The sequence below is a fragment of the Thalassophryne amazonica genome, chromosome 3 (genome assembly GCF_902500255.1).
Source record: "Thalassophryne amazonica chromosome 3, fThaAma1.1, whole genome shotgun sequence".
Classification (NCBI taxonomy): domain Eukaryota; kingdom Metazoa; phylum Chordata; class Actinopteri; order Batrachoidiformes; family Batrachoididae; genus Thalassophryne; species Thalassophryne amazonica.
In genome coordinates this window covers 61,794,775-61,938,953 of record NC_047105.1, presented here as the reverse complement: position 1 = coordinate 61,938,953, position 144,179 = coordinate 61,794,775, and the positions used below count along the sequence as shown (strand labels likewise).

General features: G+C 41.9%; 1 protein-coding gene across 7 annotated transcripts; it reads right to left on the bottom strand.

Moving 5' to 3' along the window:
• Positions 1 to 32,628: 32,628 nt before the first annotated feature.
• Positions 32,629 to 109,747, bottom strand: erc2 (ELKS/RAB6-interacting/CAST family member 2). 7 transcript variants are annotated; one of them, XM_034166480.1, is made up of 19 exons: positions 108,943 to 109,747; positions 100,337 to 100,360; positions 81,861 to 82,295; positions 78,208 to 78,282; positions 74,982 to 75,137; positions 72,691 to 72,858; positions 69,599 to 69,766; positions 68,526 to 68,663; positions 67,863 to 68,003; positions 67,314 to 67,454; positions 59,348 to 59,383; positions 58,063 to 58,265; positions 51,895 to 51,906; positions 51,486 to 51,609; positions 49,324 to 49,484; positions 48,871 to 49,018; positions 36,151 to 36,711; positions 32,857 to 32,924; positions 32,629 to 32,765 (listed from the first exon to the last, which is right to left on the bottom strand). In XM_034166480.1, the coding sequence occupies exons 1-18, from the start codon at positions 109,612 to 109,614 to the stop codon at positions 32,898 to 32,900; spliced, it is 3,390 nt and encodes a 1,129-aa protein (XP_034022371.1). In that variant the 5' UTR covers positions 109,615 to 109,747; the 3' UTR covers positions 32,629 to 32,765; positions 32,857 to 32,897. The 7 variants fall into 7 exon arrangements, 6 of the variants coding, with proteins under 6 accessions (XP_034022371.1, XP_034022372.1, XP_034022376.1 ...); XR_004559562.1 differs by having other exon boundaries at positions 32,704 to 32,765; positions 36,135 to 36,711; XM_034166481.1 differs by lacking the exon at positions 51,895 to 51,906.
• Positions 109,748 to 144,179: the final 34,432 nt, after the last annotated feature.

Sequence of the window (144,179 nt, the reverse complement as noted above, 5' to 3'; positions counted from 1 at the left end):
TGACGTCATAGAGGGGGCGGGGCTTAGTGACGTGGTCAATTTTGATTGGTAGCTGTCACTTTTTTGACGAAAGGTGGGTCAGTTTTCTCTCTGATCTAAACCACTTAAGTGCAGTACCATGAATGCCAATAAAATGTTCCAACCGGGAAACAAGTACTGTGTGATCCACAGTATCAAAGGCTGCTGTGAGGTCCAACAGAACCAGCACAGCAGGATTCCCTGCATCCACCGACAAAGTGATATCATTATGAACTTTTAAAAGTGCTGACTCAGTGCTGTGTCGCGATCTAAACCCAGATTGGAATTTTTCAAGGATGAGATTGTCTTCTAAAAATGATTGTAACTGTAAAAAGACAACCTTTTCTAAAACCTTCGATAGAAATGGCAGATGAGACACAGGTCTAAAATTGGATAAAACTGATGAGTCCAGGTGAGGTTTTTTTAAGAAGAGGTCGAACCACAGCATGTTTAAAAGCAGCTGGAACAGACCCTGATCTAAGACAAGCACTGATAAAAGTTAGGAGACCCGCCCCAACAGTATTAAAAACCTCCTTCAGCACCTTAGCTGGAACAACATCTGAAGGACAACTTGTAGATTTTATGTTTTACAGTATCAGCAAGAGATGCAAAAGAAATGGGCTGAAACTGTTCGAGCACAGCAGAATGTGCACGAGGCGCAGACAACTCAACATTACAGCTCTGATCAGAGTTCTGTCTGACTGATTAAACCTTATCAATAAAAAACTGAAGAAACTCCTCACAGGTTGTGGTTGTTGCGTCCATCAAAACAGAGGTGTGTGGATTTACAACTGAGTTTATAGTCTGAAATAACACACTGGGATGATGACAACTGCTAGAAAGTGCTTTTGCCTCCTTCACAGCCTTCTGACAGTCAGTCAGACTGTCCCTCAGAAAACCCAGAGATACCTGTAGTTTGTCCTTTTTCCATTTTCTCTCCGCCCGTCTGCAGCGTTGCCTGAGGGCACGGGTCGTGGCATTTAACCAGGGGTCGGATTTTGATTTCCTGGATTTGCAGCGCATCGGTGCAACAGAGTCCAAAATTACTGTGCATGTAGAGTGGAAAGAAGAGAGGATGTTATCTGGGAATAATGGAGAAACCAGTCCATTCATGGCATAAAACTGAGAGTCCATGAAGGCAGCAGCAAAGTCCCCCACTGTCGAGGAGGTGACCAAACGGCAGCGAGAGACAGGAACAAGTGGCTTACTAGCAGATGGAGGAGCAATAAATTCAAAAATAACAGGAAAGTGATCTGAAATAGCAATGTCTGATATGTCCTTAAGTGAAACTGAGAGCCCATAAGAAATAACCGGGTCCAAGGTGTGTCCAAGATTATGTGTTGGTCCATCCACAACTTGTGTTAGACCAAAAGAGTTCAGGAGGCTTTTAAAATCATCAGCCAGCTGATTAGAAGGACAACAGATATGAATATTAAAATCACCACAGACCAAAAATTTATCATATTTTGGGATAAAATCTGCCAGAAACTCAGAAAACTCCTGAATAAAATCCTTATTAAATTTTGGTGGACGATAAACAACAGCACAGAAGAGAGAAAACTGACCCACCTTTCGTCAAAAAAGTGACAGCTGCCAATCAAAATCGACTACGTCACTAAGCCCCGCCCCCTCTATGACGTCATAGCCAATCAGAATCGATGACGTCACTATGTCCCGCCCCTAAGCCCCTCCCCCAGTCCCGCCTTCAAGCCCCGCCCCCTATGACATCACAGCCAATCATAATCGATGACGTCACTATGCCCCGCCCCTGATCCCGCCTCCGAGCCCCCGCCCCTTATGACGTCACATCCAATCAGAGTCGATGACGTCAGTATGTCCCGCCCCGCCCCCGGCTCCTCCCCTAGTTCCGCCCCTGGCTCCTCCCCTAGCCCTACCCCCAAGCTCCTCCCCTAACCCCGGCCAAGCACCGCCTCCAAGCCATACCTCCCCTCCCACCCAGGGTCTAATATTTTAATGTCATTTTATTTCATGAATTAAAGAATGATTAAAAATACCTAGATCTTTTTAATGTATTAAAGAATTAACTAATTCTGAAATAATTAAACATAAATCAGTGTCTATTATTTAATGCCCCTTTAATATTTTTAATTCTTAAATTATTACGTTTCCTTTTCTGTTTTTTAATTCGTAAATTAAAGAAGGGGTACAAATAGCCGTCTCTCGGCTGTAAGTCTTTGCAGCAAGACGGTCAAATACCCACGCATAGAGCCGCTCGCGGAAACATGACCCCACGGCTGTAAAACCTGTTGCAGACGCTGTGTCTGTGTGTGTGTGTGTGTGTGTGTGTGTGTGTGTGTGTGTGTGTGTGTGTGTGTGTGTGTGTGTGTGTGTGTGTGCGTGTGTGTGCGTGTGTGTGCGTGTGTGTGTGTGTGTGTGTGTGTGGCGGGACACCCGCTGAGCGGAGATGCTGCCCCGAGGTGATGAACCCGAAGAACAATAAACAATGCTCCTTATCACTCACGCCAAAGGATGTTTCAATCAACAAAGCTCCTTATCACTCACGCCAAATGGTGTTTCTTTTAAGATATTACCGATCATCATGGTGCGCGGGACACCCGCTGATCGGAGATTCCGCCCAGAGGTGATGAAGGCGGAAAAAAACAAAGTTTCTTCTCCGTCACTCCCGGCAGGGTGGCTGGGTGTCAGGCCAGATGGTATTTTTAGAGCAAAAGGTACCAGTAAGTGTTTTTCACAAAAAACCTCGTTTGAAAAACAATTTACCCTTTTCAACAATATTATAGGAAAGAACACAGGCTGTATAAGGTTTAGAATATGTGCTTTATTACATTCATTAAAGTCACACACAGAGAGAAAAAAGCAATTGTTCATGTTTATTAAACACAGCATACGTGATGGAAAACATTAAGAAAAAAGTATTTGGTCCACTTACATGAAGAAAAAAAGTATACGTTCATGTTTATTAAACACAACATACGTGAAGGAAAACATTAAGAAAAAAGTACTTGTTCCAGTTACCTGAAGAAAAAAGCATATTTTCATGGTTATTAAACACAAATTTGGTCCACTTACATGAAGAAAAAAGCATACGTCCATGTTTATTAAAGGGTAACCATCAGGCTGTCGCTGTAAATTAGCTGATAGATGATTATTGTGTCTCCAGCTGCGTATAATAAACTCAAGTCTGCTCAAAGCCACTTTTTTAAGGCAACAAGTTCGCATATTTTTTTTTGTAAAGTCAACTTATTATATTTTACACATTTTGGGATTCAAACATCAAATCCTTATCTCAACACTTCACGGTAACGTTCACATGCCAGCAGCTTGGATGTTAAGTCCTAAATCTAAACATTTTCTTTGCTCACTTGTATCGCTGCAAGTTCCTGCTTTACCACCTCATTCTGACCAAGAAACATCTGAAGTGGGTCAAAAAAATAACTGAAACTGTTCTTGAAAGCAGCTTTCTCCTGGTTAGTTTTTAATACACCCTGAAGACATCAAGATTCTCTGATCAGATTTCTTGGGAGACTTTCCAAAAGGGAGACATGTATTGTTTTAATATGAAAATCAGCCGTCAGCATTTTATGTCAAGTGTTCCCTGAAAATCACAGATAACTGAATGACGGAGAACTGAAGCAACAACTTTGAAGTTTCAAATCAAACAGGGTTCATCAGCATTTTTTGGTTTATCAGAATCTGAATCAGAACAGCTTTTAATGGCCAAGTATCCACAGAATACATGGAATTTGACTTTGGTTTGAGCCGCACTCTCTCTGTACACTGTAAATGTATGCTAACATACAAACGAATTAAGTTAACCAGACTCAGTTTTCAAGCTGTAGCTTCAAGAAAATTAAGTTGACCTGAATATGATGAATGAACAAAACTATTTTGAGAATTAAGCCGTCACTTGCTGGATGCTCACAGTAAATACATTACTGTAATTTATTTTTTTCAGTACAGCAAAATAAACAAGTTACTGTAATCTAGATTTTAAGTGTATTTGAGTACTGCACACTCGCAATAATTAAGGTAATCAAATCTGCTTCAAGACAACATAAATTACTTTGTAAGGCAGCAAGTTTGCATTTTTTGATTATTTTCATTTTTAGTAAAGTCAACTTATTATTTTTTACAGTGTATGGCATGTAGAAATACCCTAAACAGCGAATAATCCGCAGTAAAAATTGTACAACGTGTTTTTAAAAACCGCTTGTAATTATGAACAAACTAGTTTAGCTAACAACTGCTACAGAAAGGTGAACATTTATTAAAATGAATCTGAAATACACAAGTTGACCAACATCAGGAGGGTAAGAGTTCTAATGTTAAAACTCGCTGTTGTTACTCCGCTGTTTTATGATTTGTAAAAAGCTGCACCAGGCACTTGAAAGTTGCACATTTCCGACCAATTCTGTCAAAAACATTAACAGCCTGTGAGCCGACACACTGCTGTCAGTGTGACAAGAGGAAAGTGTGTCATGTAGAATCTGTGCATTTGTTCAGAGCGTATAATTATAAATCTCAAGTCGTTTTAACGTGGATAAAGATTTAAATGCGGTTGTTTTGCAGAAGTTCCACTGAAAACACACAGAAGCTGTAATTTTTACAATTCACACGCCGTATCTTTGATAGAAACAGTCGGTGGTCATTTATTGAGAAATCTAACTGGCGGAGGGTTTTACGCTTTAAACGCTTATTTGGTTGTGAAAAGCTCCACAAAAACTTCTACTTTTCGAGCTGATGCTGACTGTTTGCATAAATTTTTGGCTGAGTGGGGAAACGTCTGACATTATATAGCCAATATGTTTTTTTTCTTACTTTATGGCCCTTTAAAAACTTTAGTCATATTACTAAATCATTGTTTTTCTTTTTTTCTTACCTCATGAAGGCGACTCTCTCTCTCTCCGGCTCCCCGTGTCGTCTAATAACCCTCTGGGCTTAATTTGTCTTCTTCTTCTCGTTAAACCAGAATAAACTTTTTATGCATCGCAATTATTCTCTGTCAAAAACATTCATTAATACCAGTCCAAAATATCCTCGAACCTCCGGGCATCTTGCAGGAGCGACGGTCACGTCTCGCCACAAACTGAAAGAAAAGATGCGACTTATTAAATATTTAGCCTACACTTTAAAAAAAAACGTCATGATGTGATTTTTTTCTTCTTACCGTGTAACACGAGTCCGTCCCCGCGGCGCCCTGTTGACGGTTCGACAGACCCCCGTCGGTTAGAACACACCAGCTCCGCGTTATTAACCTGTATTTTTAATATAAATGAGATTTCAGAGGGTTTACTATCTCTGCTGCTGTGTCTGGGGGAAAAAACTTGATTAAACAGCGTTAAATAAACTCCTAACAGAATATCCACAAACTGTAACACAGACCATACTTATTAATGAAATATTTACACTTTAAAAAGTTTTGAGCTGATTTTCTTACGTCATAAAGGAGAGTCTGTCCCTGGCCTGTCGTGTCGTCTAAATGATCCTCGGGGGTTAATTTGTCAGGCCGAATTCTTCTGCTCCATCAGAATAAACTTTTCTCACCGTGGGGCTCTATATCTAACAAAAAAACATCATTTAAAAATGTTTTTACCGCCGAGGATCTTTTTAAAAAAAAAAAAAAACAGAAGCATTTCTATCAAAAGATTACTTAATTCACTTGCCGTGAAACACTTTCGCACTCTGAAGAAAAAGAAAACTTCATTCCGAGAGAATGAACGTCTGCTCCAGTCAGCGGCTGGAATGAAGGAAAAACACTGCAGCAGGAGGCGGGACAGAAAACTGGACCAGCCTCCAAAACAAGCTCATTACCCACAGGTATCAGGTTTTATGGTGGACCCAAAAAACACACGTAATCATCGATCAGGGGATTTAGCCTGACACCTCGGACCGAGGGACACAGCAGGACCTCATAAAAATATTGCTTCAAACGGGATCTGTGACGCTGGTCCGGTTTGTCAAAAGAGGTGCGACCTTTTGCGCTAAACACCCCAAATACACACACACAGGCACACACTTTTAAGAGCAAATATCCCCAGCCCCGCGCGTGTAGTGGTCCCATACTATGAACAAAAGTGGATGGATAGCAAAGTCATGACGGATAATACAGAAATAGTGAACCTTTTAATAGTTGCACTAAAAGAATAAAACGCTACTCACAGGAGAATTAGTTTTCCCAGCTTCAGCCTGTCTTATTCCAGACATGTCAGAAACCACATGAACAAAACATCTACATATCTTTAACACCAAAGAGATTTAAATATATCCGTACATACATATGTACATACTCATATTTTTTCCCATTTCTATTCCCATGTTTCCTTTTTGTGAATATTTACAAATAAAATAAAGGTCACTGCGTGTATTAAATATATATCAGCGCCACCGGGGCGTCGTACCAAGATGTGCTGTCTTTATACACCGAAAATACTATCGCAAACCATGATCTGGTTTCTGATTTTGTGAAAAGATATCGTAATTGCCTTAAGAAAAGGGGTACAAGGACCTTCGCACACTTTTAAATGCTGTGACAGCTTGTGTTAACCTTTGATCCTAATTTTTTTTAATGTTTTTTCACGTGAAAATGTAACCCCTGTCTTGGGACAACCTCCCGATCATACCTTTTAAAGTTTTATCGCGTTTGCACGCTTTAAAACATTGTTATTAAGTACAGAAAGAAGTGTTAATCTTTGATCCTAAATTTTTTAAATGTTTTTTTTCACCTGAAAATGGGTTGGATGTGTGAGAGCGGCCTTCCGATCATACCTTTAAAGTTTTACCGCGTTTGGATAATTTAAAACGTCGTTATTAAGCGCAGAAAGAAGCGTTGACCTTTGACCTTGAATTTTTTATGCGCGTTTTTTTGTGAAAAAATGCTTCTGGTGTGTTGAGAACGCTCTCCCGATCATACCTTTAAAGTTTTACCGCGTTTGGACGTGTTTAAAAATTGTCACGGCTCGTGTTAATCTTTGATCCTAAAATTTTTTAATGTTTTTTTTGCCTGAAAACGGACCGGATGTGTTGAGAGCGGCCTCCCGATCATACCTTTAAAGTTTTATCGCGTATGCACGCGTTTAAATATTGTCCCTCACATAAAACATGTTCAAGCTAAAATATCTAAAAATATTTCTAGTATCCTCAACAAAGCAAAAATATTTATTGAATTACAAAGCTCTACATATTTTATATCATTCACTTGTTTCGCCATATCTGAATTACTGCGTGGACGTTTGAGGCAACATTTACAAATCCTCACTTCGACCATTACCTTTATGATACCTTGTCAGTATTCATGACAGCCAATTAAGCAGTGTCTTTACTATAACCTTGATTAGCAATTTTAATGCGTATTCTTTATTCTATACAACATATAGCCTATTGAAATGATGTAAACTAAGGTGCAGCAATACAAATTCTATGGAAAAGAAGAGACTTACATGATTAATTATAACATTTATTAAAATAAGGGCTTACTTTCATCAATCAGCAACTCCGTCACTACATAAACGGAAAGTTCACCCCTTAAAAGTCAAAATTTAAACACTGCTGACAAGATGAGCGGGAGTAGAGCGTTCTTAGTCACCTATATGAAATTCCACTCAAGATCCATCAGGTTCTTGAGCAGTGTGGCTACCTGGGGATTCACCGTGGTCGACTTTTTTTGAACAAGTCTACCCGTCCTTTTGGAAGTGGTCATGCCGCGGCAGGTCTTTGTCACCCTTTCAGGATTGATCCCAATGTATCACCTGAAAAAACGGTAGTCTGAGATCGGAGGTTGGACATAAATAAAATCTCCAATATAGAGCACGGCTGGGTAATAAAATCAGAACTATGTTTAACCAGATACATTGATGAGATGGCTATTGGCGCATTCCAAACATATGGACATACAGGATTGTTGATAAACAATCACTAGTAATTTGGACAGGATCTTCAGCATCTTCTTTGTCTTTTAGCCGTTCCCGTTAGGGGTTGCCACAGCAGATCAATCGTTTCCTTCTCACCCTGTCCTCTGTCACACCAACCACCCGCATGTCCTCCCTCAGCACATCCATGAACCTCCTCTCTGCCCTCCCTCGTTTCCTCCTGCCTGGTGGCTCCATCCTCAGCATCCTTCTCCCTATGGGTCCCTCCTCTGCACGTCCAAACCATCACAATCTCGCCTCTCTGACTCTGTCTCCAAACCGTCCCACCTGAGCCGTCCCTCTGATATGTTCATTCCTAATCTTGTCACTCCAAAAGAGGGTTGTTGTTTATAGAAGAAGTGAACCTTCTATCGTTAATTTCATTTCAATTTATGTCATTACAGCACCACGAGAGAGTTGACCATACAATTTAATGTCAAAATGACTGCTGTGAATAGGTCAATTGGAGAAGAAGAGGCTTACTTTTGAAGGAATTCAAGTGTGCTGGCAGCCTCCTCTTGGTACTGTAGTACACTGAAATTACAGCGTCACAGTTACACGCTCTGTCCCATCTGAAATATGAAATTGGAGTTATTTCAGAAAGCATCTTGAAAATATCTCTAATCGGGTTAACATTCATGCTTTGCTGGGATGACTATAACTTCGGCTCATCTGATGCGAATGCGCGAATTCACCAAATACCAAGCAGTGTTATTAGATCATGGGCAGGGTGAGGGTCTTCTCGATGTCAGCCTATGGAAGATGACTATAGGGTACAGAAAATATATACATGTTGTGAGAATATTATTCAATGCAATAAAAATTTAAGAAAGAAGAGGAACAAACTTACGTCTGCAAGAAGGACAAGTCCATCCGTGGGCTCTCTGAAATAGACCATCAGCAGCCGGACCACATGGAGTGTCACCTTAGCATCCTGCAAGAACCATCTGAACATCTTTGTCAGCAGTTTTGCTCGAAAGTATTCCACAATAGCTCTTCATATTCTTCCACGGTGAGTTCCAGGAGACGCAGCACATGAAGGTTTGTGAGAAGCTCAAAACGAGAATAGGTGCCCCTCTTTTGGCTGAATTTTGACTTTTAAGGGGTGAACTTTCCGTTTATGTAGTGACGGAGTTGCTGATTGATGAAAGTAAGCCCTTATTTTAATAAATGTTATAATTAATCATGTAAGTCTCTTCTTTTCCATAGAATTTGTATTGCTGCACCTTAGTTTACATCATTTCAATAGGCTATATGTTGTATAGAATAAAGAATACGCATTAAAATTGCTAATCAAGGTTATAGTAAAGACACTGCTTAATTGGCTGTCATGAATACTGACAAGGTATCATAAAGGTAATGGTCGAAGTGAGGATTTGTAAATGTTGCCTCAAACGTCCACGCAGTAATTCAGATATGGCGAAACAAGTGAATGATATAAAATATGTAGAGCTTTGTAATTCAATAAATATTTTTGCTTTGTTGAGGATACTAGAAATATTTTTAGATATTTTAGCTTGAACATGTTTTATGTGAGGGACAATATTTAAACGCGTGCATACGCGATAAAACTTTAAAGGTATGATCGGGAGGCCGCTCTCAACACATCCGGTCCGTTTTCAGGCAAAAAAAACATTAAAAATTTTAGGATCAAAGATTAACACGAGCCGTGACAATTTTTAAACACGTCCAAACGCGGTAAAACTTTAAAGGTATGATCGGGAGAGCGTTCTCAACACACCAGAAGCATTTTTTCACAAAAAAACGCGCATAAAAATTCAAGGTCAAAGGTCAACGCTTCTTTCTGCGCTTAATAACGACGTTTTAAATTATCCAAACGCGGTAAAACTTTAAAGGTATGATCGGAAGGCCGCTCTCACACATCCAACCCATTTTCAGGTGAAAAAAAACATTTAAAAAATTTAGGATCAAAGATTAACACTTCTTTCTGTACTTAATAACAATGTTTTAAAGCGTGCAAACGCGATAAAACTTTAAAAGGTATGATCGGGAGGTTGTCCCAAGACAGGGGTTACATTTTCACGTGAAAAAACATTAAAAAAATTAGGATCAAAGGTTAACACAAGCTGTCACAGCATTTAAAAGTGTGCGAAGGTCCTTGTACCCCTTTTCTTAAGGCAATTACGATATCTTTTCACAAAATCAGAAACCAGATCATGGTTTGCGATAGTATTTTCGGTGTATAAAGACAGCACATCTTGGTACGACGCCCCGGTGGCGCTGATATATATTTAATACACGCAGTGACCTTTATTTTATTTGTAAATATTCACAAAAAGGAAACATGGGAATAGAAATGGGAAAAAATATGAGTATGTACATATGTATGTACGGATATATTTAAATCTCTTTGGTGTTAAAGATATGTAGATGTTTTGTTCATGTGGTTTCTGACATGTCTGGAATAAGACAGGCTGAAGCTGGGAAAACTAATTCTCCTGTGAGTAGCGTTTTATTCTTTTAGTGCAACTATTAAAAGGTCCACTATTTCTGTATTATCCGTCATGACTTTGCTATCCATCCACTTTTGTTCATAGTATGGGACCACTACACGCGCGGGGCTGGGGATATTTGCTCTTAAAAGTGTGTGCCTGTGTGTGTGTATTTGGGGTGTTTAGCGCAAAAGGTCGCACCTCTTTTGACAAACCGGACCAGCGTCACAGATCCCGTTTGAAGCAATATTTTTATGAGGTCCTGCTGTGTCCCTCGGTCCGAGGTGTCAGGCTAAATCCCCTGATCGATGATTACGTGTGTTTTTTGGGTCCACCATAAAACCTGATACCTGTGGGTAATGAGCTTGTTTTGGAGGCTGGTCCAGTTTTCTGTCCCGCCTCCTGCTGCAGTGTTTTTCCTTCATTCCAGCCGCTGACCGGAGCAGACGTTCATTCTCTCGGAATGAAGTTTTCTTTTTCTTCAGAGTGCGAAAGTGTTTCACGGCAAGTGAATTAAGTAATCTTTTGATAGAAATGCTTCTGTTTTTTTTTTTTTTAAAAGATCCTCGGCGGTAAAAACATTTTTAAATGATGTTTTTTTGTTAGATATAGAGCCCCACGGTGAGAAAAGTTTATTCTGATGGAGCAGAAGAATTCGGCCTGACAAATTAACCCCGAGGATCATTTAGACGACACGACAGGCCAGGGACAGACTCTCCTTTATGACGTAAGAAAATCAGCTCAAAACTTTTTAAAGTGTAAATATTTCATTAATAAGTATGGTCTGTGTTACAGTTTGTGGATATTCTGTTAGGAGTTTATTTAACGCTGTTTAATCAAGTTTTTTCCCCCAGACACAGCAGCAGAGATAGTAAACCCTCTGAAATCTCATTTATATTAAAAATACAGGTTAATAACGCGGAGCTGGTGTGTTCTAACCGACGGAGGTCTGTCGAACCGTCAACAGGGCGCCGCGGGGACGGACTCGTGTTACACGGTAAGAAGAAAAAAATCACATCATGACGTTTTTTTTTTAAAGTGTAGGCTAAATATTTAATAAGTCGCATCTTTTCTTTCAGTTTGTGGCGAGACGTGACCGTCGCTCCTGCAAGATGCCCGGAGGTTCGAGGATATTTTGGACTGATATTAATGAATGTTTTTGACAGAGAATAATTGCGATGCATAAAAAGTTTATTCTGGTTTAACGAGAAGAAGAAGACAAATGAAGCCCAGAGGGTTATTAGACGACACGGGGAGCCGGAGAGAGAGAGTCGCCTTCATGAGGTAAGAAAAAAAGAAAAACAATGATTTAGTAATATGACTAAAGTTTTTAAAGGGCCATAAAGTAAGAAAAAAAACATATTGGCTATATAATGTCAGACGTTTCCCCACTCAGCCAAAAATTTATGCAAACAGTCAGCATCAGCTCGAAAAGTAGAAGTTTTTGTGGAGCTTTTCACAACCAAATAAGCGTTTAAAGCGTAAAACCCTCCGCCAGTTAGATTTCTCAATAAATGACCACCGACTGTTTCTATCAAAGATACGGCGTGTGAATTGTAAAAATTACAGCTTCTGTGTGTTTTCAGTGGAACTTCTGCAAAACAACCGCATTTAAATCTTTATCCACGTTAAAACGACTTGAGATTTATAATTATACGCTCTGAACAAATGCACAGATTCTACATGACACACTTTCCTCTTGTCACACTGACAGCAGTGTGTCGGCTCACAGGCTGTTAATGTTTTTGACAGAATTGGTCGGAAATGTGCAACTTTCAAGTGCCTGGTGCAGCTTTTTACAAATCATAAAACAGCGGAGTAACAACAGCGAGTTTTAACATTAGAACTCTTACCCTCCTGATGTTGGTCAACTTGTGTATTTCAGATTCATTTTAATAAATGTTCACCTTTCTGTAGCAGTTGTTAGCTAAACTAGTTTGTTCATAATTACAAGCGGTTTTTAAAAACACGTTGTACAATTTTTACTGCGGATTATTCGCTGTTTAGGGTATTTCTACATGCCATACACTGTAAAAAATAATAAGTTGACTTTACTAAAAATGAAAATAATCAAAAAATGCAAACTTGCTGCCTTACAAAGTAATTTATGTTGTCTTGAAGCAGATTTGATTACCTTAATTATTGCGAGTGTGCAGTACTCAAATACACTTAAAATCTAGATTACAGTAACTTGTTTATTTTGCTGTACTGAAAAAAATAAATTACAGTAATGTATTTACTGTGAGCATCCAGCAAGTGACGGCTTAATTCTCAAAATAGTTTTGTTCATTCATCATATTCAGGTCAACTTAATTTTCTTGAAGCTACAGCTTGAAAACTGAGTCTGGTTAACTTAATTCGTTTGTATGTTAGCATACATTTACAGTGTACAGAGAGAGTGCGGCTCAAACCAAAGTCAAATTCCATGTATTCTGTGGATACTTGGCCATTAAAAGCTGTTCTGATTCAGATTCTGATAAACCAAAAAATGCTGATGAACCCTGTTTGATTTGAAACTTCAAAGTTGTTGCTTCAGTTCTCCGTCATTCAGTTATCTGTGATTTTCAGGGAACACTTGACATAAAATGCTGACGGCTGATTTTCATATTAAAACAATACATGTCTCCCTTTTGGAAAGTCTCCCAAGAAATCTGATCAGAGAATCTTGATGTCTTCAGGGTGTATTAAAAACTAACCAGGAGAAAGCTGCTTTCAAGAACAGTTTCAGTTATTTTTTTGACCCACTTCAGATGTTTCTTGGTCAGAATGAGGTGGTAAAGCAGGAACTTGCAGCGATACAAGTGAGCAAAGAAAATGTTTAGATTTAGGACTTAACATCCAAGCTGCTGGCATGTGAACGTTACCGTGAAGTGTTGAGATAAGGATTTGATGTTTGAATCCCAAAATGTGTAAAATATAATAAGTTGACTTTACAAAAAAAAATATGCGAACTTGTTGCCTTAAAAAAGTGGCTTTGAGCAGACTTGAGTTTATTATACGCAGCTGGAGACACAATAATCATCTATCAGCTAATTTACAGCGACAGCCTGATGGTTACCCTTTAATAAACATGGACGTATGCTTTTTTCTTCATGTAAGTGGACCAAATTTGTGTTTAATAACCATGAAAATATGCTTTTTTCTTCAGGTAACTGGAACAAGTACTTTTTTCTTAATGTTTTCCTTCACGTATGTTGTGTTTAATAAACATGAACGTATACTTTTTTTCTTCATGTAAGTGGACCAAATACTTTTTTCTTAATGTTTTCCTTCACGTATGCTGTGTTTAATAAACATGAACAATTGCTTTTTTCTCTCTGTGTGTGACTTTAATGAATGTAATAAAGCACATATTCTAAACCTTATACAGCCTGTGTTCTTTCCTATAATATTGTTGAAAAGGGTAAATTGTTTTTCAAACGAGGTTTTTTGTGAAAAACACTTACTGGTACCTTTTGCTCTAAAAATACCATCTGGCCTGACACCCAGCCACCCTGCCGGGAGTGACGGAGAAGAAACTTTGTTTTTTTCCGCCTTCATCACCTCTGGGCGGAATCTCCGATCAGCGGGTGTCCCGCGCACCATGATGATCGGTAATATCTTAAAAGAAACACCATTTGGCGTGAGTGATAAGGAGCTTTGTTGATTGAAACATCCTTTGGCGTGAGTGATAAGGAGCATTGTTTATTGTTCTTCGGGTTCATCACCTCGGGGCAGCATCTCCGCTCAGCGGGTGTCCCGCCACACACACACACACACACACACACACGCACACACACACACGCACACACACGCACACACACACACACACACACACACACACACAGACACAGCGTCTGCAACAGGTTTTACAGCCGTGGGGTCATGTTTCCGCGAGCGGCTCTATGCGTGGGTATTTGACCGTCTTGCTGCAAAGACTTACAGCCGAGAGACGGCTATTTGTTCCCCTTCTTTAATTTACGAATTAAAAAACAGAAAAGGAAACGTAATAATTTAAGAATTAAAAATATTAAAGGGGCATTAAATAATAGACACTGATTTATGTTTAATTATTTCAGAATTAGTTAATTCTTTAATACATTAAAAAGATCTAGGTATTTTTAATCATTCTTTAATTCATGAAATAAAATGACATTAAAATATTAGACCCTGGGTGGGAGGGGAGGTATGGCTTGGAGGCGGTGCTTGGCCGGGGTTAGGGGAGGAGCTTGGGGGTGGGGCTAGGGGAGGAGCCAGGGGCGGAACTAGGGGAGGAGCCGGGGGCGGGGCGGGACATACTGACGTCATCGACTCTGATTGGATGTGACGTCATAAGGGGCGGGGGCTCGGAGGCGGGATCAGGGGCGGGGCATAGTGACGTCATCGATTATGATTGGCTGTGATGTCATAAGGGGCGGGGCTTGGAGGCGGGACTGGGGGAGGGGCTTAGGGGCGGGACATAGTGACGTCATCGATTCTGATTGGCTATGACGTCATAGAGGGGGCGGGGCTTAGTGACGTAGTCGATTTTGATTGGCAGCTGTCACTTTTTTGACGAAAGGTGGGTCAGTTTTCTCTCTCACAGAGCACAGGACAGTCGAACTCCATCACAAACAACTGAAATTCAAAAGTGGAGTAGACATTAGAAGACAAAAATCGGCATTTAAAGCTGTCTTTAAAAACCGTGGCCACACCACCGCCTCGACCTGATGCTCGCGGGGAGCTGAAAAACGAGCAGCCGGGGGGGAGGAGCTCAGAAAAGGCGCTATTTTCACCTGGTTTCAACCAGGTTTCCGTTAATAGGAGAAAGTCCAGATCACGACTGGAGAAAAAGTCATTCAAAATGAAAGTCTTACTTGTGAGTGACCTTGTGTTGACGAGCGCCACACGGACTGAGCGCACGTCAGTCTGCTGGGGAGACACGACCGAGCGGGCGCAGGTTCTCCTGCACGCAGCCACGACTGCAGCTCCTCACAGGACGGCGACGCGGAAGTGGAGACCCGGCACCCCGGACAACCGGCCGGAGCCACCGACAACTAAAAGTCAGGGAACGCCGCACGTCGTAGCCGTCATATGGTGTGAAGAATCCGGCTATGAATTGTCGGCACACTCTGAGCCGAACACGGACTCCTCCTCTATTCCCGCGTCCTCTGCGGCGCAGACGCCGAGGCAACACGCCAAGCGGCCGGCGTAGAAAGTCTGGTACGGACGCTAAGACAGGCGGCGGGGGCAGCCGCGTCCCTGGCCGTCCGCCCGAGCCAGGAACAGCGAAATTCTCCAGCGAAGCCCGAACGCTGATAAGAGTCTGGCGATCATACACCAGGAGCGGTGACACATTCCATGCAACAAAGTGCAAAAACAATAAAAACGACACTAAAAGAAGCGAGTGCCGACGGAAGGCCACATACAACTGCGCCATCTTGACAAAACATTTGAATCTCAGAAAAGTGCTTCTTATCCCCAAAATCCCAGAAAAGTACTTCCTATCCCCATCATCTCAGAAAAGTACTTCTTATCCCCATCATCCCAGAAAAGTACTCCCATCGTGCAGAAAAGTGCTTCTTATCCCCATCGTGCAGAAAAGTACTTCTTATCGCCATCATCCCAGAAAAGTACTTCTTATCGCCATCATCCCAGAAAAGTACTTCCTATCCCCATCATCTCAGAAAAGTACTTCTTATCCCCATCATCCCAGAAAAGTACTTCTTATCCCCAAAATCCCAGAAAAGTACTTCCTATCCCCATCATCTCAGAAAAGTACTTCTTATCCCCATCATCCCAGAAAAGTACTCCCATCGTGCAGAAAAGTGCTTCTTATCCCCATCGTGCAGAAAAGTACTTCTTATCCCCATCATCCCAGAAAAGTACTCCCATCGTGCAGAAAAGTGCTTCTTATCCCCATCGTGCAGAAAAGTACTTCTTATCCCCATCATCCCAGAAAAGTACTCCCATCGTGCAGAAAAGTGCTTCTTATCCCCATCGTGCAGAAAAGTACTTCTTAGCCCCATCATCCCAGAAAAGTACTCCCATCATGCAGAAAAGTACTTCTTATCCCCATTGTGCAGAAAAGCGCTTCTTAAACCCCATCATGCGGAAAAGTACTCATCACCATTGTGCAGAAAAGTACTCCCTACCCCCAAGTTTCTCCTTGAGTATCGTGACTGACTTACATGCCAAGTCCTGACATCAGTGTGTAAATGGGGAAATGTGAGGCAACACTGTAAAGCACTTTGACCATGAAAGCTCTTAAATGCAGTCCATTGAACCTCTTGTCTCCCTGCGTCATGGCTATCATCGCAACTGCTGATTGAACTCTGTGGTCCCACATGTGGCATAAGCTAAAGTATACTGTAGTGTTTAATTGTCTGAATTATATGTCTGCAGATGAATGCAATATATTATTAGCTAGTTTCTAACTTTTGCCTTTAGTTACAGTTGAACTCAGTAGTGCTAGCATAACATAAAGCTAACATTTGCCAAGCTGACAAATGTCTGTATAAGTAACGTGTGTGTGTGTGTGTGTGTGTGTGTGTGTGTGTGTGTAAGAGAGAGACAGAGAGAGAAAACGGGTGAATGTGAGGCATCATTGTAAAGCACTTTCAAACTTTCTGTTGAGTATGAAGACATGAAAGTCAGCAACTAGTTTTTGTTTATACTGTATCAATCAATATGTATTTAATAATTTACTACAACTGTTATTCATATTGGGCAACACGGTGGCTTAGTGGTTAGCATTGTTGCCTCATAGCGAGAAGGTCATGGGTTCAATTCCCGCCTGTGGCCTTTCTGTATGGAGTTTGCATGTTCTCCCTGTGTTTGCGTGGGTTTCCTCCGGGTGCTCCAGTTTCCTCCCACATCCAAAGACATGCAGGTTAGGTGGAGTGGAAACTTTAAATTGTCCATAGGTGTGTGAGTGGGTGTGAATGCGGTTGTTTGTCTATATGTGGCCCTGTGACAGACTGGCGTCCTGTCCTGGTTGTACCCCGCCTCGCGCTCTATGGCTGCTGCGATAGGCTCCAGCCCCCTGCGACCCTTAATTGGACTAAGCGGCTGAAGATGAGTGTGCGTGTTATTCATATTTAATTGTATATTTGTAACAACAAATAAATTACCACATAAAAATGCATCTGTCAAATGTGTGAATGTCGATATTGTAAGATTTTGAATTATATGAGCAAAGCGGCGTGAAGCTCGCTCATGGTACACTGAGTCCCAAAGAGGAAGTGTCCAATTTTGAGTCCACAGTGAAGCAGGAAATGTCAAATGTTGAACACTTCCTGGATCGACAGTGGATGAGATCTTGTGGAATCTTGTGGGAATTCAGTGGCAAGTACACGCTGAAACAGGAAGTGCCAAATTTTGAGCCCACAGTGAAACAGGAAATGTAAAATTTTGAACACTTCCTGGATTGACAGTATGGGAATTCAGTGGCAAGTTGAGACTGAAACAGGAAGTGCCAAATTTTGAATCCACGGTGAAACAGGAAATGTCATATGTGTTTAACTTTGGAAAGCATTTTTTATAATTCCCCCTAGTTTTGATTTTTTTTTTTTTTTTAATTAACCTGTTCTTTGGTATGTTGTTTTTCCTATTGTATTAATTCCTCTGTAAGGTTTCTGTGTAACTTTTTGTCTCATTTTTTTTTTATCAATTGTTGAACACTTACTGATTTGACAATAAACGAGATCTCGTGGGATCTCATGGGAATTCAGTGGCAAGTTGAGACTGAAATAGGAAGCGCCAAATTTTGAATCCATAGTGAAACAGGAAATGTTGAACACTTCCTGGCATGGGTGTAGCTGGGTTGCACCGGACTCACCTGAAATCTGATTGGACACTCCAGGGCACCTGGTTGAAAAGAGCCATTTTGAAATCGGTGTCACATATTGACTGCTGGGTCCCTCCTATACAGTAGTTGGCGCTGTGTTCCACAAAAAGTTCTAATCCACCTTAGTAGAAGAAGAATGATGTTTGAGCCAGATTTGAATTTGAACACATCGTCTGAACCACGGACTCCTAGTTATATTGGTGAGTAAACTGTTTTCTAATTTCTAAAATTGTCTTCCTTAAACGCAAACTGATAGCAAATCTCTACAACTTGGTATAAATTTAATGAAAAATAGAAAATACAGCTTCCTGATGGAGTGGTGTACAGGATTTCCTTAAAAAGAAGACCTGAAAATTCAGCTAATTTGGCCATATTGTGCGGCCCTACTGCAAAGTAGCTGAAAAGTTTGAATATGAATTTACATCTACATTAAAAAAAAATGCTTAAAGTGGCAGGGAAGTTTGCCCACCCCAGAAGCTGAAGTTTTTATCCATGCATATGCGCCCCAGAAGCATTTACTGAAAAAGAGTTTGAAGGACCTAAATGACATGGTGAGATGCTGAAGAGCTTCGCTCATTATGTTGGTGACATATACATGTTAGTACAAAATTGCAAAAAGAGACAGAAAGAAAATCACTTTTATTTAATGTATAAACAAGCTGGCCAACACTCAATAGTAATATTCTGATACAGCACATACAACAGTAAACTGGAGCACTGAGGACAGTTTCCTAGAATAACAAAAAATAAAATCCATGCCTCATTCAAAACTTTAACTTAGCTTCACTTTATTCTTTAGGAAGGGTCTCCATTAAAATTTTTTAAATAGATTTTTCTCTTATGCATTCACGTCCCTCTCTCTCTCTCTCTCTCTCTCTCACACACACACACACACGGGCGCGTGCACACGTGTCTTTCTGAGTACATTTACACCCCGTCAAAACATGCTGTAATCTCACAAAACTGAACAGGCTATTTAAGAGGACACAGTTAGTGAGACACACATCACTCTCAAACACATCACGCTGCCACGATGCAGATGCAGTTAATGCATGAGAAGTGATGCCTCATGGGAAATTAGCTCATGTTCACACAGGTAATCATTCAGCATGCTGAGCACTCACATTTAGCTTGTTCCTAGATCTTTACTGTACAGCTCAAAACATTTACTTATACAAATAGTACAGTGTCAAACTGGCATATTACATTCGATAAAATAAAAATAAATAAATAAATATAAAATAATTTTTTAAAAAGTAAACATAATATTTGTTCTGTCAAAGAAAAACTTTCTGGCATTGGTCACAGTGATTTGTTTAATGTAAAGGTTACGTTTTTAGCAACATAAAAACAAAAATAAAGAAAAAACAGATGTGAGGCTTGTGTCACAGTTTTTTAAAGGCCTTTGATAATGATTGATGACTCTCGAGGCCTTTCACATCAAGTCCTTCTACACAGCGTCTTTGAAACCAGTGGTTCCCATACATTTTTGGCAGAGCCCCCGGTAAATCTACAATTAGTTAATGGCATTGACAGGAGTCAGAGGAAAAAAAATTTAATTTTATCAACGAAACATCAAAAAACATAGGCTGCCACCTTTATATGTTACTGTTGTGTGTGCAAGTCACACAATTTTCACAACATTGAGCTGCTGCTCGAACAGCATCACACTTTCCGTTTCCCATCTTTTGGCCTATCACACTGCAACCCCCCCCCCCAGGAGTTGGTTCATCTCAAACACTTAGAAAGCCGACTGCCTCACACTAGTCAAATGAAATTGACAATTTTCATTAAGTAAAACGACCTTGATTGATTTGTGTTAATTTATAAAATTCTATTCATTGTGTCAAACTTAACAGATCAAAAAATATTTTCACCCATACATAACAAAATTAAATTTGAAATATGCAATACCTTCAAAAAAAATTTACAAGCTGTTGTCTTCACACTTTTTGTCCTAGTCTTTACCGGGTTTTGTGGTCATTACAGCAATAATCTTTATGCCACACTGTCTCAAATGTTTGTGGTTGAGAGCAATTTTGAGTTTAGTTTCTTGCTCAAGGACACTGTGATATAAAGCAGTAGTTGGGAATTACTCTGACCATTTTTTACATCCTGCTATAATCCCTTTATTAGTTTGTGAATCCACAACCAATCTTGACTCAATCAGTATCACCTAAGTTGGCAAAACAATACTTACAATCCAGTTTCATCACACCATGGCCTCGAGAAAAGTGTCTGCTGCTCGAATCATGTTGAAAAGTATACCTCGTTATTTGTCTGATCATAAGGATTACAAAAAGATATAGTTTGTACAATCTATAATTGATGACAAAAGCGGATCTGGGGTCAGAGGTCAAAATTAAAGTGGTTCCAATTTTGATAAAGTGATTATAATTATTGGTTGAGCTAGTCAGAGATCTTAAAAAAGATTCATTTGCACTGTTATCTGTTATACTCAGCTATCATGTTTTGTAACATGGACACTCACCTTGTTTGCTCATTAATTTGCAGACCAAAGATTTAAAACAGTCACAATTATTTTTTTTTATCCCAATAAAGAGTTTAGCCCAGTCCCAATTCTGCATGTGGAGGTGAGCTCAACTAGCTCCAGTTGGTATCGCTCTGCCTCCTACACCAGCTCAGGCTTCTTCACCACCAGAGAGGTGACATTCCACATTTCAACAGTCATATACAGGGTGTCCCACAAAAAGTGCCACAAAATCATTTTTTCTCTCTGTTTGAGGTGCGGCTCCATCCAGAAGTGGGAGGGGGCATCTTCTTCTGCAAGCCTCCCATCCTGGACACCAGCATAGACTCCCAAAAATTCCTGTATATTTGTATTGTCAAGTGTGTCGTAGCATGGTCCAAACAGAGGGTCACCCCTTTGAGTCTGATCTGCTTGAGGTTTCTTCCTCAAATCAGCTGACAAGAGTTTTTCCTTACCACTGTCGCCTGTGTGCTTGCTCTTGGGGTTGGTAAGGTTAGACCTTACTTGTGTGAAGCGCCTTAAGGCAACTTTGTTGTGATTTGGTGCTATATAAATGAAAATAATTTAAGTACAGTGAGGATTTTGCAAGTTCTTCCACTTAGAAATCATGGAGAAATTTTCATCTTAGGTGCATGTCCACTGTGAGAGACATAATCTAAAAAAAAAAAAAAAAAATCTGGAAATCAGTATTTGAACACCTACCAACCAGCAAGAATTCTGGCTCACACAGACCTGTTAATTTTTCTTTAAGAAGCCCTCTTATTCTGCACTCTTTACCTGTATTAATTGCACCTGTTTGAACTTGTTACCTGTATAAAAGACACCTGTTCACACACTCAATCAATCACACCCCAACCTGTCCACCATAGCCAAGACCAAAGAGCTGTCTAAGGACACTAGGGACAAAACTGTAGACCTGCACAAGGCTGGGATGGACTACAGGACAACAGGCAAGCAGCTTGGTAGAAGACAACAACTGTTATGATTATTTATTAGAAAGTGGAAGAAACACAACATGACTGTCAATCTCTCTCTGTCTGGGATTCCATGCAAGATCTCACTTTGTGGGGTAAGGATGATTCTGAGAAAGCTCAGAACTACATAGGAGGACCTGGTCAATGACCTGAAGAGAGCTGGGACCACAGTCACAAAGATTACATTAGTAACACGTGATGCTGTCATGGTTTAAAATCCTGCAGGGCAGCAAGGTCCCCCTGCTCAAGCCAGCACATGTCCAGGCCTGTTTGAAGTTCACCAGTGACCATCTGGATGATCCAGAGGAGGCATGGGAGAACGTCATGTGGTCAGATGAGACCAGAATACAGCTTTTTGGAATCAACTCCACTTATCATGTTTAGAGGATGAGAACAACCCCAAGAAAACCATCCCAACCGTGAAACATGGGGGTGGAAACATCATATTCTGAGGGTGCTCTTCTGCAAAGGGGACAGGACGACTGCACCGTAATTAAGGGCAGATGGATGGGGTCATGTATTGCGAGATTTTGGCAAACAACCTCCTTCCCTCAGTAAGAGCATTGAAGATGGGTCATGGCTGGGTCTTCCAGCATGACAATGACCCCAAACACACAGCCAGGGCAACTAAGGAGGGGCTCCATAAGAAGCATTTCAAGGTCCTGGAGTGGCCTGGCCAGTCTCCAGACCTGAACTCAATAGAAAATCTTTGGAGGGAGCTGAAACTCCAAACCTGAAAGATCTAGAGAATATCTGTATGGAGGAGTGGACCAAAATCCCTGCTGCAGTGTGTGCAAACCTGGTGAAAAACTACAGGAAACGTTTGACCTCTGTAACTGCAAACAAAGGCTACTGTACCAAATATTAACATTGATTTTCACAGGTGTTGAAATACTTATTTGCAGCAGTAACATACAAATAAATTATTAAAAAAATCATTCATTGTAATTTCCGGATTTTTTATTTATTTATTTATTTATTTTTTAGATTATGTCTCTCACAGTGGACATGCACCTAAGATGAAAATTCCAGATCCCTCCATGATTTCTAAGTGGGAGAACTTGCAAAGTCGCAGGGTGTTCAAATACTTATTTTCCTCATAGTAGTTTGAGACTCATCCAATGAGAATGCTGCTTACAATCGAGCAAAAAGGGAAACTGGTGGAATTCTACTCTACTTTGAGACCAAGCCAATCGTGTAAACCAAACGAAAATATCAATGTCATTTTGCAGTTAGAAAAGCATCAGACAGACAATAAGGGGGATTTTTCAGAATTTTCATACTGTTATTGTAAACTTTGCAGTAAGGTTGAATGAATGAACTGCCGCGGTGCACATATTGGGCCTCATGTATCAATGTTGCGCACTTGTGGCGTAAATTTACGGCGTAAACTTGAAATACACCAAAGTTGCCGTGACATGTATCAAGCAGTGCGCACCTGCCCATTTCTGGCGTACGCCTGACGTGATCTTGATAAATGCGGCGGGTGGAAACTATCGTAATTATAATAAACACGCCCATAAATATTCAGACTCCGCTTCAGACACACCCTCATTTTACGACATGGAAGCCGGGAGACGGCAAAGAAAAAGAACTCCACCAATCACGACGCGTGCCAATAGAGCGTCAATAGCGGCCGTCGTATCAATTGTTTTGTAGTATATAATCAAAAAAGTGTTACAGTGGTCCCTCATTAATCGCTGGAGTTACGTTCTAAAAAATAGCCCGTAATACGCGAAACCGCGACGTAGTCAGCGTTATTTTTTTACAATTATTATAGACGTTTCAAAGCTGTAAAACCTCTCACTACACAGTTTATACACTTTCTCAATCAGGCATGAACATTTTCTCACTTTTCTCTCGTGTGTAAACACTCTCAAAGTTCAAACCTTAGTAGGAAAATAATACCAAACTGTTTTCAGGCCCAAACATTTGTTTGAGAAATAAAAATAGAACGTTTTCCTATAAATAATTATGATGGCATTTAGAACTAACAAATTAATTTTAATGATCAACGAACGAGGTCGGACACATAAGAAATTATTAATAGTGACTGACCAGCATTTCACAGATCGGGTCTCTGCGTCCTGACAAACACAGTTATGAGTAGTTGTTGCCACTCTTTTCTCTTCTGGGCAACAAGATTCTTATAAACAGATACGCAGAACACAGAACACTGGAAAAAAAAAAAGGCATGCAAAATTGGACTAAATACTCCGCGAGACTCCGAGGCCACGACAGGTGAACGGTGTTATAGCGAGGGACCACTGTATTCTCTTTTCACATGTCAATAATTCTTGACATGTGGATATTTGCTCGCTCAATTAATAAGACACGCCTGGAGAAATGGCGGATATGATGTACTATCAGAGGATTTACGCTACAGAAGTGTCGGTACCACAAATAGAGATATGTAGTTTCTTAGACCAATTGGATTTGCCGTCTCTGTCAAAGGAGGACCAGGCGGTTTTGGGCAGACCAATAACAAAAGAAGAAGTAATAGCTGCAATAGAATCCCTTCAGAGCGGGAAGATGAGCGGCCCAGATGGATACGGACCGGAGTTTTACAAAATTTTTCGGGAACAATTGGTTGGACCGCTACTAAATATGTACCATTACTCAATAGGAAAGGGCACTCTCCCGACAACATTATATTCGGCAAATATATCCTTGATACTAAAGAGTGGAAAACCGGCAGATCAGTGTGGTTCTTATCGCCCAATCAGCTTGTTGAATGTGGATAGCAAGATTTTCTCAAAAATTTTAGCTAAAAGGTTAGAAGACTATTTGCCGATCCTAATCCGACCAGATCAAACGGGTTTTAATAAAAATAGACACTCCTTTAGTAATATGCGAAAGTTGTTGAATGTTATTGAACATGCTAATGCTACTAAGTCAAAGGGCCTGGTTATATCGTTGGATGCGGAGAAAGCATTTGATCGTGTGGAGTGGAATTATTTGTTTACGGTTATGGAGAAATTTGGTCTTGGCAAAATTTCATTGACATGGTCAAATTACTGTATGTTGCCCCCAAAGCAAAAATCATAGTAAATGGTATGCAAACGAAGGAATCTGAACTTGAAAGATCGACGCGCCAAGGTGATCCAATTTCTCCTCAAATTTTTGCTTTGGCAATTGAGCCACTGGCAGCGGCCATTAGAAGTCACAGTAGTATATCTGGATACAAATTGGGAGGACTGGAACATAGAATTTCTCTATATGCGGACGATGTCTTGTTGTTCATATCTAAACCTGAGATTTCAGTTCCGGCCCTCCTTTCTGTCATACAAATATTTGGCTCTCTGTCAGGGTATAAGGTAAACTTAGGGAAAACAATTGCTATGCCTTTGGGGAGTAGCAGTAAAATTGATGACTTTCCATTCACCTGGTCAGATTCCGGTTTTATGTATTTAGGTATTGAGATTATACCTAACGTCAGGGAAATTTTGAGGAAGAACATTGAATCGGTCAGTAAAAAAATCCAAGGGGACCTTGTACGATGGATGGACCTGCCTGTGTCCTGGATAGGTAGGGTGAATTTAATTAAAATGAATGTGCTACCACGTATTCTTTACCCTTTACAGATGCTCCCAGTGTGTCTAACTAAGAAGGCGATCAGGGACACTGAAAGAGATTTGGCAAAGTTTATTTGGAAAAGAAAGAAACCTAAGTTGAGTCTCAAAACTATGCAATTACCTAAGGATAAGGGAGGGGTAGCTCTCCCAAATATTATGTTTTATAATTGGGCATGCCATATCAGATGCATATACGATTGGATACAGACATATTTGAGAGGAGATGATGGCACTCTCGAATCCTGGGGATGTGCGCCCTTCTCCCTGATGAGCCAACTTATGGGGGAAAAAAACAAAAAAAAAAAACTGTATACACCAATCTGTTGATTAGTAATACTGCAAAAGTGTGGCGAGATATGTGTAAACACACCTCTGGGAGCATGGAATTACTTTCTTTGACACCTTTGTTGAATAATCCAGATTTTTCCCCAGGATTGGAGAGTGTAGTATTCCAGAGATGGTATAATATAGGAATAAGGGTGGCTGGTGATTTATTTGAGGGTGAAACTCTCAGATCTTTTGCACGAATTCAGAGCAAATACGGAGTTCCGCAGAAGGACTTCTTTGTGTACCTTCAGGCACGGCACTTTATTCAGACAGACTTTAAGACTCCCCAAGGGGCACTCTCACTGGGACCTATGGAGAAACTGCTTCGGGAGATCAAAGTTGAGAAACCCATGATTAAACAGGCCTATGGATTTCTGCAAGAACATAACCACCACAATATCCAGAAGACTGTGGGACGTTGGGAGGAAGATCTACAGCTTCAATACAAGGAAGAGGAGTGGATGGACTGTATTAGAGCTACTCATGCATTATTTGTCAGTAATAAATATAAAGAAACTCAGTACAAGATTTTACACAGACAACATAGGACACCTGTATTTCTGAATAAGATAGATCCTCATAGATCTCCTCTATGTTCCAAATGTAAAGTGGCCAATGGTACATACTTACATGCTCTCTGGAACTGCCCTAAAATAATCAAATACTGGTCTTGTGTAACTAAAGAAATTAGAGGAATGTTGAAGATGAGAATTTGTATGGATCCGGGTCAGTTTTTATTAGGTTTGCCATCTCTTAATAGGGTGAAAGATCACAATAAATCCAATCTTCTTAAAAAACTCCTATTTCTAGCACGAAAATGTATTTTATTCAATTGGGTTAAGGAGAAACCACCTACAGTAACCCAATGGTATAGGGAAATTTTCAGAATATTACCATTAGAGTGATTGAGCGCTAAATTAAGAGGCAATGAAGATAAGTATTTAAATGAATGGCAATACCTGATGGAATACTTACCCAATGATTTTAGAGATATCTTGCGGAGAGGCTCAGGCATATTTGAATGGAGAATCGTGACCCCCTCGAATGGAAGGGATCGCTGAAGATACGCTTGACTAATAATTTGTATTTAAAAGGGAAAAAATTTTTCCTTTTTTTTTCTCTCTCTCTGTATGATGTGTGTGATTGTGTTCTCAATATGTTGAAAATTCAATAAAACGTATCTTAAAAAAAAAAAAAAGACACGCCTAATCTGTCAGATTTCTTTATTTTTTAAATGTATTTCTGTATTTATTTTATTGTGACAACCGAATGGAGATGACAAAACCTGGTTGCAGCACGGGCGAATTAAGGGAATGACGAAACTACAGTTGTTATCAATTTCATTGTCTAAAACGATCACACCACATGAAGTTAAGCTCAGCGCTGCTCTGGCTCCAGGCTCGAAGTCTGGAGAAAAAGGCGAGCAGCGCTGTCTTTGCAGTCAGCGCTGTGACCACGGATCGTACTCCATAACAATCCCGCAAAGGCTGGATTTGTATTGATTATTATGTAGTATAATCAGGAAAGTGTTATTTATGTAACATTTGTATTGATTTGTATAATGGCACTGTTTATCATGTTGATCATCTTCATTTTTATGTGGATTCCAGCGCTGGTTCATTTTGGTGTATAATTTACGCCACCTCTCGACCTGGTGTATATTTTCAGCGCAGCGTACGCCAACGACCACATTGATAAATGCCAAGTAGCACAGCCGTTTTGGCGTACACCCCATATACGCTCAAATATCGCCATACGCAACGTTGATACATGAGGCCCATTGAGCACATCTTGTGAATGCCAAAACTCTTACAAGCTGAGGTGAAATTAGAAATGAACTCCAGAGATAAAATTCCCTGCGATATGCTTCAAGATGTCATGTGACAGATATCAGTGTCCAAAAGTGTATAGATTTTTTACAGCTTTATTTTTGTGGCACTTTTTTGGGGACACCCTGTACTATAACCAAGTGTCAGTTCGTGTGGGCTTATGCGCCCATCCAACCGCCAGTAAAACAGCGCACCAGACACTTTATTCTCTCCTTGTGGGTGTTGAGCTCACATGGTGACATCATGTTGTTTTTACAGGCTGAGCCAGGCCAAGACCCACAGCGGTAGACTGGGCACCAGGTACTCCTAAGGTCTGGTTCCAAGAGGGCCCAATTTCCCTAATCCAAACAAGGTGATGCTACCCATTTTTATTTCATTCATGAAGGGTCTTTTGACTAATTTAAGTAAATGAAATTTAGTATTACAAATTTCTGAATCTGTAAGAAATATTGTGAATGAATGCAAACTAGTTGGAATTATTACATTGTTAGCTTACATAGGATACAATTCATTTTACAATTCATACAGTTCATTTCACTTGATAAAAATAGTTTTTAATCATGAAAATTTTGTTTCATTTTTTAATGCTTAAATTATTTAACTCAAGTGGTTTAAAACAGTTGGTTTCCTGAAACCATTTGAGTGCATCTGAGTGGTCCAGTTTATTGTTCCTACACAAATCAGATTATTTCCCACAGTGCTGCCAGCAGTTTGCATGGTGCAGGGGGCATCTGCCATCCAATTTGGGAACCGTTTCATGGAACACCACACACTGAATGGAATGTCCATCACTCTCAGCCAGGATAACTTTCAGACTAAGGCAAGGAAAATAACCCCAGCCAATCAGTCTCTGGGTTGCCTAAACCAATTGACACAACACTTTAGAAATCGCTCTGCATAGACAACAGAATCCTTAAATCACCACTTGTAGTTGGCACATTAAGTAAAAATCTACATGCATGGCCACAACTGAAATATTCCATATTTTCTACCATGTAAATCATATATTCTATTTCATGGTAGGAGAACTCCCTACTTCAAGTATTCAGTAGTTAAGGACCTGAAAATGGGGATTTGTACTCTGTTCCCCTTGATGGTGAAGTGAGAGGATTTTGCTCCTCTGTCTGTTTGCATTGTCTTCCATTACTTTTCCCTAAAGCAGGACCTTTCTATTAACATCTGTAAACACAAACACCAAATCTTTACACAATACAGCGATTCTTGTTCAGTGCTCGGAGCTATGACGTTCATGTGCAGCGGGGGAAGAAGACACAACAAAGATGATTGCTTGGATCGCCTTGGTTTGGATGGTGTGGAAGATGTAACGGACATTTTTATCTACAACAGTTCAACATTTGGCCATATAAAGGAGACACACAAGCACCAAGAGGGGGAGGGAGAGAAAGGAGGATAGTTAACAGTCTAATTATCCACTATACTCTAACAATGTGTGTCTGTTTTCTACTGAATCAGCTGTCACGGTCACATACGTCACCACTTTGGATTACAAGACGACGACAACGACAAACATGTGAAAGAAATGCATCCTGACAGAGTCACTCAAGCCTCCACTTGGATGTTTGATAGTCCTCACACATAAGTGCACGTTTCTGATCACTGCGTTCAGCAGACATAACCTCATTGCTACTTATGTGAACTGCAAAATTGTAAGGTTTTCTTCTAAAATTGTCGCCACAGGTCACGTGTTAACTGAATCTTAACACGTTTTCATGTTAAGAAAGGAATGTAGTAACGTCAGCTTGTTCCCGCTTTCCAGATTAACTGGGACACATGTCTGGCTCCTATTGCTCTAAAGTTTTTTTTTTTTTCCTTTAAGCTGTCCAGTATTTTTCAGACAGGGAATGTTACTTGTTGTTGAAGGGGTTTTTCACAATGTACAAATTAGAGTAAAGTTAACACTCAGCACTCCAAATAAGACATGTCTCTGACCTCTAGCCAGGTACAAAAATAAGAACAAAGGGGTAAATTAAATCACTTCATCTTGTCAGTTTGAAACATTTTTCTCACCACGTATAGACACAATCGATAGATTTCTTTCCAGATTTATAATATATGCATATCTATATCATATATGTGTAGTTTTAATGAGGTACAGGCCACCTTGTTGAGAGAAAAACAAGCCAGTATGTTTAGGGGACACATTGGAGAAAAAAAAAAATCAAGCTTTTCAAGGGAGATAACCTCAAGGGAGACGGAGCATTATGTCTGTCAGACACTCCGGTGTCATTGGTATACCTGCAGGGGAAACATCTACTGTATTGTTCCGAACATAAGGCGATTAGTTCTCTTGGAAATACATTTTATTCAGGGTCTAGACCAAGGGTGGGCAGTACTGTGACATGAAGGGCCAAATCAGTGCATTTTGTTTTTTTTTGTTTTTTTTTTGTTTTTTTTGCTACTGATCATCTCAGCAGGTAATTTCACAAATAATCAGGACTTTTAATTTGAGAAGAAGAGCTCATCAGTAAAACCACCTGCTGAGGTGATCGGTTGCAAGGAAAATCTGCACTCTCTCAGCCCTTGCTGCTAACCCCTGCTCTATACTTTTACAAGTCATAAATATCTGCAACAGCAGGTGGCACCAAATACCCGTAAAACGAGTGTTCCCCAAAACTGAAGAGGCTCAGCCCATTAACTAGCTTACAGTGCTACATGACATAGAGACACAGTGATCCTCCTGAAAAGAACATGTCTCAAAAGTTGGGTAAGTCAATCAGCAACTGAGATGTTGTGATGCAGATTTTAAGCTTTTGGTGATATATACAGTAGAGTCATCAAATAATTCTCAAGCAGCCAAGAAATATAATGTGAGTGAGTAATATTAGAAGATGGTGAGCCCAAAAAAACATCTCAAACATGTGAACAGTCTGAATAATTTACTGTGGTCATAAAAGCAGCAGTGTGTCAGTACATATTTGGAAAACGATAAGAGGAGTTGCCATAACATACTTTAATTAGCATTATTTTAAAATGAAAGTATTGTCATGATTTAAAAAAAAATTGGTCTTCAAAAGTCTTTTCTGCAAAATTATGTCTTGGAAAAGGGGGGGGGCGGTTGCTTTTTAATCAAGGATGACTTATATTCGGAACAATATGGCATTATACATCTGCCACATCATACTCTATAACGGTATTTATAGTAGGAGTATCTGCAGAGGAAAATCACTTCGTGTGTGTCTTGAAGTGATCCTGACTCACAAAACCCCTTGACCAAAATGTATGTACAAAGCAGCCTTTTTTTAAGTTTATGAAACCCATTGTTGTTCAAGTCCCTCTACTGGAAAATGATTAAAAAAACACTCTTGACCAGGTCTTCTGGCACCATTTTGTTTGAGCACCAGCAGAAGCACCAGTAGAAAAATTCCTGCAACACAGAGGAGGTGCATAGGTGCATAGTCCCAGAAATTCGGAGTAATCTGACTGTTGAATGTATTCTGACCGCCCTGTGGGTGTTCTAATTGGATGGCAAATTACATTTCAAAAATTTTGAAAAAAAAGGATGCAAAAATGCATTCACTCTAATTTGACATCTGCATAGATTTTTTTTTTGACTACTTCTGATTAAAAGGAGGTAACATGGAGAGAAACAGCGATGGCAGCCGTGGCCTCACAGCCAAAACAAGCCAGAGCAGTGGAGAGTCCTGTTCACGTAGTCAAGAAAGACCTTGCTGCTGAAGACGAGCACGCTCTGAGCGTTTCCTTTCACCGACAAGAAATGATGGCACATAAAATCACTCCTATCATGTGTTTGTGGAACATGCTACACACGGATGAAAAAAAGCATCTGTTGTGTGTTGGGGGGGTTTGGCTGGATGTTTTTGTGTTGTTTTCTTTTCTTTGCTCTCCAGGTGGTATGCAAACTGGTTTTTGTCTGTGGAGAAGGTGCTGGCAGAAGAGTCCTTCACCCTCATCAGTATGATTTGCAGCACCTGTGGATGATGCTCACGTGCAAACTTAAAGACTTTCAGCTGAAGCAGATAATGAGATGGCGTTCTGCATTTAAGCCATGAGTGATTCAAGCAGAATTGCCGGGAACTCGACCTTGTGACGTTCGTTTGTGAGACGCTGAGGACCATGCCAGGGTTTGACACATCGTGCCTGTGAAGGAGGACGGGTGAGGGACACATGCTGGCAGCACACATCAGAGGTGATTGATTGTCTGAATAAGTGTAAATAGTAATTTGGTATTTTGTTACGCAGTATATTTGAACATTGATGAGAATTGTGCAGCTCGCTTCTCACGGCCGTGGCGTGCGGACTGATGATCCTCCACCTGTTGTGAGAAGCTGCTCATTTACATAAAGCTTAAATTCAGACCTGAATGTGTTGCTGATAGTGTGTGCCTTTGAAGGATATTAGTTGTAGCTGCTGACTTACCTCACCTTTTCTATCCTTCACAGAGTCGGTTTGTCGTGTCCACCTGGGGGGTGTTTGGCGGTGAACGTGAGTCCAGAAGCGCCGGGCTTCGATCCCTTTGGGCGCTGGAGAGCGCGCCGTCCTTCACTCCGCCACACAAATGCGCTTTTATGTTTGTACACTGAGTATTGCACAAAAGGGGGAAAATAAACTTGTTTTGTTTTTTGGAACCGCTTTCTGGTTATTCAGAGCTGGGTTCAGTCAGACGCAGGTCCGCTCCTCAACCCGCGTCGGCACATAACAGCATCGCTTTAAAAATGTCAAATGGGAGCTTTGAGAGGGGATGGGTCCAATGGTTAAAAAAAGTCATCACAAAGGGTAAAACTGACCAACCAAGATGGGTAATTAAATAGGAAGCACACAAATGGTTATAGGATGTGGCAGCCAGGCAGAGGGGTCAAAAGTAGCCAGGTGGGTCAACAGGGCAGTGAGGATCAAGAAACCGCGACAGGCAGGAAAGCTGACCAGCACGAGAGGAGTCAGCCAGGCAGGAGAAACAGGCAGCAAGGTAGTCATGATATGGTAGAATGACAAATACTGCGCTGATGAGGAGGAGATCTGTGCTGGTAGGGTTACAAGGGCCTGAAGAGGTGGAGACAGGAGCGTGACAGACGGGCGACGTGACCTCCAGGAGACCTCTGCGGCATAGCGTGGCAGGGACCTCACCGAGTCAATCTGGCGCGTTCACCCAAAGAAGAGGCCCCAGGTCAACTGAGGAAAAGATGAAAATATATTTTTAATAACTGGCCTCTGTTGTTATATGAAAAGTGCTTCATTAGCGTACCTGCTCATCTGCCCGTTTTCCTGCTTGACCTGCACACCCGATCACCCCTTCTCTTACCCAGTGAAGGAAAAACAAACAACAAAGGTTCCATGGCTGAGTGTTGACTGAGTGGAGGAAACAAATGATTGTGTAGTCGTAGTGACGTCATGGTATGGCTGCGCTCCTCCAGTAGCGACTGAATCATCTGTGTCAAAGATAAACACAGATGTAACGCGGCTGGTGAATTTGTTTGACAAAATGAGAACACAAAGTGAGAATTCCTCAATATATCTCACCCCTCAAAACAACATTACAGCTTTGGTTGTCACAGCGAGGATCACGCCCAGATTCCCTCTTCATCATCCTGTTTTTCGCAGTGTTGCATGGCAACAGCAGCAGGGATGAGCATGCAGGGAGAATGTAGATCACTATCAGAGAGGATGATTATCATAGCTCAAATACATCAGTGACACATAAATGTTTGACAGATTGATAAGTATGCACGTCTGAGAAAGTTTAAAAACAGCACGCATTAGAGTGCATCCCTCTACCTCAATTCAAATTTCACAAATCCATTCATATAGTTCATTAAAGTTCCTGATTCCACCCCTTTTCCCAGGTTGACAGCAAAATGTTCCACACCAGAATCAATGTGAAAAAATACATAAAGTCGCACACCTCATTTCACAGCTGGTAAATAGGGCTGGGTATCGATTCAAATTTAAAAATCGATTCAATTCCGATTCTTAACCCTCTGGAGTCTCGGTTATAATTGTGCGTTTTTGACTACTTTTGGTTTTACCTTCATAATTTACCTTAAAAAACTGTTTACCTGACCTTGTTTGGTGTAATTTTTTCCAGCACAACCCCACCTGTGTGACTTTACAGTTTTTCTTTCATTATGACATACTACATTAAAACAGTGACGCAATATTCACCCCAAAACCTAAAATTCGAATCAGAAAAAAGTTAGGGTTTTTTTTACTGTAAAAACCAGATATATGTTTAACAAACCATTTTTAGAACTTAGAATGCAAATATAAATTGTAAATCTCAAAAACATGTAAAAATGTAGCATAAACAAAGTTATATATGACAATTCACATTAAAATGCAGGAAATGCTTCAGGGTTTTTTTGTGGCTATTTACATGCATTAAGATGCCACACAAATTATATATGTGCCACTCATAAAAACAATTCCTGTAGTCCATCAGTAGCCCCCAAAAATTGTACAGATACTCCACCTCAATATCCATGTGAATTTTTCCCGAATTCCTTGTTTTTATAGCATTTTTATTGGTGTTGGTACAGACTGTTCTGATTGTGTTAGTGGCAAAAAAAAAACAATAGAAAAAGGGGTTTTGGACTGGTGGGGGGGGGGGGGGGGATCTCTACCTGGACTCCTGTGTTCTCTGTGCCTGGAGCCTGCTTGCCAGTGTGTGTCCCTGCTCTGTGCTCCAGGACTCAGCGCTGAGGCAGAGATCTGCAGCGCTTGCCAGTGGAGTCCTGGAAAAGCTGGAAAGAAAAGCGCGCGAGCCAATCCACTGTGCAGATCTGTGCACACATCGGTGGATCACCTGCACTCGTGTTCATCCAGACCAGAACAATAATGTCCACTTCAGCATCAGACTGATCACACTCTGGTTCAAACTATGATGATGCGCTCTGTGCTTTGATTGTCTTCATGCAGTTCAAAAAAAAAAAAAAAAAAGAAAAACTTGACATGTTGGTCCAAGACACGTCATTATTTTGACAAACAAAATAAATAAATTAACTACACCACAAACTAACCACACACGCAAAAGAACTCCACCACACACACTAAAAACGCACTCCAAGCACGGCAAATATCAAACAACTTTCAAAACTGACTGCTGTCTGCTTTTTGCTCCGCACGAAACCACAATTTTCTTCGCTCAGCAACCAAATTACATGGATTGGGGATCATTGTTTATTAAGTAATATATTTTACACCAGTTGTAAAGAAAAAATTGTGCTTTTTTTTTTTACTTGTTTGCTGTTGCAGACAGAGAAAGTGGAAGAAAAGTCCTGTTCGCAAATCGTGCGCACGCACACACACACACACACACATACCACACACAAGCACAGCCACGTGGGGTCTGTGGGTTGTCATCAACCCCACGTGGAGTAGGTGATTTTGTTTGGTTAGCTCCTGAGTTTTCCACCAATGGTAAACACCCCTTTCTCCTACTGAAGATGAGGGAGTGGTATTTCTTTCCAGCCCTCTCTCTCCTGCAGTAGAATGAGGAAATGAGTCATTCTTGCTGTGGGTATATGCTAAATGCACAGCAAATATGAGCATATTATCCATGAAAAAACTCATGTAAATTATTTGTCATAATTCAAGTTATGCTTAGCCTATTAGCAAAATTTAAAAAGTGGTGTACAGGCTGAGACTGAGTGGAGCGGATTGTATGCTACGTCCGCTTAATTAGGTCATGTAACTTTTTATGCAGCGGCGTGTCAGTCGACTCCAGAGAGTTAAGATTCAGAATCGATTATTTTGATTCGATTCAATATCGAGTTGGGTTAGTGTTACTAAAACCGGTTTTTGAGCTGTTACCTGATTGTCTACTTATGCAACATATTAATTCTACTTCACAAAATTTGGCCCTCAAAATGCAGGCAATAGTGTTTCAGAGAGTTATAAATTTTAAAATTTTCCAGGGGACAGCGGCCCCAGTCTCCCCTACAAAACTCACACCAGCAGCATGCCACGCAGCCAGTGCTGACGGTGCGAGGTGGAGAGGTAGTAGGAGACCGCAGCAATGAGAAAAGTTCTTCTGCAGCGGGGTGGGGTGGGGGGAGTTCTCCTAAGTTCTTCTGCAGCAGGAGAATGCTGCTATGGCAAGAGTTCTCACCACAGTCCACAACAGAGAATCTTCGTGCGCTGTCCCACAGAAATGGAATGTTATGAGGAACGAAAAAAAAAAAACTACTGTTTGAATTATAAACAGTGGATGATCCTCTTTTCTTGCCCACAACAACAGTCCCAGTAGTCATGACTGACATCTTTAAATGGCTTTGACAGAGGTTGATGAATAAATTGCTCTGCTTCGAAATCAGAACCAGTGCATCCACAATCCATGTAGAGAAATGAGCATTTAATTTTTCCTGTTACACACGGCCAACTACAGCATAATTTTTTGAGGCACGATGTTATAATACTGGCGAGAAGTGCATATATATATATATATATATATATATATATATATATATATATATATATAATCGATCTTTGGATTTATGAATCGATCTATGGGAATTAAAATGAGAATCGATTTAAAATGAGTGAATCGAGCTTTTCAATCCAGCACTACTGGAAAAAACAAATTTACAATACACTGACTCCTATGTTTCTCTGAGAAGAACTCTGAGAGTTACTGCTACTCACTACTAGTAACAGTGACCTTCATGGTAACTAGGACCTTGCGATTAGCAACAAGCCTTCACAAGCAATTTGACAGGCCTGTTTGTCTTTATTTAACATTGTGCTCATTGCGCATGTGAAACATTGCCCAACTTTCTGTGCAGCAAAGCTGTCATTTCTACCTTTCTATAAGCTGACCTGGTCTGGGGAAGGACGGTGTCCAGCATGGGGGGGTCCTCGGACTGGTCCTCCACGATGGTGAGGTGATGGATGACGTGGATGCTGGGCGTGGTGTGGGTGCTGAGGATGCTGGGGATGTGAATGCTGTGGGTGGGGACCTTGTTGCGGCGGCCCGTGTGGGTGCTGAGGGTGAGGGTGCTGCATCTGTGGATGCCCGTGCGAGTGCTGCTGGGGATGCTGAGGGTGTGGTTGGTGCGGGTGCTGTGGCTGTGGGGTGCGTGGGTGCTGTTGGTGTTGGGGAGGTGGTTGGGGGTGCTGAGGGTGCTGCTGATGAGGAGGGTGGGAGTACTGCGGCTGTGCCAGCTGTGGGTGAGGGTGCTGAGGAAGAGGCTGTGGGTGCTGCGGATGTGGAGCGTGTTGATAAGGAGATTGCTGGCCGTGGGGTGGATGGGGGTACTGGGTCTGGGGCTGAGGTTGAGGTTGAGGGTGCGGGGTTTGAGGCTGGGGATGGTGAGGACCATGTGAGTGATATTGCTCATCTTCATAATTGTCAGCTATTAGCTTCATTCTGCTTTGTGTCTGTGGAGAAAGAAAAGTGGTCAGCGCAACTCTGATGACTGGAAAACCCCACACAGCACAGAGGAGGTTTTCTGCAGAAACACATCATAGTATATTTTATTAATTAATTAATTAATTAATTTATTTATTTATTTTCCTTTTAAAGGTTGGCACGCCAAAAAAAAAAAAAAAAAAAAAAAACTGTTGGCAGGACAATGAACATTGGCCTTCTTCATTTTTGAATATTCTTGGCTCTATCTTACACCCATCGCAAAGCAGCACACTGTCAAAAGCAAGTGCTACTGCTCGTTTCCAACTAATGAAATTGTCATTTTGAGGAACGGCACCCATGTTATTTAAATAGTGAACACACCTGCACCTATAATGGGAATTGGACATGTCATTCTCGCTGGACTCCACACTTTTATCGAGCGATTTATTGAGCCAATTTGAGCAAGGAATGTATGTACGGCTTACAATCTGACAGTCCTGAGACAGCACGAATTGTCATGTGTTCTGTCTTATCATGGCAGATGTGATGTTTGAAGCCACTGACAAATATAATCCTGTAATTGGTTGCATTTCATACCTCCAGGAGTGGAAAGCAAAGCAACCTTTCCATTTTTTTCTCTGCAGGTGAGCTTGCTCCTGTGGTGGCAGTAGTCACGTGTGGTGCTGCTGCATTTCAGCTGTATATGTTTTATTTCACATTCTCATCTTCTGTGACCATTTTTTAAAGATGTTAGTTTTTGACAATGCACATTTAATATGGGCTTTTTATTTGTGTGTGTGTGTGTGTGTGTGTGTGCGTGTCTGTGGGCATATGGAATGCACTGCATGCATTTTATCTATTATGATTACTATTATTAGTAGTGCTATTATTAATTAATTTATTTATTTATATGAAAATGGACTTGTTCACTGCACCCTCCCAGGAGATCTTAGAGAATCTCCCAGGAGATTTTAGAATATACAAATTTAAGAATATCTGTTGTGAAAGTGTAGGAACACGGACCCACAACAGGGGGCGCAAATGAACGGACAATGGAGAAGGTGACTAACAAGGTTTTACTGTTGTGAAACGTGCACAACTAATACAACAATTGACAATGTGGAGGTAAGCCGAATTCCACTGGTGTCGTGTGGGCAGGCTCGAAGGTAGGAGACGTCCGTCCAAGTCGAACCGGAACCACCCGGGTTTCCTCTGCCACCGAACCCTGGAAGTACTGGAACCGCCAAGTCCCGAATTCCCAGGTGGCCACTGCCTCCGCTCGTCGGATCCGGTACTGCTGGCAAGAAAACAGTAGACACACAGGTGTGGGTGCGGCTGCACCCAGTAACACAGAGGAGGGGAGAAGTCGCCTCCACCTCACGTCACAATGCTGCAGGAAGGTGAGTACTTATCTGAAGCTACGGCTTCTTGTAAACAGCTGTCCTGCAATGCTCAACAAGAAAGACAATATAATAATGTACGAAGTACAGCAGAGAACGTTACCTTTATCTTAAGGCGATATCTCGGCACTGAGGTGGAGACGCCGTCCTACTGATATACCTCCGTGCTGAGTGGAACAGCTGTGTCCAGTGATGGGTGACAGCTGTCACCCAGGCTGCTCCCATAAGGTGGCAGCGCCCTCTGGTGCCTGGAGCCCGCACTCCAGGCAGGGCGCCCTCTGGTGGTGGTGGGCCAGCAGTACCTCCTCTTCAGCGGCCCACACAACAGGACCCCCCCCTCAACGGGCGCCTCCTGGCGCACGACCGGGCTTGTCCGGATGGCGACGATAGAAGTCGGCCAGGAGGGCCGGGTCCAGGATGAAGCCCTTCTTCACCCAGGAGCGCTCCTCGGGACCGTACCCCTCCCAGTCCACCAGGTACTGAAAACCCGGCCCATCCGACGGACGTCGAGGAGCTGGCGCACAGTCCAAGCCGGTTCCCCGTCGATGATCCGGGCAGGAGGTGGTGCCGGACCCGGGGTGCAGAGGGGTGAGGTGTGATGGGGTTTTATCCGGGAAACATGAAATACTGGATGGATCCGCAGTGAGGCCGGAAGCTGGAGCCTCACTGCGGCGGGGTTGATGACTTTGAGGATCTTGAAAGGTCCGATGTATCGTTCCTGGAGTTTTGGGGAGTCCACCTGCAGAGGAATGTCCTTGGTGGACAACCATACCTCCTGCCCAGGACGATACTTGGGGGCCGGGGCCCGCTGCCGGTCTGCATGTTTCTTCGCCCTCGTCCGGGCCTTCAATAAAGCAGAGCGGGCGGCACGCCACACCCGACGGCACTTCCGCAGGTGGGCCTGGACCGAGGGCACACCGACCTCTCCCTCAACCACCGGAAACAGGGGGGGCTGATACCCCAAGCACACCTCAAAAGGGGAGAGGCCGGTGGCTGACGACACTTGACTGTTGTGGGCGTACTCGATCCAGGCCAGGTGGGTACTCCAGGCCGTCGGGTGCGCGGCTGTCACACAGCGTAGTGTCTGCTCCAGTTCCTGATTGGCCCGCTCTGCCTGCCCGTTGGTCTGGGGGTGGTACCCGGACGAGAGGCTGACCGTGGCCCCCAGTTCCCGGCAGAAGCTCCTCCAGACGTGCGAGGTGAACTGGGGACCGCGATCGGAGACGATGTCTGATGGTATCCCATGCAGACGGACGACGTGGTGGACCAAGAGGTCCGCGGTCTCCTGGGCCGTTGGTAGCTTCGGGAGGGCCACGAAGTGGGCCGCCTTGGAGAAACGGTCCACTACCGTGAAGACGACGGTGTTTCCCTGGGACGGCGGGAGGCCCGTGACAAAGTCCAGGCCGATGTGGGACCAGGGGCGATGTGGGACGGGCAGCGGCTGTAGCAACCTGAGGTCTTTTGGTGGTTGGCCTTGCCCCTGGCGCAGGTGGTACAGGCCTGGACGTAGTCCCGGACGTCGGCCTCCAAGGACGCCCACCAGAAGCGCTGCCGGACGACTGCCACGGTCCTTTGCACCCCAGGGTGACAGGAGAGCTTAGAACCGTGACAGAAGTCCAGTACTGCAGCTCTGGCTTCCGGTGGGACGTAGAGTCTGTTCTTTGGTCCGGTTCCGGGGTCCGGGTCACGGGTCAGGGCCTCCCGGACGGTCTTCTCCACGTCCCAGGTGAGGGCGGCCACGATAGCGGACTCCGGGATGATGGGATCCGGGGGATCCGACGGTTCCGTTTTGACTTCGTCTTCGTGTACCCGGGACAATGCATCCGATCTTTGATTCTTGGTCCCGGGACGGTAGGTAATCCGGAAGTCAAAACGGCCAAAGAACAGTGACCAGCGGGCTTGCCTGGGGTTCAGCCGCTTGGCGGTCCTGATGTACTCCAGGTTCCGATGGTCAGTGAAAACCGTGAATGGCACGGCTGTTCCCTCCAACAGATGTCTCCACTCTTCGAGGGCCTCTTTCACAGCAAGGAGTTCCCGATTGCCGACGTCATAGTTCCGTTCAGCGGGGGTCAACCTGCGGGAAAAATAGGCACACGGGTGAAGGACCTTATCGGTCTTCCCGCTCTGGGAGAGCACCGCTCCTATCCCTGAGTCCGAGGCATCCACTTCAACCACTAACTGGCGGCTAGGATCGGGCTGCACCAGAACTGGTGCAGACGAAAAGCGCCGTTTCAATCAATCAATCAATCAACTTTTTTCTTATATAGCGCCAAATCACAACAAACAGTTGCCCCAAGGCGCTCCACATTGCAAGGCAAGGCCATACAATAATTATGAAAAACCCCAACGGTCAAAACGACCCCCTATGAGCAAGCACTTGGCCACAGTGGGAAGGAAAAACTCCCTTTTAACAGGAAGAAACCTGGCAGGAATGGGGTCTAATAAGCATGTTGATGGTTTGGATGAAGTAACTAATGAAAATAACTCAGACAGAACAATCGGAGAGAAAGAGTCTAACCAAATACCGGCATCACTGAAAGCAGCCAAAGATAACGATACATCTTTGGGATGGTTATGAGTAATTTTTTCTCTAATAGTCAAAATTTTGTTAGCAAAGAAAGTCATGAAGTCATTACTAGTTAAAGTTAATGGAATACTCAGCTCAATAGAGCTCTGACTCTTTGTCAGCCTGGCTACAGTGCTGAAAAGAAACCTGGGGTTGTTCTTATTTTCTTCAATTAGTGATGAGTAGAAAGATGTCCTAGCTTCACGAAGGGCTTTCTTATAGAGCAACAAACTCTTTTTCCAGGCTAAGTGAAGATCTTCTAAATTAGTGAGACGCCATTTCCTCTCCAACTTACGGGTTATCTGCTTTAAGCTACAAGTTTGTGAGTTATACCACGGAGTCAGACACTTCTGATTTAAAGCTCTCTTTTTCAGAGGAGCTACAGCATCCAAAGTTGTCTTCAATGAGGATGTAAAACTATTGACAAGATACTCTAACTCCCTTACAGAGTTTAGGTAGCTACTCTGCTCTGTGTTGGTATATGACATTAGAGAACATAAAGAAGGAATCATATCCTTAAACCTAGTTACAGCGCTTTCTGAAAGACTTCTAGTGTAATGAAACTTATTCCCCACTGCAGGGTAGTCCATCAGGGTAAATGTAAATGTTATTAAAAAATGATCAGACAAAAGGGAGTTTTCAGGGAATACTGTTAAGTCTTCTATTTCCATACCATAAGTCAGAACAAGATCTAAAATATGATTAAAGTGGTGGGTGGACTCATTTACTTTTTGAGCAAAGCCGATAGAGTCTAATAATAGATTAAATGCAGTGTTGAGGCTGTCATTCTCAGCATCTGTGTGGATGTTAAAATCGCCCACTATAATTATCTTATCTGAGCTAAGCACTAAGTCAGACAAAAGGTCTGAAAATTCACAGAGAAACTCACAGTAACGACCAGGTGGACGATAGATAATAACAAATAAAACTGGTTTTTGGGACTTCCAATTTGGATGGACAAGACTAAGAGACAAGCTTTCAAATGAATTAAAGCTCTGTCTAGGTTTTTGATTAATTAATAAGCTGGAATGGAAGATTGCTGCTAATCCTCCGCCCCGGCCCGTGCTACGAGCATTCTGACAGTTAGTGTGACTCGGGGGTGTTGACTCATTTAAACTAACATATTCATCCTGCTGTAACCAAGTTTCTGTTAGGCAGAATAAATCAATACGTTGATCAATTATTATATCATTTACCAAGAGGGACTTAGAAGAAAGAGACCTAATGTTTAATAGACCACATTTAACTGTTTTAGTCTGTGGTGCAATTGAAGGTGCTATATTATTTTTTCTTTTTGAATTTTTATGCTTAAATAGATTTTTGCTAGTTATTGGTGGTCTGGGAGCAGGCACCGTCTCTACGGGGATGGGGTAATAAGGGGATGGCAGGGGGAGAGAAGCTGCAGAGAGGTGTATAAGACCACAGCTCTGCCTCCTGGTCCCAACGCTAGACAGTCACAGTTTGGAGGATCCCAAAAAATTGGCCAGATTTCTAGAAATGAGAGCTGCTCCCTCTAAAGTGGGATGGATGCCGTCTCTCCTAACAAGACCAGGTTTTCCCCAGAAGCTTTGCCAATTATCAATGAAGCCCACCTCATTTTTTGGACACCACTCAGACAGCCAGCAATTCAAGGAGAACATGCGGCTAAACATGTCACTCCCGGTCTGATTGGGGAGGGGCCCAGAGAAAACAACAGAGTCCGACATTGTTTTTGCAAAGTTACACACCGATTCAATGTTAATTTTAGTGACCTCCGATTGGCGTAACCGAGTGTCATTACTGCCGACGTGAATTACAATCTTACCAAATTTACGCTTAGCCTTAGCCAGCAATTTCAAATGTCCTTCGATGTCGCCTGCTCTGGCCCCCGGAAGACAATTGACAATGGTTGCTGGTGTCGCTAACTTCACATTTCTCAAAACAGAGTCGCCAATAACCAGAGTTTGATCCTCGGCGAGTGTATCGTCGAGTGGGGAAAAACGGTTAGAGATGTGAACGGGTTGACGGTGTACACGGGGCTTCTGTTTAGGGCTACGCTTCCTCCTCACAGTCACCCAGTCAGCCTGCCTTCCCGACTGCACGGGGTCTGCCAGGGGGGAACTAACGGCGGCTAAGCTACCTTGGTCCGCACCGACTACAGGGGCCTGGCTAGCTGTAGAATTTTCCACGGTGCGGAGCCGAGCCTCCAATTCGCCCAGCCTGGCCTCCAAAGCTACGAATAAGCTGCACTTATTACAAGTACCGTTACTGCTAAAAGAGGCCGAGGAATAACTAAACATTTCACACCCAGAGCAGAAAAGTACGGGAGAGACAGGAGAAGCCGCCATGCTAAAACGGCTAAGAGCTAGTAGCTACGCTAAGCTAGCGGATTCCCAAACAGGGAATCCGACACTAGACAGGCTGTGGAGCAGCACAGGTAACGCACGACAACAGTGCTAAAATAAAATAAAAATCCACTAGACAGGCTGTGGAGCAGCACAAGTAACGCACAACAACAGTGCTAAAAAATAAAATAAAAATAAAAATCCACTGGACAGGCTGTGGAGCAGCACAGGCAACGCACGACAACAGTGCTAAATAAAAATCCACTGGACAGGCTGTGGAGCAGCACAGGTAACGCACGACAACAGTGCTAAAAAAAAATAAAATCAAAATCAAAATCCACTGGACAGGCTGTGGAGCAGCACAGGTAACGCACGACAACGGTGCCAAAACAAAACAAAAAGCCACTAGACAGGCTGTGGAGCAGCACAGGTAACGCACGACAACAGTGGTAAAAAATAAAATAAAAATCCACTGGACAGGCTGTGGAGCAGCACAGGTAACGCACGACAACAGTGCTAAAAAAAATAAAATAAAAATCCACTGGACAGGCTGTGGAGCAGCACAGGTAACACACGACAACAGTGGTAAAAAATAAAATAGAAATCCACTGGACAGGCTGTGGAGCAGCACAGATAACACACAACAACAGTGCTAAAAAATAAAATAAAAATCCACTGGACAGGCTGTGGAGCAGCACAGGTAACACACGACAACAGTGGTAAAAAATAAAATAAAAATCCACTGGACAGGCTGTGGAACAGCACAGGTAACACACGACAACAGTGGTAAAAAAAATAAAATAAAAATCAAAATCCACTGGACAGGCTGTGGAGCAGCACAGGTAAAAATCCACTGAACAGGCTGTGGAGCAGCACAGGTAACACACGACAACAGTGCTAAAAAATAAAATAAAAATCCACTGGACAGGCTGTGGAGCAGCACAGGTAAAGCACGACAACAGTGCCAAAAAACAAAACAAAAATCCACTGAACAGGCTGTGGAGCAGCACAGGTAACGCACGACAACAGTGCTAAAAAATAAAATAAAAATCCACTGAACAGGCTGTGGAGCAGCACAGGTAACACACGACAACAGTGCTAAAAAATAAAATAAAAATCCACTGAACAGGCTGTGGAGCAGCACAGGTAACGCACGACAACAGTGCTAAAAAATAAAATAAAAATCCACTAGGCAGGCTGTGGAGCAGCACGACAACAGTGCTAAAAAATAAAATAAAAATAAAAACGAAAGCGTTAGCAAGCTAGTTAGCTTGCCAATGCTGATGAAGGTTAGCTGATAAAAGTGCTCCGTCGCGATGCTTCGACCGTTAGAGGTCTTCTTTAAGCGTTGGAGCACGGTGAAAAAGTAAAAAAAAAAAAGTAAAAAAGTCTTGAAAAAGACTGTTAATTCAAAGAACTCAAACAGCTCAGTTCAAACAGCTAACAGATACAGCAGAACACCGCTGTGCTCCGGAACAGGAAGATAATCGGTGCAGAACGCGGCTTCGCACCGATCCGACCAGGTGAAGGGGATTTTTGGTGAGGTCAGGGCTGTCAGGGGGCTAACTACCTGACTGTAGCCCTTAATGAACCTCCTGTAGAAATTAGCAAAGCCGAGGAACTGTTGCAGCTTCCTACGGCTTGTGGGTTGGGGCCAATCTCTCACCGCCGCAACCTTGGCCGGATCAGGGGCGACGGAGTTAGAGGAGATGATAAACCCCAAGAAGGACAAAGAAGTGCGGTGGAACTCACACTTCTCGCCCTTCACAAACAGGCGGTTCTCCAACAACCGCTGTAGGACCTGACGGACATGCCGGACATGAGTCTCAGGATCCGGGGAAAAGATGAGTATATCGTCCAGATACACGAAGACGAACCGGTGCAGGAAGTCCCGCAAGACATCGTTTACCAATGCTTGGAAAGTCGCGGGAGCATTAGTGAGACCGAACGGCATGACCAGGTACTCGAAATGACCTAACGGGGTGTTAAATGCCGTCTTCCATTCGTCTCCCTTCCGGATCCGAACCAAATGATACGCATTCCTAAGATCAAGCTTGGTGAAGACTTTGGCTCCATGCAAGGGGGTGAACACTGAATCCAACAAGGGCAACGGGTATCGGTTGCGAACCGTGATTTCGTTCAACCCCCTGTAATCAATGCATGGACGAAGCCCGCCATCTTTTTTACCCACAAAAAAGAAACCAGCACCCATCGGGGAGGTGGAATTCCGGATCAACCCGGCAGCTAATGAGTCCCGGATGTAGGTCTCCATTGATTCGCGTTCCGGCCGTGAGAGGTTGTACAGCCTACTGGACGGGAACTCACTGCCTGGAACCAAATCAATGGCACAATCATACGGGCGGTGGGGAGGAAGCGTGAGAGCCAGATCCTTGCTGAACACGTCAGCGAGGTCATGGTACTCCGCCGGCACCGCCTTCAGATTGAGCGGGACTCGGACCTCCTCCTTAGCGTGGGAGCCGGGAGGAACCGAGGAACCTAGACACTTCCGATGGCAGGTCTCGCTCCACTGTACCACTACCCCGGACGGCCAATCGATCCGGGGATTGTGCTTTAGCATCCAGGGAAAACCCAGAACCACACGGGAGGTGGCCTGAGTCACAAAGAACTCGATCACCTCCCGGTGGTTACCTGACACCACCAGAGTTACTGGAGGTGTCTTATGTGTGATCGGTGGGAGTAGGGAGCCATCTAGTGCCCGAACCTGTACAGGCGAGGTAAGAGCCACCAGAGGGAGCCCTATCTCCCTGGCCCATCTGCTGTCTAGCAGATTCCCTTCAGAGCCCGTGTCCACCAGTGCTGGGGCCTTCAGGGTTGAATCCTCATACAGGATTGTGACTGGGAGTCGTGTGGCAATGTGGGTGTGTCCCACGTGAATGTTTTGGCCCACCCCTGGCCCAGTCTCTAGGGGCGGGCGTTGGTGTTTTAACCGCTCGGGGCAGTCGTTTGCAAGATGCTCACTCGAGCCACAAACAAAACAAGCTCCATAGGCCCGCCTCCTTTGTGCTCCAGGTGCCCTAAATGTTGCCCTGCTCGTGTCCATAGCTTCGTCAGCAGGGGGAGCCGTAGGCGCACGGAGCGCAGGAACAGAGGAGCGTGGGGAGGGCGGAGCTTGGTCGGAACCGGAAGGGAGAGGGACGACGCGTGCCTGGCCACGCCCTTCGCCTCGTTCCCGACGGCGTTCTTCTAACCGGTTGTCGAGTCGTATGACCAGATCGATGAGCCCATCTAAGTCCCGCGGTTCGTCCTTCGCCACCAGATGCTCTTTTAGGACCAGTGACAGTCCGTTTACAAAGGCGGCGCGGAGGGCAGTGCTATTCCAGCCGGATCTCGCCGCCGCGATGCGGAAGGCGACTGCATAGGCAGCTGCGCTCCGACGCCCCTGTCTCATTGACAGTAACCTCTATTGGGGTGGTCGAACACTGTTCTGAGCTCCCGCACAAACCCATCGTATGTATGAAGGAGCCGTGAGTTCTGCTCCCAGAGCGCTGTAGCCCAAGCGCGTGCCTCCCCGCGAAGCAGGTTTATTACATAAGCTACTTTGCTAGCGTCAGTCGCGTACATCACGGGACGCTGTGCGAAGACGAGCGAACACTGCATCAGAAAATCCGCGCACGTCTCCACACAGCCTCCGTACGGTTCTGGAGGGCTTATGTAAGCTTCTGGGGACGGAGGAAGGGACCGTTGAACGACCAGTGGAACGTCACTATCACGCGCAGGGTCCTCGGGAGGGAGAGCCGCAGCGGCGCCCGGAGGGCGCGCTTCCACTTGTGCGGCGAGAGCCTCCACCCTGCGGTTTAGGAGAACGTGCTGCTCGGTCATTAAATCGATCCGAGTGGTGAAAGCGGTGAGGATCCGCTGCAACTCACCGATTACCCCTCCCGAAGACGCCGACGCGCCCTGTTCTTCCATTGGCCGTTCAACAGCCGGTTGACGCCCCTCGGGATCCATGACGCTGGCCGAGATATCCTGTTGTGAAAGTGTAGGAACACGGACCCACAACAGGGGGCGCAAATGAACGGACAATGGAGAAGGTGACTAACAAGGTTTTACTGTTGTGAAACGTGCACAACTAATACAACAATTGACAATGTGGAGGTAAGCCGAATTCCACTGGTGTCGTGTGGGCAGGCTCGAAGGTAGGAGACGTCCGTCCAAGTCGAACCGGAACCACCCGGGTTTCCTCTGCCACCGAACCCTGGAAGTACTGGAACCGCCAAGTCCCGAATTCCCAGGTGGCCACTGCCTCCGCTCGTCGGATCCGGTACTGCTGGCAAGAAAACAGTAGACACACAGGTGTGGGTGCGGCTGCACCCAGTAACACAGAGGAGGGGAGAAGTCGCCTCCACCTCACGTCACAATGCTGCAGGAAGGTGAGTACTTATCTGAAGCTATGGCTTCTTGTAAACAGCTGTCCTGCAATGCTCAAAAAGAAAGACAATATAATAATGTACGAAGTACAGCAGAGAACGTTACCTTTATCTTAAGGCGATATCTCGGCACTGAGGTGGAGACGCCGTCCTACTGATATACCTCCGTGCTGAGTGGAACAGCTGTGTCCAGTGATGGGTGACAGCTGTCACCCAGGCTGCTCCCATAAGGTGGCAGCGCCCTCTGGTGCCTGGAGCCCGCACTCCAGGCAGGGCGCCCTCTGGTGGTGGTGGGCCAGCAGTACCTCCTCTTCAGCGGCCCACACAACAATATCACCATCATCTTTTCCTTTGTTATAATCCAGATTTATGTCACAGGCCTCCATGAGTGCTTGACCCCCCCCGGCATAAAATCTAAATTGCTGAATTTTTTTTTTTAATGGTTTTATATTTTCCATGCCTAATGCATATGACTTATTTGCCCAGTCATTGAAAGTCCAGTAAAAGCTGTAAATTATTTAATGTTGTAGGTATGATATGAATTTGACTCCATGTCTGCAGATCATTTCTCTTTTTGCCTGCATGCTGCGCACAGCACGTCAGTGACTCAGAACCACACCCATATTTGGCTGTTCAGATATTTCGATGGAGCTACAATTTCAGCTAAAAGTAAAATACTGCTCCTCCACATCGAAAGGAGCCAGTTGAGGTGGCTCGGGCATCTTTTCCGGATGCCCCCTGGACGCCTCGCTGGAGAGGTGTTCCAGGCACGTCCCATCGGGAGGAGGCCCCGGGGAAGACCCAGGACACGCTGGAGGGACTACGTCTCTCGGCTGGCTTGGGAACGCCTTGGGGTTCCCCCGGAGGAGCTGGAGGAGGTGTGTATGGATCGGGAGATCTGGGCGGCTTTGCTTGAGCTGCTGCTCCCGCGACCCGACTCCAGATAAAGCGGAAGAAAATGGATGGATGGATGGACAATACAGATTGTTTAAATGTAGTTTTGCACAATACATTTTCTTAAATTCTTAAATTTCTGAAATTCCTTAATAGTTAATAATACAGCTTCAATGCAATGCATTTACTATGGGAGTTTATTACCCATTCAGAAACTGTTACATCGCAATTTGCATATTGAATTATATATTGCAATATATACAGTTACCATTTATGCTTCAAATTACCCCCAGCAATACCTACACCCATCTGTGTACCCAACAGCATGTTGGTCCTAAAATAAGTGTGGCAATCACGAGGCAGCAGAAAGTGTTTAGGCCACAGACTACCAAAACACTGCTCTAAAGCTGAGTGCTGAGCTTTTTCTGCCACTTATACAGTGCAATATTCAGACACATCTTACACAGTCGGATTCACAACACACATATAATTTACTTCTATATACAACAAAAGTGAATTAAATCAACAATTAAACTAAACCAAAGTCTTGTGCAGTGATAGTTTCGAGTTAGGTGAGGTAGTAAAGTTATATGTGACATCAAGTCTGAGTACTTACGTGCTGTTTAAGTTGGTGCATCAGTTTGTCTCGCTCCCTTTTGAGGGCCAGAACCTCCTCTTGGGTTTTCTTTTTATTGGAGGCAGACAATTCCAGCAATGCAATGTTCGCATCTTTCTCACTGATGGCTGCCAGAAGAGCTTGTTGTCTGAAAATGAAAAACATTATGGCATCAGCAGGCTTTAAAATGAAATTAAATTTAAATAAGAAAGGGTAGAAAAACATGCAATAACACTTTTGAAAACAAAAGATGAGGTCTACAGCATGTCCTGTGTGGTGTGTGTGTGTGTGGGGGGGGGTGTAACCATCGTTTTGCCCTACTTCTTATCTCAGATTTGTGTCCAACCTTACTGCAGTTAAGATTTAAGATTTTCGGTAAATCAGACAGTTCTTTCAGGCTGCACATGAGAGGGGTTGGTTGTGTTTGTGCGGCTCACGTCAGATGGCACTCACTTCATCTCCAGGATCTCCTCCAGCTGTTTCCTGCGCTCTTGTCTCATATTGGTGAGGTGGGTGTCTCGTTCCTGCAGAGACTGCTGTGTGGAGGACAGACGCTGCTTGGTGGCGTCCAGCTCCTGCCTCGTCCTCTCCAGGGTGCCCATCAGCTCCTCCAACTATAATCCACAGCAAGACCAATCAAATCCATTCACTCCCACTGAGCACATCACACCGCCTCAGTTAGAATGAAAACATAAGTTTCTGTCCAACATTGCAGGTATAGTATCATATTTGAAAAAAAAAAAAATATTTAAAAATAAAATTTATTATTTCTGACAACCGTTTTTGTTTTCATTTTTGAAAGAATGGTAAAAAGTAAGCCCTATTGCTTTCTCCCTTTTTCACATGGGGTCACCACAGCAGAGCCAGTATGGATCTGCATATGGACTTGTCACAAATTTTATGCTGGATGCCCTTCTGGATGCAACTCCATATAGAGTGGGCAGAAGTGGAACCTTCTGCTCTGGAAACAAGCATGTTAAGTAGTTGAACACCATGCTGCTATTAAAATTTCTGCATTTGATTCTAATTCCAAAAAAAGAATAATTCCAACAAAGAATAATTTTGACCCTTTATCTGCTATCAGACTCTGTCATGAGTCATTCTGTTTTACTGTTCGAGCTGAGTATTGTGCTTTTATCTCTCAGTTATCTTATAATTTTCCCTCCATGTCACTTAGTATTTTCCTCCCGTGGTGTTCATTACTTGTGCTCTTACTACACTGTGACATTTTCTCTGAGTTTGCTTTGTCATGCTTTATAAGCACGAACAATCTGTAATTCACGTGGAGAGCTCGCTAGTAACATACCGGATGAATCAGAAAACAATCATCAAATAATTAGTTGCTGACTGGCCAGCAGCAGTCTACTAGAGGAGTGAGTTTGGCTCCACTGATGTTGGTAGCATCCACGGCCCAGGAAGCAGCAGTTTCCTTTCATCACGATGATTGAGCATGACATGGAGACCTTGAGACCCACCAGTCCTTTCTCTCACTCTGCCAGATGACGTTCAGTCTACAACCCATCTCCTATCTAACTGAAGTTACAAGAGTGGCCTTCACATGTGGCCTGCACATGTGAAGGGCTGCGTCAGAAAGTGGGCTGTAATAGAGTGGAGCCATTGATCCAAAATCTGCTGCTTGGGAGACTCCTTTTCTAAGACTAAGAAGAGGGTTTTTGGATGTGGAGAACCAAGTTGAGAAGCAGTCCATGGCCTACTGTCGCTGCGGCAATATTCCTGGCTCATTCTGTAATATGCCATAAGGTTACCGACTTCAGCTGGGGATAGCAGATGGCACACCTCAGCCCTCTGTGACACATTCCTCAAAGGCCTTAAAGAGCAGCTAAATGAGCTTCTAGTCTCCTTCTTCCATCTGACCTTGACGCCCTGGTGGAGCTAGCCACAACGGCCAATCACCGACACAAGATAGATTGTCTACGCTCCAGTCCTGAATGATAGCCGTGCACCCAAGCTCCAGCATCCATGTTTGTGGCGAAAAGTTGCCTCAGACGTCTACCCAGCCAACCTGCCCACTCCAACATCATTTAGAGCATATTCAGTTTCATGTCATTTGTACACCACTGACTGTGTTAATTCTAAGCTTTTCCTGGTTACACATCCATGGTCATCAGGTACAAATGTCAAATGGTGTACCAGATGTTGTGCTTTTTGTAACACTTCCATTTTGCACTTCTGGACAAATATTATGCTTTTCCTCTGAGTTATCTCGGAATTTTCCATCTGTGTCATTTTCTATTTTCCTCTCATGCTGTTCATTACTTGTGCTCTTATCATGATGTTTTCCTCTGTGTTTGTTTCGGTTAGTTTAACTTCTGGGTTTTGAATTCCAAATTTGTGAGTCCCTGCACTACCAGATTAACTGTTTAGCAACCTTTATAACCACTTTATAACCACAGTTGCAGCGTTAGAGCTAATACACTGGAATGTGTGAGCTTCGACCTTGTTCGTCACTGTGTTTTTGCTGTCATTATGGATTCCCGTTTTTCACCTGTTATCTTGGACCGTAGTTTTGTTATTCAGCACACTGCTGAGCTGCAGGATCAGTGGTAACATCAATACCAACCACTGGTGTGTATTTGTGATTAGCAAATCCACACCTTCACATGGTGGCTGCTGTCCATGGTGCCGTCCCTACGCGGGTCCTGTCCTAAGCCTTTCTTGTCCCCTTGAGTTCCCAATTTGATGCTTGGACCCTTCTTAGTCTGGTCTTTGCCTCCTTGTCTGTAAAAGTACATCTATTTTAAAAACATTAATCATTTTAAACTTATGAAGCTGCCACACCATCTTATACCCATCTGGCTGAAGAAAAACCAGAAATGAACAATCACGTTAGGAGAATTCAGAAAGAGTTTGATTTTAAAATGATGAGCTTATAGGACAGGAAGACAACACAGAGGTGATCTAAGTTAAGTCAGAGTGAGGGTGCACCCGTCAAATGGGAGGTACTGAAGTGGAGTTAATGGGTAAGTGGGGGGGGGGGTTCACACTAATAGCGGTGTTACTTACCTGGGAGCAAGACTGCAGACGGAGAGGAAAAGGAAGAACACAACATGATGATAGGACAAGAGGAAAACAGTGGCAGCAAAAAGACAAGAACAGAAAAGGAAAAGTAAAAATATTAGATCAAAACATAAAACAATCACTATAAACAGACAGGACTCAATGGAGATTGCAGTGGAATCTCTGTCAGACAACATGGGAGATTCCAAAGGCACCTGTGACAGCAGCTGCTCTGCAGGATGCACCATCTCAAACATCTGCTGCCAAGTCTGTGAGCTGCAGACATGCATCCAGACAGGCAAACATTAGCAAAAGACAGGGTTCAAGGGCTAAGCAACGGTGCTTTGGACACCAAGGCTGAACAGGTGAGCAAGTGAGGGAGTCAGTAAAGGATGCAGAGAAGATCACACAAATGTCTCAACTTCAGGACAGAGGTTTCATACCCGACCTATAACAGTACTCATTCACTCAGTGTGTGTAGGCCCGGAGCAGCTCTCATCATGCAGAGCACTCTGTTAACTCCACAAAACTCAGTGGGTAAGGGCACGGCTGCTGAGGACTCTAGGAGGGTCCATTCAAGAGGAAAGGAACATTAAGAGGGATGTACTGTTTAAAACCATTGTGGCAAGAGGAGTGAGAGGTACAGAGGGTGAGGAGGACAGAGGGGTGGATGGAGTGAGAGGGGAAATACACAAGGAAAACTCAGCTACAGCACACAGCAAAAACACGCAAACAAACAAAAAAAAACAGGTATATATAGGTTTATGTAGGTATTTATCACCCAGACCAAAAAAGAAAAGAAAAAAAAGACTTAAGTATATTCTACTGATAGACAAAGATATAAGAACAGTTGGTATAATCACACCAAGTTTAACACATTCATACACAAGTCATTATATTGCTTCATAATGTAGAGTGGTGAAAATAAAATGGTCAAAATATTTCAGCTTTATTTGCATAACTGGTGGAATTGGAAGCTAAAACATTGGTGTGATTGAGTATGCAATTAAAACAAAACAAAAAAACAAAGGCCATAGGAACTTCAAACTGAAGGAACACAATGGAATAGCAAACAAATCTGAGATTATATGATGATTGACCCGTATAGTGTGTTGGATTTAGAGGGTGTTTACTAGCAGAAATGGAATCCATGTGTATCGTGAAAAAAAGAAAGAATGTTTTGAAAAGTTCAATGTTTTGTATTTTTTGTCAATTATTTAAGAAAGTGAAAAATTAATATTCTACACTCATTACATATAAACTAACATGTTCCAAGCATGTTTTATTCTAATCTTAATAATTACAGCCTATAGCTTCAAAAAATAGAAAATCATATCACAAAACATTAGAATATTCCATTTCAAGTTTGAGTAACTTACAATGTTTTATACAACCCCAATTCCAATGAAGTTGGGACATTGTATAAAATGTAAATAAAAACAGAATACAATGATTTGCAAATCCTCTTCAACTTATATTCAATTGAATACACCACAAAGACAAGATATTTAATGTTCAAACTGATAAACTTTATTGTTTTTGTGCAAATATTTGCTCATTTTGAAATGGATGCCTGCAACTCATTTCAAAAAAGCTGGGACAGTAGTATGTTTACCACTGTGTTCCATCACCTTTCCTTCTAACAACACCCAATAAGCGTTTGGGAACTGAGGACATTAATTGTTGAAGCTTTGTAGGTGGAATTCTTTCACATTCTTGCTTGACGTACGACTTCAGTTGTTCAACAGTCCGGGGTCTCTGTTGTCGTATTTTGTGCTTCATAATGCACCACACATTTTCAATGGGTGACAGGTCTGGACTGCAGGCAGGCCAGTCTAGTACCTGCACTCTTTTACTATGAAGCCACACTGTTGTAACACGTGCACAAAGTGGCTTTGCATTGTCTTGCTGAAATAAGCAGGGACGTCCCTGAAAAAGACGTTGCTTGGATGGCAGCATGTGTTGCTCCAAAACCTGGATGTACCTTTCAGCATTGATAGTGCCATCACAGATGTGTAAGTTGCCCATGCCATGGGCACTAACACACCCCCATACCATCACAGATGCTGGCTTTTAAACTTTGCACTGGTAACAATCTGGATGGTCTTTTTCCTCTTTTGCCCAGAGGACACGATGTCCATGATTTCCAAAAACTATGAAATGTGGACTCATCAGACCACAGCACACTTTTCCACTTTGCGTCTGTCCATTTCAAATGAGCTCGGGCCCAGAGAAGGCAGTGGCATTTCTGGATGTTGTTGATGTATGGCTTTCACTTTGCATGGTGGAGTTTTAACTTGCACTTGTAGATGTAGCCACAAACTGTGTTAACTGACAACGGTTCTATGAAGTGCTCCTGAGCCCACGCGGTAAGATCCTTTACACAATGATGTAATTTTTTAATGCAGTGCCGCCTGAGAGATTGAAGGTCACGGGCATCCAATGTTGGTTTTCGGCCTTGCCGCTTACGTGTAGAAAGTTCTGCAGATTCCCTGAATCTTCTGATTATATTATGGACTGTAGATGATGGAAAGGCTGAGCTTTTTGGGGATGCTCCTTTTATACCCAATCATGACAATCACCTGTTTCCAATTAACCTGTTCACCTGCGGAATGTTCCAAACAGGTGTTCTTTGAGCATTTATCAACTTTCCCAGTCTTTTGTTGCCCCTGTCTCAGCATTTTTGAAACGTGTTGCAGGCATCCATTTCAAAATGAGCAAATATTTGCACAAAAACAATAAGTCTATCAGTTTGAACATTAAATATCTTGTCTTTGTGGTGTATTCAATTGAATATAGGTTGAAGAGGATTTGCAAATTGTATTCTGTTTTTATTTACATTTTACACAATGTCCCAACGTCATTGGAATTGGGGTTGTAGCATAAATAGCATGAATCTCTCAGTGTGGTTCAGTACACACAATTACAGTGATGGGAAAGACTGCTGACCTGACTGTGCAGCCAATCAAGTACTAACAGGCACCTCAATGAACTTATGAACTTGTAGTAGAGCAGGAAGAGATGGAAATCTATAGGTTAGTGACACTTGAGGACCAGGTTTGAGATTGCTATAGAGAATATATGGTTATTAAGAGTAGGACTGCTGAAATCTGTTAAATGGTAAATGGACTGCATTTACATATCACTTTTCCATCTGAATCAGAAGCTCAAAGCACTTTACAACGATGCCTCGCATTCACCCATTCACACAGACATATTCCAACCTGGTCTCACGGCAAGTCGTGATTCAGCAGCATGAAATATACTTTAATCTATTGGTTCGTGATATTGTGATGAAAAGCGCCTCATTTTCGTCACAGCTGCACAAATTCATTCTAATTCATTCCATGATGGCTGCATGAAATTAAAAGTGAAGCAGAGAAGTCGGGGTGGTTATGGTTAGGGTGGGGGAAAGAGTAAGATTAGGTTATGGTTAAGGTTAGGGTCGGGGGTAGGAGTAGGGTTCGGAATAGTGAGTTTAAAAAAAAACCCAGTCATGAAAATTTGACTCATTTTGCCACGGGAGCACAAAAAAAAAAAAACGTGAGACTAGGCTGCCATTCATACGCCGATGTTCCTGAAGGGCACTTGCTCTGCATGTGTTCACCTGCTCGACTCACTACTGATTATTAAATTCTGGTGTTTCCCAGCTCCTCATTGGCTGAGCACACCTGTCGGAGTTAATCAGCTGTGGGTGGATCAGGGAGAGCGACAAAACATGTAGGGCAGGTGTCCCCCAGGAGCATATATGGGCAGCCCTGCTCCAGAGGAAGATGAGAGACACCAGACCCAACAACACAGATGAGCTGAAGGTTGCTATCAAGGAAACCTGGGCTTCCATAACACCTCAGCAGTGTCATGCAGCATGGATACAGAAATGTGTTCAAACGGAGCCCCAACCTTGTATTGAGTCCATAAATTAACATATTTTCAGATGTTTGACATTACTGTATTATAAATTCTTCTTTTAAATTGATTTTATCAAATATTCTAATATTTTAAGTTAAGATTTTTTTCTAGATTTTGCAGCTGTAAGCCATAATTGTCAAACTTCAAATAAAAAAAATGCTTGAAACATTATATGTAATGAGTCTCTAGATTATATAAAATCACATTATTCCCTTTCAATGCTGAGATAAAACTGTTTACCACATGCAGTTAGAAAAAAAGGGGGCATGCAGTTACCACTGACACACACAGATGGACCAAAAAGCATCCAAGGCACCAGCACACACAGCTGCTGTATATGAATGAATCCAAGCAGATATTTACACAGAGGTGGTATGAATCCAGGGATCATTGTATCATGTGCATGGATACAGTAATGACTACAAACAGAGCCGGTCGCTCTGATACAAAGATCTGTGAATCCTTCAGGCAGCAGGAAACGCAGGCACACGGGTGAAACTAGATGCAGTTGCAGTCGCATTCGAAGACTTTAACCACGAAGCCGAGCTGAAGTGCCAGGGGGCAGAGCACTCACTTTCCCAGGAAATCCCACACCATGCCCCCTATCTGCTGAGGAGCAGCAGACACAGAAGGGAGCGGGTCTGGGGGGGCTCTGCCACCGGGACGAGGGGTGGGGCGAGGGGCATGGGGAGGGGGGCTAGTATTGGGGTGGGGAGGGGGGGTTACAACACAGAAAGAGTTACAAGGAAGAAATGTGACAAAGAAGAAGAGGTCCAAGACCGAATTTGGAAGTGAACAATAGCAGAGGGTAGAGAAAGAGCGCAGAAAGGGGAACAGGATGGAAAAAAGTGGGTAAAGATGGTAAGAAAGGACAAAAACACTCAATTAATCAAACAGGTCAAACAAAGTAGAGTGACACAGAAATGAAATGGCACCTATTACTGTCTGAGAAGGGGCACTATCAAATAGTTTTAAAGCTGTAATGAGGAGATTGCAGTGAGGGGCAGACTGTGTTCAAGTGTAATCCCACCGATCTGTCTCTTCTCCAGCAAGACATAAACAAAATGGCAACAGAGAGCTTGGATCACACACAGTACTGTGAAGTGTGCTTGAGGTGTTCAGACCACCAGCTTTAACACAGCATGAAAACACCCAGGAAGGGTGTGATGACTGGCTTTAGTGAAGTACATGTGCTGTCAGGCCTTTGTGACATCATAGTCCCACACAACAAGAGTTTCATGAATTGCACAAAGGCACATACGTGTAGAGGTTCATTACACTATCCACACATAACATTTTCAAGTTCATAGCACGTCTGGAGTCCATCAAGTGCAGTCTGACTTTTGGCTGTTAAAACTGAAAAAATAAATATATATTGCACACATACTCACACAAAGAAAACTGAGCTTGAAATGAATAAGGACAGTGGAAATTTGATTAACTATTTTTCTGGAAATAATGTATGTTAAAGCTAAGCACAGGAACAGGTTGTTTATACTATCTCATGTGGAAGTACTTTTTTCGGTCATGTATGTCCGCAAATGTGTACGTGAGTCCATGCATGCGCGCATATGTGTGTACGTGTGTGTATGTGTGTGAACAATATAACTCAAAAAGTCTGATTTATGAAATGTTTGTGTGTGTACAAACGTGCAAACACTGTCACAACAATGCCAGTGCGTAAACATGTTCAGTTATGTGGTAGAGTTCATGTGTAACCAAACGCACAGCACATACCTGGAAGTGGCTCATTTAATTGCAGCCATGAATATGCGCAAAATCCTCATTTACATACTGCTGTCTATCATGTTACCACCCACTATCAATTGCGTGATTAGTCTTCACAAATCAACAGCTAAACTGTCTGTACCCAAATGCACAAAAGTTTGGATTGTGTACCCAATTTAGCACTCATTATCTGGCATCTTAGTAAATCAGGCCCAAAGAGTTTTGATCCAATTTGGACCAAATGCGGTGGAGTTGTTGAGGGCCAGCCATTGGCAATGTGACTTGGTTTTCGGGGGGAAATGGTTGAGACAAGGTCAAAATCGTGTCCCAATGCAAACTCGAGTGTACACTGAATAGAAACAGATCATTTGACTGACATAGACTTTTGACCTTTTCCTCTCCATTGGAAAAAGAAGCATTTTCTTTTCAATTCTGGTTTCTCATGGGGGCATTTGAGTTCAACTGTGGTTGAGAATAAACAGTAAAAGAACAAAGAGTCTCAACGTAAGATTCATGATGATATTCATTGTTATTTACCTTTCCAGCTCAGCAATCTTCTTGTCCTTATCATTCTTTTCAGTCTCCACCTCTCGTAAGATGTCCAAAAGTCTCTCCACCTCTGTCTGAGCTTTACTGGCCTCATCCTTGCAGTAGCTCACTTCCTTTTCCAGCAGCTTCACCCGGTCTACATATTCTGGATTCCCTCTGGATCCCGACTGCTGCTCCACCTCATGGGCTTTCTGCAGCCACACACATGCACGTGAGCGCACACTCTGTTAAAACAATAATGTCGGCACACAGGTGCAGTCTAGCAGGTTTTTTTTGATTGCTCACAATGGAGAGATACAGTACATGGAGCTCATTACGGTCTGTCAGCGTCTTATTTTAGCTCATTCTCTCTCTGAATGAGTTGTGGACGAGGGCGTCATTACTGGTGCTGGCTCATTAGCTTTAGCAGAGCTATTATTTAGCTCCATTTAACAGCGCTGTGAGACTTCCAGTCAGTGTGCACACTTTGTGCATATGCGGAATACACTACTGTATGCGTGCTCTTGTTATTGTGTGTCTTGCATTTTCACAACACTTTAATAAATAAGATCAGTGATAGTAAAGATGCAAGATAATGGCTCTGTCTCATGTTATCTGTCACCACTGCTTGGGTAATATGGACTAATCTGACCGCTACTGCAAAATTACACCTCAGCCATCAAATGGAAAGCAGCCACCCGTGTCAACACAGGTTGCAGAAGTGCAAGAAGTAAAACACAGCAGAGGAGGAGCATCCACCAAATTACTACAGTGATCTGCTGCCATGACGGTTACCTCACCGACTCACACCACACTGAGACACAAGAGAAGCGTGGCAACACGGGCGGTGACGCATGCAACAAGGTCGACCACTTCATGCAAGCTCAACAAAACTGCAAAGTCTGTCCTACTGTGGGCGAAAACCTACTAATAGCTGTCATATTTTAAAGAATGAGGAGCAATATTAGAATCCACAGTTTAATTTTTGATATACTAATTAATGCAAAATATTGTGCAAATAAGACTAGACTTTAAATACTCTATATGCAGTAATAGCTTCACCACACTTCTCACAAACACAAATAGCTGCATGAGTAAGTTGCACAGAAGTCAAAGTGCAGCATAAAAGTCAGGAAGTATTGGTACAGAGGAGCGATCGTCATGCATCAGGGTGAGCTCTGACAGCCGGACCTGTGCTGCAGCCGGCACCATCACCATCTAGCATATTTCAAAGAGTCACGAGTGCCCTCATGCTTTTAGTATGTGCCTCACAGAGCTCAAGAGAAGGACTTACAGGATTGTTCATCTGACTGAATAGTTGCTCAGCTTGCTACATCGCAAATGGAGGGATGAGGAGGGGAGCGGGGGAGATCCGGAGAGTAGTGTTAGGATTTAGTTAGAGCCAAAAGAAAGAACAATATCAAGCATTATAGATGACAAACATACAGTACAGTACACAGAATGTTATTAGAAATGCAAACACATGTTATGGAATAGCTTGACGACCAGCAGTGGCTCCCAGCGGCCACTGTTGCTTGTGGTGGCTCCTGAGATAATAGCTCCGAGACCTTACAACACCAAGGTTTGACAAGCAACTTATAGGCCTGTCTGTCTTTTGTTTATTTTGCATGATAAAAGAAGTCAAATGGACCAAAATAGGAGCATCACTGCTCTTCATCTGTATTTATCCATCCATCCATTTTGTATACCCGCTTACTCCAATGGACATGGACAATGGACACGGAGGACTGGAGTCCATCTGTGCAGACACAGAGTGAGACGCGGGGTACACCCTGGACAGGACGCCAGTCTATATGTGTGTCTATCATATCCCTAAATCTTAGAACTGATAATGGTATCGTTTTTGTGGAGTTACTTAAGAATATTTTGTGGACCCACTGGCTGACTGATTCCATTAATCCTTGTTGCACAGCAGAAAGCCTGATGCCATTGTCCTAATTACTGCATTTTATATGAGGCAGGTTTATGTTTCTGGTTCAGTTAGGTAATAGTGCTTCAGTTTTCCCCCTTTATCTTCTTTTTTTATGTTGCCCTATGACATCACAAAGATCTATCCAGGCAAAGAAAAGTGGCTTGGGAGATGTAATAGTAGTCTGGCAGAGGTCTGTGCTCAAATAATTGTTGAAGACACAACTTATTTGCCTCTAATTCCTGGTATATACATGTAGATATGTTAAAAATATATAGGCTGTAACACCTTTTGTATCAGACCACCAGATTTTGGGGCAAACAAAGATGCCATATTCATGCGTCTGAGGGCCCAGAGCCGAGTATCTGCCCACCTCTTTTTTTGAAGAAAGTTGATTAAAGGCCAGCCCAAAAAAAAAAAAAAAAAAAATGTAATTAAAGTTTATTAAACGGCCACCTAAAATAAATTAATTCCTTGACCCCCAGCATATTGTAAAATAAATAAATAAATAATAAAAAATAATGAGTTTTCACAATGATTTTCTTCACATCATATGTCTGTCCTGTGCTCTTATTGTGAAAGACTCTTGTACAAGAAACAGGAAGTGTTCTGTGATAATACAGCTAGTTGAGTAGGAGCCCAAGGGGCTACTATCAGTTTGTGTTAGTTTTTGTCCAACAAAAGTCTTTTTTTTTTCCATCCAGCAAAATGGGTTTCTTGTCAGCTTATCAGAAAGCTTTGTGTGTGTTTTGAGGGTTCAGACGGAGCTATTTAATTTTGAGTGTGAGAGTGGGACACAGAGAGCAACAAAGCACAGCATTTCTGTAAGTATTTTATTACTTCCTGTTTTTGCCCATGTTCGTTTATTTGTCTGTCTGTTTGTAAACAGCCTAGAGCCCAAAATATTTTTTTTATATCTTTATGAAAGTGTTACTGGTTACTGAAGATTCATATCCTGATACAGAGCTGCCAACCATCCCGCATCAGGCGGTATTTACCCCCGTGTCTCGCATGAGTGTGTGTGGGACGCCCATTAGTCCCGCAGGTGTATGGGTCCGGGCAGGCCCCTGGACCCCCTAGCTATATTTTGCTTGCGGGCACGTAGGTGTGTCCTGCATTGGTACATTCAAATGTTGCCAGGTATGCCTGATAGGTACGAAGGGTCAAAGGGCAAAGTCAGGAAAAATCTTGGAAAATTGGAAAAATCTCTATTTTTAACATTAACAAATTTTCAAAAATTCATAATTGTCAAAAAAAAGGCCAAATCTCTTTCATATTTGAGAGTGGATCTGATCCAGATGATAGATTTTCTGGCCATTTAAATTTAACATTGAAAACCCCATTTAATGTATATTTTACATTATATCTTAATCAAACATGCCCCAATCACTCTCATATTTGAAACTAAAGCTCAGACTGGCATTCAGTATTGCCTGACAAAGTTTGATCTGCATCGGATCTGGATTGTGGATTTTGTGGACATTTAAATGTAATATTGAATATTGCTCATTTGGTGTACATTTTGCATTATATCTCAATCGAAAGTGCCTCAATCACTCTCATTTGTGACAATGAGGTGCAAACTGCACTCTCAATGAAGAGACTAAGTTTCAGCTGCATCTGATCCAAATTGCAGATTTAGTGGATATTTTTTTAACACTGAAAAACCCTTTTGATCTGTATTTTATATTATATTTTATCTTGTGATAAGCCACTTCTAACACGACTTTGGCGGAGGCTTGCGCTCTACGAGTGCGGTGCTCTAGGTTTTTTTTGTTGTTGTTGTTGCTGTCCCAGACATCAGCTGCAAGGAACACATTTAATAAATGACAAAAGGGGAAAAACAGACACCGATAGGTGATTTATTCTTTATCTGTGAGGAAATCAGACATTTCATTGAAAAGGGTGGTCCGACAAACATAATATTTGAATGAGTTTGTGCAAACGCCCACCCCCACTTCAAACTGAATTTTTCACGGAACGCCCAGGGCATTCAGACACCTGAATACGGTTTTAAGATGGACAAGTTTCTTCTGATGCAGCTTTGTCCTGTCAGAGTGATTGTTTAAAAATTAAATAGCATTTGGTTTTAGCCTTGGGAACACTGCAGAGGTTATTAAAAAGGACAAGGCCACATGAAGACCAGAAGCATTCCACAATTACCAGGCACAGCCAATACAACTATTTGTTATGTCTTGCAAAAGCAATAAAACACTGGTGTACACAGCAACAGTCCTTGATTTGGTAAACCAAGAAGAACAACAGCTGATAACAGAAACAATGTGAGAGCTGTCAATAAAAACCACTAATAACAGTCAGTGACATCACCGATGCCCTCAGGAGAGGAGTGAAGGTATCACAATGCACCACTGGAATAAAAGAGAGTAGAACTACAGAACCCATACCACATTATACAAATCATTCACAAGCAGTAAGAATCAAAAAGCCAGATTGGAATCTTGGGGAAAAAAAACAGCCCAACAGTGAGCTCCAGTGGTTCTAAAACAAGGACTTCTATACTAATGGGCCTAAAATTTACCAAAGTGATGGAAAGTTCAAAGTGTGGAGGAAGAACAGATCTGCTCAGGATCCAAAACATACAAACTCCTCTGTGAAACATGCTTAAGGTAGTAGTATCATGGCCTGGGCTTGTATTTGTGGAACACGCTCAACAAATTTTTATTGATGACAGAACTCATGATGGTAGCAGCAGAATTAATCCATAAGTCTGCAGAAATATTTTGTCTGCTCATTTACAGACAAATGCATCCAAACTGTGCTAGGTTCAGAACACACCATCCATTCAACAGAGGACTTCATCAGAGAAACGCTAGAAGGTTTTATATAACGTCTGAGTGAATCCTTGTCATTTGATTGGTGCTTTGTATGTCATGTGACATGGATTATTCGCCCCATTTTTGTTGCGTTGCATTTAGCGTGCAAATGGGTTCCATATACTGTGCAAATTTGGTTCCATACATTTTGTACAATTGCATGCTGCAACCACCGCCTACTAGTAGGCTGACGGACAACAATTTGAAGGAACTGACTGCTATTGCTAATTCTTCTAACACAAAAAAAACGTACCATTCAACGTACCATTCACCTTGTTGAATGGTACGTTCCATCTTTCACCTCATGAAATAGTAGTACCACTGAACTCATAAACATTCATTATTTGTATACTAGAATGGCCATGTCAACCACCAAACCTCAACCCAACTGACTCTGTATTTACCCTCCTGATAAAGGAGACTGAAGGAAGAAAACCCAAAAACAAACAAGTGAAAGAGGTGACTGTAATTTCAATTTCAATTTATTTTCATTTATATAGTGCCAAATCACAACAGAGTTGCTTCAAAGTGCTTCACACAGGCAAGGTCCAACCTTACCAACCCCCAGAGCAACAGTGGTAAGGAAAAACTCCCTCTGAGGAAGAAACCTCAAGCAGACCAGACTCAAAGGGGTAACCCTCTGCTTGGGCCATGCTACAAACATAAATTACAGAACAATTCACGGACGAATATACAACCCCTGGCAAAAATTATGGAATCACCGGCCTCGGAGGATGTTCATTCAGTTGTTTAATTTTGTAGAAAAAAAGCAGATCACAGACATGACACAAAACTAAAGTCATTTCAAATGGCGAAAAAATTGTGGCAGTCAGTAACGGTTACTTTTTTAGACCAAGGAGAGGGGAAAAAATATGGACTCACTCAATTCTGAGGAATAAATTATGGAATCACCCTGTAAATTTTCATCCCCAAAACTAACACCTGCATCAAATAAGATCTGCTTGTTAGTCTGCATCTAAAAAGGAGTGATCACACCTTGGAGAGCTGTTGCACCAAGTGGACTGACATGAATCATGGCTCCAACACGAGAGTTGTCAATTGAAACAAAGGAGAGGATTATCAAACTCTTAAAAGAGGGTAAATCATCACACAATGTTGCAAAAGATGTTGGTTGTTCACAGTCAGCTGTGTCTAAACTCTGGACCAAATACAAACAACATGGGAAGGTTGTTAAAGGCAAACATACTGGTAGACCAAGGAAGACATCAAAGCGTCAAGACAAAAAAACTTAAAGCAATATGTCTCAAAAATCGAAAATGCACAACAAAACAAATGAGGAACGAATGGGAGGAAACTGGAGTCAACGTCTGTAACCGAACTGTAAGAAACCGCCTAAAGGAAATGGGATTTACATACAGAAAAGCTAAACGAAAGCCATCATTTAACACCTAAACAGAAAAGAACAAGGTTACAATGGGCTAAGGGAAAGCAATCGTGGACTGTGGATGACTGGATGAAAGTCATATTCAGTGATGAATCTCGAATCTGCATTGGGCAAGGTGATGATGCTGGAACTTTTGTTTGGTGCCGTTCCAATGAGATTTATAAAGATGACTGCGTGAAGAGAACATGTAAATTTCCACAGTCATTGATGATATGGGGCTGCATGTCAGGTAAAGGAACTGGGGAGATGGCTGTCATTACATCATCAATAAATGCACAAGTTTACATTGATATTTTGAACACTTTTCTTATCCCATCAATTGAAAGGATGTTTGGGGATGATATCATTTTTCAAGATGATAATGCATCTTGCCATAGAGCAAAAACTGTGAAAACATTCCTTGCAAAAAGACACATAGGGTCAATGTCATGGCCTGCAAACAGTCCGGATCTTAATCCAATTGAAAATCTTTGGTGGAAGTTGAAGAAAATGGTCCATGACAAGGCTCCAACCTGCAAAGCTGATCTGGCAATAGCAATCAGAGAAATTTGGAGCCAGATTGATGAAGAGTACTGTTTGTCACTCATTAAGTACATGCCTCAGAGACTGCAAGCTGTTATAAAAGCCAGAGGTGGTGCAACAAAATACTAGTGATGTGTTGGAGCGTTCTTTTGTTTTTCATGATTCCATAATTTTTTCCTCAGAATTGAGTGATTCCATATTTTTTTTCCCTCTGCTTGGTCTAAAAAGTAACCATTACTGACTGCCACAATTTTTTTTCCTGATTTGTTATAGTGTTTCTTAAAGCCAGAAAGTTGCCATTTGAAATGACTTTAGTTTTGTGTCATGTCTGTGATCTGCTTTTTTTTCTACAAAATTAAACAACTGAATGAACATCCTCCGAGGCGATTCCATAATTTTTGCCAGGGGTTGTACAAGAAATGCTATTGGCGCACAGGACAGGAGGATCACCAACACGAACACAACTCCCATCTCTGGATGGAGCTGCACCTTAAACAGAGAGAAAAAACAGAATCAGGCATCAGAAAGACAAGAAATACTGTATAATTTGTCAGCATTAAACAACAAGAAAAACAGAGAAATACTAAGGTGATCGCCGGCTGCTAGCCCTAAACTTCACTAAAAGACCCAGAATTTAGGTAAAGTTGAGGCCGCAGCCCGCTCCAATTACTAATAACATGAATTAAAAGAGTAAAAAGCTTAAGACAAAACTGTACCAGTATGCTAGCCATATGAAAGAGAAAATAAGTGTGTCTTAAGTCTGGACTTGAAAGTCTCCACAGAATCTGACTGTTTTATTGATGCAGGGAGATCATTCCACAGAACAGAGGCATGATAAGAGAAAGCTCTGTGACCCGCAGACTTCTTATTCACCTCAGGGACACAAAGTAGTTCTGCACCCTGAGAACGTAAAGCCCCGGCCGGTACGTAAGGTTTAATTAGGTCAGCTAGGTAGGAGGGTGCCAGTCCATGAACAATTTTATAGGTTAGGAGCAGAACCTTAAAATCTGATCTCACTGGTACAGGAAGCCAGTGAAGTGATGCCAAAATGGGTGTAATGTGGTCGAACTTTCTGCTTCGTGTCAAAAGTCTGGCTGCAGCATTTTGAACCAATTTGGAGACCCCTAATGCTAGACTGCGGTAAACCAGAAAATAGAACATTGCAGTAGTCCAATCTAGAAGAGATAAATGCATGGATCAGGGTCTCAGCATCAGCCATAGACAGGATGGGACGAATCTTCGCTATATTTCGCAGGTGGAAGAAAGCAGTCCTAGTAATATTTCTAATGTGGAGGCCAAAGGATAACGAAGGATCAAAAATTACCCCAAGGTTCCTCACTCTGTCAGTGTGTTGTATGACACATGAGCCGAGGCTGAGCGTTAACTGGTCAAATTGATGCCGATGTCTCACTGGACCAAGAACCATCATTTCAGTCTTATCAGAGTTTAAAAGTAGGACGTTTCTAGACATCCAACTTCTCACTGCTGCAAGGTAATTAATCTTCTAAGGATTTTATGTGAACGAGATTACCAGCAGTTATTGGCATGTATAACTGAGTATCATCTGCATAGCAGTGAAATGTAATCCCAAAACGCCGCAATATGTGCCAAAGGGGTGCTATATAAAGGGAGAAAAGCAGGGGGCCTAAGACAGACCCCTGTGGAACCCCAAATTTCATGTCACTAAGGTTAGAGGTAGTGTTACTGTACAAAACACAGTGAGAACGACTGGTCAAGTATGACGTCAGCCATGCAAGGGCACTCCCAGTAACAGTGTAACAGTGTGGAAAAGCAGAACAAACAAACAAACAAACAAAAAGAAACCAGTAATTTGTTCACAATGAGACATATGGAGCCAAATATTAACTTTCAGACTTAGCTGTTACAACATTTTTGATTGTGAGAAAACTGGATTGTCTGATATAAATGGTGTTAAGTACTATGACAATTAACACATCTGGGTGCAAATAGCAGAAATTAAAGGGTGACATTTTGTGTTCTCGTATCTTTTGGGCATTTTGAACAGTATATAGCAAAAACAACTAACTGGAGGGGCAATGCGCACATAATACCGCGCAGTAAGACTATGATTATTTGTTAGTTATTTTAAGATATGAAGAGAGGTGTTATAGTGAGACCAATAAGCTGGACATTATTAATCTAGCCCAGCTGGCTGCGCATATTCAGGAATTTGTTTTTTTTTCTTTCAGAATATAGTGACCACATGATTTAATGATGGCATTATCATTAAACTTAAACCACCTAATGACAAATTATGATATGATCACCTCTCTAGCCCTATCTGCTGCAGACATATCCTGGAAAATGTATTTTTAACACCACATTATTGATGATCGTGACCTATGATCCATCTGCTCCCAAAGTTCATTGCAATGATACACTCCCTCAAATTGAAAATAGCTACTTTCGTTGATGTATATGTATTAACCTCTTGAAAAGTGTTCAAAAATGATGGCTGAGATTAAACACTAAATACGCTCTAAACCTCAGCATTGTTCATTAGACACCTATGACAGGAGGGGTTTCACCCTATGAGTCAAGCTCCTACCTTCTGTAACTGTGTCTCCAACTTACTACACTCCTCCTTCTTCTGCTCAATGGCAATCTCCAATGATTTGAGCTTTGAATCCTTTTTTAGGCCGGAGGATGCCAGGGAGGACGCATGCTCCTTCAGGTCAATAAGACTTGACTGCAGGAAGACAGACAGAGCACAGAGTGAGGACAGGTCCAGACAAGTCTCATTCAAGACCCACATTTCCAAACCTCACAGCACCATAGTTGATTATCAGGTGGCTCATTTGATCTGGATAACTTCAGGCAGATGAAAAGACACCAATGAGGGATTACACTATGTAAAGTTGAAGAATCCTGCAATCAAAATCTGATCTCCAATGTCGGTGACACCTGCCTTGCAATATTCACAGCATGTTTTTAATTTATGCTGATGGACACAAATGCAAATGGCCATACAGATTCACATAACTGATATCAAACAACTGTTAATCTCCAAGGCAATCAGGTGGGACAGCACTAAGAGTGGGTGAGGAGGACAGTAATGGCACAGAGTGACCTAAAACCGAAAATCTCTCTCACTGACCTCCTTCTCTGTTAATTCTATTTGCAGGCTGTTGACCTTCTCCTTGAGATCCTTGTTCTCTTTCTTATAGGAGTCGACCTCCTCCAGGCGTTCTCTGTCTTCTCTCTCTCTTTGGTCCTTTAAACGCTCGATAATCCTCTCCTAATACACACGTTACACACATAAGCAAGATTCACAGTAGGGATCTATGCAAGCAGCAAAATCAAAATATTTTGCCAAAAAAAAAAAAAAAAAGAAAAACAAGAGAGCACAATATCTCCCACTGTCAAATGCAAGGATTTGTGCCATTTTTCACAGAATTTGTCTTAAATATATGAAGAGTTGATTTCAGGATGCAGCCATGAAACTGGAAGTGTGTAGATTTGTTAATCAAAGGCCATAACTGATAATATGATATGTGTATTACCAACCTATAGCAAGGACTTGTACCAAGTTTCATGAAATTCCTCCTAAAAATGTGATAGATGTTGATTTCAGAAGGCTTATGCCCTTTTCGGGACGGACAGACAGACAAACTGACAGATAGAAGGACGGACAGAAATCACTACGACATAATTCCCCTTCAGACCATGGGCCAGCGAGGGATAAAATCCTGGAAGAATTAAGAGTACAACGATTCATATCCCCACAACAAATATGCGCTGCATCCATCCTAGTCGCTACCTTCTCAGACAGCGCCTCCTCCAGGGTGGCCAGGGCAGTATCAGTGTTACTGGAGTCGGTCTGCAGAGATTTGACCCGGTCTTTTAGGTTGCCCAGCTGTTTATCTTTGTCCCGCAACTGCTCCTGCAGGTTCTCAATCTGTCACAGAGACAGAGAGACAAGAACAAATGTAACTCGTATGATCTCAGTGCCTTGTAAAGATCTTTAACTGTCTCTGCACACAACATCACATCACAGAGTGTTTTAGCTTCACAACAGTGTTTGGAGGTTGCAGATCATAAACAGTGGTGGGTAGTAACAATGGACAAGTAAAGCACAAGTAAAATCAGCGCTTTTAAAGGAACAAGCATTTTCTCTTTTTTTGACGCTGTATTTTTACTTTTACTTGAGCAATTTTTGAGCCACTAATATGATGTTTACTTTACTATATTTCAGAAATTGTGTTCATTACAACTAGTCTGCTCTAAATAGAGAAATGCAGGAAGCGTGAGGAGCAACTCTTTTAGAGATGCAGAGGTGTGAAGCTGTTTATGGACAATGGCCCATCTACCTCAGACATCATGAATAGTAGCTGCTACAAAAACATTCAGTTCACCAAAGACACCTTATGGAAGACAACTGATGGCACAGATGTAACAATGTAATTTTGATTTACTGCTCAGTTTTTAGAAATAAGAGCGGCTGAGGTTGATGCACATGGGACAGTAGGTGCAGCACAGTACTGGACAGTGAGCAGGTCAGGCTGGTGTAACACTGTGAGTATTTATAGCTCACACTGGAGCCAGTGAAGCAGAAACATTTGGCTTTATCTTTCTCTGGACATTTCCCCCCTCAGAGCAACAGAGACTCTTCATTAGAGAGAGGAAACACTCTGTTGGGTATTTTCGATGCCATCCAGTTCAGTCCCAGACTCCACATCGTAACAAACACAACTTTAAAATTTCAGACAACAGCCTGAATACATCCATGTACGCCAACACCTGTCCAACATAATCTGGTTTCAGCAGTAATTAAAAACCCACAGAGCAGCTTCCTATAATAAATCCCGTGTTCACACCATCTGAGGTCCTCACCTTTTTCTGCAGAACATTAATTTTCCTTTCTTTCACTTCGAGCATGTCCTTCATGTCCCTAATTTCTCCGGCTAGTGTGCCCTTCTCCTCCGTAAGATCTTGAAGCTGTTTGGTTTTCTTGTTTAAAAAGGATTCTTTCTCCTCCAAACGCAGACGTAGAGCATCCACCTACATACAGCACAACACACAGCCTTAGGAAGTGCCACAGCTTGAACCAGATCAAAACATGATCATGAGTCATTACTATATTTTTAAAAAGCACAATAAAGTGTCACATCTAGTTTGGATTTAGTATTCCAAAGAACATCATCAACATGTGAGGTTCCACAATAAAAGCGTACCTTTGCAGTAGCAGAGAAATACTTTTAGTGTGAAACAAACTCAGGAAGTAGTGAGTTAGTATGAGCAGGAAAATGTCATATCTGTTAAAACTTCCATGTATCCAATCTGTCTAAAGAATCAGGTCAGAGGCGAACCTGAGATCTTCTCGCTGTGAGACAACAGTGCTAACTCTTCAAATTTTACTGAGAAACTCACAGTGAGCCAAATTTTAAAGCTTTTTATTCCGGAGCAACAAATCATGGAAAAAACCTTTAACAAATGCCATACAAAATATATTTATAGCACAACTAAGTTAATCCTCAGCAGAAGTAATGAACTGGTATGTTACTGAATGATGAAACCGAAATTGCCCTAAAATAATTTGTTTTGGCAAAGATCAAGGTCAAGGATTTTGATATTCAACTCAGTATGGACCAAATGTGACACACACTGAAACGGATTCCAGAATTGCCCTGGCAAGGTCAGCCAGAGGTCCATCATTTGGGTCATGGTCAAAATCACTGGGGTCAAATATCAGTTTGCCCTAACCCTTACTGTCATGTCAGGTAGTATTACCCAGAGCAGTGGTTCCCAACCCTAGTTCTCAGGGATTTCCCCCCCCATCTCTCCATGCTCTGTCAAAATCTTATTACCTCATTCAGGAATCTGTTGCCTCTTGATTGGCACAGTAGTCCTGAATCAGCTAATTAGGTTTCAGCAGAGCAGGGAGAGATGGAAAATGTGCAGGACAGGGCATCCCTGAAGACCAGGGTTGGGAACCACTGCCCTAACACACATGAACCCAGAATAGTTCACTAAATATTCTCTGCAATGTGTCACATTCCCTCAAAAATAACATCTTAGAGCACTGTAGTACAATAACCACCACAGAGTGTAATGCCGCATTCACACCGAGCGCGGCATGAGTGACTGCAGCGACAGGTTGCCATGCAATCCCTATGGAACGACGCGTTTTGGCGCCACGTCACGCAGCGCGACGCGATGGACGCGAATGAAGCGACGCGAGTGAAGCGATTTTGGGCCATTGGAGTGTTTGTGGCGCGATATTGCGTCATATCACGTCGCGTTGCCCTTCTCCCCAAGTTGAAAAATCTGAACTTTTTTGTCTCATCACGCCGCGATGACCAATGTATGTAGTGACGTGGAGATGTCTGGAGTTTGACTGAAGATGTGAACATGTCCTGTATCTGGTAGAAACCTGTGAGCAGGATTTATGTCTCTTTTGTCCTTTATTTCACAATTATAAGAGTTTTTGGAGCAAGCAGCAGCCCCACAGCAGCAGGAGCGGAGTTTCTTTTCTTTTTCTTTTACGTGCGCACGCGAGCAAATCGTCTGTGGAGAATATTTTATTAATTAACTACACAAATGTACTTGTATAATAAAACAAATGGTGACTGGTTTCTAAACACAATTATGACAGAGTTTTTGGAGCGAGCAGCAGCCCTACAGCAGGCAGCAGAGTTTCTTTTTTTTTTATTGTTTACATGTGCGCGCGTGAATGGGACAGGAGGTCCTCAAACTGGGTCCCGCAGAGGTGGAAGGACCGCTGAAAGCAGCCATCATCCAGACTCAGCTCCTGCAGCAAATAATGATACTCCCTGTATTGGGAGCTTTCCACAACAACTCGCTCCGTGTGATCAAGGTCCGTCATGTTAACCTGACTGACAACCGGAGCCAGCGAGCAGAATGGAAGCTCCTCCTATTTGATGAAGCACCGGGGTGAATTTTCGCAGCAAAAGCAGAACGACACACCAGGCGATGGAGGCGCGTCCATCGCCACACGACCCCCGCAAATTTGTAGCGCCTGATCGTGCCTGGTGTGAATGCAGGAAAACAGCCACCTGTATGTGGTGTTGATTGAGCAGTCAGGCAAGGTGAGAAACACTGTGTGAAGGTGTGATATTTAATTCTGAAGTTGTGATTACATGATGGAGAAGTACAAAATATGATCTCATAAGCTCCTGACTCTTCTGGGCCAGTTTGCTCAGCAGGATCTCAATACAACCTGAAATCAGAAAAGTTGGGACAGCATAGAAAATGAAAAAAACAACAACAATAGAAATGAAGATGATGAAAAAAGAAAAGAAAAATAATTATTTTGGGTGTATACTGTCTGAAATCAAATGGAAGGCAAAGTGAATATAAGTTTTTGTTTGTTTTTCTTTTACATTTTCCATGCTGTCCCTCCTTTTCCTGATTTGAGGTTGTAAGTCACCTGCATCTAACTACTGCACATTGTAAGCTCTGAAAACACTGATCCAAATAAGAATAGAAAATTAAAAATAAACTAATCAGATCCTCCTGAACTTGTGCTATGACCCAGTGACATGCTTCTTCTAAAATCTCAGTTATGTAACTCATTCAAAACCAAAGATGCACTGCCACTCACCCGGGTGTCAGAAAGAGTCATTAACAGGAGTTACCTGACCAGCACTGAATCTAAATGAATTCAGATCATCCAGTCGCACAGGTTTGACAAGCATCACTGTGTTAATATAAAAGAAGCGCATCAAATGAGGCTATTTATAAGGACAGTCTTCTGCTGCTTTTGATCACTTTTGCTATTTCTTTATTTTTAGATTTGCACAGTTTCTTTTTTACCAGCCTGGGTCACAAGTCTTCAGATCAGGTTTTATGATGTTTTGTAGTGACAACGCTCAGACCCAAACCTAATGTGGTATTTGCTCAACCTGGCTGTGAGGACCCAGAATACATTGTTACTTCGGTTCAGTGTTGGTGTTTTCACGTGCCTCCGTTTGCAGAATGGCAGCACGTTGCTCCTTGGCAGTGAGCGACTCTTTGAGCACCTCGATATGTTGTTTGCAGTCCGAGTTCTGGTTGTTCAGGGTCTCCAGCTTTGTCTGCAGGGCCAACAGCTCCGACTCCTTCTTGGACAACTCCTGCTTCAGCTGGTCAATCTGCAGACACGTGTGACACAGAACCGAACCATATGATGCTGTAATATTTTATGTCACACCAGAAACAGAAGACTTTTCTTTAAAATGGTAAATGGACTGCATTTATATAGCGCTTTCCATCTGCATCAGACGCTCAAAGCACTTTACAATTATGCCTCACATTCACCCCCGATGTCAGGGTGCTGCCATACAAGGCGCTCACTACACACCGGGAGCAATAGGGGATTAAAGACCTTGCCCAAGGGCCCTTAGTGATTTTCCAGTCAGGCGGGGATTTGAACCCAGGATCTTCTGGTCTCAAGCCCAACACCTTAACCACTAGACCATCACCTCCTCCCCTGTGTGTGTGTGTGTGTGTGTGTGTGTGTGTGTGTGTGTGTGTGTGTGTGTGTGTGTGTGTGTGTGTGTGTGTGTGTGTGTGTGTGTGTGTGTGTGTGTGTGTGTGTGTGTGTGTGTGTGTGTGTGTGTGTGTGTGTGTGTGTGTGTGTGTGTGTGTGTGTGTGTGTGTGTGTGTGTGTGTTTTAGCTTTTGCACATTTTCTACCAAATCACTTTTTCTCATTAAAAATGCATTTGGGCTCCCATTCATTCATTATACATCACACACCGTCTCTAATCATGATTAATGAAATGAGGTCTAAAATTAAAATAACAAAAATTGCTTGATCTGGAACTGAGAAATTAATTTGAGGAGCAGTACATCAACCTGTGAGTCCATCCCAGATTTCAAGTAGATGGTTTGCTTTCAAAGACTCAGAAATGCTCATATAGGTCACCAGGTGTCTTGTTATGGAACTCTATAATGACCCTTTTCAAGTCTTAGGCATGTACGTTGTAAATAGTGAATAAATAGATAAATGAGTCCTCTAGTTTGTGAACACAATAACTACACAACAATAAATACCATCATCTTTTATGTCTCAAAATTAAAAGCTAATATAATGAGAATAAACTGATTAAATTGTGGTGAGCTTTGATGCATCAGATCAGTCCAAAAAGCAGCTCTGTTTTGCTTATGTAAAATACTAAATACATATATGTTTGCCACCTGCTGGACATGTCTGCACTTGTTGTTGAGTGTAACCTTATCACCACTTGCACAATGAAAATTAGTAGCAGGTGTGGTTGAACTTACATGTGCTTCAGTTTTGCTTGCTTGTTTATCAGTTTCTTTCATTTACAAAGCCAAGGTGTGGTAGACACCGACGCTTGTGCTTATGATAGGGGTTTCTAAATCATAGTTACAGAATTATAAAACGTTCAGGTTTTTATAATGAAATTTCAACAGTATTTGAATGTAATGGTAAGTTTAAATAATGATTTTGCCCAAGATACTGCTTACATTGTGGACTAATTCATTTTGTATAGGGTAGCTGTCTTCTTGAAAATGACTCAAGAAACTGAGATCCAACTTAAAAATGCAGTTTGTTCCACGGTGGGCCTATTTATCAGTGTTGCCACCGAAGGCATGTGCGGTTATAATTGCTGTGGTTAGTGTAAGTATGCATGTGTGTACTATAAGAATGCTGTCAAGATATCTTAAGAACACCTAATCTGATTTTGATCAAACTTGGCAGTTACATTGGATAGAAAGTAGTAATTTGATAGTGGTTACAATCGGCCAACGATAAAAGTCAGGAGTCAAGTGTTAATTTCTTGCACCATGTTAATATATATAAAAAAATGGGTTCATATTTTATTGTTTGTGAATGTGACTGTTTAAAAGCAAGTGCAACATTTTCTCTACATGCAAAATATAGGTTCATTTTTTTTATTTCAGTCCCATTTTATCCAAACCTTTCACAATATGAAGATCCACTGATGACATTTATCTTTCAACAGACAGATAACTAATTAACTTTATTCGATTTGGCACGTGAACATCAGTTGGAGAACAAATGTTGTTCTTTTATAAAGCACAGAATGCTTTGTGTCTTTTTTGGAGGTTCAAGCTGTGCTAAGGGTGGCTTTGATAAATGCTTATTACAGCAGTACAATATTTTTTGCACACGTCTATATAACCTGCACAAATGTGCACACTGAGCCACAGATACACTGCATGTGGTGCATGAATTATCTCGGTCAGTATTTCTGCGTGTGCATGTACAGTGCAGGAAAGTCTACCTTTGTCTTCATAAACTTTGAGTGGTTCTTGTAGACCTCCATCTGCTTGATCTCCTCTTCACGGTCCTCAGTGTTCAGTAAGCCGTTTGCCTTCAGCATTTGGATCTCATCTTCCAAATCCCGTATGTTGCGCTCCAGGGAGGCAATTTTGGTGTCCTGTGCGGAAACATGCAGAAAAGACACACCTCAAAATCCAAACTGTCGTGTGCAAAAACTTATATGCTGCAAATCCAACTCAACAAGAGAACAAGTCCAGGAAAGACAAGTGGCAGAGAAGGAGGGAGAGGGACAGATTGATTGAAGCCGAATATGACTGCAGTGCCTGTCGGTACATTTCGAAGCCTTCTGCCAAGCTCCTTGGAGCTGCTTAGAGGATTAATCACCATTGGGAAATATTGAGCAGACATCCAGCACAGAGTGATCACGCTGACCGAAGAGAAAAAGGTTGAAAAGTAGCGGCCGTGCTTTGCCGTAGCTGCTTGCCGATGATGTGCAGGATCCAGTCTGTGGACTGCGACTGTGAGTGCAGCTTTAGCTTCATGCTTTTTAAATAAATAATACAACATCTTTAAAATTAGTCATGGTCCATCTCCCTCTCCAGCGGAGCATAGAGCAACCTTCCTGTCTTCCTCTTTCTCTGTTCCTAGTGGCTCTGAACTTGTGAACTTGTGGCCGTGAACAGGTTTAGTCTTAGTCCGCTGCAGAGGAACATGGGTAAGACGCAGTAACGAGGAATAATGACTATCTTAAATGGATCACATGAGTCAACGTCAATGCATGACCATTGCAGTTGCACTTTGCCCTTGCAATGCATCTTATCTCAGTCTCCCGCGCGGCACGTTACAAGACAAACCTCAGTGCAAAAGATGCAAGACGCCATACCTTCAAATGAGAGCCATTTTATTCCATCGACATGTAATCACCGAAGTGGTCAGTAAATCTTTCCCTCTGTGTGTCTATCTCCTGCACACTAGTCTCTCACTGTCATAAACAACCACACCTGTTTCCATGGTAGCGGCAGGCAGGCAATATACTGTGCACTGTCTCCTGTGAGTGAGGAGGAGAGGGCGGGAGGGATATAAGGAGAAAGGGAGGGAGGATTATTCCTGCTTCCATCAGCATCGACACAGTGAGAAAAGGGGGAGAGTTGCAGGGTCTTCCTGCACAGAACAGGAGCACAGGAGGCGGGTCTTCCCTCACAGTGGACGCAAATCAACAGGATCCCACCGCCAAGCTGTCACATGGCTGCGACGCCAGCGGAGGCTGGGGCCTGCGCATGCAGCGTCGATTCAGCCGAGCGAGAGGGGCTGTGTTAGTTCAGCGATGATGTCATGATTTATTTTGAGGAAGTGATGTCAGTCCTCTGCAGTGAGGATGATTTCAAGATCAGAAGCTGGATGGCCCTGTTTTCTCCTACTGCCAGCCAGGCACTCACTCATTTGAACAGACACGATTATGTAACAGCGCATGGGCATGTTTTATATATTTGCATATTACATAAAGAATCAAACACACTCACATGCACATATGCAGAAAGTGAAAAATATATGACCTCCTTTGAGACTGTACATCAGGCAGTGGAGGTGGGTGGAGCCTCTTAAAATATTCCTACATAGTGTATGTGGAGTACTGTGCAAAACACTTCACACAGCAAATACACTGCAACAAAATAACAGGGACATATCAAATATTTTACAATAAAGACTGGACAAAATAAATCTCTCATGTGATTACCCATTACCTTATTTTTAGGAGAACATCGTGTTCTTACTTTTTTCAGCCAAGTTGCTTTAATAAAATAGATTAAATTCTCAATAACATTTTAAATAAACATTTGAAATGTTAAAATTTTGTATTTTACTGATATACCAATGAAGAAAATTATAGAAAAATTAGAAAGAAACACAAGACCACCTGTCTTGACTATGTGTAGCACACAGTGTAAAGTGCATTTTGAGCATGTCCAAATCTAGTTTGCAAATTATAGGACATGTAATCTGAATGCATACTAAGGCACAGGGCACAACAGGGTTGTGTTTTGTCAGGTAAATAATCATAGGTGTATTTTGGGTCTACAATAAATTAAACAAGTCATGTCATCTGTTATTGACTACATAAGCTGGGTGCAAAGGAAACTGACACATTCCTATCTGCAGACTCAGCGAGAGGTGCTCTGGTGAGGAAGCTGATCGGAGCATAAAGCATCCAAGTGTGTGAGTCACTAAAGCTCCCTGAGGTGAAGCAGTAAGGAGAAGTTTGGTATTTTTCCATGAGTGTTTACTTTTATTTCAGTTTTTGTTTTTGTTTGGAATTCAGTTTCATTGCAGTTTCATGTGCTAATATGCATCCCTGTGTGTATATAAGCAGTGTTCAGATGGATTGTGGAGTGAACACACCTGTGTAAAAGCGCATCTGAAAATGGCACTGTATAAATGGTAAAAAGACGCTGCACTCGACTTTAGATTCGTTTATTTATTTATTTTTGCAGTCTTTGACTTGCCTGTGATAGCAACACCCCAAAACTGCGCCTAACCACACCTTTTAAAACTAGGTCTCTCACAGGTGCGCAGATGAGTGAAAGTGCGCTCTTGCTATTGAAACAACGTTGGTGCTGGGAGTGAAAATAACAACTGCATCAGTTGGAACCTTGCAGACACTGTGCGCTGCACTGTGTGCTACTTTTCACCTGCTATAAGATAGACCCCAAGCATGCTTAAGACTTTTTCACTATACTACTGTGAACATTTGTCACCAAATTTCTCCTGTCTGCCGTAACATTTGGAAGCGTTGAACCATGCTGGTACGTACAAAAACAGACTGAAGTGATGTGAAACAGTCTGTGTGCACTTTGGTATGACTGTCTGCTGAACCAAAAATGTTTTTAGCTCTTGTTAATATTTACTCAACTGTTTTGCCTTGATGCACAGTGTGCGTAAGAGAAACACGACAGACAATAATGACTCAGCTGGTGCGGCTCAGAATGACAGCCATTGTGTATCTCAGTGTGCACATGCCGCATGATGTGTGTGAATGGCGGATGCACCCACAACCCATCTGTCAACATTTCTAGACTTTCCATGCCATGCTTGATGTAGTAGTTTGATGCCTTATACAGTAGTTCTCACATCCACAATAATAAACTAAACATCAGTCACTGCAGTACGCATTATCTGAAGTATTATTTTGTGTTCTTTACACCTGTCTTTGGTCATGGTCAGGTTCTTACTTTCATCTCTATGATGGTCTGCAGGGCCTTGGTTTTGCTTGGATCCTGATGTAGCTGATTTCTCCTGTGCAGTTCCTTACAGAAAAGAAACAACATTTAGCAACACAATTTGGTGTGACACAACACACAAAAAACACCTAATAAGTAAAAATTGTACTGAGTATACCATGTACAGGTTGGATTTTCCATGCAAATAAAGTATTTTGTAGTTTCTCATTGAAACAGCTAGAGAAAGCAGGGACATGGTGGCCTGAGGGGTTACAGTGTAAAAACACACCGTGCAACTTGCAGTTTACAATGTGGCTGATTTGATTTCTAAGCTTGTGCACCGTGTTTCATGTCACTCTTTACTGTGCTATCAATTAAATGCAAAATACACCTAATATTTTAAAGATGATTACAAACATCCCTGCTGTTCCCATTTCACTTAAATGACAAAGAAAAACTAATGACAAAATAAAGAATTGCAAAATGGAAAGCTATGCAGTAAAACTCACATATAATTGATTCAGGTGGACCAGCGAATTTTGTCCGTTATACGTAATAGAAATCTGTTATATGTATAAAACGGACAAAATCTGTTATTGTACAAAACAGACAAAATTCGTTATACATATAAAACGGAAACAATCCTCTCTCTCTCTCATATATGGGAATCCTGCCTTAAATATGCAGCGGACATTATGTATGTGTATTAAAAAGGTTACATTTGGTAGAGTCACTCTTTTTTCCTACATCCACTGTGGAGTGGTACCTTAAAATCCTACAGCATGATTTATGCTTCTCCAACTCCGTAACTCTGTGGCCATGTGCATTAAAGTTCTCCGTCGAGTTTTTACACAATTTTTATGCAGTGACTTTTTCTTTATATATATATATATATATATATATATATATATATACAATCATCAACCTCTAAACCAACTTTTACGGTACGTGTATTTTTCCTCCATGAAAATTCAGTAAGGTATATCTTATATATATCTTTCATGTTTTTTCATATATATTTGTAATTAGCATAATTTGGATTTTTGGCAGGCAGAGCTTTGACCTCTCAGTATTAATGTATAAAAATTTTGATTTTGAGAGTTTTACAGTTGTTGAGTTTTAGGAAGTGGAAGGTTTTGCAGTACAGACAAACAGCAATTCCTCTTGGCAAGCATAACAAACAGCTGTGAATAAATCTATGGTGTCTTGCAGAAAAAAATGTAATGGGCCATTTTCTGATTGACGATCATATGCACTTTTCAAAAATGTATAGTTTTGCAGATCTCCACAAAATTCCAATGAAAGCTAGTAGCTGAATGTAGTGAACTTGACTAATAAGTGCCAACCAGCTTTCTGTGATCTCAGGATGAAGGCTTACTTTTATAATCATGCCCACCTTATGGAACCGCTTGCCTGTGGATGGTAGGGGGTCAACATCTGTCCAATCATTTAAGGTCATTTGTAAAAATCTTTCTGTATTATATTGTTTATACTTAGTGTATGCAGAGGGTATGATGGTTATTTCTTTGCACAGGACAGCATTAACCCACTCTTTAGTGGCCAACCTTTAGTTGTCTGATTTACTAAAAGTTTGTATGTGTAAAAACATGCACAAAAACAATTGCAATCACAAATACACCTGTATGCTGTGTTACTAACAGTGAGTCTGTTAAATGTGCATAATAGTGTCAATTGTCAATTTTTAGTGTGTTAGCCTTTATGAACATGCAATTTGGGGTTTGTCCACATGAGTGCTCAAAATTCTTGGAGGGAACATGCAAATCGGTGAGGTTTGCACAGGCAACTTGATCAAAAAGAAAAGTCAAAAGGAAATTGAGCGGGTGCTGACTGCATCTGTATTCTGCAACTTTGAAACCTTGGCATTATTTTATGGCACTTGACAGACTGCTGTTCCAGCAACACATAGGCGTCTGCCTCCTTATACACAGAATTAAATAAATGATTTATTGTAAATGTATTGTAAACCTTCAAGTGAATGTCAGAAGATATCAGAAGGGCCACAGCTTGAAATCATTTTAAAAAAGCCACGTCTGGATTTGAGAAAATTCTCGTTTACAAGGAGCGTGGTGGATACATGGAAAACTGAAAAACTAATTCATGCATTTATTTCCTCTAGACTGGACTATTGTAATTCATTATTATCAGGTTGTCCTAAAAGTTCCCTAAAAAGCCTTCAGTTGGTTCAGAATGCTGCAGCTAGAGTACTGACGGGGACTAGCAGGAGAGAGCATATCTCACCCGTGTTGGCCTCTCTTCATTGGCTTCCTGTTAATTCTAGAATAGAATTTAAAATTCTTCTTCTTACTTATAAGGTTTTGAATAATCAGGTCCCATCTTATCTTAGGGACCTCGTAGTACCATATTACCCCATTAGAGCGCTTCGCTCTCAGACTGCGGGCTTACTTGTAGTTCCTAGGGTTTGTAAGAGTAGAATGGGAGGCAGAGCCTTCAGCTTTCAGGCTCCTCTCCTGTGGAACCAGCTCCCAATTCAGATCAGGGAGACAGATACCCTCTCTACTTTTAAGATTAGGCTTAAAACTTTCCTTTTCGCTAAGGCTTATAGTTAGGGCTGGATCGGGTGACCCTGGACCATCCCTTGGTTATGCTGCTTTAGACGTAGATTGTGGGGGGGTTCCCATGATGCACTGTTTCTTTCTCTTTTTGCTCCGTATGCATCACTCTGCATTTAATCATTAGTGATCGATCTCTGCCCCCCTTCACGGCATGTCTTTTTCCTGGTTTTTTCCCTCAGCCCCAACCAGTCTCAGCAGACGACTGCCCCTCCCTGAGCCTGGTTCTGCTGGAGGTTTCTTCCTGTTAAAAGGGAGTTTTTCCTTCCCACTGTTGCCAAGTGCTTGCTCATAGGGGGTCGTTTTGACCGTTGGGGTTTTTCATAATTATTGTATGGCCTTGCCTTACAATATGGAGCGCCTTCGGGCAACTGTTTGTTGTGATTTGGCGCTATATAAGAAAAAAGTTGATTGATTGATTGATTGATGGAACAGCCTGTCAGAGGATGTGTAACAGTGCCAAGTATAATCACATTTTAAAATAAAACAGACAAATTTTACAGAAATTATAGTAAATATAATATGGACAGCATTAAATAAATCAATAAAATATACTGCTATTTGAGGAGTGAGTTGTCTTCCATGTATATTAGATCTGGGTAAAGATGTGCCTTGTAACTTAAGTGGTTGATTTCATTTCAATTTGTGCTTACTGCGATTAATGTACAAAATTCTCATTTATGTACTGCTGTCTACGTCACATTACCACCCACTACGAATTGCACATTTAATCGTAAAATTGCCTCTACCCCAATGTGTAAAAGTTTGGATTGTCCATTTAATGTTGCACTTGTTGGCTGGACCCTAAATATTTACATAGAAAATAGCTGTCAGATGATTGACTGTGGTCTCTGACCTAGAAAAAAGATCAAAAACAACAGTTGACATATGGTTTTAATCACATCCTAATTATATGACTTTGTGTATTTTATATTTTGTTATTGGTTTGGGGTTATTTTTAAGCAGAAAATAGACAGCTGACATCAACAGACAGACATTGCAGAGTATGATGCCACCTTCTGGGGTACAGGTGTAAAACCTAAATATATTATCATAACCCTGCCTACATAATACCTCTCTCAGGTGAATGTTCTCCTTCTCCTTCTGATCTAGAATGACCTCCAGGTGTCCGAGCTGAGCCTCTGCCTCAGCAATGCGCCTGGCTCTCTCCTGCTCCTCCTCTTCTGATGCACGGCCGGGCCCTGGTGGCAGACCTTTACTCTGCAGCATCTCCAGCAGTTTCTTTATGGACTCATCTCTGGCACCCAGTGTTTGTTTCTGGGTCTCGATCCTCAGCTCCATCTCCTCCAGGGTCTTTCTCAGCAAAAACAGCTCCTTAGCCTGCCGGTCATGTTCAGCCTGCAGCCGACGGAAGTTCTCCTCTGTCAGCTCAATGGTGGTGAAGTGTTCAGAACCAGAGCGGTTGCCGCTCTCTTGCTGCAGCAAGTGGTTGAGGTCCCGTTGTGTGCGAAGTTCATCTTGCAGAGCTTGAATGGTCATCTGAAGATGCTGCAAGATAAGGTGCATGTGCAAGATCAGGCGGATTCATGCACACACAACACAAACATTATTTTTCATATTGATATAAAGTTTACAATGGAATGCATAGAATATACACTGTGAACAAAATAAAAACAAAAAAAAATTAAAGTTTTGAGTTTACTCACGGGCATTAATTGCCTAACTTTGACTAACATGTTGACTCAAAGAGATGTTAAATCTGATTTATAAGAAAAAAAAAATCATTATTCAAAGTAGTTCAATTTAAAGTTTATTGTCATAAAATACTATTTGTTCATCTTTAAATCATACTGATAGGTTTGACAAACACTGGTGGAATACACTGTTCAGCTTTTTGTCACATTTGGTTTCATCTGGTTGGGATGCAGAGCAATTTGGGGATCAGTGTCTTGCTGAAGGACTATTTTACATATAGAAGCAGTCAGAGATTGATCCATCAACCTTGTGATTTGAGTTATCGTATTTTCTAGACCAGGGGTGGCCAAGTTAGGTCCTCGAGAGCCACATTCCTGACACTCTTAGTTGTCTCACTGCTCCAACACACGTGAGACAACTAAGAGTGTCAGGAATGTGGCTCTCGAGGACCTAACTTGGCCACCCGTTCTAGACTGTAATGGGCCTTTCAGATTGAAGGCATCAGACGCGGCAGTTACCGCCTCCCAACATTTCAGTGACGTCAGATGCGTTGCACTGGATATGGCAAGTGGGGCAGAGATTTCTACATCACACTCTGGATTTTTCCAAAGGTCGTAAAAGTTGAGTGATCGCCATCTTGGATTTGCATCTGTAGAACCACAAAAAAAAAAGCTTAAAACAGCTGTAGAACAATTCTCCCATCATCCTGCTAGGAGAAGCTTTTTTTCAGCTACTTTTCATAATGACGCCAAGCCGAGGGAGGACTGATGACTTGGTGGGGTATTGATCAAACCACGACAGCATGCAGAGCTGCACAGAGGAGCCGGAATTCACGCCTCATCCCCAGGCAGAGCGAGGCAGGCAGCCGGGCAGACCAATTCAATCTGAAATTCCTCCGTTTTGAACATATACAAGCACCCAGTTTGACCAACGGAGCTTAGTTCTGCAGCTTAGTCTGAGGTGAGAAATACTGAGAAATTAATTTTGAGGTTAAAAAACATTTGCAAGGATTTTCTTCAGAAAACCGCTGTGTATAAATGAGCAGTTCTGTGACACGTTTCTGCCACTGATCTGTATATAACACAGTGTTATATACAGATCAGTGGTTTCTGCATTGCAGTCTTCCATGTTTTATCCTAATGCCTCATTTCTATTGGACAGTGCAAAGCTACATCACAGCACACAGCAGCGAAAGTTGGATTGGGTTGAACTTTGACCATGCCAGCTTGCCGACAAGTGTCAATGCGCATCGCTTTAGCTCAGTTTTGATGTGATTCTTCTGCCACATCAAAAAAGCGACGCATCTCATTGAAAATAATGCATTTTAGACCGATTCGAGACACTTCTAATGCCGTCAACGCTTCCACTGTGAAAGCCCCTTAAGTCTTGCCTTTTTTTTTTCCATTTCTTTTTTGCTTGTTTGGTTTGGCTCTGCGACATATTTCAAAGCAACTTTTATGTCAAAATATACTGCATTATCAACTACAGCCAAAAGATGGCACTGTCTACATGAATGACAACTGAACACTGTTCCCGGACAGTGATCTAAATGAAAAGGAGAGGTTAGGTTTGAGTGAATGAACCCAGACTTGGCACTTTATTTGTTTGCACTTTGCAGGACCAACACAGTGGAGGAGGATGGCAATGCTATAGTAAGGCTAACTGTATAATCCATCCATTTTCTATACCTGCTTAAGAGTCATGGGGCGGGGTGGGAGGCTGGAGCCCATCTCAGCAGTCATAGGGTGTGAGGCAGAGTACACCCTGGACAGGACGCCAATCTGTCGGAGGGTCACGTATAGACAAACACATTCACACCCGCAAGCACACCCAGAGCAAATATCAAAGTTTCCAATTTGCCTAACCTGCATGTCTTTGGATGTGGGAGGAAGCCGGAGCACCCAGATAGAACCCACACAAACAAGAGAACATGCAAACTCCACACAGAAAGGCCAGGGGTGGGTAGTGATCCCAAGACCTTTGTGCTGTGAAGCAACAGGGCTAACCACAAAGCCACCGTGCTGCTCAACTGTATAATCAATTATTTGAAAAAGTTGTTTGCATTTAGTGAAGTAAACATGCGCACATTTAGCTCTATACCGAAGCAGCCTGTGCATCCAGGTCCTACAAATTACATTTTCATCTGTTCGGTGGAGGCAGGAAGCAGTTAACTCTGAGTCCTTTCCCTCACACTACAACATTAATTACAGCACAGTAGGTTAGTGTTTAGCACTGTTGCCTCACAGCAAGAAGGTCATGGGCTCAGTTCCCACCTGTGGCCTTTCTGTGTGGAGTTTGCATGTTTTCCCCATGTTTGCGTGGGTTCCTTCCCTCCTTTGGCTTGCTTCCCCATCCAGAGATATGCAGGTTAGGTGAATCGGTAACTTAAATTGTGCGTGCAGGTGTGAATGTGTTTGTATGTCTATATGTGGCCCTGCGAGAGACCCTGTATGTACACAGGCCCTGTCTACATACAGAGCCCTCCAAAAGTATTGGAACACTTGGCATTTCTTTCACCACAACATCAAATCTAGGCTTGTATCTCAGACATACCTTCTGGCAAATGGTAACTGAACTTTCAGGTCTTCTTTTTAAGAAAATCCTCATCTATACCTCTTTATCATGAAGCTGTATAACTGGGGATACATACACTATGCACAATTTCTCCAATTACAGCCACAGAGGCCTATAAATTCTTCTGGGTTGTCTGGGTGTCTTGGTGGCTTTCCTCACTCTTCTCCTTCTTGCACAGTCAGTTAGTTTTTGAGAACTGTCTACTCCATACAGATTTACCATAGAGTGCCGTACTGTTTGTATTTCTTCATAGCTGATGTAAATAAAATGACATGGAAAAGGTCCCATCCATCCCCATCCATGTCTGAAAAAAACTGGCAGTAAGACTAATTATTTACAGTTTACAGTCCATTACTTATGCAACCCATCATCTTGGCTTTTATATTTTAAATTAATTATATCAACTTGTAGAGATTTGCTTTTAGTTTGAATTAAAGAAGATAATTTTAGAAATTTATTTATTTATTTATTTTTTGTATTTGAAATGGCATAATCAAATTAAATGTGTGAAATACCAAGTGTTCTAATACTTTTGGAGGGCACTGTATAAGGTCCCACAGCTAGAGACTGGCGTCTTGTCCAGGGTGTACCCTGCCTCATGCCAAGTGACTGCAAGGATAGGGTGCAGCTCCCCGTGACCCTTAATTGGAGTAAACGGTTGAAGGTGAGTGAGTGAGTGAGTTGACAGTGCATATCAGAGCACAAACCAAGCATGTACTCAAAGGAATTGTCTGTAGACCCCGAGACAGGATTGTCTCAAGGCACAAATCTGTGGAAGGGTACAGAAAAATTTCTGCTGCTTTGAAGGTCCCAATGCACACAGTGGCCTCCATCATCTGTAAATGGAAGAAGTTCGGATCCACCAGCACTCTTCCTAGAGCTGGCCACCCATCTAAACTGAGCAACCGGGTTGAAGGGCCTTATTCAGGAAGGTGACCAAGAACCTGATGGTCACTCTGTCAGACCTCCAGCATTCCTATGTGGAGAGAGGAGAACTTTCCAGAAGGACAACTTCCTCTGCAGCAATCCACCAGTCAGGCCTGTATGGTAGAGTGGCCAGACGGAAGCCACTCTTTCATACAAGGCACATGGCAGCCCACCTGGAGTTTGGCAAAGATGAACACAGCAATGTACAGAGACATCCTGGATGAAAACCTGCTCCAGAGCCCTTATGACCTCAGGCTGGGGCGACGGTTCATCTTTCAGCAGGACAATGAACCTAAGCACACAGCCAAGATATAAAAGGAGTGGCCTCAGGACAACTCTGTGAATGTCCCTGAGTGGCCCAGCCAGAGCGCAGACCTGAATCTGACTGAACATCTCTGGAGAGATCTGAAAATGGCTGTGCACCAATGCTCCCCATCCAATCTGATGGAGCTTGAGAGGTGCTGTTAAGAGGAATGGGCAAAACTGCCAAAAGATAGGTGCGCCGAGCTTGTAGTGTCATATTCAAGAAGACGTGAGGCTGTAATTCCTGCCAAAGATGCATCAGCAAAGCAGGGGTGCCAAAAAGGGGAAAATAAAGAGAAGGATTCTAGGGGCCCCATGATTGACAGGGTCCTAGAGTGGCCCCTAATATGAATATAACACTGACAAAATAATATGGGAGTGGCTCAGTAAGATTTCTTTTCATGGGGCCCAAAAGTATTGAGCAAAGGGTGTGAATACATATGTACGTGTGATTTCTTAGTTTGTTGTTTGTTTGTTTTTTAGTAAATTTGCAAAAATTTCATTTTTTTCATGTTGTCATTATGGGATGTTGTGAGTAGAATTTTGACAGGAAAAATGAATTTCATCCATTTTGGAATAAGGCTGTATAACATAAAATGTGAAATAAGTGAAGCCCTCTGCATACTTTCCAGATGCACTATATATATGTTTTTTCTTCTTCATTTTTTGACAGATGTAACTAATGCAACATGTACTCCAAAAAATAAGGTACAATCCGTAATTTATAGAACTCCAATAAGTTTTGGAACTATTCCCAGGAACACTACTGTGTATTGTAATTAGTTTCCCATTCTGCTGCATATTTTCTCTGGAATTTGCCTACCCTACCTAGTGGGTGTTATGTTTCTCCTTGTGGTTTCCACCTACTTAGATGGTTGGCACGATCAAGCCAACGATGATCACACAGCGTGTCTAGGAAGTGCTTTGAGCAGCTGATGCAGATGGAAAAGCACTATATAAAAAAATGCAGTCCATTTAAACAAATTATGTACATGTGAGTTTTTGACAATTTCTCCAGCAGCCACTAATTATCCATAACTTAACTGATAATCCTCAAGGCAGGCACTTCCACTAACCATCTAGCAGGTGGCAGTACATCTATGGACTATTACATTGGAGAAACAAAGTTGCTCTTTAGATTGAACTGGTGCGTCAAAGTTCACAAGATGCAATAGGGTTTGTCCTCATTATATGTATTGGACAGTGGTGGGCACAGTTCAGCTAATCCGATAGCAGATAATTATCGAAGCAAACTTTTTTGCTAGTAGATTAGCTTTTCAGATAAGATAAAACCATCATCGGACCAATTATTTTCCGATAAATTTAGTTCCGAACATTTTTTCTTTTTGCTGGTAAAGTGAGCAAAGTTTAATCATCAAAAACGTTTGTAAACCCTAAAATCAAACATTTTAGTCCGTCTGTTATGTGTTTATTATGGCAGACTGGCTGTCACTTGCTGATGATGTCATCATTAAGCGGAAAACACGATTGGCCGGTCGACGCAGGGAGCATTGTGAGTAGTGTAGTTCAGGTTCACTTTGGACGTTACAGTGTTGTCCCTTGGAAATCTGCTGCAAAACCCATCACACATCGTGCAAAAGAATGATTTAAATATCTAAAGAACACTGGATTACTTCATCGCATCTAAACAAATGACTACGGCTGCCAGGAGTTAAGGTTTTGTAAAATCTCAGCGATCATTCACCAGCGTGGTAGGTGGCTGTAAGAAGCCCGCTCGACACAATAACGGACTAATTTTAACATCATTTTATTTTATTTCTTTGTGGCTGACGGTATCGCCAAGACGCGGTGGGAGAGAGGAGCTCTCACGGTGCAGCTGTGTACAGACTGGATGTTCCTTCACTGTTTAGACCGTTTTGGATAATCTCAGGATGATTATTCTTTCAGATGAATCCCACTGAAACTTACAGGTAAGAATTTATATTTACTACGTGTATTTTTCTCTGCCAATCAATGCATTAATGGACATATTTGGGTTGTTTAAATGGCAGGGTGAAAGCGTGTGAAAAAAGCAGCAGCTTTTTAGTTCGTAAATGAAGATGTATCTAATACCGAGGTAAACTCTGACTTTTAATACTGTGTTTTACTGCTTTTGAAAGATGATGACAGTGTTTGGGGTTTTATTTTTTTATTCATTCATTTTTCATGTGTGTCTGTGATCCTTGAATTTACATAGCAGCCCCTGCGGTGTTTAAACTGAAACTGGTTTATCAGAAGCCGACAATGTAATCTGATGTGCCCGCGTCCAAATCAATACTAAAAGTGATCAGTTATCTGTAATAAAGACAGTTGTGGGAACAGTTCAGCTAATCCGATAGCAGATAATTATCGAAGCTAATGTTTTTGCTATCAGATTAGCTGTTCAGATAAGTTTTAAAACCATCAGCGGACCAATTATCTTCCGATAAATTTAGTTGTGATAACTTTCAGTCCGCTAACATTTTCTTTGCTGGTAAAGTTTAACGGTCAAAAATGTTTGCAAACCCTAAAAACAAACATTTTAGTAAGACCAAGGTCACAAAGTGCTTCACACGATATAAATAGACAATAAAAACAACACATACAAATATAGAACAATAAAATAAATTTACACTAAAATGCCAGTTTAAAAAAATGTGTCTTTAGTTGCTGTCTAAAAACATCTACAGAATCCAGTGAGCGAAGAGAACAGGGAAGCTCATTCCAGAGGCGAGGTGCCACAGCTTTAAAAGATCTGTCCCCTCGAGTTTTAAAACAAGTTCGGGGAACCATCTGCAGGTTCTGATTGGAAGACCTCAAACTCCTGCTGGAAACATAAGGCTGGATCAGGTCCTTAATGTATTCCGGTGCCTGCCCATGTAGAGCTCTAAAGGTCAGCACGAGGATTTTGTAATTTATCCTGTAAAAAACAGGGAGCCAATGTAAAGACTTGAGGACAGGAGTAATATGCATTCTCCTGTGGGCGCGGGTAAGAAGTCGTGCAGCAGAATTTTGCACTACCTGCAGGCGGGCCAGCTCTTTCTTACTGAGGCATGTAAAGAGACTGTTACAATAATCAAGTCGTGAAGAAACAAATGCATGCACAATCATCTCTAGCTCATTAAAAGCCACCATTTTGCATAATTTGGAAATGTTTCGAATTTGGAAAAAACAGTTCTTAACGAGCTGCCTAGTGTGATGTTCCAAAGACATCCCTCCATCCAAAATGACACCCAGGTTACGCAGGCTGCCTTTAACAGAGCTGCTCAGATTACCAAGATGATTCTTAATGACAGACATAGCACTATCTGGAGCTACAATCAATGTCTCAGTCTTATTAGAATTCAACTGCAGGCTGTTTTCAGTAAGCCATTCTGTAATTTTAGTGAGACAACTAATGAGAGAACAAATTTTCTGTGCTTCAGTTGTCTTAAAAGAACAGTACAGCTGCAAGTCATCGGCATACAAATGGTAGGACACATCGCAGAACTGCTGGATCAGCTTACCAAGAGGAAGGATATACAGCAGGAACAAAATCGGACCCAGGACTGAGCCCTGCGGGACACCCCACAAAAGATAGCATATTCAGACATCACACTGTTCACAGAAACACTAAAAGTTCTACCAACCAAGTAAGAGCTAAACCACTCTAATACAGGACCTGACATGCCAACCGTATCCCGCAATCTATTAATCAAAATGCCACCAAATGCAGATGACAGATCCAATAAAACCAGCACAGAACATTTACCACTATCAGCGCCCATCATAATGTCACTAGCCACCTTCAACAGGGCAGCTTCAGTGGAATGAAACTCACGGTACCCGGACTGAAATGTGTCATAGATGTTGTTAGTCTGCAAAAATGATTTAAGTTGGACACAGACCACCTTTTCCAAGACTTTAGCCAAAAAGGGGGTCTTTGATATTGGCCTAAAGTTCTTCAGTTCCATAGAGTCCAATCCTGCTTTCTTTAGCCGTGGTTCCACAACAGCATGTTTAAAAGAACAAGGAAACACACCAGTCGACAAAGACATATTGAAAATTTTAACAATACAATGCCCAATAGAGTCAAAAACATTCATAAACAATCTAAAAGGAACTACATCCAAAATACCAGAGGTTGGTTTCATTATGTTGATGACAGATAGAATATCCTCAATTGTAACAAGCTTAAAAGAGGTCCAGCATTGAGTGGGAGGTCCCAAATACCAGGAATCACAACAAGCGGGCAATGAGAGCGGCAAACTAGCTTTTATGACTCTGACTTTGTCAATGAAGAGATTAAGGAACTCATCACTACTTGTAGGAAGAACAGGAGTTAGAGCAGCAGCAGGTGACACAATAGAGCTGATTGTGTCAAAGAGCACTTTTCACACATTTTAGTCCATTTGTTGTGTGTTTATAGCCACCAAGCAGACTGGCTGCCTGTCACTTGTTGATGGCATCATCATTAAGCACAAGACGTGATTAGCCTGTCGACACAGGGAGCATTGTGGGTAGTGTACTTCAGGTTCACTTTGGACGCTACAGTGACTTGTCCACTCGACACAAAAACAAAACAGACTAATTTTAACATTATTTTATTTCTCTGTGGCTGTAACTTAATCACCAAGACTCGGTGGGGGAGAGGAGCGCTCATGGTGCACCTGTGTGTACAGAGGGAGGGACGTTTCTTCATGTTTAGACACTATTGGATTTTTAAAAAGGACACTTTATGTGGATTATTTATTCATTCAAATGAATCCCACTGAAACTAACAGGTAAGAATTTATATTTACTATGTGTATTTTACTGTGCCAATCAATGCATTAATGGATGTATTTCGGTTGTTTAAGCTACAGGGTTCAAAGCGTGTGAAAAAAGCAGCAGCTTTTAGCTCGTAAATGATGGTGTATCTAATACCGAGATAAACTGTGACTTCTAATACTGTGTTTGACTGCTTTTGGAAGATGATGACAGTGTTTGGGGTTTTATTTTTTATTCATTCATTTTTCGTGTGTTCTTTGTGTTTGTGATCCTTGAATTTACCCAGCAGCCCCTGCGGTGCTTAAAGTGAAACTGGTTTATCAGAAGCCGACAGTGTAATATGATGTGGCTGCGTCCAAATCAATACTAATAGTTATCGGTTATCTGTAAGAAAGATAATTTTTTAAGCAGTTTATCGGTTTATCGTCATAAAAGATAACTTTTCAGTTATCTGATTAATGTTATCAAAGCTAACTTTTTGGTTAGCTGGGCCCACCAATGAATAAAGATAATTTTTTAGCAGTTTATCGGTTTATCGTCATAAAAAATAACTTTTCAGTTATCTGAGGAATGGTTATCGAACCTAACTTTTTAGTTAGCTATGCCCACCACTGGTACTGGAATTTCATAATCACAGTTTCTGTGTTTTGTGATTGTGCTGGATCAGATTCAGGCTTTCAATAATTTCCCAGACGTATCCAGTGAAAGTGTTGAAAATGTTGAAAAATTAACTGATCGATTAATTTATTGATTGTGGCATTCATGTGTGTGGTTCCCCAGCAAGGGCTTAATGGACTCATTAGGTCACTGGACAGAGGTGTTTAGTGTTGGTGAAGCTGATATCTTTTCAGGAGGATGAAGGTCCATGTCTTTAGGGTCCTGGTGCTTGCTGTCTAATGCTATGTTCACAAGTTGGTTGTAAGTAACAGACAATAAAAAGATGGTACATTGTTTTCAATGAGAGGCTGATAAAAAATGCCACCACCTCTGGTAATGACTGCAGCAGCCGTGCACTGTCAAAAGTTAAAAAGTTTCAACTTTTGTCACTTATCACAGTGACAAGGACAAACTGGATGTTGTTTTATCTTAAGGAGCAGGAAACACAGACGAGAGATGGATTATTTAAGTGCAGAAAGTCACTCAGTTTTAATTAGGTCCATGTGATTTACAGAATTTGTGTGATTTACAGAAAGCAATTAACCTTTAATTTCACAAAAAGTAAACTTGTTAAGCTGCCATCAGAGCCAGGGCTTCCTTTTCTCGTTATAAATCTGTGGATCTTTCAGTTCAGTAAATTATTGTCTGTGGCATCAGCATAAAAAAAAGACAGTGCCTAACAACGTCACCTACAGTCTACAGCTGCAGATGACAAAAATTATGTTATGACGGTTTTTCTGCCACCAACATATGACTGCAGCATTACCGTATGGTTGTGAGACTTAAGCCTGGTTCACACGGCAGGATCTTAAAATTACCATTAGGTTTCCAAAATCTGAGAGACAACACACGTGAAGATAAAAAATCATGGATCTAACAGGTTTGGTTGTACATTGTGTGGTGTTCAGCCACACGGTAAGGACAACAACACCACACACGAACAGATTTCACACACGAATGTTCACAGCTCAGACAGAAAATCTCTCAAGATTAAACGTGACTTCAGAGTAAACAAACGGAGGTACTTTGTGGACTATTTCAAACTGAGGGAAAAAACGATACAAAAAGAAAAGGTGTTCTTTAAAGGAGTGGAGACAGCGCGACCACCGAACTTTCTTGTAAGTCAGAACAGCTGTTTTGATTTTATTTTCTGCTCCGTGCGTCCGTCACCTCACTTTCTGATTAGCTGCACATCACATTCAGTGAGCTGCATGCTTGTTTGTGGTTGGAGGACACCACACACACTGCGATATCGGGCCAAAAAAATCCAACATGTTGAATATCCCCGATTTGCAATCGGAGCGCTCCTGGCATCCTTCCGAGCAGATCAGAATGTTCTTAACACACCACACACAGGAGGAATATCTGATAAGATTATCTTTGGCATCATCACGATTGTCAGGGCGTCCTTAAGCTTGTCGGAAGGGGAAGATCGGGTCCGATATCGGCCTAATTATCCTGCTGTGTGAACCCGGCCTTAGATGCTAACCAATGACCTACAAATGTTTGGCGGTCTAAATCCTACACCATTGCCAGCTAATGCCTGGTTCACACAGCAAGATAATTATGCCGATTTCACACCCAATGTTCGTAAGGACCGCTCAGGCCGCAAATTGGGCATATTCAACATGTTGGATTGTTTTGGCCCAATATCGCAGCATGTGTGGTGACCCCCAACCACAAACGAGCATGCAGCCCACTGAATGTGACGTACAACCAGTCAGAAAGTGAGGCAACAGACACACAGAGCGGAATTCGAAATCAAAACAGCTGTTATGGTGCACCAGAAAGTCTGGTGGTCATGCTGTCTCCACTCCTTTAACCTACTCCTTATGTTTTTCTTTTTGTATCCTTAGAAAGAGTTCACACACTCTAAAACATTGCAGCTGTGTTTAGTTATGTCTACTGGCTACCTCTTTTTAACATAAAGAGCTCTTACAAGTTTTGGATGTTGAACTCAACAAGTTGAGTTGAGTTGTAAAGTTGAGTTCAACATCCAAAACTTGTAAGAGTTCTTTATGTTAAAGAGAGGTAGCAAGTAAACATAACTAAACGAGGCTGCAATGTATCAGAGTGCAAACTCTGTTTGTTTACTCTGAAGTCATATTTAGTCTCAACAGATTTTGCAAGATTTCCTGTCTGACCTGGGAATGTTCATGTGTGAAATCTGTTTGTGTGTAGTGTGTTGTCTTTACCATGTGGCAGCACACCACACACTGTACAACCAAAACTGTTAGATCTATGATTTTTATCTTCATGTGTGTGGTCTCTCAGGTTTTGGAAACCTACAGACAATTTGAAAATCTTGACGTGTGAACCAGGCCTAAGGTAAAACAAAGGCTTCGGTTTACAGAGAACCAGATGTTCAGTTTATAAACTCAAAGATTGATGGATTGATCCCTGACGACTTGCCAAACTGAAAATGATACCCAAGAAAAGCGTTTTAGTATCTCTGTCAATGCATATGGTATTTATAAGCTTCACTTCTGCCCACACCCTTTCAGATGCACGGGTATACTGTTAAGTTGTTCTTTTTATGAGTTATTGTTATTGTTGATCTGTGTGATGAATAAATAAATTCATTCATTCATTCATGTTTTACTAACATAAATTTAACTGAACTTGATACACTTGCTTATTTGAAACTAGTCAAATCTAACAAATTGCATTAAATGTGTAGCTAATTCTACCCTAAAACTAAATTTAAAAATCTATGCAGCTGGTTGATTTATATTTGCAAATCTTAAGAACTTTTTTTTTTTACATAATATTTTAACAGATAAACACATGGACAATTTTTCAAAACAAAGGAACACAACAACTTCATTCATTTTCTACACCCGCTTACACCCTGGACAGGACAGCAGTTTATCGCAAGGACACATATAGAAAGACAAACATCCACACATGCCTTCAGGCCTACGGTTTATTTGAAGTTTCCAATTCACCTAACTAGCATGTCTTTGGAAGTGGGATCAAGCCGGACAATCATGAGGGAACCCATGTGAACATGGGGAGAACATGCAAACTCCACACAGAAAGGCCCCAGGCAGGAAGAGAACCCATGGCCTTCTTGCTGTGAGGCAACAGTGCTAACCACTAAACCACCGTGACACCACAACACAACTTACCATAGAATATTTATGGAAGAATATAGCCTGGTGTTTTTGTTATCAGCAGACAAAATACAATTCTATCTGTATAAAAAAAAATTCTACTTGCATAAGGATCACAGTTAGAACTGTTTTTAATTTTATAGAGTATATTTTAAGCTTACGTGACACTTAATTATGACTTAATTATTATATTGTTAAATTATTAAAAAATGAAGACAATCACCTTGATGTTTAAGAAGTCTGGACACAAATATAGATTATGGAGCGCTCAGGTACCTACTTAAAATTAATCTGCAAGCTGAAAACACATTGGAAAGATTCAATGACTTTTCGGAACTTAAAACAGGATAAAGTGTCACTCCAGCTGATCGTACAGTTTTAATATCAAATCAAATCAATTTTATTTATATAGCGCCAAATCACAACAAACAGTTGCCCCAAGGCACTTTATATTGTAAGGCAAAGCCATACAATAATTACGGAAAAACCCCAACGGTCAAAACGACCCCCTGTGAGCAAGCACTTGGCGACAGTGGGAAAGAAAAACTCCCTTTTAACAGGAAGAGTGCATCATGGGAACCCCCCAGCAGTCTAAGTCTATAGCAGTATAACTAAGGGATGGTTCAGGGTCACCTGATCCAGCCCTAACTATACTCAACAAAAATATGAACGCAACACTTTTGGTTTTGCTCCCATTTTGTATGAGATGAACTCAAAGATCTAAAACTTTTTCCACATAGACAATATCACCATTTCCCTCAAATATTGTTCACAAACCAGTCTAGATCTGTGATAGTGAGCACTTCTCCTTTGCTGAGATAATCCATCCCACCTCACAGGTGTGCCATATCAAGATGCTGACTAGACACCATGATTAGTGCACAGGTGTGCCTTAGACTGCCCACAATAAAAGGCCACTCTGAAAGGTGCAGTTTTATCACACAGCACAATGCCACAGATGTCGCAAGATTTGAGGGAGCGTGCAATTGGCATGCTGACAGCAGGAATGTCAACCAGAGCTGTTGCTCGTGTATTGAATGTTCATTTCTCTACCATAAGCCATCTCCAAAGGCGTTTCAGAGAATTTGGCAGTACATCCAACCAGCCTCACAACCGCAGACCACGTGTAACCACACCAGCCCAGGACCTCCACATCCAGCATGTTCACCTCCAAGATCGTCTGAGACCAGCCACTCGGACAGCTGCTGAAACAATCGGTTTGCATAACCAAAGAATTTCTGCACAAACTGTCAGAAACCATCTCAGGGAAGCTCATCTGCATGCTCGTTGTCCTCATCGGGGTCTTGTCGTCATAACCAACTTGAGTGGGCAAATGCTCACATTCGCTGGTGTTTGGCACGTTGGAGAGGTGTTCTCTTCACGGATGAATCCCGGTTCACACTGTCCAGGGCAGATGGCAGACAGCGTGTGTGGCGTCGTGTGGGTGAGCGGTTTTCTGATGTCAATGTTGTGGATCGAGTGGCCCATGGTGGTGGTGGGGTTATGGTATGGGCAGGCGTCTGTTATGGACGAAGGACACAGGTGCATTTTATTGATGGCATTTTGAATGCACAGAGATACCGTGACGAGATCCTGAGGCCCATTGTTGTGCCATACATCCAAGAACATCACCTCATGTTGCAGCAGGATAATGCACGGCCCCATGTTGCAAGGATCTGTACACAATTCTTGGAAGCTGAAAATGTCCCAGTTCTTGCATGGCCGGAATACTCACCGGACATGTCACCCATTGAGCATGTTTGGGATGCTCTGGACCGGCGTATACGACAGCGTGTACCAGTTCCTGCCAATATCCAGCAACTTCGCACAGCCATTGAAGAGGAGTGGACCAACATTCCACAGGCCACAATTGACAACTTGATCAACTCTATGCGAAGGAGATGTGTTGCACTGCATGAGGCAAATGGTGGTCACACCAGATACTGACTGGTATCCCCCCCAATAAAACAAAACTGCACCTTTCAGAGTGGCCTTTTATTGTGGGCAGTCTAAGGCACACCTGTGCACTAATCATGGTGTCTAATCAGCATCTTGATATGGCACACCTGTGAGGTGGGATGGATTATCTCAGCAAAGGAGAAGTGCTCACTATCACAGATTTAGACTGGTTTGTGAACAATATTTGAGGGAAATGGTGATATTGTGTATGTGGAAAAAGTTTTAGATCTTTGAGTTAATCTCATACAAAATGGGAGCAAAACCAAAAGTGTTGCATTTATATTTTTGTTGAGTGTAGAAGCTTTAGCAAAAAGGAAAGTTTTAAGTCTAATCTTAAAAGCAGAGAGAGTGTCTGTCTCCCTGATCCGAATTGGGAGCTGGTTCCAGAGGAGAGGAGCCTGAAAGCTGAAGGCTCTGCCTCCCATTCTACTCTTACGCTCTGCCTCCCATTCTACTCTTACAAACCCTAGGAACTACAAGTAAGCCTGCAGTCTGAGAGTGAAGCGCTCTATTGGGGTGATATGGTACTATGAGGTCCCTAAGATAAGATGGGACCTGATTATTCAAAACCTTATAAGTAAGAAGGAGAATTTTAAATTCTATTCTAGAATTAACAGGAAGCCAATGAAGAGAGGCCAATATGGGTGAGATATGCTCTCTCCTTCTAGTCCCTGTCAGTACTCTAGCTGCAGCATTTTGAATTAACCGAAGGCTTTTCAGGGAACTTTTAGGACAGCCTGATAATAATGAATTACAATAGTCCAGCCTAGAGGAAATAAATGCATGAATTAGTTTTTCAGCATGACTCTGAGACAAGACCTTTCTAATTTTAGAGATATTGTGCAAATGCAAAAAAGCAGTCCTACATATTTGTTTAATATGTGCATTGAATGAAATATCCTGATCAAAAATGACTCCAAGATTTCTCACAGTATTACTAGAGGTCAGGGTAATGCCATCCAGAGTAAGGATCTGGTTAGACACCATGTTTCTAAGATTTGTGGGGCCAAGTACAATAACTTCAATTTTATCTGAGTTTAAAAGCAGGAAATTAGAGGTCATCCTTTATGTCTGTAAGACAATCCTGCAGTGTAGCTAATTGGTGTGTCCTCTGGCTTCATGGATAGATAAAGCTGGGTATCATCTGCGTAACAATGAAAATTTAAGCAATGCTGTCTAATAATACTGCCTAAGGGAAGCATGTATAAAGTGAATAAAATTGGTCCTTGTGGAACTCCATAATTAACCTTAGTCTGTGAAGAAGATTCCCCATTTACATGAACAAATTGTAATCTATTAGATAAATATGATTCAAACCACTGCAGCGCAGTGCCTTTAATACCTATGGCATGCTCTAATCTCTGTAATAAAATTTTATGGTCAACAGTATCAAAAGCAGCACTGAGGTCTAACAGAACAAGCACAGAGATGAGTCCACTGTCTGAGGCCATAAGAAGATCATTTGTAACCTTCACTAATGCTGTTTCTGTACTATGATGAATTCTAAACCCCGACTGAAACTCTTCAAATAGACATTCCTCTGCAGACGATCAGTTAGCTGTTTTACAACTACCCTTTCAAGAATTTTTGAGAGAAAAGGAAGGTTGGAGATTGGCCTATAATTAGATAAGATAGCTGGGTCAAGTGATGGCTTTTTAAGTAATGGTTTAATTACTGCCACCTTAAAAGCCTGTGGTACATAGCCAACTAATAAAGATAGATTGATCATATTTAAGATCGAAGCATTAATTAATGGTAGGGCTTCCTTGAGCAGTCTGGTAGGAATGGGGTCTAATAGACATGTTGATGGTTTGGAGGAAGTAACTAATGAAAATAACTCAGACAGAACAATCGGAGAGAAAGAGTCTAACCAAATACCGACATCACTGAAAGCAGCCAAAGATAATGATATGTCTTTGGGATGGTTATGAGTAATTTTTTCTCTAATAGTTAAAATTTTATTAGCAAAGAAAGTCATGAAGTCATTACTAGTTAAAGTTAAAGGAATACTCGGCTCAATAGAGCTCTGACTCTAATATGCCATAAAGAATGTGATCATGACTCGAGGAAAGAGTGTAGGATAATTATACACTCACCAGCCACTTCATTAGGTACACCTGTTCAACTGCTCATTAAAACAAATATCTGATTAGCCAATCACATGGGAGAAAGTCAGTTGTTGCATTTCCGGAACTGCTAATCTGCTGGGATTTTTACACACCACTATCTCTAGGGTTTACAGAGAATGGTCCAAAAAAGTATACCGAAATCACCCAATCACTGGACAAAAAGGCCTTCTTGATGGCAGAGGTGATGACGGTGGAGGAGGACAAAAAATGACGAGTCTGGTTCAAGGCGATTTAAAGGCAGCAGTAACTGTAAGAAGCACTTTTTACAATCACAGTGTACAGAAGAACATCTGAATGCACAACACTGAAGCAGATGGACTACAGCAGCAGAACACAACACCAGGCATTTTCAGCCGTGAACAGCTGGTAGGGACAGAAGTTGCCTGGTCTGATGAGTATCAATTTCTGCTGCAATATTTAGATAGTTTGTTCAGAATTTAACTGTGTGATGCTGTCATGCCAATATGGACCAAAATCTCTGAGGAACGTTTCCAGCACTTTGTTGAATCTATGCCATTAAGAATTAAGGCAGCTCTGAAGGTAAATGGGGATCCATTGCAGTAGTAGCATAGGTGTACCTAATGAAGTGGCTGGTTAGTCTATGTGTCTATGTGCCCAGAATAAAATAAAAGGTATTTTAAATGATAAATGATATTAACCCAATCCCATTATTCAGCAGGCAAGAGATTATTATTCAAAATGGTAAATAATTTGGTATAACCTCCAACCCCTCAGTGCTGTGATTGGGTACAGGCCTCCTATGACTGCTGAAGAAAGCGTGCATGAGATAATGGGTGGATTTGTATTTGTGGGGGAAAACCAATATTAAGGCCAGTTTTTTAATCAGATATGGGTAAACTCTAGGTAGGTCTTAAACAATGTGATTTAATGCTATTACCAATCAATCTAATGAAGACTAACAGGTGAGTTTGTGCATGTGCGTCTGCATGTGTGAATTTGTTGTTGTAGGACTTGTGCAATACTCAGTGTTTATAACATCATATGCAATACTTTGTAATGTTATGTTAATTTTGTTATGGGTTTTTCCAGAGTGTACGTGTAATTTATGCACCTCATGTACTTGTGATGTGATGCCTGTAAGTTTTCCCCCTCATGTGTTCAAGACAAATTTCTCCAAAAGGAGAAAATAAATGTGAATCTAATCTAATATATTCTGCTCTTATCCAACTGACTGTCATATAGTGAAATCAAACCCTTTCTTCAGGAAGTGTGGGATTATAGTGTGTGAGATACAGGGGGATGGAGCATTGTGTCCTTAGTTATATGATTTGTTTGTAATTCCAAAACAAAATACAAGGGTTCAGAGACAGGCTGATCACTGAAAGGTCTTCACTTGGAGGTCAGAGTATTCATGGGGAAACTGTGGGGAGGAGGGGGGCGTGGTGTAAAGGGATTGCCAGGTGTTTGAAAAAGCACAATCACACTGAAGGTGACTCTATGTTGTGCACGCAACATATGTGGTGCAAACATAGCGACAAACCTTGGTTCTCCTGGCATCCAGCAGCTGCATGGGCAGAATGAACAGAAAAAATATATATATACGTATGGTTGTGTCAGAGCATGATTCAACAGAGATGGACAATGAACACTTCACACAGAGTTTGGAATGGGCGTCACCCATCCGTCTGTGCAGGTATCATATCACAATACAAACAAAATAGAGTCTATCAACAGATCCTTTCTGGAAAGAGTTGGAAAAAAAAGTGTTTGCATAGGGATATGCAGTCTGTGATTACAAGTGATTTCATATCAGCAGGGTGTAGATTTGTAAAAAGTAAGATATCACCAATAATGCACTTATCCCAATCAGAAACTAATGAAACATGAAAAAGCAAACAGCAAAAAGCGAATCTGAATCTCTTTATAATTTCCATAAAATATTTTCTTGCCCCCTTTTTTCAACACTACACAACACACGTGCGTCTAAGCCTTTCTAACCAGTAGGGGGCAGTGTTTGCACAATGAAAAGGAAAGATGGATGATTTTTTTTTAATTTGTTCCCACTCTCTAATGTAAGTCAGTACCAAGCAGGTGATTAAAAACCACCTAATAGATCTCACATCCTCAATTTCACACTGACTGGACTTTATTCATTTATATGCACATGCTGTGACCGACTCACAAATCCACTGCAGTCACTTCAAGGTGTACTTTACTCCAAAAAGAATGAATGTGTGTGCACAGTGGCTGCAATGGGAACATTTTATTGCCAAACAAGCAATTAATCTGACACGGCTCTTCCTCATTAATATGACAAATTCCCGATAAACAATAATTCTCTGTACTCGTAGGCCCAGAGAGCAGACTTTAGTCTGCAGGGAAAATCCCCCCCCAGGTTTAGCATGACACAAACCTCCTCCCTTTGTTATATAAATGAGCCTATTCAATGACCTGAGTACCTGCCAGCAGTGCTCGCCCCCCCACACCCACACTCACTCACAGAACACCTGAGAAATAGCCTCTTTCAAGTTAAGGGGCAGATGGAGAATGGGTCTGAGACAGAGAATGTCATTTTGAAGGTGATGGAACCATTTATGGATGAGTGAAGGACTGTAACTCTGGACAATTTCTAAGGTTGAATATGTTAAGCATCAAAATATTCAGCCTCAAAAACTTAAAAATAAAAAAAAATTCAACCTCAAAAAAAAAAAACCCTCAAAAATTCAACCTCAAAAAATAGAAAAACAGAAGCAATCGATCCCTGTCTCAATCATCCAACGTTCAACCAATCACATTTTGCTCCACTGGTCATGTGACACCGAGACCAAATCGAAAGAATGAGTTGAATTTTTTTAGGTTGAACTTTTTGAGGCTGAATATTTTGATGCTAAACAAATTCAACCTTAGAAATTCAACTTAAAACTCTGATTTTGATACTAACAAAATTCAGCCTTAAAAACTCAACTTTAAACTCTGATGGCACAGATTTACTTCCACAGAGATGGCCCATACTGGCACACACAGGATGTTGGGCTGATGAGACTTCATTCAAACAGGCAGTTTGGTTTTTGTCATTGCAGGTAGCAACCTCTGCAGGTGTGGCTGCAGGGCCGAGTGCTCCTCTCAATATGTTAGCATATCCAGGGGAATTAACAAAGAGGAGGGGGCAAGCAGCAGAACTGGAAATGTCTGGGCCTACAAGTTTAATTGAACAAAAGGGGACATTCAGAGAGTGCAACACCTGCACCATGGTGCGCATGCATTTGTTCTCTGCAAGCGATCTGGGTGCCCTAAACATAAATGGTTTGTGTTGATTCCCCCAGCGTCTCCCCAAAAATATTTGCAAGTGCATTCTCATTGAATCTAAAAAAATCGGTTCACTGTTGATTTTTGAAAGAACAAAATCAGATAAGGATACAATATTTAACAACAGCTTATATTAAAATACCATGCAAAAAAACAGGCAACATATGCACATACACAAATACGTGGAAGTACATTACAGTACCGCATTAAAAATCACAAGATCAGCATATGTCACAATGTATTTACTGATACATTACAGATGGCATAACATATAAACTTAAAGCCACACTGCACACACACATGGAGAAACTGATGAAATGCAGCATTTTTACTACATAGTACACTCACAAGAAATTGCAGTTTCCTGAGATAGTGTATACTTGTGTTCTAGAGGGAGTGGGCATTCGTACGTCACAGATGGACGACTTAAAAGCGCTGAGTCAGAGCACTTTTCTCCTCACTACGTTCCTAATCTCTGTGTTGTATGTCGTGACAGCTGACAATATACAATTACGCCCACAGCTGTGACAGCAAACGTGGCATTTATTCACCGACACTCGGCTAAAAGAAAGTTCAGAAGAGCAGCAATGAGAAATCCAAGAGTTTGACGTAAGGAGGTAAATATCAGTACTGTTACATATGAGAGGACTCTATAGTCGATCTTATACAACCCCTGGCAAAAATTATGGAATCACCGGCCTCGGAGGATGTTCATTCAGTTGTTTAATTTTGTAAAAAAAAAGCAGATCACAGACATGACACAAAACTAAAGTCATTTCAAATGGCAACTTTCTGGCTTTAAGAAACACGATAAGAAATCAGAAAAAAAAATTGTGGCAGTCAGTAACGGTTACTTTTTTAGACCACGCAGAGGGAAAAAAATATGGAATCACTCAATTCTGAGGAAAAAATTATGGAATCATGAAAAAGAAAAGAACACTCCAACACATCACTAGTATTTTGTTGGACCACCTCTGGCTTTTATAACAGCTTGCAGTCTCTGAGGCATGGACTTAATGAGTGACAAACAGTACTCTTCATCAATCTGGCTCCAACTTTCTCTGATCGCTGTTGCCAGATCAGCTTTGCAGGTTGGAGCCTTGTCATGGACCATTTTCTTCAACTTCCACCAAAGATTTTCAATTGGATTAAGATCCGGACTATTTGCAGGCCATGACATTGACCCTATGTGTCTTTTTGCAAGGAATGTTTTCACAGTTTTTGCTCTATGGCAAGATGCATTATCATCTTGAAAAATGATTTCATCATCCCCAAACATCCTTTCAATTGATGGGATAAGAAAAGTGTCCAAAATATCAATGTAAACTTGTGCATTTATTGATGATGTAATGACAGCCATCTCCCCAGTGCCTTTACCTGACATGTAGCCCCATATCATCAATGACTGTGGAAATTTACATGTTCTCTTCAGGCAGTCATCTTTATAAATCTCATTGGAACGGCACCAAACAAAAGTTCCAGCATCATCACCTTGCCCAATGCAGATTCGAGATTCATCACTGAATATGACTTTCATCCAGTCATCCACAGTCCACGATTGCTTTTCCTTAGCCCATTGTAACCTTGTTTTTTTCTGTTTAGGTGTTAATGATGGCTTTCGTTTAGCTTTTCTGTATGTAAATCCCATTTCCTTTAGGCGGTTTCTTACAGTTCGGTCACAGACATTGACTCCAGTTTCCTCCCATTTCCAGTTCCTCATTTGTTTTGTTGTGCATTTTCGATTTTTGAGACATATTGCTTTAAGTTTTCTGTCTTGACGCTTTGATGTCTTCATTGGTCTACCAGTATGTTTGTCTTTAACAACCTTCCCATGTTGTTTGTATTTGGTCCAGAGTTTAGACACAGCTGACTGTGAACAACCAACATCTTTTGCAACATTGCGTGATGATTTACCCTCCTTTAAGAGTTTGATAATCCTCTCCTTTGTTTCAATTGACATCTCTCGTGTTGGAGCCATGATTCATGTCAGTCCACTTGGTGCAACAGCTCTCCAAGGTGTGATCACTCCTTTTTAGATGCAGACTAACGAGCAGATCTGATTTGATGCAGGTGTTAGTTTTGGGGTGAAAATTTATAGGGTGATTCCATAATTTATTCCTCAGAATTGAGTGATTCCATATTTTTTTCCCCTCTGCTTGGTCTAAAAAAGTAACCGTTACTGACTGCCACAATTTTTTTTCCTGATTTCTTATAGCGTTTCTTAAAGCCAGAAAGTTGCCATTTGAAATGACTTTAGTTTTGTGTCATGTCTGTGATCTGTTTTTTTTCTACAAAATTAAACAACTGAATGAACATCCTCCGAGGCCGGTGATTCCATAATTTTTGCCAGGGTATATAGATGATGAAAAGATAAAACATTCAATAGTATATGTCCCTGATCAGTGGTCGTTGTACAAACCCATTAAAACATACACATAATGTACTTTATTTAGTTGTATTTATTTATTATTTATTTCATTTTTTATTTATAATTTCCTCAATTTTACACAATTGACCTTTCTTATTTCTTATTTATTTGTGTATGTCAATTTTACCTTTGAAGTTCAACAGTTTGCGTCGCACTCAATTTTGTTGTATATTAATATGCATATGAAACTCTTTTTTCACTCACAGTTAGTGGTTGGGTGAAGCTATTTATTGTCAAATAACTGTGTTTATTCTTTTTAAATCACAATGACAACAGAAACTACCCAAATGACCCTGATCAAAAGTTGACATGCCCCTGTTGTTAATCACGTGTATTATCCACTTTTAACATCGACAGCTTTGAGTCTTTTGTAGCAGTTGTGAACGAGGCTTTCTGATGGTAAAGCTGCCACTGAATATGCTTGCTTGGACTTTATTTACATCAGTTATGAAGAAGTACGAGGTCTGTCCGAAAAGTAACGGACCTTTTTATTTTTTTCAAAAACTATATGGATTTGAATCACGTGTGATTGCATCAGCCAAGCTTGAACCTTCGTGCGCATGCGTGAGTTTTTTCACGCCTGTCGGTTGCGTCATTCGCCTGTGGGCAGGCTTTGAGTGAGCACTGGTCCAGCCCCCTCATCGGATTTTCATTGTCAGGGAAATGGCTGAGCGACTGCCGCTTTGCTCCATGAAAATTTTTTCAGAAACTGTGTGAGACAGTCAGGTGGAAACCATTCGGAAAATTCAGATGGCTTTCGGTGAAGATTCTATCGGCGTCACACAGATTAAGGAGGATTACAACCGGATTAAAGACGGCCCACAGCGGCAGAGGGCACGCCGCACTTCGAGCGGCCATCGACAGGCTGAAACGACCAGATCATTTCCAAAGTGAAGGCTGTGTTGATCCGGGACGTCGTGTGATTACCAGAGAAATCGCAGAAAATGTGGACATCAGCACTTTTGCGGCACATTCCACTGTTACAGGAGATTTTGTAATGAAAGACGTGCGGAGGAATTCGCGCGTCGGGACGGAGCCGCTCATGGCGCACAAAAAAAAACACCTCCGTGTTGGAAGTCTCACAGGACATGTTGTGGCATGCCCAGCTGTTACACAATTGCTCGGATACTCACTCGACTGAAAAGCCACCAAAAGCCGTCTGAATCTTCCGAATGGTTTCCAACACGGAGGTGTTTTTGTTGTGCGCCATGAGCGGCTCCGTCCCAACGCGCGAATTCCTCCGCACGTCTTTCATTACAAAATCTCCTGTAACAGTGGAATGTGCCGCAAAAGTGCTGATGTCAACATTTTCTGCGATTTCTCTGGTAGTCACACGACGTCAACAGATCAACACAGCCTTCACTTTGGAAATGATCTGGTCGTGTCAGCCTGTCGATGGCTGCTCGAAGCGCCGCGCGCCCTCTGCCGCTGTGGGCCATCTTTAATCTGGTTGTAATCCTCCTTAATCTGTGTGACGCCAATAGAATCTTCACCGAAAGCCATCTGAATTTTCCGAATGGTTTCCACCTGGCTGTCTCACACAGTTTCTGAAAAAATTTTCATGGAGCAAAGCGGCAGTCGCTCAGCCATTTCCCTGACAATGAAAATCCGACGAGGGGGGTGGACCAGTGCTCACTCAAAGCCTGCCCACAGGCGAATGACGCAACCGGCAGGCGTGAAAAAAACTCATGCATGCGCACGAAGGTTCAAGCTTGGCTGATGCAAGCGCACATGATTCAAATCCATATAGTTTTTGAAAAAAATAAAAAGGTACGTTACTTTTCGGACAGACCTCGTACAAACAGTATGGGCGTAGGGCGACGTGATCTGGTGTTATATACATAAATTCAATTAAACTGAACGACTAAACATGTTAGTTAACTGTTAGTCAAAGCTTATTACTGAATTATCAAATGTCAACTAATGTACACGTATTGGGAAGTGTTACCAATGAGTCTTAAAACTCGACAACAGGTATATCAATAAAGAAAATAATCATTCATTGCAGCATCAGTGCATGTGTGCTCACCTACACGTATGTACAATGCACTCTTTAACAAGCACAGCAGCTTGCTGAGACACTCCCACAATCACGCGCACTAACAAGCATCTAAAGCCATGTGACAGGATGCTGTGTCTCAGGCACTGTGTCCGTGCACAGACACTCAGCCTCCATTTTGGAGACAGCGTTGATGGAGTCTGACTGGGCGGCTCGGCAGCAGTGGTCATAAGTCAGATACAGCTCCAGCTCACTGTCATATCCAGCAGCTCTCAGCCAGCTTTAGCAAGACTGGAGCAGAAAACAGTCTGTGTTGCTTCGCTTGTACAATGTGTTTAAAAAAAAAAAGCACCAGAGAAAATGTAAGCAAATTATTGCGTTTGTTGGGATTGACAAATGTTCTGATTAAAGCTTCGTAGGCTACCATTTGTTTTTCTATGATGTGGGCCTTTACAAAATAAAATGAAAAACTAACTGTGATGCATGAATGGTTTTCTTATTCAAGTGTTGTGAAAAATATTCCCAGATCGTCTACTTATCAAAATAAATAATTCATGGTGCTTGCTCAAGCTAATAGATGACTGAGGTACCTGAAGCAATCGCAAAGAGCTCTAGGAGACAGATGTAACGACTGGCCTGAGATGACTTCATTATTAATGAGGCAATTTTCTTTTCAAGCCGTCTCTCAACAAGCCTCATGGCTGTGAGTAATCCATCCCACAGTCAGTAAGCTCTTTATGTAAGGACGCCAAACAGTCAGAAATCACGAGAGAAAAGTCCAATTATAGCACCAAGACACAGCTGCCTTTTATTAGCCCACATTTCTTAATGCATCACTACCAGGAGGGATATAAATAATGTTCAGTGCAGAGTTGGGGGAACACGACTGGGGGAAAAATTGTCTCCTCTTTGTGTGACATACTCAGATCTCAGTTTGAAGAATATGTAAGGCCAATCTAAAAATATACAAGAGTTAACTCTGAGCTGTGGCATTCAACATAGGGAATAAATGGATGGTTTGTAAAGTAGAAACAACAGGTAGGGGGTGGGGTTGAAACATTTATATATCCTTATTACCCATAACTGTAAATATCTTGTCTAATAATTTCAGACAGCCCTAATGTGGACCACACAATTTCTATAAGGACTGCCAGCAGGTACAACCTTCCAATCAGGCTGAGCACTCGACAGCCTTTTAATCCTCGAGTTGGCAAACTGTGCAGTCTTTGGACTTCAGCGAAAACGGGGGATTATTCCTTTTACAAGAGGATATTATAATACACAAAGCAGACATCCACACTATTATGTGGGGTCACAGTGATGTTACAACCTTGAAGGGTGGAGAGTCTGCTGCTCTGAGTAATGAGCTCAGCAAACAGAAACATCTCTCAGCCACACAGACAGATTGGCACAAAGACCAGCCGACTGGCAAAATTCAGCCTTTAAGTTGATTGAAGATTTGTGCAATTTGCTGCATCATGCCACCACAGACTGCTTTAAAAAAAATCTACAAGAATGCACAATCGAAACAGTCCGACATTATGCTGACCTGTACCAATCAACTCAAGGCTCTTGTTTAAATACTTTTTTAAAGTATTTTGCAGCTTGCGTCTGCTGTTACACATCACAAAGGTGATGAGGAAGAGTGAACACAGCCAAGAGAATACAATCCTCCATTAAATGTTGTATTCAATATGACATAAAAACACATTTAAATTTGTACCAAAACAATTCCATGTGTACATTTCAATATATTTCTACATACCTGTCACTAAACTAAAAAATAAATACAAATCTCCCTGGCACAGCTGTCAATAGGAATCTGCATAAAAAAATAAGTTGATGAAAAATATGCTGAAAACAATCAAAGATGTACAAGTACCAGCAGACAAGCAGACATAATTAAAGTCAGAGCAAATAAAGGAAAGGTGACAAATCGGAAAGCCAGTTTGAGTGAGACAGAGAGTGTCCTTGACATTTGTCACTGGGCCTTGTGCCTGCTGTTGCCAGTGTGTGACTGAACTGGGCCACGACTACACCCCCACAAAAAATATACCCTCACAAATGATCCCAAACTCGTTCAACAATTTGTACGTTTGCAGGTTTTGCACTGGCTGTGGCTTTTCAAGTGGTCTCACAGCGCGATGATTGTGAGGACTGCAAGCAAGCAGAGTGCTAAACTGTTAAATATTTATGGACATCAACTCTTTCCAGAAAGGTTTCTGTGAGTGCAAAAAAAAAAAAACACACTGATTGAAAATAACTCCAAATTCTCAGGCGGAAGATGCTCTTAAGTAAGATGATGTTCTTTTGTGCGAGAGGAAAAATGAGAGCAAATCTGAGAAAGCAGAGACGTACAAATAGAAAAAGATGACACACGGTAATGGATGGATAGTGAGAGATGAGACCTCACCTGGTTCTCCTCATGAGTAACTCTCATCTGCTCCTTAAGGACTGATGTGCGTGCCGCCTCTTCTTTGCGCATTATTCGCTCCTTTTTCAGCTCAGGGCTCCAGAAGCTCTTGATGCTGTTAGTGGAAGATCCCAACTTGCTGTCCTTCAGGTCAAGCTCCCTGCGCAGCATCTCATTCTCCCTCTGCATCTCCCTCAGCTGGGCCTGCATCTCCAGCAGCTCACCTCCGCTGCTCCGCACTGCCTGCCTCAGCAAGGCAGAGGGCACCCCCTGGTGGTGGTGGGAGTGCAGCATGGAGAGAGAGCCCAGGTCACTGTAAGACAGGAGGTCAGCGTGTGGCAGCCCCACTGAAGCGATGTTGGGGCTGCTGCCCATGGCTGTGACTCGGCCTCCGTACATGGCCCGGCTGGTAGCACGGCCCAGAGTCAAGGTGCCTTTGGGGTACGTAGCCGTGGAGCCCACGCCCTCGTGGTCGCTCAGGTACATGGGCCCCGACGTGGCATAGGCAGCGTTGAGAGACTGGATGTTCTCCATGGAGAGTGTCTTTCCACCGGCACTACCCCCGCTCCCGCTATTGGCCCTCCGATGGCCTAGTCTCGGAGACCTTGGCAGGCGCGGAGACCGGGCGGGGCTGCTCTCTATTTGGCCTACAGCTCTGGCACTGCCGTACATGTCCCGTGGATGGACTCTTTAGCCACCAGAGGGTCCTTAACAGGGGCACGCTGAGGTAAGACTGCTTTGGACTGCTTATTTCATGCTGGAATTGATGGAGCACCTCAAAATCAGATCTGAGGAAATAGCAAAGGAGCACCTGCTCGATTAATAAAAACATTTTTCCCCTGTATTAGTCACATTAAAGGGGTAATACAACCCCTGGCAAAAATTATGGAATCACCGGCCTCGGAGGATGTTCATTCAGTTGTTTAATTTTGTAGAAAACAAGCAGATCACAGACATGACACAAAACTAAAGTCATTTCAAATGGCAACTTTCTGGCTTTAAGAAACACTATAAGAAATCAAGAAAAAAAATTGTGGCGGTCAGTAACGGTTACTTTTTAGACCAAGCAGAGGGAAAAAATATGGACTCACTCACTTCTGAGGAATAAATTATGGAATCACCCTGTAAATTTTCATCCCAAAACTAACACCTGCATCAAATCAGATCTGCTCGTTAATCTGCATCTGAAAAGGAGTGATCACACCTTGGAGAGCTGTTGCACCAAGTGGACTGACATGAATCATGGCTCCAACATGAGAGATGTCAATTGAAACAAAGGAGAGGATTATCAAACTCTTAAAAGAGGGTAAATCATCACGCATTGTTGCAAAAGATGTTGGTTGTTCACACTCAGCTGTGTCTAAACTCTGGACCAAATACAAACAACATGGGAAGGTTGTTAAAGGCAAACATACTGGTAGACCAAGGAAGACATCAAAGTGTCAAGACAGAAAACTTATGTCTCAAAAATCGAAAATGCACAACAAAACAAATGAGGAACGAATGGGAGGAAACTGGAGTCAACGTCTGTGACCGAACTGTAAGAAACCGCCTAAAGGAAATGGGATTTACATACAGACAAGCTAAACGAAAGCCATCATTAACACCTAAACAGAAAAAAAACAAGGTTACAATGGGCTAAGGAAAGCAATCGTGGACTGTGGATGACTGGATGAAAGTCATATTCAGTGATGAATCTCGAATCTGCATTGGGCAAGGTGATGATGCTGGGAACTTTTGTTTGGTGCCGTTCCAATGAGATTTATAAAGATGACTGCCTGAAGTGAATATGTAAATTTCTACAGTCATTGATGATATGGGGCTGCATGTCAGGTAAAGGCACTGGGGAGATGGCTGTCATTACATCATTAATAAATGCACAAGTTTATGTTGATATTTTGGACACTTTTCTTATCCCATCAATTGAAAGGATGTTTGGGGATGATGAAATCATTTTTCAAGATGATAATGCATCTTGCCATAGAGCAAAAACTGTGAAAACATTCCTTGCAAAAAAGACACATAGGGTCAATGTCATGGCCTGCAAATAGTCCGGATCTTAATCCAATTGAAAATCTTTGGTGGAAGTTGAAGAAAATGTCAATGGACAAGGCTCCAACCTGCAAAGCTGATCTGGCAACAGCAATCAGGAAAGTTGGAGCCAGATTGATGAAGAGTCTGTTTGTCACTCATTAAGTCCATGCTCAGAGACTGCAAGCTGTTATAAAAGCCAGAGGTGGTCGCAACAAAATACTAGTGACGTGTTGGGCGCTTCTTTTGTTTTTCTTGATTCCATAATTTTTTCCTCAGAATTGAGTGATTTCCATATTTTTTTTCCTCTGCTTGGTCTAAAAAAGTAATCGTTACTGACTGCCACAATTTTTTTTTCCTGATTTCTTATCGTGTTTCTTAAAGCCAGAAAGTTGCCATTTGAAATTACTTTAGTTTTGTGTCATGTCTGAATTAAACAACTGAATGAACATCCTCCGAGGCCGGTGATTCCATAATTTTTGCCAGGGGTTGTAGTATGCAACTTTTCAAGAAGGTAAGTCACCAAGTGGCTTAAAAACTGATATCAACATTTGTAGACATTTAAATGCATTCTAGAAAAAACACTTTCAGGTCACCAAGAGCTCTGAGACTGTTACTTTAAACAGAAAATTCACCAGGCCTCTTTTTTCTTTTGGAGAGTCGCAACTCTTTGATGTCATGAATGACATCAAGCCTGAGTACGTCACATGGCCAAGGAGGACAGCCAAAAGTTCTCACCCCTCTACTGACATCACACCTCACATTTCTACCTACTTAAGGATACAATATCACCATTTTACTTGATGGTTTTGGAGAAAACTGACCATGGTGATGAATTCTGAGTTAAGGATCCCTTCACACATAACACAATTGAGGCAGAATGGCGCACGAAGGAGGAGTCAAATGCCATTCGTAAAAAATTGGAGCTGCCTCTAACGCCTCGTACACCTGTAGCCAAAACCATTCACGCACTGCAGCGGCTGAAAGACAGAGTGCCCTGCGAGTGCTCATTCAATCCCCCTCTTGGCAGGTGTCTGCAAAATTCCAGGTGTCACACATGAACATCCAAAACTGCTCACTGGACACTTAGAAAAGGCGGGGTTATTTGAGCTCCTGGTACGAGAGTTGAGAGCAGCTGACCACATTCGAGCTGTCTGTGAAAACTGTCTAATTGCCAATGAGTGTGGCATCACCAAGCAGCCCACATAGGTGTGGGTGTGTGTGTATCGCGCCTCACCCACCCACCCCCCCAACACGTGGCATGTGTGTGTCGCAGCTCCCCCTGCTCCCCTGAACACATGTGGCGTGCGGGTGGGGGGTACACCCATGCACTGACAGCTGGAAATGACGGCTCAGTGCATGTGACGTGTTACATTAAAAACACAAAGACCACAGCCAGGACAGGTATATAAATAATTACTACAATAACCTCTATACACAATTACATAACAAATCAATACAATGATTAATCACAGAGCAAAGAAAAGTGACACTTTGTTCTGTGGGCTGATCAAACAGATGGGCATGTCCGTGCAAGCCACTGCTGATGAGATCTCTGGTCCTGGAGGTCCCAGCTGGAGAGCATGTACCGTGATTTGAAGGACATGACCTTACAACTCTACGCCGTGAGGCGCGTGTGTGTGCCTGCTGTCCTCACGTGGAAATACAAAAAAACATATATCACTTTTGCCATAGGCTGGAGCGGCCACTCGGCGCATGCACTGACAGACTGCTCCATGTGAAAAGGACCGTCTGATCATGTGAACACTCAACTGGCGATCTGAATGTCACATCACCCACGTGAGCTACAGTCCACATGACGCGGTCTCTCTCCATCAGCGTGCCACTCGCTGGACACACGCGCTGCTCGCTGGACACATGCGCAGAGTTAGCTGGGCCAGCAGATGTGGACATGATACGCACACACTGCTTCATTCATGTCATTTTATGACTGTACGTCTGTGACCATGTGTCATATACAGAGGAACAGAAGGTTCATACCTGTATAGTCCGCTCAATAAGAGGGATTCAATAAATTGTGTTTATGTTTTTTATATTTCCCACAGCAGAGACGTCTGCAGACAAAGGGGGCGTGGCGCTCTGTGACCTGCAGCCATAAGGCGCGTGTCACTGCGGGATTTCCCCACATTGTAATAATTAAAACACATATCACATTTGCAAAGTGATCACCAGCAAATCACTGCACACTGGACATGCCATGCCAGCTGATGCGTTCATGACACGAGAGCCGGCTCTTCATGAGACGAGAGTGCGGCTGATGTCTTCATGAGAGGGGCGCATCAGGTGTAAAACATGAAAGGGAGAACAGTAATCCACGTCATTTCATTACTTCCTGGTGTACGTCTAGGCGGAGGCTAACTCCGCTCTTTATAGCAGGAATTAAGTATTATGAATTGTGGTGTTTTATTAATTTTTTGCTCCACTGCTGTGTGCACAACTTTCCATGTGCTTCCACTGTGTTCGTGTGTGCGAACATGAGCGTGCACAAAACTGTCGCCGCATTTGTTTTTGCTTTAATTAAGCCTTTAATATCCTCACATTTTTCAATAGAATGCATGGGCGGTGCCGGGGGGGGGGGGGCGCTAGGGGGTGCTAGAGCTCCCCCTGGATTTGTCATAGCACCCCCAAGAAAATAATTCCTCATTTATTATTTTAATTTAATTTCATTCCATGTTTTTAAGGCCTTGTCTACACTGAAACTGAACTTCTGATATGCAATATTTTTCTTTGTCATTTTCAAAAAGTTTTCATTCAAGAAAAATATCCATTCTTACTAATCCAGTAAAACCATGTGAAAATGCTGTAGTACATATGCCAAGCCTGTATGTAGTGCTGTAACGCTTCTACAAAAAATGGAGACGAAGACGTCTGGCTAACAACAAAAGCTAAAACTTTAGAAGCCGGCTCACAGATTAAATAAAGTTTTTTAATATAACCTGTTGCCAGGACTCGTCATCACAGATAAAAATTGTTCTCCACAAGACAACCTTGTTTTGGAAGATGACATCCTTAATTCGTTATGACGAAAGTTACTTGTTAAGGGTTTTTCTTAAGGGTTTTGTAATGTTTTGTAAGTTTTTAAAGAAGCCCCTCAGCATCTGTCTGCTCTGGGTGAGTTTTTCAGACTGAGCTGGAGGACGCCAGCACTTTGTACCACCACCAACAAGAAGAAAATAATAATATGCTAAATTAAACTGTTAGCCAAGTTACACTGTTAGCATGTTATAGAGGCAGGACAATGACATTATCCTTTCAGTTTTCCACAGTAAGACACTTCTGGCATTTTCAGATTTATGTGATTTAGATAAATATTCCACTCATAAACATTCATCAACAGAACTGATTGTTTTACACAAAATGAGTGCAAGGTGACATTTAATGACATCACGTTCAACAATGTCATTATAATAAAATAATAAATTTACTTTATAATGCACCTTTCATTAATAAAAATCTCAAAGTGCTACTGGAAAAAATAAAATAAAACCAAAGATAAATAAGATAATAAAAACAGAAAATCTTAAGATAAAAACAGTTACCAGAATACAATAAAACCAAAATAGAATAATAAAATAGAATAAAACCACTAAGTTGCAACAGATTCAAATTATTGAGACCTGTGATAGGCCTGTCTAAACAGGTATGTCTTGAGGAGGCTTTTTTAAAAACTTCCACAGTTTGTGGAGCCCTCTGATGGTCAGGGAGGGAGTTACAAATATGAGGGACAGCTGAACAGAAGGCCTTGTCTCCCATGGCGTGAAGATTGGTGCAAGGGAGACGGAGAAGATTAGTGAAAGGACGGAATGGGAGTGGTGGGGAGTGAGGAGGTCTTTGAGGTACATGGGGGCACTGCCATGGATACATTGGTGGGTGATGAAAGTAATCTTAAAATGCATTCTGTTGGTGATGGGGAGCCAGTGAAGGTTATGGAGTATAGTTGTAATGTCTTCCTGTTTACATACTCGCATCAGAGTTCTAGCTGCACTGTTCTGAAGGTTTTGTCCAGAGATCCCAAAGAGCAGGGAGTTACAGCAGTCAAGCCTAGAGGACACAAAGGCATGGACGAGTTTTTCAGCATCAATGGTGACGTCGTACTGCAGTGAGTGTAGTTTCAAGTTGCTGAAATGGTTCAGTTTTTGCTTCCCAAATATCCATGAGTGGAACTGGAAAGAAGTGAAGTCTGTGTCACCTAAAGAACTACCTGAGGAACACCAGTAGGCACAGACAAACCAGTGACCTGGTGTCACTCCAGGCAATTAACCCTCAGAGAACATGGCCCCTGGACAGCAGCCAAATCATTGATGCTTTTGCTCTTAACCACAACAACAGGCGCACTGTGCTGTTATGAAGACATCACTGGTAGGTGAAAGATTTTTTCCTCTGCCTGCTGTTGGCATTTTTTCCCTAAGGCTATACGCTACATGTGTAGGTCTGTCAATATTTGTATTGAATAGTAGCCTAGGTTTGTGTGTGTGATTTTGGTCATTCTGTATGTCATTAGTGACTGTCGTAGATCAGAATGTGGCTATGTATACGCATGACCGTGAATGTGGCAGAGGTGTAGCAGAGAGCCATCATGACACACGAGCCCATAGCACCCTCAAAAGAATGCCAAGCTCCCCACGGCACCTGCAGAAAAAAATCTCTGGAGCCACCACTGAGTTAATCATTAAAAGGGTTAAATATTTTAAAATACACTTCACAGCAGCATAGTGGCTTAGTGGTTAGCACTGTTGCCTCACAGCAAGAAGGTTGTGTGATTGCTTCCCACATATAGCCTTTCTGTGTGGAGTAAACAGGTATAGAAAGTGGATGGAAAATACAGTTCACAATGCTTTTGCTCATTAAACTTTGATAACTTGGGAAATAAAATTACAAAGACACAGTTGCAACTAACATTGATAATGGGCGTGTTAGACGTACAGTGTGTAAATGATCGAGCACTGACCTGAAAACAGTTAAACATTTTGAGCAATGCAGATAGGAGTGTAGGAGTGGGGAGTAGATAATGGTGGGAGGGGGCAGGGGAGCAAATCAAATTCTACTTTGGGCCCCATAAAGGCTTGGCGTTTATAGGACCCAAAGATTTATGAAAGATTTTATTTCAATTGAACCACAGGATTTACCAGCATGACTGTGGCCTTCCCAAAGACAAACATTCATCACTGTCCCAATAAAGTTGCTGATACAGTCAAAAAAGTCAGCACACATTTACAACCCCAAATAACAGCGTCATTAAAAGTGATTACAGCATTATATTTAATGTCATATTATTTATGTAAACAGACATAAATAATGGTAATCACAAAATGTTTTAAAGGCTAAGTTATTTGTTCTCTTCAAGATAATATCTCTGGATAAAGTGTGAACCTTATTAATTAGCAGTTGATATAAATGGGATATCATTTACTGGCTCCCTAGTTGATTGTCTATTTTCTATTTTTTTAAAATTCCTCTTGACAACACACTGAGCATAGAGGGATTAGAAATTAGTGCAAGCAAAGGAACCAAAGTGGAATGAAGTTCCTCACTGTCACATAACGACAATAATGTGTCAAAATATAAGCAATAGCATCCCATGTCACAGTTTTACTGAATTTAATCATTATAATAGACCAGGAGTTTATAAAGTCATGCAGTAGAAAGGTTTGGATTAACAAAGCAATTCACAATATATTTGTTTTGATTTTATTTTCACCACCTGAGTTCAAAAATAACAAAATCCAAATTAAAAAGCCACAAAAAGATGCCTTTATTTTAAGGGTGCACTGATCCAATATACCTGGATTGGGTACTGGAAATTAAGAAAAACTAAATCCATTCTAAATCTTCTGTTCTGAGTCATGTTGTATGTATGTTTTTTCTTCAGTGGAGAAGAATATTTATTTTACAGTTGAGTTGATGTTGAGTTAGATGGCAAAATTTAGACAAATGTATTTATTAACAGATCAGTTGTTTAAAGATGCAGCCGGTCTACTCTGTGTGTGTCTGTGTGCCTGGTCCTGTCAGACCTCAGACTCTAAACAGAGTGGGTCCTGGTTAGTACTTGGATGGAGGACGTATTCAGAAGACCAGGGGGCTGTGTGTGTTTCTCCAGATTAAACTGGAGCCGCATCAGGAAGGGCACCCAGTGTCAAACTTGTGCCAGATCCTAGTGTGGACCTGTGTTGGATCTGCTGTGGCGTTTAAAGAAGGAAAAATATTGGATTGGTATCTGCGAAGACTCCGGTATTGTATTCGACATGAAAACTAGTATCATGCCATTCCTAATGTATTTATTAGATACCCATACTGCACATGATTCTAGCAACAAACAAAAATGCCAAGACTTATTTTAATTGAAAATGGGGAAACAATAATAGATTAAAATAGAATAAAACAAAGGTAAGCTTCTTATGATGTCATTTCAGTATTTCACCTCCAGTTCAAACAAAATGTACGGGGTCTGTCCAAAAAGTATCGGACCTTTTTATTTTTTGCAAAAGCCATATGGATTTGAATCACGTGTGATTGCATCAGCCAAGCTTGAACCTTGGTGCGCATGCGTGAGCTCCTCTTTCCATGACAAAAACTCCTGTAACAGTGGAATGTGCCGTTCATTTCCAAACTGGACACTGTGTTGATCCGGGACGTCCTCTGACTAGCACAGGAATTGCGGAAGACGTGGACATCAGCACTTTTTCGGCACATTGAGACAGACGTGCGGAGGAATTCCGCGCGTCGCGGTGGAGCCGCATGGCGCAAAGCAACGCCGTGATGAAGCCTCACAAGACATGTTCTGGCATGTCCAGGCTCATCCACAATTTCTCGGTTAGTCACGCGACTGAAAACCCACCGACAACCATCTGAAAGCCATCTCAAAGCCATCCTGTGAGACCAACACGGAGGTGGTTTTGTCCCGCGCCATGAACGGCACGGTGGCGCATCCGTCCGCTTTTCTTTCCATGAAAAAAACTCCTTTAACAGTGGAATGTGCCAAAAAAGTGCTGATGTCCACGCCTTTTTCTTTTTTTTTGTGGAAGTCAGATGACGTCCCGGATCAACAAAGCCTTCACGTTGGAAATGATCTGGTTGATTCAGCCTGTCGATCGGCGCTTGGAGCACGGAGCTGTGGGCGGTCTTTAAACCGGCTGGAGCACTCCTTAATCTGTGTAATCCCCATAAAATCATCCCTGAAATCCAACAGAATTTTCCGAAAAGGTGTCCACCTGGAGGTCTCTCACAGTTTCTGGAAAAAATTGATGCAGCAAAGCTCCAAATCATTCAGACATTTATTCGCAATAAAAATCCGACAAGAGGGGTGGACCACTGCTCACACAAAGCCTGCTCACAGGCGAATGACGCAACAGACAGGCGTGAAAAAACTCACGCATGCGCACGAAGGTTCAAGCTTGGCTGATGCAATCACACGTGATTCAAATCCATATGGTTTTTGAAAAAAATAAAAAGGTCCGATACTTTTTGGACAGACCTCGTATGTTGCATCTCATGTCGCCTGGTGAGGAATAATTGAATTGTCTGTGAGGGGCAAAAAAAAAATTTTCCATCAAAATGGAAATGGGGCATTGTTTCTCTTCTGGTGACACTTGGTTGTTACACACAGTTGTCTTGGTGACAATGGCTAGGCTAAGAGCACTATAGCACCTCAGTTTGGGGACACAACACTAAGTGCTGTGATTGATTCTGTAATATATTTCATAATGGTCACATGGCATCACAGCAACAGTTCATTCAACAGGCTGTCAGGTTTCAACATTTTAGAAATCCTTTTTTCAAAACTATGTCTTCAGTAAAAGGGGAGTTCATGTTATAACTAGGGTCATCTTATATTCAGAACAATATAATAAATCACCTGCTTAAACGTTTTGGATGTCAATGCTCAGGATTTAGGCTTTGAAATTTGGATGATGCTACATTCATTCATTTGGGTCGATATTTACAAAATGGATGCTGTTAATCAATTTTATATTTCCAAAACGAATGCCAGATTGTTCAATTTACACAAACCACATGCATCGGCCACCCCCTCTTAAATGGTCTTTGTCTGCAGTGTCATTTCAATAATTGAAACCCACATTCAACAAACATTCAGATTTCAAACCTAGTGACTTTTTTTTTTTATCTCTCAGTGATCTCAGATTTCAAACCTAGTGACTTTTTTCTCTCAGCGATCTCCTTATGATCATTTTTTCTTTCTTTCTAATTATTCTGTACATTTAATATGTTGAACGTAGCTGTGACAGGCACATCTTTTCTTGGGGAAAAACACAGTGTATACATATATATGATTACTTAGGGCCCTGTCATACCTTGACAATTTAGCCCGCATATGCCGACCGTAGTAAAACGCTGGCATACCCGAGCCTACGCCTAATAAATTATGCTCTGTCACATCTTGATGATTACACCAGTGTAAATGGACTGCATTTATATAGAACTTTTCCATCTGCATCAGATACTCAAAGCGCTTTACAATAATGCCTCACATTCACCCCGACGTCAGGGTGCTGCCATACAATGCGCTCACTACACACTGGGAGCAACTAGGGGATTAAGGACCTTGCCCAAGGGCCCTTAATGATTTTCTGGCTGGGATTTGAACCAAGGATCCTCTGGTCTCAAGCCCAACGCTTAACCACTAGACCATCACCTCCCAGGGCAATGCATGCCCGGGAAAGAAGGCAACATATGCCCATTTCCACAGAGCGGTCCGGGTCAGTACTGCACGGTATGATTTGTCTCAGATCAGTTAAATCTGGCTTGGTTTGCATTTCCTCTGCCAGCAGAACCCTTTTGTTTGGCAGATGGAACATTTAAATATTGACGAGCATGTCATCGAGCATGCATACTCTGTCACGCGGCATCTCCACTCCACACGGAGGCAAAACAGAATAATTTAACATTGTTTTATTTTATATTATTTTTGTATTGGTAGATCATGGGATTTATTTTCACTGCGGGCAGAATGCTGAAGAATCGAGTGATGTCTGTGGTAAACGCTGACGTGAATGAATGAGGCGCTGTGACTCTTTCAACTTTTAAAATAAGTTACTTGTCTTGTTATGGTGCAAAGACCCGGCGTTCTCTGGGTCAGGCTGAGAAGCACACCTGGAGCAGAAAAACCACAGAGGAACTTGCTTTAAAACACTACGTTTCTTCAGCCATGACAAGGAATTAAAGTATTTTCAGATGTCGTTTTCCAAAATCAGGATGCTTTATGTGGTTAAGTTTTCGTCAGGTTGTGATGATGAAGCCAACTGAAACTAACCAGTAAGATTAAGACTTTATATTTACTCCATGTGTGATTGGTTTTAATGTTTGGAAAAGTCTGAACTATTTGCATGAGGAATGCAGCTTTCAGTTGTTTAGCCAATCAATGGACAGCATCAATGGACGTATTTCAGCTTATGTGTAACTTAAAAGAAACGTGTGTCAACAATCGCATAACTTACCTAAAACTTATGTCCAACATATGTGGGACATATCAGACACATACATCAAAAATACTGTGCATGCCCAAAAATTTTCAAGGTACTCGCTGTATTACGACATATATCAACGTGTTTCAATGTAATTCAACATGCTCTTAACTTATACAAAACTTACCCATAACTTATTAGACATACGCCAGTGTATGCCAGCGTTTTTAATACAGTCAGCATACACTGGCTAAATCGTCAAGGTGTGACAGGGGTGTTACTGTTGATACATAGTGTTTTACTTTTTTGCAAGGTATTTATAATTTAATACAGTGGTTAATATGTTAATTTAAGATGGTTATACTAATTCAAAAACCCATGCAGGGGTTGAACTTTTCGTATATGTAATCCAGTAAGATTCTGGTTGACAGGAACCGTCAGCTGCACTGACTAAAAGGTGTCTGTGGACAGACTCAGCCTTCAGCAAAATCACTACATGCTGGCAGATGAGGTCAGACAGGATGCTGTCATCTCTGTTTGCAACATTAAGGAACGGTTGTCTAGAAAGTGAATGGGTGTGTACTAATCCAAAACTAGAAGAAACCACAATATCTATAAATGTTTGAACAGCAATGACAGTTTACACTCATGATATAGACATGAAAAAGGCACTTGTGGGACCAAATTTAAAAAGTACTTTAGCTGGTAACATAGAAACTGATTACGCTGAGTCAAAAGAACTTATCATGTAATATTTACACTAATTTATTAATTTAATTTGGACAAACTTTATTTATTTTGGTGTAACCAACTGACACAATTTCTTTAGTGCATGACCAGTGTCAGAGAAGTCTTCATTTCCACTGATGTCAGTATTTATTTACTGTACTGTAATTTCGTCTGTTAATTTGGTCATAACTTTCTATAAATCATCCTCCGGTTATTGCCATGTTGACCTACCATATGTGCAGCAAATGTCCCTCTTGATAATTGTGTTTTGCTATGTTTCACTGTGGGAATATAATGTCTTGGATTTTTTTACCCAAGGCCAAAATACGGCCATTGAGTATTGCAAAGACTTTGCGTCCATCCATCTATGCTTAGCATAAGTCCAGTCTTATTACTGCCAGGGTCTTCAAATTCACAGGGAGCATTCTTGGAACACAGGGAGATCATTCCACAGAACAGGGGCACAATAAGAGAAAGCTCTGCGTGTCATTCTTCTGACCTTGGCGATACGTAGCATCGTGGGCAGAGTGGAGAATCAGATGCTCAAACGAGTTACAACCCCAATTCCAATGAAGTTGGGACGTTGTGTGAAATGTAAATAAAAACAGAATACAATAATTTGCAAATCCTCTTCAACCTATATTGTTCAAACTGATAGACTTTTTTGTTTTTTGTGCAAATATTTGCTCATTTTGAAATGGATGCCAGCAACATGTTTCAAAAAAGTTGGGACTGGGGCAACAAAAGACTGGGAAAGTTGATGAATGCTTAAAGAACAGCTGTTTGGAACATTCCACAAGTGAACAGGTTAATTGGAAACAGGTGAGTGTCATGATTGGGTATAAAAGGAGCATCCCCAAAAGTCTCAGCCGTTCACAAGCAAAGATGGGGCGAGGATCATCACTTTGTGAATAACTGTGTGAAAAAATAGTCCAACAGTTTAAGAACAATGTTTCTCAATGTTCAATTGCAAGGAATTTAGGGATTCCATCATCTACAGTCCATAATATAATCAGAAGATTCAGAGAATCTGGAGAACTTTCTACACATAAGCGGCAAGGCCGAAAACCAACACTGAATGCCCAAGACCTTCGATCCCTCAGGCGGCACTGTATTAAAAACCAACGTCATTGTGTAAAGGATCTTACCGCGTGGGCTCAGGAACACTTCAGAAAACCACTGTCAGTTAACACAGTTCGTCGCTACATCTACAAGTGCAAGTTAAAACTCTACCATGCAAAGCGAAAGCCATACATCAGGGGTGCCCAAGTTTGGTCCTCGAGATCTTACCTTTCTTTCACCTGAATTCAATGAAAGACACATTAAAGGCCTGCTAATGAGTCTTTCATTGGATTCAGGTGTGTTGGAACAGGGAGACAACTATGAGTGTCAGGAAGGTAGATCTTGAGGACTGAACTTGGGCACCCCTGCCATACATCAACAAGATCCAGAAACACTGCCACCTTCTCTGGGCCCGAGCTCATTTGAAATGGACAGACGCAAAGTGGAAAAGTGTGCTGTGGTCTGATGAGTCCACATTTGAAATTGTTTTTGGAAATCATGGATGTCGCGTGTGCTGGACAAAAGAGGAAAAAGACCATCCAGATTGTTACCAGCTGGCGCAAAGTTCAAAAGTCAGCATCTGTGATGGTATGGGGGTGTGTTAGTGACCATGGCATGGGCAACTTACACATCTGTGATGGCAACATCAATGCTGAAAGGTACATCATGGTTTTGGAGCAACACATGCTGCCATCCAAGCAACATCTTTTTCAGGGATGTCCCTGCTTATTCAGCAAGACAATGCCAAGCCACATTCTGCACGTGTTACAACAGCGTGGCTTCGTAGTAAAAAGAGTGGCCTGCTTGCAGTCCAGACCTGGGACAGTGGTAAACATACCACTGTCCCAGCTTTTATGAAAGTGTTGCAGGCATCCATTTCAAAATGAGCAAATATTTGCATATAAACAATAAGGTTTATTAGTTTGAACATTAAATATACTCAACAAAAATATAAATGCAACACTTTTGGTTTTGCTCCCATTTTGTATGAGATTAACTCAAAGATCTAAAACTTTTTCCACATACACAATATCACCATTTCCCTCAAATATTGTTCACAAACCAGTCTAAATCTGTGATAGTGAGCACTTCTCCTTTGCTGAGATAATCCATCCCACTCACAGGTGTGCCATATCAAGATGCTGATTAGACACCATGATTAGTGCACAGGTGTGCCTTAGACTGCCACAATAAAGGCCACTCTGAAAGGTGCAGTTTTGTTTTTATTGGGGGGGATACCAGTCAGTATCTGGTGTGACCCACCATTTGCCTCATGCAGTGCAACACATCTCCTTCGCATCATCCGTGAAGAGAACACCTCTCCAACGTGCCAAACAGCAGCGAATGTGAGCATTTGCCCACTCAAATCGGTTACGACGACGAACTGGAGTCAGGTCGAGACCCAGATGAGGACGACGAGCATGCAGATGAGCTTCCCTGAGACAGTTTCTGACAGTTTGTGCAGAAATTCTTTGGTTATGCAAACCGATTGTTCCAGCAGCTGTCCGAGTGGCTGGTCTCAGACGATCTTGGAGGTGAACATGCTGGATGTGGAGGTCCTGGGCTGGTGTGGTTACACGTGGTCTGCGGTTGTGAGGCTGGTTGGAAGTACTGCCAAATTCTCTGAAACGCCTTTGGAGATGGCTTATGGTAGAGAAATGAACATTCAATACACAAGCAACAGCTCTGGTTGACATTCCTGCTGTCAGCATGCCATTGCCGCTCCCTCAATCTTGCGGACATCTGTGGCATTGTGCTGCTGATAAAACTGCACCTTTCAGAGTGGCCTTTTATTGTGGGCAGTCTAAGGCACACCTGTGCACTAATCATGGTGTTCTAATCAGCATCTTGATATGGCACACCTGTGAGGTGGGCTGGATTATCTCAGAAAAGGAGATTGCTCACTATCACAGATTAGACTGGTTTGTGAACAATATTTGAGAGAAATGGTGATATTGTATATGTGGAAAAAGTTTTAGATCTTTGAGTTCATCTCATACAAAATGGGAGCAAAACCAAAAGTGTTGCGTTTATATTTTTGTTGAGTATATCTTGTCTTTGTGGTGCATTCAATTGAATACAGGTTGAAGAAGATTTGCAAATCGTATTCTGTTTTTATTTACATTTTACACAAAGTCCCATCTTCATTGGAATTGGGGTTGTATATTTGTGACCCCCAACAGCTAATAAACTAAACCTAGATTTATAAATAAGAGCAACACCCCCGCCTTGTTTCGCATCACGAGGGACGTGACTAAATGTGTACGCCGGTGAGCAGGCCTCATTTAAGGGGAGGACAGCTGTAGGTTTAAACCAGGTTTCACATAACCCAATCATGTCTAAGTGATGATCCATAATTAGATCATTAATCAGCAATGATTTTGAGGACAGTGATCTTATGTTAATGAGAACCAGACTAAGGACCTCAGTGGGGTTGACAGTTGGACTGTCTGGATTTAGGGGTGGTTCCAGAGTAGCATATATAAGCTGCCTGGTAGAAGGATTGAGACATTCCACGCAGGTTGTAGGTAGCAGACACCAAATATATGGTATTGCTGGAACAGCCAGCAGGCCATCCTCACTTTAAGTTTGCAAAGCATATCCCTCTATGATTTTTATGGACATGTCTGTGGAAGCAGGCCACAGTCTCAACTTGACGAATTTCCCTCTCTGCCACATAAACTGCACTATCACCATAGTGGATTTTCTGCAGTTAATTCCCCACTAAGCTAATGGATTCCACACCTACATTTGGCATAAGCCTTGTAGGGTCTCTAATCACCTGATTAGATGATTAGACATTCCATCTCTTACCAAAGACAAATGTTGGATTTTACAGGTTTGTGGGGACACATTATGGTTCACACTCTGGTGACAACATCATGGCTGCAGGTCAAGGTCACACAAATGTGTGAATGTGAATAGAAGTGAAACCATGTGGTAAAATATTCAGGTGATAGTTTTTAATTACTGGTTGTACAGTTAGGGACTCATTCTTCATAACAGAAATGAGACCCTCGTCAAGAATCGACTCTTAATGACTTTGTGCAGAGCGGCGGCGCCACAACAGAAGCAGGCTAAGGTAGGATGCTAACTGTATAATCATTCACTTTAAAAGGTTTCTTCACATTTACTGATATAAACGTACACGTGTACCTCCATGAAGATTGTCTCCATGCTACCAGACAATTCAATGATGTTTTCAACTATTCAGTGGCGATAACAAGCTTTACTGTGAAGGATTTAGCTTGCCCCATTAGCTTACATTGTACAGCTGTTTAACCTGTGATGGTGTTGGTGCTCTAACTCAATAAGGGATTGACTAAAACTGCTTTTGACCCGAGTGAATAGTTTAACCCCAAAACATCTAAAAATAGGATCCAGATTAAAAAATACCAGCATTCCCCTAAAAGAATGCTTCATCTGATTTTGATCAAACATGGTAAGTACCTCTGTTCTATGGCTGGGAAGAAATGATTTGATTTTGGTCAGGACTGCGCAAACACCAATGTCAGAGGTCAAGGTCAAATCATGCTAATACAATATATAGGCAAATAATATATAGGCTTCAGTTATGGAAGTGATTTCACATATTTTATTATGAGTAATCTTGACCATTTAAAATTCCATGTAACATTTTCTCTACATGCCTGATACTTTGAAATGTGGGTTCTCAATAAGGGCTAGCCCTTACCAAAAAGTAGTACATGCCAGTATGTTTCAAGCATACTTCCAGTTTACTTTTTATATACTTATCAGTACTATTTTTTGGTAAGGGCTCTCAAACTAGTTAGTCTGCACTAGCAATAAGTAGAGAGTGAATAGGGGAGCAACCACTGATTCCTTATGTTCTTTTTTTTTTTTAGTCTTCCAGCCATGCTGCAAAAGGCGAAAGACGGAGTATGTCCCTTTGTGGGGAACTGTATCAACATGGTGTTGTAACATGGCAGCCTCCAAACGGGGGCCCACTCATGCCCCAACCTCTGGTTGTCAAAAATGAAGGCACCCGGAAAAAAGAAAATGTTGCAGTTCCTTGAACGAGACTGAGGCTGGCTCCAAAGATGAGCAGATTCCCATAGAAGCCCATGTAAAAAGGTCCAGTGTTAGAGGAGACATAAACATGTTTACAGCCTGGCACAAAAAATGGTTTTGATATCTGTAGCAAGACTCCCCCTCCATAATAACTATGGAGGTGACTATGTTATATAATTCATTAGTTTAAAGCATTTTTAGTCACACATTTTCATGCATAATTAGGGGCGTGGTCACTTCGAGTGACAGCTAGTGTGTGCAGCTGACCCAAATTCTCACAGAGAGACACTGCCAGACATTGCTGCTAGTTGTTATAAAGGACTGTATCTGTCCTTTCTGAGCATTCTATTACAAATACCTGTAATAATACAGCTTGCAGTGAGGTTAATTGTCCTAGCGGATTATCTAAGAAATCTGTGCTACAGTATTTCCGTAAAGTGAAATACTCATGTTACTTAATTTGTAGCTATCAGTAGCTTGATGTTAGGTTCAGTTAATCCATGATTACTAAGAAAATAAGCAGGTCAACAATTTGTAATACCCACACCAGTTATCAAAACCACCACCCAGTCCCCAAAAATATGCTTTAATAAAACACGCAAACCAGTGTTGGCTTATTAGCTGCTACACAGGTGATTCCACTTAAAAACCTAAGTTCAATTGATGCCTTAAAAATATAAGTAAACTCAGCTTCAAGAAAAAGCTTTTAGTTGAATAAAAAAATTGCCAACTTGGCAACTTATATAACTTAAGTTTTTAAGTTGAATCACCCTGATCATTTTTACAGTGTAGTTTAGTCACTCTGAGATGGGTTGTGTTCAGGCTTCGTTCATCTCACGCTCCACCTCTTCACCTATTTACAGGTTGCCGGGGATATAGGTGGAGTAAATACTGCTGCACTTTTTCAGCTTCAAATGGCTCTTCCAGGTCTCTTCAGAAAACCCATGGGTAACATCACTGAGGGTTTGCCCAGTGTATATAGTCTATACACTCTAAAAAATGAATAGCTGTCTCAGCAAGAAAAAGTGTTGTAACAATTTGCATAGATTTTTATGCGAGGCCATCAAATATGGCAATCGGGTATTGCAAAGAGTTTTCACCTGTCTATCCATCCGTCTGTCCGTCTGTCTGTGCTCAGCATATGACCAGTCCTATTACTGCCAGGGTCTTCAAATTCACAGGGAACATTCTTGGGATACAGACCTTGGACAATTTCAAAGATGGCTAACCTGCACCTATTCCAAGAGGTATTTTACATAAAATAAACACAATAACAACATCTATAAACCCAGAGAATATATTCACAAGAGTTTTAGGCACAATATACAAAGAGTTTAATGCTGTTGTCCGTGTGGAGCCTGATCATTGCATCTCAAATGCATTTCTTCTGTCATGAATGTACTGAGATTGCCCATAATGCGCCTGGACACAGCATGTCCACACTAAAACCTTCAAAATTACTGCATTACTTTAAAACTAAAACATCTGATATTTTCACTTGATAAAACTTCAGACGTGATGTTAATTTAAATAACTTGTCTGAAATTAGTCTGGTTAAAATTTTAACCATAAGTTAAAACTGTATGCCTCTGGGTGACTTGGGTGATATTGCCAACGTATCAGTATGGGGTCAAAAGAAATTAGCTTTTTCTTTCTTTCTTTCTTTCTTTCTTTCATCCACCCACCCATCTCCTGTGACCAGTTCTCCTTTGCCTGCAGAGAACAGAGTGGTTTTCTCTGGAACCAGCTGTCCTCTGTTTACGGAGAAAAGAACTGCACATCTACTACAAAACATTTAACTCAACTGATTTTAGACTTAATAAATGTTTGTAACTGTTAAACATTGTTAATCATGCCTGCAAAAATGTTAGCAATCTGAAATTTAAAACTTATCGAAAGATAATTGGTCCGATGATGGTTTTCAAAGTTATCTGAAAAGCTAATCTGATAATGAAAACATTAGCTTCGACGGTTATCAGATTAGCGGAACTGTGCCCACCACTGTCTAGAAGAGACAAACACATGAATTGGGGTCTCAGCATAAGCCATAGACAGAATGGGACAAATCTTCGCTACATTTCACAGGTGGAAGAAAGCAGTCCTCGTAATATCTCTAATGTGGAGGTCAAAGGACAATGTAGGATCAAAAATTACACCAAGGTTCATCAGTGTGATGTATGACACACAAGCCTAGGCTAAGTGTTAGCTGGTCAAATTGATGCAGATGTCTCACTGGACCAAGAACCATCCTTTCAGTCTCATCAGAGTTTAAATGTAGGAAGTTGCTAGACATCCAGCTTCACATTGATGCAAGGCAATCTTCTAAGGATTTTATGTGGATGAGATTACCAGCAGCTATCGGCATGTATAACTGAATATCATCAGTATAGCAGCAAAACGTAATCCCAAAACAGAGCAATAAACAACACAATGCTCATCCGGCCGAGGGTATTTTAGCATTGCGCTATGTTTTTATGTTATTTCAACTTAACTAAAGTTATTTCAGCTTAACTAGAGAAGTCTTGTGGCATTAACTCTGTTGACACTTGCAATAACTAAGTTGAAATAACCTTTAAAAGTCTATGCAGTTACATCAAGTCTATGATGTAACAACATCAATCAGCAGTTCCTTTTTTAGAGTGTATGTGTAGATATAAGGGACTCATTCTAACCTTATGAAAACAGATCAATTAATTTCTGCAGGTTATACACTAATGAAGATATAGTAAAAATGCTATATTCCATTTCTGTTGATAAACACCCCTTAATCTTACACACTGTAACAATCTTACACACTTTAAATGAATATTCACAAAGGAAAAATGGACATTCTGGCATGAATCCTAACCCTCACATCAAAAAACAGTGACAATTTCAGAAGCCTAAACGGCTGGAATAAGAATCATCAGCTCAAATAGTGCAGCCCAGTCTCATTTGTACCCCTGCATGATATTGTGGAATTTGTTCACATTCGAGGACAGCCAGCACAAACACGGCAGAGACTAATCCCCAGGCGGGGCGTGAGAGTTTCAGCACAAACCATTCGGCCCAGCTCAGTAAACTTAAAAGCATACTCGCCGTCACCTAGTGGACGTGCCAGTTTAAAATGTTTCCCCTGAAACCCCAATCTTCTGAAAGGTTTGCGCTGACACTCCCACACTCCATCTCTTCCCACAAAGAGAGTTACTTGTAACGGAAAAATGGTGTACTGTTTTGTTTGTTTTCAGCTGCAATCACTGACACAGTCACAAAAAGTGCAGGGTTTTTTTCATTTCCCAGTGGAGAGGGAAGACAAGGCAAATGGGAGAGGTTGTGTCGGTAAGAGTTAGCCTACACAGCTAACCAGAGTAGCTGCGTTCTCTCGCCTGCAAAACCGCCTCGATACATTTCAGCTCCGGGTCATAAACACAATGCAACACATGTCCACTTTCCACTGAATCGTCACTTTTTCTTTGCATTTTTCACTTTGTTTGCATGTAATTTCCCCAAAAACTCAGAGAAAGTGCCATGCTTCTGACAGATGAGGGCTGTCCCTGGATGTAGAAAAACTGAATCATATTTTGCCCCTTTAGCGCCCACCCTCAAATGAGACTGCGTTATCAAATCAAAATCAAATCAACTTTATTTATATAGCTCCAAATCACAACAAACAGTTGCCCCAAGGCGCTTTATATTGTAAGGCAAAAGCCATACAATAATTACAGAAAAACCCCAACAGTCAAAACGACCCCCTATGAGCAAGCACTTGGCGACAGTGGGAAGGAAAAACTCCCTTTTAACAGGAAGAAACCTTCAGCAGAACCAGGCTCAGGGAGGGGCAGTCTTCTGCTGGGACTGGTTATCCAATAGTGGAGAAGATGTTCTAAAGCATGCACACTATTACGCACAATCTTATCTTGGAGTATGTCTGAAGGCAGATTGCACACAGAAGGGTTTTTACCCGAGGCCAAAATATGGCCATCGGGTATTGCAAAGACTTTGCGTCTGTCCATCCGTCCATCCATCCGTCTGTCTGTCTGTGCTCAGCATAAGTCCATTCCTATTACTGCCAGAGTCTTCAACTTCACAGGGAGCGTTCTTGGAACAAAGACCTTGCTCAAGTTCAAATATGGATAACCTTGACCTATTTTAAGAGGTCAAAAGGCCACATTCTGTTTCCTATTTTTATGCTCATACAGCTGAAGGTATTTCAGCACTGCGTTATCTATTTTTTTCTGCATACTGCGTGGTTTTCATCTGTGAAGGAGGACGAGCCCACTGACTGATGGAGCCTTGCAGCCCCATACAGCCTCATCACACATTCTACTACAGACGCCTTCATGACTGAGAAACGTCACAGCCTGACCGGCCTGCACCTCTCTACTACTAAATGTCAGCTTTAAATCATGCGTGAGATGAATAGTACAGGGTTGCACTTGGAAAACACACACACACAAAAAGTCTTGCTTCTGTTCAAATGTTTAAAACCCCATTTGGGGCCGTACTGTGTGTGCCAATGACATGAAGCCTTGTGGAGTGTGTTAAAAGATTTGTGCGCGTTCATGCAGCCAAACCAGCTCACTGCACCGATATCAGACACGGCTCCTGCAGAGAATACATATACGCCAACTGTTATGAACCACAACCGACTGAAATGTTGATTTTGTTTAAAAATAAAAACAGCGCTGCCGTCGTTTCCGAAGCGCTAATTGTCAGAGCCGCGCGCGCGCCAATCAGCGGCTATCGTCTTTCAAACGTTCGCGGCCTCGAGCCGCCGCGTCACTTCTCCCGCAAAGCCACGAAAACGTGATTGTAAGCGCCGAACACAAGAAACAGATGTACCTTTGTCGACGTTAATTGTGCTCCTTCGCCGCGCCGGACGGCATCTTGTCGCCTCGGTTCGGCCAGCAACCTGTCTCAGCATCCTGCGCTGTCATTGGACAGCCGGCACGCTCTCTCCTCCTCCTCCTCCCCCCCGGAGGAGCAGCAGCAGCAGCAGCATCACTACTGCAAGTGGCAGCCGGCAGGAGGCGGCGGGCGGAGGAGATGCGGCGAGGAGAGGAGGCCTGCATTCAGCGTCACGTCATCGGGAGTATTGAATGGGAGTCGGTGAGTGTAGCATTCTGACATCCTGCTCATTGATACCGTGTGTGACTGAGCAGGATTACTCAGACATCGATTTTCACTGAAGAACGCTTACATTTAAGGTGGGATACGGTGGCCCAGAAGTGCATCACTCAACAATCGAAGGATACACGTCAACATTTAACACAGTGCTGATAAAACGGTGAATTTTTCATAGTATATGATAACATAAATAAACATTACTACACTGAAGGAAGCACATCAACAAAATCTAAAAATCCCATTTCTGAAAACATATAGCAAATCCGGAAAATGTATGAACAAATCTGAAAAAATTTTTTTTTTTTTTTTTGTAAAATGCATTAAAACAATGCATTGATTCCCAAAGTTTAGTCCGCTGCCCCCTGGTGGGCTGTGAGGGTACTGCAGATAGACCATGCGAGGTCATTCAAAATAAAAAATAAAATAAAAATGTCTTTTATTTTCAGTATTGTATTAAATATGGTGTAAAAAATTACCGAATAATATTTGGGATAATTTTAAAATAATAATCAGAAACAATAAAACAAAACCACTCAATTTAAGTTCTGTCATTTTGTGTAAGATATATTAAAGTAATGAATTTGTAATTGTGCTTCATGATTATTTTATATAGCCAATAAGGATAATTATGTCAGTAATGAAATTATACTTTTGATGTACAGATATAAAAATATAATAACTATTATATTTAATTAAATTAAGGAAAATATGTTCATGGTTCCCTCTGGGTGCTCTGACTTCCCCCCACATCCAAAGACATGCAGGTTACGTGAGCTGGCAAGAGTGTGTATGACTTTGTAGCCCTGTGATACAGTAGTGTCCAGTCCAGGGTGTACCCCACCTCTCACCCAATGACCACTGAGATAGGCTCCAGCACCCCCCCAGGTATAGAAAGTGAATGAATAATATATATACGAGGTCTATCAATAAAGTAACGGTCCTTTTTATTTTTTTCAAAAACTATATGGATTTCATTCATATGTTTTTACGTCAAACATGCTTGAACCCTCGTGCGCATGCGTGAATTTTTCCACGCCTGTCGGTGACGTCATTCGCCTGTGAGCACGCCTGGGAAGGAAGTGGTCCCGCCCCCTCGTCGGATTTTCATTGTCTGGAAATGGCGGAATGAAAAGGACTTTTTTTCCATCAGAATTTTTTCAGAAGCTGTTAGAGACTGGCCCCTGGAAACCATTCGAAAAATGTATCTGGCTTTCGGTGAAAATTTTACGGGCTTCACAGAGAATAAGGTCTGTTACTACAGTTTTAAGGACCAGTTTTAAGGACCCATTTAAGGACGCTCGCCGCACCGCGCTCCGAGCTGCGACGACGTGGCACAAGCCACCAGACCATTTCTAAACGGTTGGCTCTGTGGATACGAGACCGTCATGTGCTCTTTCTCTGGTTATCACAAGAGCTGGACATCAGCCATTTTCCAGCAGATTTCACTTTTAACAAGAGATTTTGTCATGGAAAGCCGCGCAGAGGCTTCGCGCATAAAGACCGATTCGCTTTGGAAGCGAGACAAAGGAACATCTCCGTTTCAGTGTGTCAGAGGACAAGTTTGGACATGTCCAGCTCTCCACAATTTCACTGATACTTACTGGACTGGTAAAAGGACCGTTACTTTATTGACAGACCTCGTGTGTGTGTATATATATATGTATATATATATATATATATATATATATATATATATATATATATATATATATATCTACGTGGGCTGTCAATAAAGTAACGGTCCTTTTTATTTTTTTCAAAAACTATATGGATTTCATTCATATGTTTTTACGTCAGACATGCTTGAACCCTCGTGCGCATGCGTGAGTTTTTCCACGCCTGTCGGTGACGTCATTCGCCTGTGAGCACTCCTTGTGGGAGGAGTCGTCCAGCCCCTCGTCGGAATTCCTTTGTCTGAGAAGTTGCTGAGAGACTGGCGCTTTGATCAAAATCTTTTCTAAACCTGTGAGACACATCGAAGTGGACACAGTTCGAAAAATTAAGCTGGTTTTCGGTGAAAATTTTAACAGCTGATGAGAGATTTTGAGGTGATACTGTCGCTTTAAGGACTTCCCACGGTGCGAGACGTCACGCAGCACTCCCAGGCGCCGTCGTCAGCCTGTTTCAAGCTGAAAACCTCCACATTTCAGGCTCTATTGATCCAGGACATCGTGAGGAGAAAGAGAAGTTTAGAAGAAGTCGGTTTCAGCATTTTATCCGGATATTCCACTGTTAAAGGAGATTTTTTTTAATGAAAGACGTGCGGACGGGTCCGCGCGTCGGGACGCAGCCGGCGCGGTGCGGCGGCACAGGAAAAACACCTCCGTGTTGATAACCATTTGTAAAATCCACGCGGCTTTTGATGGCTTTCAGTGGAGTGAGTTTCTGAGAAATTGTTTAACAGTTGGGCATGTTCCAACTTGTCCTTAAGGCTTCCAACAGAGGTGTTTTTCCTGTGGCGGAGCGTCGCGGCGGCTGCAAGCCGACGCTGCAATCCGTCCGCACGTCTTTCATTAAAAATCTCCTTTAACAGTGGAATATCCGGATAAAATGCTGAAACCGACTTCTTCTGAAACTTCTCTGTTCTCTCACGACGTCCTGGATCAATAGAGCCTGAAATGTGGAGGTTTTCAGCTTGAAACAGGCTGACGACGGTGCCTGGGACCGCTGCACGATGTCCCGCTGCGTGGGAAGTCCTTAAAGCGACAGTATCACCTCAAAATCTCTCATCAGCCGTTAAAATTTTCACCGAAAACCAGCTTAATTTTTCGAACCGTGTCCACTTCGATGTGCCTCACAGGTTTAGAAAAAATTTTGATCAAACAAAGCGCCAGTCTCTCAGCAACTTCTCAGACAAAGGAATTCCGACGAGGGGCTGGATGACTCCTACCACAAGGAGTGCTCACAGGCGGATGATGTCACCGACAGGCGTGGAAAAACTCACGCATGCGCACGAGGGTTCAAGCATGTCTGACGTAAAACATATGAATGAAATCCATATAGTTTTTGAAAAAAATTAAAAGGACCTATACTTTGACAGACCTCGTATATGCATGAGGCGGGGTACACCCTGGACTGGACACAAGTCTATCACAGGGCCAGATATAGACACACAAACATTCACAAACATGCTCAGGTCCACAGTCAATTTAGTTTCCAATTCACCTAACTATCATGTCTTTGGAAGTGGGAGGAAGCCGAAAAATCTGGAAGGAACCCATGTGACCATAGGCAGAACATGCAAACTCTACACAGAATGGCCCCAGGTGGGAAGTGATCCCATGACCTTCTTTCTGTGAGGCAACAGTGTTAACCACTGATCCACCGTGCTGCCCATGATTAGAGCCTCTGTGCTGTCCTTTAGGCTGGCTTTTTCATGGTAGGTTTTCTTGAAGTCAGCCAAATCCCGCCTGTCGATGGTACTTCCCATGGAGGGGCTTGGTCTTCCATGATACCTCCTCCTCATGTTCGTTCCCACCGTCTGTCTTCAGCTGTCTGAGGCATTCTTGTAGCAGCTGATCTCAGGGGACCATCTTTGTGACATAATCATGGATGCTCCTCATCTCATCCTGGACTGTGGCTCTGACACTCACTAATCCTCACCCTCCCTCCTTCCGTTGCTCATAGAGCCTCAAGATGCTGGACTTTGGATGGAAACCTCCGTGCATTCAGAATCAGAATCAGAGAATCAGAAAAGTTTTATTGCCATTTGAGGGAACAAGTTCACAACATTAGGAAATTGCTGCGGTACTTGGTGCTAACATAAAAAAAAGAGTAGTAAAACAAGTAATATATAATAAAACTTAACACTATAGCAATGTTAAAAAATGTACAGAATGTATGAGCTAAGATAAATAAATGGTAATGATAAATGGTGATAGCAACAATCTAGAGTTCTAAAAGGTTCTTGTTGATGAGGCTAACAACAGAGGGGAAAAAACTGTTCTTATTTCGGGAGGTTCTGGTCCGAAGGGACCGTAGCCTCCTGCCTCAGGTGAGGAGGTCAAAAAGGCTATATCCAGGGTGAGAAGAATCGGCTCTGATCCGACCTGAACGCCCCAGTGTCCTGGAGGTGTACAGGTCCTGAAGATATGGAAGGTTGCAGCCAATCACTTTCTCAGCAGAGGGTATAATGCGCTGTAGTCTCTGTATGTCCCTGGTGGTGGCTCCAGCATACCATACGGTGATGGAGGTGGTGAGGATGGACTCGATGATGACAGTGTAAAACTGCACCATGATCCTTGCTGGCAGGTTGAATTTCTTCAACTGCCGCAGGAAGTACATCCTCTGCTGGGCCTTCTTGACAACAGAAGTAATGGTGGACTCCCACCTGAGGTCCTGGGTTAGAGTGATTCCCAGGAAACAGAAGGTGTCCACTATGGTGATGGGGGTGTCTGCCAGGGTAATGATGGGGAGAGAGGCTGTGTTCTTCCTAAAGTCCACAATAATCTCCACTGTCTTCTCGGTGTTCAGCACCAAGCTGTTATAGCTGCACCAGGACACCAGTCGTTGGACCTCCAGCCTATAGGCGGACTCATCCCCATCAGAGATGAGTCCGATAAGGGTGGTGTCATCTAAATAAAATAAAATCAATTTTATTTATATAGCGCCAAATCACAACAAACAGTTGCCTCAAGGCGCTTTATATTGTAAGGCAAGGCCATACAATAATTACGGAAAAACCCCAACGGTCAAAACGACCCCCTGTGAGCAAGCACTTGGCAACAGTGGGAAGGAAAAACTCCCTCTTAACAGGAAGAAACCTCCAGCAGAACCAGGCTCAGGGAGGGGCAGTCTTCTGCTGGGACTGGTTGGGGCTGAGGGAGAGAACCAGGAAAAAGACATGCTGTGGAGGGGAGCAGAGATCAATCACTAATGATTAAATGCAGAGTGCTGCATACAGAGCAAAAAGAGAAAGAAACACTCAGTGCATCATGGGAACCCCCCAGCAGTCTAAGTCTATAGCAGCACAACTAAGGGATGGTTCAGGGTCACCTGATCCAGCCCTAACTATAAGCTTTAGCAAAAAGGAAAGTTTTAAGCCTAATCTTAAAAGTAGAGAGGGTGTCTGTCTCCCTGATCTGAATTGGGAGCTGGTTCCACAGGAGAGGAACCTGAAAGCTGAAGGCTCTGCCTCCCATTCTACTCTTACAAACCCTAGGAACTACAAGTAAGCTTGCAGTCTGAGAGCGAAGCGCTCTATTGGGGTGATATGATACTATGAGGTCCCTAAGATAAGATGGGACCTGATTATTCAAAACCTTATAAGTAAGAAGAAGAATTTTAAATTCTATTCTAGAATTAACGGTGATCAGAGGTACAGCAGTTGGTGTACAGGGAGAAAAGCAGAGGAGAGAGGAAGCAGCCCTGAGGAGTACCGATACCGGTGGTCCGGGAGTCCGAGACATTCTTCCCCAGCCTCATGTGCTGCTTCCTATCCTTCAGGAAGTTGGCAATCCACCTGCAGGTAGAATCAGGCACGTTCATCTGGGAAAGCTTAGCCTGGAGAAGATCTGGGAGGATGGTATTGAAGGCAGAGCTTAAGTCCACAAACAGGATCCTAGCATAGGTTTCCAGGGAGTCCAGATGCTGCAGAACAAAGTGCAAAGACAGGTTGATGGCATCATCCACAGACCTATTGGCTCTGTAAGCAAACTGCAAGGGGTCCAAGAGGGAGGCCATGAGAGATTTGAGGTGCGACAGAACCAGACGCTCAGATGACTTCATGACTACAGAAGTCAGTGCCACCGGTCTGTAGTCATTGAGTCCAGTGATCCTCGGTTTCTTGGGAACAGGAACAATGATGGAGGTTTTGAAACAATCAGGCACATGGCAAGCCTCCAGTGAGGAGTTGAATATGTCTGTAAACACTGGGGCAAGCTCATTAGCACAGTGTCTCAGAGTGGCAGGTGAGACACTGTCTGGCCCAGGAGTGAGTTTCTGTGTCTTGACATTAGTGGCATCTATCTCTTCCTTTGGCCAACTTATTATCCCAGCTGGGTATCTGATAACTGGTAGGGTGTATATATTGATGGCCGTGATCTTATTCCTACCATCGAGCTGGCTTCTCAGCTCCTGTCTTACCTTCTGTAGGTATTTTGCTGTGGCTTGACCTTCTTCACCATGGTTTGCATTGGCTTGTGGGATTCCCAGCAATGGTGGGTACAGCTAACCAAAAAGTTAGCTTCGATAACACCTAATCAGCTAACTGAAAAGTTATTTTTTTATAAAGGGGAGGTGATGGTCTAATGGTTAAGGCATTGGGCTTGAGACCAGAAGATCCTCGGTTCAAATCCCAGCCTGACTGGAAAATCACTAAGGGCCCTTGGGCAAGGTCTTTAATCCCCTATTGCTCCCGGTGTGTAGTGAGCGCCTTGTATGGCAGCACTCTGACATCGGGGTGAATGTGAGGCATTATTTGTAAAGCGCTTTGAGTGTCTGATGCAGATGTAAAAGCGCTATATAAATGCAGTCCATTTACCATTTAAAGTTAAACCGATAAACCATCCAAAAATTTATCGGAAGCTAACCGATAACGTTCAGTATTGTTTTCGGTAACTAACAAGCTGATTTTGAGTTTTAACACCACAACCGCTTCTGGTAACATCAAAGGTGACCACAAACCCAAACAGTGAGTCAGCATTTCTGTCTTTGTGCACTTTGTCCACTGCTGGGACCTTCTGTTTACGACATATTTTGCAGGAGTGAAGCAGTTGAGAGGAGATAAGCTCTACACACACACAAAAAACAACCCATTATTTTTAACAAGATAAAGCAGTTGCCGCTGTGAGGCAGTGGTCTTAGAAAATAAAGCAGTTTTGACTTATGGTTTTGATTTAAAATTAATCTGGATAGAATAACTCCATTAATGTCAATTCTGTCATGTGTACAAAGTTAAAATATAACACATATCTTTTAATTTTAAATACTGCACTAATTATGAAGTTTTGTAACAAACACAGACAGATGCCAAAGGCATTATGGGTAAAATGAGCCTCCACTAACACTGATTGGTTGACTCATTGATTCTATGTAAAACCAACACATTAATGTGACATGACGTGTGTTGGTATTTACATATAAATGTGCTTTTGTAAAATATGCCATTTTATTCATATGTAAAAAAAAAAAAGACATTTGCAAAAGTCAAGTTGTGATTAGACAACTGTCTGGTATAACCGGAGTCAAAATGCATAGAACACTGCCATCTACTGGCGCCGAGACTCTCAGACCCTAACCCATAATCCTTTGCGTACCAGAGTTTTGTTGTTGTTGTTTGTTTGTTTTTTGAGAGTTTTTTGCACGCCAGAGAGTTGCTGCGGTTTAAACAGCACAGAGAGAATCTACGACAATTGTAAATGAACATTATACAACCAAAATGTACGGTATATTTTTATTTCTTTAGCTGCAGCAAGAGGCTGCAACAACACTCTGGTGTGGAAAGGATTATGGGATATCTCAATACTTAGGGCAAATACTGCCATGAACACTACTGTCCAGTAGATGGCAGTAGAGACCGTGAAAACTTGCCAAAACAAATATTCCAAATAATCCGTGTCTGCTATGTTTAATCTGCGTGTAATTTAATAAACGCACACCGAATTTCAGACATTTGATATATTTTACTCTGGAACAAAGATGACAAACAGTGTTGTAAAGGACAATAAGCATGATGTTAAAGAGCAAACAGGAAGCGATTGCAACTCACAGTGATTCCAGTTGAAAATAATGGAGACACAACCTGAGCTTCTTCTGGCATTTTTACATAAAACAAACACAATAGCAATGTCTATAAACCCAGAGAATATATTCACGAGAGTTTTAGGCACAATATACAAAGAGTTTAATGCTGTTGTCCGTGTGGAGCCTGATCAGAGCATCTCAAATGCATTTCTCCTGTCTTGAACTTTTACCCATAATGCACTAGCACTGCCAAAGCATGTCCACACTAAAACCTTCAAAATTAGTGCAATACTTTAAAACTGAAACATATAGCTGATATTTTCACTTTATAAAACTTCAGAAGTGACGTTAATTTAAATAACATGTCCAACATTAGTTTGGTTAAACTTTTAACCATAAGTTAAAACTGTATGCCTCTGGATGACTTGGGTGATATTGCCAGTAAGTTAGTATGGCATCAAGAACAATTATCTTGTGACCAGTTTTTTCTCTGATTGCAGAGGATAGTGCTGTTTCAGGAGAATGTGCCATGCTATCCTCTGTTTACAGAGAATAGATCTGTTTATCTGCTGTAAAACATTGAATAGATAAGCACTAAAATCTTTGATATCAGATTTAACAAATGTTTTTAGCTGTTAAAGCTTTCTTCAGTGTTTGCAAGAATATGTTGGCGATCTAAAAATTATCGGACCAAAATTTATCAGAAGATAATTGGTCCGATGATCGTTTTCAAAGTTATCTGAAAAGCTAATCCGATAATAAAAACATTATCTTCAATGGTTAACGAATTAGCGGAACTGTGCCCACCACTGATTCCCAGGTACTTGTAGCTGTCCTGTATATCGGCTGTTGCAGACCGAATGGTCCCCTCTAAAAATTGGTCCACCCTGCCTTCACTGCGCACACGTCATTAGCCACGGTTCACGGATTATCACCTCGTTTGTGCTTCAAACTGCTCTCCAGTCATCATCTGTCTCAGTGACAGACATCTAAAGTTTTTGTACAACAATCATTTCCACATAAATTCAGCATTATTTCATCAGAAATGGCAGACGAAGCGATCAGAGCGATGCGGCTACATGGGCTGCTAGCTGTTGCATTCACTGGGGGTCCGACATTTCAAAGCATCAAGGAATATCGCCTTGTTTCTGCTTAAAATGGCCCCGTATCTGCTTAAAACTGACTTTAGAACGATTTAAGAGGTTTTACCTTTATCATCTGATGGTTAATAATCACATTAATCCATTTGACCACTTTGGGTGAAGAGACTCTCTCTTAGATGAGCTGCTGTGGTCTCAAATGACGCATGCGCAGTGGAGGCAGGGCGGACCAATTTTTAGGGGGGACCGTTTGGTCTGCAACACCACTATCCTACCTTCCGTCAACTCCACCCCCTGAGTCTGGATCACCTTCTCTCTCTTTGCCAGCATTCGGTCACACTTACGCAGTCCGAATGACATCCCAATATCCTCACTGTAAATCCTAGGGAGGTGGATCAATGAGTCAATGTCGCTTACTCTTGCCGTACAGCTTGAGGTCATCTGTGTCCAGGAAGTGGCTGATGGTCATTTCTGAGTCACCCTGTGGATGGCAGCGGGCCTGATGCTGGTGTACTTGTGTCTTAAAGCAATGGTGGGTGACAATATGAGTGGTTTATTTTCATGTTTATGACACAAAACATGCTGACAACTAACTAGCTGAATAAATAAAACTCCTTTGTTCCCTACAGCCTAATTTACACTCAAATTCTCTGCTGCATAAATGATGATGTGGGTTTGGGAAAACCGCCAGTGTCAAGATAGGACCCTATAAGTGCATGTGCTGTATGCATGAAAATTCAGTAAGGTATATCTTATATATTATATTCCAATTCTAAGGTGGAACTATGCCAGTATACAAAGGTATTTCTAAATATCTAAAAAGGAAGAGTAAAATAGGAGAGTAGAAAAGAGTAGAGTATAGCCACTTAGGTGCCTGGTCTTGAGAACCATGTCATTGCAGTTTGATCTAGCCACCAGAGGATATCGCTGTAGCTGCTATGGTCAGATCACAACTTAATGGCATTTTAGTTACCTTCAGCATTTTCATGAGCTGAAAATCCTCAAGAAAAGTCTAAATTAAAGTGCTTTGTGTTGCAAATAAGAATCAGGCCAAGAGCCTCTGTGAATTAATTCAACTCGGCGCGGTAAATTCAACTTGCTCTAGGCTAAATCTGCAGATTCTCTGAGTTGCACTGACAAAGGAGTCTGTCACAGCATGAATTAATTCAAACTCCTCACAGACTGTGACTCGACCGTGAGATGAGTGTGTCCTTCAGAAATGTTTGAACAGAGCACTGCCCTGCAGGCAGGACAATGTCCTCCTGGCTGCTGTCTCCCACCTGGAGTAACGGGGACTTTCATCAAGTTTGCAATTTAAACACTGACACTAAGTGTGCTTTATGGGGCCCAGAGGAGAACCATCAGCAATTCTTTGCATTTATTTTCCTGAACAAAAATGTGTTTTTTATGTTACAGTGTAACAGTCAGGGTGTCTGCATCACTACATCTGAAGGGTGTTTCTCATTTTATCCCCTGCCAGCTGTAAGGCCAGAAGAAGTATACACTCCCTCAGTGCAAGAATGCATCTGTGCATCACTCACACATTCTTTTACCATGATAAAGTGAAAAAAACTGATCAGATTTTTACCAGATTCATAGTGGACATCAGTGGCGGTGCCAGGAAAAAAAAATTTTGTTGGGGGGGCGGGGGGAGCTGGGGTAAAAGTTGGAGGGGCTCCACAAAATGTCGTTGAAATGAACATAGAGTAAATTACTTTATAAATACCAAGGTATATGTTTTAGTCACCCGTGCTCCTCTAAAATGTGGTATCAATGCACACACACATCACTTGGAGTGATTGCAAGTTCAGTAAACTTGCACATAGGTACAAATAAAGATAAGTGAAGTTTTAAGAGTGGCCGTAATAAATATTTAGGAAACCTAAATTTTTGGAGTATGGAGTTAAATTTGTGTCATTAATACTTGCAAATGCACAGAGTGTGATTTACAAATATCCTTTGATTTGTACATGTACTTTGTGATCCACAAACACAAATTTCTGATTTGTAACTCGTGTGTGAATTTTTACAAATAAATGTTTATTTGCAAAACTGAAAATTCTGTTTGTGAAGGGTGATTCAGCATTGGTGGATCACTGAACACACACATTCATTACTTTGCTCAGTTACGCAATATTGAGACATTCTCAGGTCAAAACTGCAGTTGAGATCCACAAATATGTCAGTTGCTATTCACATTATTGGCAGAATTATGGGGGGGGGGGGGCTTGGCTCATTATTGGGTGGGCTTAAGCCGCCCAAGCCCCCCCTTGGCGCTGCCACTGGTGGACATCCCAAATGAGTGATTTTCAGAAGCAGTGATCGGGAAGGGTAAAGAACACACACAATGAAGATATTGTTCCCATTTTGTGGAAATGTAATGGCAACAAATTTTCAAATATAGTGACAACAAATTTGCAATATTAATTTTAACACAAAAAACTGTATTTAGTCATATATATATATATATATATATATATATATATATATACATATATATATGCCATCCGAGGAAGTCAGACTCATCTGCTACATGCTACAGAATCACAGTATAAATACCAGCACCAGTGGACTTCAGGGTCTATAACTGAATTGCTTCTTCTTCTGTAGCAGTAATGATAACTGTATTCAGAATACAGGCATCTCCTGATCTCAAAAACTGTCACTGTCGAGATAAGTGAATGCTTCTACAAGTTCAAAACTTTCACCGCATACAGATAGACTTCTGTCTTTTTTTAACCTTTATTTAACCAGGGTCCCACTGAGATCGAGATCTCTTTTACAAGGGAGACCGGGGGCCCCATCGACAAAGCGTGCTTAATTACGCACAAAAACCTGGCATTCGCCCGTCTCTACGTCCATGTACAAATGTATCAAATGTGACTTGAGCGTGGAAATGTGCGGTGCGTCACACAAAAATCCAGGCTGGCGTACGCACGTTTCTACCACTGTTGTTTCACGGTGTATACGTAAAGGTGATGCTGGGAACCGTTAATAGTGTGAAAACAAGAAGTCGTCAGAGTGATGTGCACATCAGAGACACACTGATGAACATTTAACACACCCATGTGTTTGCAGTTATATGGATGGATATAGAAGTATACGCAAAGTGATGCGTAAAATGGTACTAGACAATTGCTGCGTTATAGCGTTGTTAAAGCACCTTGCAAATGGTGCAATCCGACGTGAGCGTGTATTCAGGGAACACGAGGATTTACTTACAAATGATGATAATTGGCTCATAAACCGATTTCGATTACCGAGACCACTGTTACTGGAGTTGCGCACAGAACTGCGATAGGTGTCGTGCCAAAGTACTTATCCCCGTCAGAATCTGTATCCCCTGGCGCGGGAGCGCGCATTCACTCAGCGCAGCTCTTACAAATGATCTCCTCCTGCTCCCAGACAAAAATAACAGCATGTTGGTTATTCAATACAAACATTAAAAAATAAGTTTCATAATCTTTGACGACGTTTAATGCATGCGTGTCTTCACGTCGTCTACACACAGACACAGAAACGGTGTCCAACATGAAAAAAACCCGCTGAAGACGTTTATTAAAAAATAAGAAAACGCGGTAAGACGTTTATTTAAAAAAAATAAAACCCTGTAACCCGTTTATATATGTAAAAAACGCTGTAAGACGTTCATATATGTAAAAAAAAAAAAAAAAAAACATGTTTATGATCGCACCACTGTCAAGATAATTCAATGATTTTCACTCTTCAGTTCGTTCATTCGAGATTAAAATATGAACAGTTATAAACTGTACACTCTTGTACTTGTCTGTGACTTTTCCTGTTTTGAATAAAAGATAAGCAGACAAACGTGGTGTGGGTAATGGGTTGTTTTGGTTTACAAGAACTAAAATTCAGCTTTTACACTGTAAAAAAAAATCCAGTTGTTTTTACAGAAAAAGTGTCAGCTGTGGTTTCCAGGGGAATTCTGTCAAAATTGCAATGAATATGTAAATGGTAGGCACATACATATTTATGTTAATTTTACAGTTTAAACCTGTAATTAAAAAATATTAATCTGTAATTTGGACTGTCT

Bases quoted from the DNA above. Each gene is read 5' to 3' on its own strand.
- erc2 (XM_034166480.1), bottom strand. From the start codon at position 109,614: ATGTACGGCAGTGCCAGAGCTGTAGGCCAAATAGAGAGCAGCCCCGCC. The intron at 67,455-67,862 runs GTCAGTGAGAGA...GTCTTCCTGCAG, and splicing joins TAGAATTAACAGAGAAGGAG to TCAAGTCTTATTGACCTGAA. The intron at 36,712-48,870 runs GTAAGTACTCAG...CTTTCTCCACAG, and splicing joins TGCACCAACTTAAACAGCAC to ACACAAAGCAGAATGAAGCT.